At 34.0% G+C, this 143,254-nt stretch overlaps 13 protein-coding genes, 1 long non-coding RNA gene and 1 pseudogene across 21 annotated transcripts; 8 read left to right on the plus strand and 7 right to left on the minus strand.

Moving 5' to 3' along the window:
* The first annotated feature begins 9,068 nt into the window (after window positions 1-9,068).
* On the plus strand, window positions 9,069-9,626 carry LOC146933781 (uncharacterized). The gene has a single exon (XM_085707857.1). The coding sequence runs from the start codon at window positions 9,069-9,071 to the stop codon at window positions 9,624-9,626; it is 558 nt and encodes a 185-aa protein (XP_085563983.1).
* Window positions 9,627-12,031: 2,405 nt separating this feature from the next.
* On the minus strand, window positions 12,032-17,797 carry LOC146933782 (Ras-related small GTP-binding family protein). The gene is made up of 7 exons (XM_085705563.1): window positions 17,313-17,797; window positions 15,016-15,107; window positions 14,784-14,925; window positions 14,387-14,691; window positions 12,774-12,827; window positions 12,537-12,685; window positions 12,032-12,460 (listed from the first exon to the last, which is right to left on the minus strand). The coding sequence occupies exons 1-7, from the start codon at window positions 17,401-17,403 to the stop codon at window positions 12,265-12,267; spliced, it is 1,029 nt and encodes a 342-aa protein (XP_085561689.1). The 5' UTR covers window positions 17,404-17,797; the 3' UTR covers window positions 12,032-12,264.
* Window positions 17,798-23,656: 5,859 nt separating this feature from the next.
* Window positions 23,657-33,065, plus strand: LOC146933783 (putative galacturonosyltransferase 4). Its single transcript, XM_085705565.1, has 12 exons — window positions 23,657-23,884; window positions 24,123-24,357; window positions 24,820-24,957; window positions 25,962-26,039; window positions 26,149-26,199; window positions 26,771-26,805; window positions 26,999-27,107; window positions 30,344-30,427; window positions 30,938-31,206; window positions 31,370-31,727; window positions 31,974-32,522; window positions 32,669-33,065. The coding sequence occupies exons 2-12, from the start codon at window positions 24,124-24,126 to the stop codon at window positions 32,942-32,944; spliced, it is 2,181 nt and encodes a 726-aa protein (XP_085561691.1). The 5' UTR covers window positions 23,657-23,884; window position 24,123; the 3' UTR covers window positions 32,945-33,065.
* Window positions 25,282-25,714, plus strand: LOC146933784 (uncharacterized). Its single transcript, XR_015007562.1, has 2 exons — window positions 25,282-25,420; window positions 25,506-25,714. It is a non-coding gene; the product is annotated as an uncharacterized LOC146933784 (long non-coding RNA).
* Window positions 33,066-33,262: 197 nt separating the features above from the next.
* WRKY59 (WRKY DNA-binding protein 59) lies at window positions 33,263-35,496 on the minus strand. The gene is made up of 3 exons (XM_085705564.1): window positions 35,182-35,496; window positions 34,642-34,788; window positions 33,263-33,581 (listed from the first exon to the last, which is right to left on the minus strand). The coding sequence occupies exons 1-3, from the start codon at window positions 35,412-35,414 to the stop codon at window positions 33,410-33,412; spliced, it is 552 nt and encodes a 183-aa protein (XP_085561690.1). The 5' UTR covers window positions 35,415-35,496; the 3' UTR covers window positions 33,263-33,409.
* A 3,355-nt stretch (window positions 35,497-38,851) lies between these two features.
* LOC146933786 (protein MAINTENANCE OF MERISTEMS-like) lies at window positions 38,852-39,821 on the minus strand. The gene is made up of 2 exons (XM_085707858.1): window positions 39,735-39,821; window positions 38,852-39,631 (listed from the first exon to the last, which is right to left on the minus strand). Exons 1-2 carry the CDS (start codon window positions 39,819-39,821, stop codon window positions 38,852-38,854), a joined length of 867 nt encoding a protein of 288 aa, XP_085563984.1.
* Window positions 39,822-47,615: 7,794 nt separating this feature from the next.
* Window positions 47,616-50,342, plus strand: RAB7A (RAB GTPase homolog 7A). The gene is made up of 7 exons (XM_085705566.1): window positions 47,616-48,105; window positions 48,224-48,250; window positions 48,710-48,809; window positions 48,920-49,066; window positions 49,526-49,606; window positions 49,715-49,860; window positions 49,976-50,342. Exons 1-7 carry the CDS (start codon window positions 48,041-48,043, stop codon window positions 50,037-50,039), a joined length of 630 nt encoding a protein of 209 aa, XP_085561692.1. The 5' UTR covers window positions 47,616-48,040; the 3' UTR covers window positions 50,040-50,342.
* Window positions 50,343-51,161: 819 nt separating this feature from the next.
* CPISCA (chloroplast-localized ISCA-like protein) lies at window positions 51,162-53,287 on the minus strand. The gene is made up of 3 exons (XM_085705567.1): window positions 53,040-53,287; window positions 52,274-52,492; window positions 51,162-51,561 (listed from the first exon to the last, which is right to left on the minus strand). The coding sequence occupies exons 1-3, from the start codon at window positions 53,215-53,217 to the stop codon at window positions 51,419-51,421; spliced, it is 540 nt and encodes a 179-aa protein (XP_085561693.1). The 5' UTR covers window positions 53,218-53,287; the 3' UTR covers window positions 51,162-51,418.
* A 2,559-nt stretch (window positions 53,288-55,846) lies between these two features.
* On the plus strand, window positions 55,847-59,853 carry MGP1 (MALE GAMETOPHYTE DEFECTIVE 1). The gene is made up of 7 exons (XM_085705572.1): window positions 55,847-55,952; window positions 56,456-56,558; window positions 56,809-56,953; window positions 57,102-57,212; window positions 58,342-58,488; window positions 59,051-59,173; window positions 59,548-59,853. Exons 1-7 carry the CDS (start codon window positions 55,914-55,916, stop codon window positions 59,612-59,614), a joined length of 735 nt encoding a protein of 244 aa, XP_085561698.1. The 5' UTR covers window positions 55,847-55,913; the 3' UTR covers window positions 59,615-59,853.
* Window positions 59,854-61,281: 1,428 nt separating this feature from the next.
* LOC146933790 (violaxanthin de-epoxidase-like protein) lies at window positions 61,282-64,357 on the plus strand. The gene is made up of 2 exons (XM_085705571.1): window positions 61,282-61,603; window positions 62,997-64,357. The coding sequence occupies exons 1-2, from the start codon at window positions 61,295-61,297 to the stop codon at window positions 64,293-64,295; spliced, it is 1,608 nt and encodes a 535-aa protein (XP_085561697.1). The 5' UTR covers window positions 61,282-61,294; the 3' UTR covers window positions 64,296-64,357.
* A 1,859-nt stretch (window positions 64,358-66,216) lies between these two features.
* LOC146933791 (GNAT acetyltransferase (DUF699)) lies at window positions 66,217-77,949 on the minus strand. Of its 2 annotated transcripts, XM_085705568.1 has the most exons (27): window positions 77,875-77,949; window positions 77,674-77,783; window positions 77,350-77,441; window positions 77,066-77,237; window positions 76,843-76,965; window positions 76,511-76,684; window positions 75,462-75,572; window positions 75,224-75,357; window positions 75,041-75,134; window positions 74,114-74,209; window positions 73,838-73,974; window positions 73,562-73,653; window positions 72,876-72,999; window positions 72,703-72,790; window positions 72,511-72,610; window positions 72,375-72,427; window positions 72,002-72,178; window positions 71,870-71,907; window positions 70,362-70,455; window positions 69,302-69,481; window positions 69,090-69,198; window positions 68,931-69,000; window positions 68,500-68,647; window positions 67,818-67,946; window positions 67,320-67,445; window positions 67,039-67,104; window positions 66,217-66,917 (listed from the first exon to the last, which is right to left on the minus strand). In XM_085705568.1, exons 2-27 carry the CDS (start codon window positions 77,776-77,778, stop codon window positions 66,660-66,662), a joined length of 3,090 nt encoding a protein of 1,029 aa, XP_085561694.1. In that variant the 5' UTR covers window positions 77,779-77,783; window positions 77,875-77,949; the 3' UTR covers window positions 66,217-66,659. The 2 variants fall into 2 exon arrangements, with proteins under 2 accessions (XP_085561694.1, XP_085561696.1); XM_085705570.1 differs by having other exon boundaries at window positions 77,674-77,949.
* A 2,713-nt stretch (window positions 77,950-80,662) lies between these two features.
* On the plus strand, window positions 80,663-82,800 carry LOC146933792 (glucan endo-1,3-beta-glucosidase 8-like). Its single transcript, XM_085705573.1, has 2 exons — window positions 80,663-81,177; window positions 81,604-82,800. Exons 1-2 carry the CDS (start codon window positions 80,786-80,788, stop codon window positions 82,709-82,711), a joined length of 1,500 nt encoding a protein of 499 aa, XP_085561699.1. The 5' UTR covers window positions 80,663-80,785; the 3' UTR covers window positions 82,712-82,800.
* An 8,176-nt stretch (window positions 82,801-90,976) lies between these two features.
* Window positions 90,977-96,814, plus strand: SAMC1 (S-adenosylmethionine carrier 1). The gene is made up of 12 exons (XM_085705574.1): window positions 90,977-91,091; window positions 91,775-91,876; window positions 92,451-92,533; window positions 92,965-93,041; window positions 94,136-94,226; window positions 94,506-94,559; window positions 94,649-94,744; window positions 94,854-94,943; window positions 95,301-95,352; window positions 95,987-96,048; window positions 96,178-96,258; window positions 96,427-96,814. The coding sequence occupies exons 1-12, from the start codon at window positions 91,046-91,048 to the stop codon at window positions 96,571-96,573; spliced, it is 981 nt and encodes a 326-aa protein (XP_085561700.1). The 5' UTR covers window positions 90,977-91,045; the 3' UTR covers window positions 96,574-96,814.
* A 1,333-nt stretch (window positions 96,815-98,147) lies between these two features.
* On the minus strand, window positions 98,148-100,531 carry LOC146933794 (uncharacterized; annotated as a pseudogene). The gene is made up of 2 exons (XR_015007563.1): window positions 99,483-100,531; window positions 98,148-98,311 (listed from the first exon to the last, which is right to left on the minus strand). The product of XR_015007563.1 is annotated as an uncharacterized LOC146933794 (transcript).
* A 4,921-nt stretch (window positions 100,532-105,452) lies between these two features.
* On the minus strand, window positions 105,453-138,735 carry LOC146933795 (spatacsin carboxy-terminus protein). Of its 6 annotated transcripts, none has more exons than XM_085705578.1 (26): window positions 138,582-138,735; window positions 138,143-138,306; window positions 135,716-137,863; window positions 134,154-134,229; window positions 133,274-133,396; window positions 125,689-125,944; window positions 125,136-125,600; window positions 124,875-125,060; window positions 124,463-124,762; window positions 123,356-123,964; window positions 121,593-121,989; window positions 121,335-121,462; window positions 120,884-121,054; window positions 120,067-120,267; window positions 118,773-119,327; window positions 118,639-118,698; window positions 118,215-118,543; window positions 117,128-117,560; window positions 112,584-113,051; window positions 111,493-111,609; window positions 111,272-111,393; window positions 110,455-111,190; window positions 110,110-110,364; window positions 109,622-109,804; window positions 107,129-107,470; window positions 105,453-106,644 (listed from the first exon to the last, which is right to left on the minus strand). In XM_085705578.1, exons 2-26 carry the CDS (start codon window positions 138,297-138,299, stop codon window positions 105,895-105,897), a joined length of 9,567 nt encoding a protein of 3,188 aa, XP_085561704.1. In that variant the 5' UTR covers window positions 138,300-138,306; window positions 138,582-138,735; the 3' UTR covers window positions 105,453-105,894. The 6 variants fall into 6 exon arrangements, with proteins under 6 accessions (XP_085561704.1, XP_085561701.1, XP_085561707.1 ...); XM_085705575.1 differs by having other exon boundaries at window positions 125,136-125,606; XM_085705581.1 differs by having other exon boundaries at window positions 133,274-133,412.
* Between the last annotated feature and the right edge of the window lie 4,519 nt (window positions 138,736-143,254).

Genomic DNA, 143,254 nt, shown 5'->3' on the forward strand with positions numbered 1-143,254 from the left:
CCATTATTAATATAATGATAAAAATCAATAATATATTAATCATGAGAAACAAATTCTAAAAAGCTATACGAATTGCGATAAAATTTACCAATAGGTGAGAAGCCAAATAACCAATTATGAGAGCATACGAGAGCTTGCAGATTTTCTGAAAACATACAACTTCTATACTTGTTCAAAATACAGTTGCCAGGACTAAAAGGAGATTCTGATGCTACTGCGATTAATGGGACACTCAATACATCCCTAGCCAACCTTGCAAGGATATAATACTCTTTCTCATTGTCTTTCCAATATTGTAAAGCATTTACATAATAGCCTCTGTCTCTCTCTTTCAAATAAAGATCAAGTTGAGTCACACCACCTGCATATCTTTCTAGCCTCTCCTTTTCAACATATTCCTATGACAATTTAAATCAAAGACAAAATAAATATTTAAGAATAAAGATAAAAAAAATAAAAAATAAAAAGCTGAACAAAACATAGACATACACGATACTCCGAAAGCAAGTCTGTCTTCCTTTCCCGAGAAGTAAAACGAGAATCCCTCACAGGTAATCTAATTGAAATTGATGCAACTTTGTTGGCATATTCATTAAAAAGAGAATATAAAGTTTTCCTCACATTGCTCACCTTATCTTTTACTGTCTCTGTATCATGACCTAATTTTTCGTACAGATACTTCAAAGATTCGAACTTCAAACGAGGATCTAAAACACAACCAAAAGCAAGAATCATGCTATATTCACTCATATACTTGTCAAACTCATTCGACATCTTTGAAGCCATATCTCTTATCTTGTCATCTTCGTTCAACATCATTTTTTTCAACGAAAACTCTATCCGCAAAATATGATCTAAATAAGTATGCAATGTAGGATGAGTAGATTCAGAAATTATGTTGGTAAGTTCAAAGAAATCATTCAAGAATGCACATATCTTCTCTCCTCTTTCCCACTCTTCACTGGATGGGCAATCGCTATATGTTGTATCATTTAAACCCATGTGTTCAAAGGCACTGCGATATTTGATAGCATTCTTAAGCATCGTATAAGTAGAAACCCATTTACCGGACACATCCACATGCAAGCCATCGCTGCTATCACTGCCATCAACTTCTTCAACACATTGACAAAATTGTTTCAACCTAGAGTTTGACACACTCACATACTTCAAACTGTTCCTTATCTTGTCCAATACACCACTTACTACCTTTAAACTCCCTTCAACCATAAGGTCCAAGACACGAGCACAACACTTAAAATGTTTTTCTAGAGATGGTGCTGTTGCTGATGTGATGAAAGTTCTCAACAAACTATCAAGCGAGCAAAGTTGATTTTTCAAGTTTTGCGAGGTTTCATCATTAGCTGAAACATTATCCATAGTAATAGAAAAAACATTTCTCTCTATTCCCCATTCCTGCAAACAATCAATCACCTTCCTTGATAGCTCAAAACTATCATGTGAAGGGTTGAAATGACAAAAACTCAACAGTTTGACAACCAAATTCCATTGATCATCCATAAAATGAGCTGTTAAAGTAATATAACCATGAGAAGAAGCGGAAGAAGTCCAACAATGAAAGCTCAAACACACTCCACCCTTAACTGCAGCCAGCTGTTTTTTCAATTTATCCTTTTCAAGCAAGTAAACTTTCATCACATCAGCGACAACAGCATCTCTAGAAAGAAATCGAGCCTCATTAAAAGAAGCAAATTTGGTAAATGCCCTAAATTCATCCCACTCAACAAACTGAAATGGAATGCAACTTTTTATAGTCATTTGAGTAACCGAATCACGAACCATCCTATGATCAATTTTTTTGAGGTTGAAATGCTTGGCAATACGAGATTTCATAATCAAAGGACATTTGGTAATATGTTGGTTTAGATGAGATATACCTGTCCTTCCAGAAATAAACTGTTTCCCACAAGTTTTACATTCACACATTTCTTTACCATCTGCTTCAATTTTAACAAAGTAGTTCCAAACATTAAACCTTTTAAGCTTCTTATTTGGTGGTTCATGATCACCATCAGAATATGCCGAGTTACAGCTCTCACCAATAAAATCCATACTGAAAAAAAAAAAAAAAAATCAAACAAACAAACAAACACAGAAACACTCAAACTCTACCACATTCCAAACTCATTATCGTGTATAGCAATATACAAAAACGACAACCCTGAGGATTAATTTTACTTGCTAACAAATAGATAACAAACTCTAGAAGTGAAAATAATGAAAATGCCAAAAGAATTGTTTTCATTATTTTCAAAATTGCATTATCCCTCAGCTAACATTTCATCTTCTTCTCTACATCACAACGGTTCATTTTACGAATGTCGTATCTTGTCATTAGCAAGTTAAAATGAACACAAGTTAGAAAATGAAAAATAAAATATATTTTGACAAGTAAAGTGGGACTAAGCAACCAACAATGGATTAGTCCAAAGTGGTAAGGGATTTGGACCCTTTTAAGCATGTGGTTTGATTCTTGGCTCATGTGAATGGATAAAATCCGGAGAACCCACCTTGTGTGTCCCATGTATTCTCCGACAGAGATTATTCACTGCTAAGCGGCGGTGGAAACTTTGTACCAATATCATGTGACCCGAACAAAACAAAAAAAGTGGGACTAAGCATGAGTGATTCAAGCAACTAATCGCAATCGGCAACAGTAATAATAAACTATCAATCAAATACCAACGGCAACACAATAACCGCAAAATAAATAACAATTTATGACTGTAATTAATCATTGTTAAAAATAAATAAACAAGTTTGAAGTAAAAACAAGCAAAGCGAACCTGAGAGTGAGAGTGAGAGAAGCAGTGAAAATGAGGAGGATTTTTGTTTGTTTACAGCAACCACGGTTTCATCTTTCTTTCTACTTCCTTCCCGCTCGCTAGTGGGGAATTTTCGGGTGCGAGATTTGACCCTTTTTGTATTAACTTTTTACACCTCCATATTTCTTAGTTACTGCACGTGGTTGACAAAAATGATTTTCTAGAGTTTTACTTTACATTCTAAATTAAAATTTTAATTTATATATGAAAATTAAAATAATGAAATTTAATTTAATCAATAGCTCTAGTTTTTAGTTTACTAGGAGGCAAGCAAAAACTCATTTAAGTATCTGACTTGACACATCAACAATCAACAATAAACTCCAAATTAAGTGGTGGAACTATATGTCTAGATTTTGAAAGGGAGACAAAAATTGTACCAAAAGTACACTCAAGAGTATGAATTCAAAGAAGGTTATGATATTTAAAAATTGAAATGATAACAAATGTGTTTGAGATATTGGTTCAACAATCAAAAGAGGTAAGTTTATATCTGAAAAATGTTGTATGTATTATATAGACAAAACAACTTATTAGTATATTTTCAAGATAAATTTTATTTTTTTTATGTATTCCTTTAAAAATGTCCTTAAACACTCGTCAACAAAACCTTTAAAACGTTGATGTCAGACATTTGAAGGATTTTTTTTTTTTTTTTATAGTCGACGTTTGAAGTTGTAGTTCTCATCATTTTGATTTCATCGTCACCAAGAAAATTTACGTTCCTCGTATTTTATTTTTATTACAAGCACGTTTCTCAGGTTGAAGCATGGAAGAAAGACTACTAAAATAGTCCTTTTTTTTTTTGAGAGAACTACTAAAATAGTCTTGAAAGTCCAAAAACCTGCCATGCAAATTAAACGATGATTCCATTATTTGTTTATGCAACTACCGACAAAAGGTGTTCCTATGGTCAATTTAAGACATGGAAAATCAATCTTATTTACATGGTATTGTTGACATTTTCAGTGGCAGGAAAGGAAATTTATGACATAAAAGAATAGACCATGTATCATTTATATTCTCCCCAAGCTTTGAATAAGTAGTTCCTCCTCCAACAGAGAATGCCTCTAAAAAATGAATGAATCAACAAATACACGATCTCATTCCATGCAAGAATACATCAGTGTAATAGAAGTGACCAGTTACCAAATTCAAAGATCTTCAAACATTAATGACCGAATACTATGTTCTAGCTGAAGTATTCATTTCTCAGGATGCAGACAAAGAAAATCAAAGGAAATTGTACCTTGTATTATAAGACTGATAATCTTCAATAAAATTTGAGGTGAAGAAAGGGACCATGCAGTTGCAGGTATTTCATCTGAGAAATATTTTCTACTAATCAACTAAAAGGAGAGGTACAAGAAAATTTAGATGAAAACCCATGAGTAAATTATGGATATGATTCAGGACTTTTGTGTTAGAATAAATGTAAACTTCTAAGGAAATATCACTGTTGAGACAAGAAATCATAATTGATTTGTACAATAGAACACTGATAATCTATAAATCTGCGATAACTGGAAAACATAACAAACATGCAAATATCCTTCCAATCTATCAATCTTCAGTTTTGTTCTCGTGGACGCAATGGCATTTTGAGTCTTGCTTAGATAGATTTATGCCAATTTTTCTTGTTTCCTCACTCGCATCTCCGAATTGATATATGTAATAAAGTAGCGACCAAAGTTAATATAACGATAATAATCAATGAGACATTATTCATGAGAAATAAATTCTAAAAAGAGTTGTTCAAGATTTACCATTAGGTGTGACCTAACTAAATTTTAGGTTATTTATTTTTACTTATTAGATCAGACAACATATATTTTGATAACTTATATTATTCGACCAACATTACTTTGATCCAAGTGGAACTAGACTCAGATTTCTTAAGTCAGTGTTTTAAGGACTAGCCTTGTGGATTAAAAATAAGAAAGTTGAGAAGAGAAACCCTATTAAAGGTGACAAGTTAGGTACTTCGACAAAATGAGTGAATATTTGACGCCAGTAACATAGTTTCCTACGAAGCCTTATGTTAACGATCCAACTTACAAGTTGTAATTTGACAACATAAAAAACATAAAATGTGTTTCAAAAGTTAATATTCAAAAGGTGTTTGAATGTGATTAAGCTTTCGGTTTTTAATTTTCCAAATGCTCTTTTTTAAATATATAATCAAACTTCTGAAACATATGAAAGATCAGAAGATAGGTGCCAAAGGCAAGTAAAAGATATTTAAGGAGTCTAACTTTTAAATAGCAACGTTTAATCCTGTTTGTAAGGTTCTGTTTGTAAATTTGGCCCATTAGTATTATTGGAAGAAGAAAAAAATCCGATTCTAGCATAAGAAAAGAAACAAGTCTAATATAAACATCTTATACGGTATGCAACTTATCCATTCATTTAAAAATACATCAGTGTAATAGCAGTGACCGATTACCAAATACAGAGATCTTCAGACATTAATATCCGAGTGCTTTCTTCTAGCTGAAGCGCTCATATCTAAGGAACCAGACAGAGAAAATCATGGGAACTAGCTTTCAGACACTAAAACTGGCTGTTGAGAATAGAGTGTAGGTGGAGTTAGATTGCATTGAGCAGGAAGTGGGGGAAGCATGTTATACTTGTACGGATCACTGCTTTGACTAAAATCAACGATAACCTTTGGAAGGAGTGGCATAACACCTGAAAATAATTTAGAAGAGAAGCAGAAAATACTTTGTATTATAAGACTGATCATCTTAAATAAAACTCTCATCTATTGAGAAGATCTCTGAGGTGAAGAAATGGACCATGCAGGTGCAGGCATTTCATCTGAGAAATATCTTCTCCTAATCAACTAAAAGGAGAGGTGCATGCAGAAAGAAACCAACCTAATCAGCTGTCCTTCCAATCTATGAATCTTCAGTTTTGTTCTCATGGACGCAATGACATTTTGAAACTTGCTTAGACAGATTTATGCCAATTATTCTTGTCTCCTCAATCCCATCTCCAAATTGATCTGTGCGTTGATATGAAACCAAGATTAATATAATGAAAATAATCAAATGATACATTAATCATGACTCATGAGAAACAAATTCTAAAAATCTATATGAATTGCGATAAAATTTACCAATAGGTGAGAACCCAAATAACCAATTATGAGAACATACGAGAGCTTGCAGATTTTCAGAAACCATACAACTTCTATACTTGTTCAAAATACAGCTGCCGGGACTAAAAGCAGATTCGGATGATACTGTGATTAATGGGACGCTCAACACATCTCTAGCCATCCTTGCAAGGATATCATATTTACGACCTATGTACTTCCAATATTGTAAAGGATTTTTATAATATACATCTGTCTCTTTCAAATAAAGATCAAGTTGAGTCACACCACCTGCATATTTTTTTTGCCTCTTTTTTTCAAGAAATGCCTATGAAAATTCCAATCACAGAAAAAATAAATATTTAAGCAGAAGGACAACAAAACAAAAAAGTTTAAGAAAACAGAACATACCTGAAATTTTATATCAATCGACTCCATCTTCCTTCCTTCCTTCCCCATTAAAGAAAAACGAGTTGAAGTTGATGCACATTTGTTGGCATATTCATTAAAAAGAGTATGTAAAGCTTTCCTCACATTGTTCACCTTATCTTTTACTGTCTCCGTATCATGACCTAATTTTTCGTATAGATACTCCAAATATTCGAACTTCAAATAAGGATCTAAAACACAACCAAATGCAAGAATCATGCTATAATCACTCAAATACTTGTCAAACTCATTTGACATCTTTGAAGCCATATCTCTTATCTCGTCATCTTCGCTCAACATCATTTTTTTCAATGAAAACTCTATCCCCCCAATTTCTCTTAAATGAATCACGGACGTGGGATAAGTAGATTGAGAAATCATAGTGGTAAGTCCATAAAAAATCTTCAAGAATTCACAAATCTTCTCTCCTCTTTCCCACTCTTCACTCGATGGGCAATGGCTATATGATGTATCCTTCAAACACATGTGTTCCAAGGCACTGCGATATTCGATTGCACTCTTCAGCATCGTATAAGTAGAAACCCATTTACCGGACACATCCAAATGCAAGCCATTGCTGCCATCACCGCCACCAACTTCTTCTACACATTGACAAAATTGTTTCAACCTAGAGTTTGACACACTCACATACTTCAAACTCTTCCTTATCTTGTCCAATAGATCACTTACTGCCTTCAAACTCTCTTGAACCATAAGATCCAAGATATGAGCACAACACTTAAAATGTTTTTCTAGAGATGGTGCTGTTGTTGATGTGATGAAAGTTCTCAACAAACTATCAAGCGAGCAAAGTTGATTTTTCACGTTTTGTAAGTTGTCATCATTAGCTGAAGCATTATCCATAGTGACAGAAAAAATATTTCTCTGTATTCCCCATTCCTGCAAACAACCAATCACCTTCCTTGATAGCTCAAAATTATCATGTGAAGGGTCAAAATGACAAAAATTCAACAGTTTCACAGTCAAATTCCATTGATCATCCATAAAATGAGCCGCTAAAGTAATATAACCACAAGAAGAAGCGGAAGAAGTCCAACAACAAAAGCTCAAACACACTCCACCCTCAATTGCAGCCAGCTGTTTTTTCAATTTCTCTTTTTCAAGCAAGTAAACTTTCATCACATCATTAGCAACACCATATCTAGAATGAAATTGAGCCTCATTAAACGAAACAAATTTAGTGAATTCCCTAAATTCACTCCACTCAACAGACCGAAATGGAAGATAATTTTTTATAGTCATTTGAGTAATTGATTCATGAACCATCCTATGATCAATCTTTTTGAGCTTGAAATGCTCGGCAATACGAGATTTCATAACCAAAGGACATACGGGAATATGTAGGTTTAGATGAGAGTTACCTGACCTTCCACCAAAAGTAAACACTCTCCCACAAGTCATACATTCACACATTTCTTTTCCATCTTTATGAATTTTGACAAAGTAGTTCCAAACATTAAACCTTTTAAGCTTTTTCTTTGGAGGTTCAGAATCACCATAATCAGTATATCCAGCTTGTAAAATTCGGACTTCATTTCTTACGCTGCAATTCTCACCAATGCAGTCCATACTGCAAATTAAACAAACACGCTCAAACTCTAACTGATTTAAAACACATTAGCATCTATCACTATACAAAATGACGAAAAGCTATTAAGCATCAATGGTACAGAAATGCCATTGCTTAGATTCTAAAATAAACCATCAATTTAGTTCCTAAACTATCGCTCTCTCTCTCTCTCTCCACTTGAGTCCGAATACTAAATAAATATAATAAGTAGTACTAAACTATATAAAATTCATCAATTTCGTCCATAAACTATATGAAAATCCGTCAATTTAGCGCCTAATATCTTAGCATCAACAATTTGTAAATAAGCATCAACAATACACAAAATTCAACCCATTAAAAGAAACAAATTGGCGACAAACAACGAAATTGAACTATGAACAGCAACACATCACAGATTATAAATTCAAAAAATAAAATAACGAAAGAAACGAAGCGAACGAACCTGGGAGCGGAAGCTTCGGTGTGAGTGATGAGTGAGAGAATGGTGAAAATGAAATGAAATGAAAAGAAAAACGCCTTTTATCTTTGAATTTTGGTCTCCGGCACGTTTTGCTCGCACCCTGCAGCCATGTCAATTTTGCCCTTGCACAAGTTAACATGCGCTGCGCAAGTTAACTCACGCAGTGTTCCTGTTTTTGAACAAAACCCATCAGTCCGAAATCCAACCACCATTTTCTTTCCCTCCACCTTCAAAAACCCAAAAAGTGCGATTTTTTGGGTCAAAATCATCATCCCAAATCATTGCAAATCGTCAGAAAGCAAGTTTCTACGCTCATCAAACATCAATTATCAGGTATTGTACCATCTAAACTCATCTCATTTTGCTGGCTTACCTGCTTGGTTCGTCTGTTTTTTGTAGGGAGTAGGGCATGGTACGCAAGTTAACTTGCGCAGGTTAACTTGGCTGCGCGACTTAACTGTCGCAAGTGCATTAGTGCTGCATGACTTAAGTCACGCCACTGTGCAGCCATGTTTTTTTTAATTTTTTGCGCCACTTTTGTTCTTGGTTAGCTTGTTCCGCAAGTAATTTTTTTTTCTTCCTTTGTAATTTTTTTTATTCAATAGATATTTAGGGAGATGGTTGACAAAGTCGCGGATGATGGCGTTGAACCGAAACCGGCCAAAAAAGAAGGTTCTGGCGAAGGTTCCGGCGATGTCAAACCAAAGCTTTAATTTCAAGCCATTTAAAGTCCAAATTCCAATTCAAGCTCGAATTGGTAAAATTCAAGAACCTAATCCGGTACCTACCGGTGTTATTTGTGAAGTTCGTGACACCGCCTCATTTTTTACAACAAATGCAAGATGGAGAGAGCGCGAAGAGTTACTTACTTGGGTTCGCGGACAAGGGGTGAAGGCCGGATTTGGTGTTTGTATAGATAAATCCGTTATAAAAAGGCCGTATTTGACGATGCAATGTGAAAGGAGTGGGGTATACAAGCCACCTAAGACAAGGAAGAAACCGAACCTTGAAGGCATTGGCTCAAGGAAATGTAATTGTCCGTTTAGGTTGAAAGGTTTCTTTGATAAAGATACAAATGATTGGTGGCTTGCAATGCTTTGTGGAATGCACAACCATGACTTGGAGGTGGGAAAGTTACAAGGACACCTAATTGCGGGTATACTTCGTGCGGAGGAGAAGAAAAAGTTATTGAAATGACAAAGAGCTTGACGGTGCCTCGGAATATTCTCACCAATTTGAAGGAAAACAACAACGAAAGTGTGACAACAATCAAGCAAGTGTACAATGTGAGAACAAGATGGCGCAAGGGGGAAAGAGGTGACATGACGGAGTTGTAATTCTTGATTTCGAAGTTGGTGGAGCATAAATACGTCTATTACACAAGATGCAATAGTGAGGAAACCACTCTTGAAGACATCTTTTTTGCTCATCCGGAGTCAATTAAATTGCTCAACACCTTTCTGACCGTTTTGGTCATGGACTCTACATACAAAACCAACAACTATCGAATGCCTTTGTTTGAGATAGTTGGTTGCACCTCTACAAGAATGACGTATTCCGTTGGTTTCGCCTTTCTTCACTTTGAACTAGAGGATAACTTTGCTTGGGCACTTACGATGTTGAAAGGTCTCTTGTACTCAAATGACAACATGCCTAAGGTGATTGTCACCGATAGGGATGGTGCTTTGATGAAGGCCGTTGGCACAGTTTTCCCTGAAACATACACCATGCTTTGTTATTTTCATATTGGGAAGAATGTAAGGTCCAAGTACATCACAGATTGTAAAGTGGTGCCAAAGATAGGTTATAATAGGTTAGGAAAGTTATATGTCGGTTGGTGTTCGTCCTATTTTTTTGGTGGTATTACACCCCGACATATTTTTTGGTGGCCAGTTATGTAATTTGTATATTTGTGGCCAATATGTAACTAATATTATATATATATTAAATGAAATGAATTATTTTTTTTGTGGCCGGTTATGTCACACCAATTATTGCTTGCATTACTTACTTTGTCTCTAATTATTTGTAATTTGGATCGTTTACGTGTCATTAAGTGTGTTTAAATGATTACGGGTCATTACCGGCGAATTTGTGTAATTTGGACCGTTTGGATCGTTATGTGTGATTATGTGATTGTGAAAAAAAACGATGTTTTGGTGTAATTTTGATGCACCAAGTCGTATTATCCAATAATATTGTTAAACTGGCGTAATTAGGTTCAATTATGAGCATTTTAGGGTTTGGACCCAAACTGCATTCAATGCACATCAGTACAGCATTTAATGCTGTACTGATATATCTGTAGTGCGTGAGTTAACTCGCTCAAGTGTAATACTATGCGTGAGTTAACTCACGCAGTGTTTTTTTTCATACATGCCTATGCGCGAGTTAACTCACGTAGAGTTTTACACTTGCGCATCTTAACTTACGCAATGTTACTTAACTAACGCATAGTATTACACTTGCGTTAGTTAACATGCGCAAGGGCAAAATTGGCATCGTTGCAGGGTGCGAGCAAAACGTGCTGGGTGGAGAGCAAAATTCTTTATCTTTTGTCCTTCCCGCTAATGGGGAGAAACATGCGGGCTTCAGTGGAATAGGTTTCCCGCTATATTCTTAAATGGTATTGTTTTTTGCACCTCTTAATTTGTAATGCACTCATTTTTATAGTTCCTAAAAATTATTTATTTTTTTTCAAAAGATTTATATCTTTCCAATTTTTATAAAATAAATCAACATAACATTCTAGGTGGATACAAATTTATGGCTAGTTTACTTTGCAAAAATATTTTCTGTGTTTTATTTTTTAGATTATGTGTTCATTTTAACTTGTTAACGAGAAGATCATAGACTTTTGAATGAGTGATTATAGTGGAGAGATGATAAAATGCTACCAATGTGTATATGAAAATAATAAAAATAGTTCTTTTTTCATTTTCATTGTTTCGAGAAATGCAAAAAAATGTTTTCACTTAAAAACTTTATTTTCTACTTATAAATCTTAATAAATAAAAATAGAAAACAGTTACAGAATAAATGGACCCTTATATATAGATGTTTACGTGCCAACCCTCCAATTCTCATAGAAAATGGGTATTGGTAATCTAAAATTCAGTTGAAAGATAAATAAAGTTTAAATAAAAATTATTTCAAACATAAATCAAACATAGGTTTTTCCGAACAATTTAAGTGTAACCTTATATATGATTTGTTGTCTATTTTTCATTTCAAACAAAAAGTTGCATATGACTTTGTTTGTCAAGTATATTCCTAAATGTAAACATCTTTGTAAATATTATGCTTAATTTTTATCGTTATGAACTTGGTAGTATTATATTTTGCAAAATATTATTGAATATATTACGCAAATTTGTTAAAACAATTATACCAAAAAAAATTGTTAAAAAATATCATTTAATTCTTACGAATATCATGCCAATTCCATGACACGACAGATTTTTAAAACAGTGGAGCTGGTGATAAAAATAAAAGTTCAATTCCAATTTATTAGAGTTTAAGATCAATCAACAAAAGCTGTTTCTAAGGCCAATTTAAGACTCCGAAAATCAATCTTATTAACAGAGTGGAAAGCATAGTACTAATGGCAGAAAAAGAAAGGTATTATATTAAAGAATCGACCATATATCATTTAAATTCTCCCCAAACTTTGAACATGTAGCACCTTCTCCGCACTGAGAAAGCCTCTAAAAAATGAATGAATCAGTGGACAGGTTACAAGTGGATCAAAGAATCAAAACAAACATAACTTTGCTCCATGTAAGAATACATATCAGTGCAATAGCAGCAACCAGTTACCAAAATACAAAGATCTTCAAACATTAATATCTGAGCGCTTTGTTCTCGATGAAGCACTCATTTCTGACGAACCAGACAAAGAAAATCTAGGGTAACTGTAGCTTTCAGAGACCGAAACTGGTTGTTGAGGATAGAGTGTGGGTGGTGGAGTTAGATTGCGTTGAGCCGGAAGTGGGGGAAGCATGTTATACTTGTACGGATCACTGCTTCGACTGCAATCAACAACAATAAATTTTGTAAGGAGTTGCACAAAACATGAAAATGATTTAGACAAGAAGCAGAAAATACCCTGTATTATAAGACTGATCATCATCAATAAAACTTTCATCTATCCGCTGAGAAGATATTTCATCTATTCGCTGAGAAGATCTTTGAGGTGAAGGAATGGACCATGTAGGTGCAGGTATTTCATCTGAGAAATATCTTCTCCTAATCAACTAAAAGGAGAGGTACAAGAAAATTTAGATGACAACCCATAAATTTAAACAAAAAATAAAGGATAAAGTTATCAAAGACATTACTGACCATGCGGAAAAACTTAATCACAGCCTCCTTATCATACCTTGCTTCTTTTGCTGCCTGTAGTCATCCGACAAAAAAATTAAAACTACTATAAGAAGAATGGACTGGATAGCAACTATTAAATGAATAAATAAATAAATAAATAAATACGAGGCAGATTTATGCATCAAATTCTATCAGATATGACTTGTTACTTCATAAGCACAACTGATACTTTAGGTTTTAAATGACTAAATGAGAAATCGAGATTCTCCGATAGTATAACATCTTAAGTTCAAAATTTAAAACTGTTCTGAATACATCACAGTGTGCAATGTAGTGATTGAGCTAAATTCATTATCCATAATGAGTGGCTATAAAGAAAATATGATTTGACATGCTTCAAGAAACTACTGTTAGAAATACAATTTTAACCATTAGCCTTTTGATTTTGAAAATAAATTACCGATAAAAAAAATCAACTTCTAATCTAGTTTTTTTTAAGGGACTTCTACTTCTAATCTAGATAGTTGGCAACAAAGTGAAGTGTGAAGTTTCAATGCAAGTATTTCATAATATTCAAACATTGAAGAAACACAGATGGTTGAAAATCACAGGACTTTTAAAAATTGGAACACTGTTTATTCGATCACATGGTATTTTGAATGAGAACACTATTTATTTATCATCATTGTCTTTTTTCTATTTTATTTTATTCTATACTTCATCCGTCCCTATTTATAAGACCCCTTAAGATACATGTATTGTTCTTTTTCCAAATATTTCCCCTTATTAATACTACCAATTTGTCTTGGACTGAAAAGTCAAAATCAAATGTGTCTATACTCAAAGGGTAATTTAGTAATAGACACACACAGTATATACATTCATTACACAACAAGGTTGTCAACAAAGTTATCTATTTGATAGATGTCAAAATATCATTACTCATTTTCTTAACATATGAGAGAAGTGCCTAAGGGTCTTCTACATAGGACCTGACAGAGTAACCTATTCCATATTCTCTATAGAATTTTATCTCAATAGAGTATAGAGAGAAACTATCAATATTTACTTCTGTTTAGATTTTTTTTTTCCTATTTCTATTTAGATTTTTTTTGTTAATGTACTATTCGTTGTCCTCATCAGTCAAGTAAAGCAGATCATTTCTATGGGAACAACTGATCAAAAGATTTCATTATATCCCTTCTAAAATAGCTCTATTTCATCTGATATTTTATGGATACAAATAGTTAAATGCCAAGTGGATATAGTAGAGAGTCAGATTAGTAAAAACAGGAGGCAACATGGAATAGCTTTGTTTTAATGGGCATTGCATAAAATTCCTCTTCATCCATCAACTAAACTCTAAGGTACCATTTCAGATACAGTGATAGGGTAAAAAAAAAATTGTAAAACTCGTTTAATATGTATTTGTAAAATTCCAGCCAGCTTTAAAGTACAGAACAAACACAACTAAAATTCTGAACTGCCACTATACTTGTTAATACTTGAAACTCCTTAGAAATTAGCATTAACATCGGAATTATTCATGGAGGTAGCATATATCATCTAAAGCATAGAAAGTGGCATCTCAAACTTGTAAAAGTGACACAAAATTTAGTTGAGGCGCTTACTGCAATAAGGCCTCCACCACCAGGAAAACTCTCAGTCAGTGGAAGCTCCTCGCTGGATGGAAGCAAACCCTGCTTCTCGACCCATTGGCGTGCAACATCAACAAGATTCCCGCTGCTTCCTCTCGCACCCTCTTTTGCAACAATATCAGCTTTGTTACCAATAACAATATATGGAACAGGAAGACCACCAGGGCCGCCAGATCCCAAAGGAGCTGAAAATGTCCCAGTTGCAGCAATCTCAGCTGCCCACTTCTGCAAACTCGTCTTCGTTCTTCTCTGTGAAAGATCGTGAACAAAAATTACACCTGCAAATGAAGTTCAAACAATAACCACTTCCTTCAAATCTAAACATGTATACATTTTATAAAACTGAAACAATAGGAACATTGTTGCTCACCATTAATCAGTGAATAAAAGAGAGATCGGCAATCTTTATAACGTTCATGTCCTGATACATCCCACAGTTCAACAAAGAAATCTCTCTCAGAATCACCTTTGAGGCTACTTGAAGAGCTGCCAGAATTTCCATAAGTAGTGTGCTGGAAATGAAACGGAGGATGTTCAGTAAAGACTTTGAATTACAGAAACAATGTATTCTCTTGTGTAACCCTATAATGTGAAATGCTTACCTTCACATCTACTGTACAACCAATTGTCTGGGAAGGACGAGCAATGGGAGAACCTTTAACGATAAGGTGAACTAAAGAGGACTTCCCAACACCTGCAAGAATGAGAAAATATCATATATCTGCAATTAAGATGTCTCTGAAAAATGGTAATAGAGAGAATCATAAAGTAGGGGGGAGGGCAAGCAGTCACATGCTCGGAAAATAAAATTATTTTCTTCACTAATGTTTGGATTCACGTAGCTTTTTTGACATGAAAATAGTGAAGCTACTATTTGTAGCTTGTGGTTGGATGCGCGTCTGAAGCAATTTGACCGCAATTCCAAACACACTATTCATCGTTTACCTACAGTTGACTGATGCACATCGAAGGGCATAAGTTTGGACTTGGGAAGTACAATCAATTAAGCCTAAGGATAGACAACTTGAGGGCAGTTTGGTCTAAGAAAAATGATTCGTATTTATATTTTCTGTTTTCAATAATTATGAAGTGTCATCTTATTTCCATCTGACTTTCTGTTTTCCGGTATTTATTATATAATTAATGGTAGAAACATCATTTTTTTATGACGTGAATCAGGAAAAGGGTGAAAAGAAAATATACATTTTTGTGATTGTTAGCAAATTAAGAGGTTAAAAGAGGTAGAGGAAGACCTAAGAAAACTATTAGAGAAACCATTAGAAAAGATTTAGAGGTCAATGAGTTGGATCCAAATATGGTCTTTGATAGAACATTATGGCGGCATTTGATCCATGTAGCCGACCCCACTTAGTGGGATAAGGCGTTGTTGTTGTTGTTGTTGTTAGCAAATTAAGAAATAGAAACGGTAAAGCAGAAAGTTGTGATTGTTAGCAAATTAAGAAATAGAAACGGTAAAGCAGAAAGTATTTCGTCAAATCAAGCAGGCACTAAAGAGCTATTTTAATGCACTTGACGCAACAATAACAATAAATTCAAAGCATAGTTTAATTCAGAAGCTTCAGAGAAACACCATATCTGAGAGTTTTTCAAATGCATATTCCTCTATGACAAATCTGTGGGAACTTAAGCCTACTTTATAAATGGATTATATGCAACAACTATTTATATCCCTAGTAACATTAGATTTTGATATTTTTCCCCAAAGTTAATTTATAAAAATAGTTTTTACGTAAGAGTCAACACACACAGCTATAAAAGCGAGGTAGCTCGTACTCATCATTTATGTCAAATGTTGTTATTCTCACGCCACACTAGCTTCGCTCAGCTCCTGAACTTTAACCAATTCAAAATCAAATAATATTAAATTTTATCACAGGATTTGATGTTCACATAAAACCATATAGTCGTTTGCATTACAGTCTCGATAAATTTAAACTTCCTAGAGTCAAACACCCATATACAAAGTTAACCTACTTTCCTGTAATATTTGATTGATTGAACTAATTTTGAATAACAATAATGCTTCCAGCATAGATCTCGAAAGTACGTCCAAAGAAATTGACATTTGTCAAAGCAAATAACGTTTTTCAGAAATTTCCACCATCTTCCTACTTCTAAGTTCTAAAGCAGACTACATAAATGTACTCTACACACTCGGCATGACACCATATATTACGGCTAATTTTAGCAACATAATAACTCTTAAAGCCTCAATCAAATATTATAACAGTTACATCACGATGACTATTTTCTCCGTCCCGATCTACGAGTTTCAGTGGCACTAGTACAAAATCCCAATGGATTTCTAAATTCCAAATCCAACCTCCTTCACTCAATCAACTTGACTTTTTCCACACGACGCGGGGAAATTTTCCATCCCCGCTAAAAAATCACAGTAAAGTTAAAGCACAAAGCTCTTCTAAGGTAAGCTGGTTTCTAAGGTACATAAATAAGGTTATACTTGTAATGTAACCACCAGCTGAGTTAAATTCATCATATATTTGAGATTAAATTAGACTAATTGTGAACTTACCATAACTTGCACACTTCAAAAACAAATTCAATTTAAAAATAATTTTTTCTTCCAAAAATTATAAATATATCAAATTCGGAAAATTGAACATATGCTTAGTTCCACTACTGCAGGAGACAAAATTGATTATAAATTTTTTGCATGTTTGAATGTTCTCGAATAAAATTGATTTCGCCTCCAGAGTTAATTCTAACTTAAACCTATGATTCACTCAAGTCTTGAATCTATTCTTCAACTTACTTTTAGCCGGAATCAATTCTATCAAAATCAATTTTCGTCGCAGCATAACCAAACACACTCGTTGAGAGGGAAAACAAAATAAAAAAGAGCGTAAGAATGAAGAACCTGAGTCACCAACAACGAGCACTCTGACTTGTCCACAAAGCACTCCACCGTTATGTTCCTTATTCTCCCTCTCACGTTCCCTCCAGAACATGGTTTCCAAACCCTCCAGAACTAACTAAATTCTTAACAATGATTAATAACAAGAACCCTAAACAAAGACTCAAAAGCTTTTTAATTCCACTAATCATACACTAATCAAGTTCCGTCAAATAGATTCAACCACCAATTTTTCAAAACAAAATCCATGTCACGTGAGAATTAAAACCCCATAGTAACGCATCTTCTCTGAAAAAACGTAAGAAAGTGAGAAAATGAAATCAAGAGCTTTAGCGATGGATCTGAAGAGGATGTGGCGTTGTTCAGTTGAAGGAGATTGATTTGGATGTATGAAGTATGAAGGATGAGTAGAAGAAGAAAGTGAACAATTTACGGTTTGGATCAAGGTGGACGATGATGAATGATGCGATCTCGCTTCTCATTCGTGTAACCCACGCGATCAAATAGCACGTGATATTAATACATCTTTCTTTTTTTTTTTTTTTCAATGTCAAATATCCTTTTTTTTTTTTAATGTTAACCAGTGCCCTGGAGCATTGGTTAAGTCGTTAAAAGAGGTAAGATTTTATTAAAAAGTGATATAATAATTAGTTAGTCAAAAGTAATAGTTTATATTTTCAAACAATTTTTTCTACTTTTGGATTCGTTAACCAATTAATAAGACCCTTATTTTTTTAAGGAAATATCTTTGCTTTTTATATCTTTGCTTTTTATAAAAGTCTTGTATTTTTTTTTCTTCTTGTGGTCGGGGTTCGAACCCCGGACCTTGCATATTATGCATTTGTCCATACCAACTGAGATAAGCTCACAATGATTATAAAAGTCTTGTTTTGTTATTTTATCAAACATTTTTGCAACGTAAAAATGTATATATTTACAATATCTTATCATCTAAATTGTACTAAATATATATTTTATACTATATTCCCTTAAAAAGAACATATTTTATACTATTTTGATTAGAAAAGAATAAAAGTTTATACTATTTTACTATCATATTATTTTGACATGGTGTTTTATTATCATATTGTCGTGGTATTTTTTTCCCTTGTAAAATTGCAATGTATTTAGAGTTTAATTTTTATAATTACTCCTAAACAAAAAAATTAACTAAAATCCCTTTGGAAAACTAGATCGTTGCAGGTCAGTAAATAAGGGTAAAAAAAACAATCATGAATAGCATCAAAATAATCGATAAAAGGTAATAAGTGACTAAAATCACGCTTGACAAATGCTTTTGTAACTTAGTTTGCTTCTATGAAGATATCGTCCTAAGGAACCTCACAGTTATCTTTGTATGTAAGGCTAAGATGTTAGAAACAAGTGGTAACAAAGACTTAAAGCGTGGATAGTATTCCCTCCGATCACTATTATAAGCAAAAAATTACTTTTTAAGTTCATTTAATGAATGATATATGTGGTATATATTAATGGTCACATACATCACTCGTTCAATGAACCTAAAAAGTAATTTTTTGCTTATAATAATGATCGGGGGAGTAGTAGATATTTCAACGTGATGTGATCAAAGCCACTCTAACACACAAGCTTTAGACCCTAATAAATACCTCAAAGCTCATAAGTCGCATTATAACACAAGTCAAAACCAGCATTAGAAGTCGATATGCAAGTTTAAATGTTGTCCCTAATTAGGCCCCCCATATGTCGTCACGGACCTGTTAGATGATAAAGAACACAATCAATGTTGTATCTAATTTTCATGTATTGTTTTTGTAAAAAAAATTACACTATCAACACATAAAAATGATTATGATAATGTACCCAAAAAAATGATTACGATAAAGGTGAGAAAATAAACAAGAGAAATGCAAACAACATACATTTTCTAACACGCTCTATTTTACCGACTAAGATTGATACAACCCTCGTATAAATTAAACGAAACTCATGTATTTCACTGACAAAAGAAAATACTCCCTCCGTTTCAAAATGAGTGTCGTTTTAGGTGTTTACACACATATTAAGAAATGCAATGATTAAGAGAAAGAGAATGATTATTTTACCAAATTATCCTTATTAACTATTGGTTAGTTTTAAAAGTAATACTTTGGAAGTAGTGTGCAGAGTATTAATTGGAGGGTACAATTGAAAAGAAAAAGTTATTATTGCATTGGAAACTGAAAGCGACACTCATTTTGAAACAATTTTTTTTGGCTAAAGCGACACTCATTTTGAAACGGAGGGAGTATGTTAAAAAATGTGGGTTATACTCTCTACTCTGATTGACTATTTTTTCGTAAAAAAAGTGAGTGTTGTCAGATGGAATAAATCAATATAATTTATTTTTGAAAGAAATAAAATCACATTACAACTATATGTGTTTTTCCCTCAAAAAAAAAACTATATATGTGTTTTTTAAGGCGCATCACATTGGTGGACCCTTGTTGAATCCACTTTAATGTGCTACTAAGGTGCGTGTAGATATACTTTTTTCATTGCGCTAACAAGTTCACTTGTTGAAACTTTTTGACTAGTTTCAATCGGGTAAGTAAACAAAACGCGATAAAAATCATTAACAAACATTTATAACAACATAGATTTGCTACAAAATAAAAGATTACTTCCCTCTGTGTACATTATCGTGGAATGTTTAATTTCAAAATATGTTTTAATAAATGGAGGGTAAGGTAAATCAACTAGTTTTAATTGAGGTTAATGAGTTTGAGGTTCGGGGTTTAAGTCCTCGCAAGGAGAATTTTTAAAAAAAATGAGAGATGGATGTGATTTTTAACAATGAAGATACTAACAAGTGAATCAAACAAGCTTCAAGGAATCAAATTACAATAATAATACATTGAGAATTGCGTTGTCAAATCTTCATAAGTTTAAAATATGTTTTTTTTCAATCACAAAACTTCATTTTTTTCCCTTAACAAGACCATTTGTTTGGAACCCCTTCTAATAAATCAGTGGATGGGTGCTAAAAATATGAAATTCTACCCCCTATCAAAACCTAAAAAACACATCATTTTACAATAAATATTAGTTTCAAAACACAATTCAATCATCAATAGACTAAATACACAATATTTTCGTTTAAATGCAAAAGTAATGTTTAGCGTTTTTATAGCATTGACTTTGAAGCAACTGTGTACTCTCATAGTTTCGATTTTAAAATTTGTACAAATTCACATCCATGTTGTAAATCCAAACCCTATTCTGATTGGGACAATCCACTTCTCATAAGTTGTTTACATTGTTTTAGACATGGATGTTCCCTACAAATATTTTAGATTCAAGGGAACCAAAAATTACTCTATATTCCTTCCCTTTTCCTCCAAAAACCCCGGTCAAACAAACCCTTAAGACAAATTCACTCTCATTAATAGATAGTAGGAGGTGGAGTATATTGAGTCGAGTTAAGCTTTGCAAGGTTTAAACTTAACTTGTAAAAAAAAAAAATTTAAGGTCTAATCCTGATATGTAGCTTGTAGTTGGCTTATTTTCTAGACAAGACGCTGACATTTTCAAAGTTTCATACGACCACATAGCTTATTTAAATGTATTTTACATATGAACATATTTAAACAAGTAATCTCATTAATGTTTAAGTAGATTGATAAACATTAACAAAAAAGAAAATAGATTGGTAAGCTAACAGACCAACAAGATTAAACCTTTTTGTGACATTTAATATAACATTTTAAAGATTTTTTATTATATATGATGTGATATTGTATTTCAATTTTAGTTCATAATAATACATTCAAACATATAAAAAATAACGTAGATTACTAAGCTTAAACTACAAACGTTAACAAATTTTTAAATTTAATCCAAAATACAGAATTTATTGTAATAATTATAACAGAAAAATTATACATATTTACTTAAATAGGTTGACAATCCAATAAACTTTTTTTTATCGTTCGTGATATAATATTTTTTAGCTTAATAGACTTCTTATGAAGTCTCCTAAAAAAAAAAGGGTTAATAATGTTTTTCACCCCTGTAATATAGGCCATTTCCGGTTTTCACCCTTGTAAAATTTCCGGTTTGAAATGCACCCTTGTAAAATTTTTTTTTTCCGGAATACACCCCTCCCCCCTCCAACTCAGCAGATTCGCTGACTTGGCTTTTTTTTTTTCATTTTTTTATTTTTTTTAAATGGCCAGGTGTAAAAAAAAAATGGCACATCATATTTTTATTTTAAAAATAATTTTAAATAAATAAATAAAATCCAAAAATAATAAAAAAATTCAGTTTTTTTTCCAAAAATTTAAAAAATCGAAAAATAATTTTAAAAAAATAAAAAAAATTCAAAAAATAATACAGTTTTTTTTCTAAAAATTTTAAAAATCGAAAAATAATTTTTAAAAAATAAAAAAATCCAAAAAATAATATAAAAATTCAGTTTTTTCCAAAAATTTAAAAAATCAAAAAAATAATTTAAAAAAATATAAAAAATTCAATTTTTTTTCCAAAAATTTAAAAAATCGAAAAATAATTTTTAAAAATGGACCGTAGGGAAATAAACAAGTCACAGCATCTCACCAATGAGGTACATATACGTAGTGCGGGTGCATGTAGGATACGATACGGATACACGGATATGCGAATTTTTTAAAATTCAGGATACGATAAGGCTAAGATACGTTAACAAAATATTTATTCTAAAATTTATATGCATGTAAAATACTTTAAAAAAAAGCATTGATTACTCTTCAATACTATATAATCTGCGCTATTCTAAATGTTGATGGTAAAATGCTTTTAAAATTTTTGAAAAAAAATCTAATTTTTTTTTCGATTTTAAAATTTTTTGGAAAAAAAATATGACTATTTTTCTATTTTTTTATATTTCGGAAAAAATCTTAATATTTTTTCTGAATTTTTTTTTTCGATTTTAAAATTTTTTCTGAATTTTATAAAAACTATTTTTCGATTTTTTAAATTTTTTGGAAAAAAAGCTGAATATTTTTATGATATTTTGGATTTTTTATTTTTTAAAAATTATTTTTCGATTTTTAAAATTTTTGGAAAAAAACTGAATTTTTTTTATTATTTTTGGATTTTTTTTTTATTTAAAATTATTTTTAATTTTTTTTAAAATAAAAATATGATGTGGCATTTTTTTTACACCTGGCCATTTAAAAAAAATAAAAATTGAAAAAAAAACCAAGTCAGCGCCACGTCAGCGAATCTGCTGAGTTGGAGGGGGGAGGGGTGTATTCCGGATTTTTTTTTTTTTTACAAGGGTGCATTTCAAACTGGAAATTTTACAAGGGCGAAAACCGGAAATGGTCTATATTTCAGGGGTGAAAAACACTATTAACCCAAAAAAAAAAGATTTTCTATAAAGTCTAGCATTTTTCATTTAAAAAAGTTTAAAATGTAGGCTAGTTTGTAATCTTCCAAAGACCGTATGAGTTATTTTTATTCCCACCATTATAAGAAGTCCTTGGAAATGCGGGGAAATGTTATGATTAATCACACCCTTAGGGAAGGGAATCAATGTGATGATTTTTTTGCCAAGCTTGGTGCCTCTTCTAATGTTGAGTTTCTTCGGCACGAGTCTCCTCCGGTGAACCTCATGAATCTCATCCAAAGTGATGCGGCTGACATTTTCTATTTGAGAGAGTAGCTCTCTTTTTGTTCTATTTTTCTTGTTTTGTTTTAGCCTTGTACAAAAAAAAAAAAAAAGACACTGATACCATACCTCTTGGTCAACCTAGTTCGTCCGATCAACCGGGTGCAGTAGAGCATCTATAATGGTAGTTTTTTTTTTTGGTTACATCTATAATGGTAGTTCATTAATATAAATTATTTATAATTTTTTGATAAAAAATTACTCCAATGACAATACATTAACATACACTCGAATGAAAAATGGTTAAATAGATCCCACTAACTTTACATTATTATATAAAAGTAATTTATTTATTAAATTATAAATTTCTTTATAAAATATTACTTCTTGAAACCAACTTGTACATATTTTATTACTTATTTTAAACGCGTTGAAAGTAAAACCAACTTGTACATTTTATTACTTATATTTTAAACGTGAGACTCATTAATCGGTCAGAAGAGAGTCCTATACAGTTGTATGTTATTTAAAAGATACTCTTTTTTTTTTTTTTTTTTTCCTTCCTTCAATATGTTTAACAAGGAATGGTCTTGCTAAGTAAGAAACTTTAAAAACTTACATCGAAGATGCTCTTTTTTGTTTTTTGAGGGAACATCGAAGATGCTCTTAGCTGGTAGATAACGTCACATGTCCAACTAACTCTTTATATTTTTCATTAAAAAAACTTTAAAATAGAAATTAACCCTTGATAAATCAAAAAGACACTTGCGATTCCATCAAAAAGAAAAATCCCGCGACCAAACTACCCCTTTCATCTCCTGATGGTGCCACCTGCCACCGTTTCTCCGCCGGCATTCGCACTCGCTCATTCAACCCAACTCAAACCTTAAAGTTGTCTCGTCTCTTCTTAGACGGTCCTTTGCTTCTTTGCCACATATCCAAGCTATTACTCGTCAACTGTCAGGTATTTCTCTTCTTTGAAAAATGGTTCCTCTTCAAATAAAATAAGAAGAAACACGCTTCACGATGTATTTTGACGATTTCTACTTCGTTCAAATTCATAGCATTTTCGACTCCAATGGCTTTGTAATTTAAAATTTAAAAACGCGCAGTGCCCATTCTATTTAAGAACAGTTTTTTTGCATGATCATTTCATTTCATTGTTATTAGAATTAAGACAGTGTTTCATTCTTGATACATAGTATGTCCGAGGCAATTGAGGATGAAAAGGTTATCGAAGAAGAAGAAGAAGAAAAAATGAGTGTGGAAGAAGATAAATACGGAGGTGTTATTCTAACTGTCCACAAGCCTATGGATTCTTCTTCCTTTGCTTCTAAATTGCAAGATTCTATTTCCCATTGGAAGGAGCACGAAAAGAAGGGAATATGGATCAATTTACCCATTCTTCATTCAAATCTTGTTGATTCTGCTGTCAAGGTATGTGCATTTTTTTACTTTACTGCTTAAATAAAGCACTTACACAACACCTCAACACAGGTGATATTTTGATAAAATGAATTGATCAAATGTAATTGTATGTATTGGTGTTGGTCGGACACCAATCACGCCTTCAACCAAAGGGGTTGGTGCTACAGAACTTAAGTAGCACTGATAATTTAAATTAAAATTGTGTCCGATGTCCAACACTGATACGACATTGATAAATAATATCATTGTATTCAATCACTTCTATTTTTTTGAATTATTTTTGGTGATTACATATAACTAGTGTCTCTGTTTCTGTCTATGTCCGTGCTTCATAAGTTAAAAGAAACCACTTACGTGATTTGGTTATATGAGTCATCTCCGATATATATTTCACTACAGCATATAGCTTACAAAGTGTCTGAATGTGAATCCTAACAATTCTTTTTTCATATTATTTTCTTTATTTTGTAGGCTGGATTTAAGTACCATCATGCTGAGGCAGATTACTTGATGCTTGTATATCAGATCCCTGATACCTCTGTTAGATTTCCTGCATATGCTTCACATCGTGTCGGCATTGGTGCTTTTGTTTTCAGTGACAAGAGGGAGGTAATCTTTCACTGGTTCATCATTGATTTCTCTTTGACACTAATCATTCATGTTTGAATTTTCTATATCATGCAAAATACATGTTACAAATTAACATTAGACCGATTGTATTTGGATAACTTCATACAAAATCATCTTGCAATTTACAAACAAATAACCGATGTTTGGTAAAATAATCAAATGAAAGTTAGGTAAATGTATAAGCTTTTAGAAATTTATAAGGATATGTATTATGGAAAATCTGTGAACTAGTCAGTTTAATTTTGGTCTTTGTTTTTTCATAAGTATGAAAGCACAAAGAACACATGTAAGGATGTATATATTAAAAAATTTGGTTGACATTCCTAGACTCTCAAACTTCTATGTGCTTGGATAGCTTTCACTAACATTTTGTATAATGGACATTTTTTTCTTTGACTACTTTAGACCTTTTTGGCCTACAATGTGAACACATTTCCAAGAGGTAATTGTTTGCCCAACTCTGTTATTTGAACATCTGGTTTGAGACACCTAATGTGATACTGTATGCCTCTATCTTTATCTTTCAGTAACTTACTTTTCGTCAGATACAACGCACACTACAACAACAACAACAACAACCAAACCTTATCCCACTAAGTGTAAGTGGGGTCGGCCACATGGATGAAATTACGCCATAATATTCTATCATATACCATATTTCGATCCCACTCATTAATCTCTAGATTTTTCTTAATGGTTTCTCATATAGTTTTTCTAGGTCTTCCTCTGTCTCTAGTGAGCTGGCTACCCTTCATCTGACCTACTCTCCTTACTACAGAATCAACATGTCTTCTCTCTAATTGGTGTCCAATTTTAATGATCAATTCTAACATCATTTTCCTTGTTTGTCTTTGTTCCCCGACCAACAACTTGTAGTCCTTTATTATTTATGTGGTTATTATATTGCTTGTGCTAAATAAATTCGTGTTTTATATTCTGATAATACAAGGCCCTTATTCTGTTTAGATCGTCTTGTTTCATAGGTGCTTGTGGTTCAAGAAACCAGTGGTAAATTTGGAGGCACAGGTGTATGGAAGATACCTACTGGAGTTGTTGATGAAGTATGATAACAAATTGATTACTGATCAAATTATGAAACATTTAAAATGATTTGATCAAATTATGAAACATTTTAAATTATCTTTTGATACATTTTAATTCTATTTGCAGGGTGAGGATATTTGCAATGCTGCAATTAGAGAAGTTAAGGAAGAGACGGGGGTAAGCAAACGCAAACTATATAATTTAGAGTATTTTGCTTCTAGTTTGTTCTAATAACAACAAATTCTATAAATCAAATTATAAATTACGCTTTGTCAGTTTCTTTTTGTCTCTGACAGATTTATTAATATTGTAACTAAGTATTCATCAATATAAAATATGATTAATCATTAGTGATATTTATATTACTCCATTGTATAGTATACCATAGTCATGTTCTATGGCCTTTATCGTGTTCTTTAACACTTCTTCTTTTAACCAAAGCCTCCGTTAGTTATTTCACAACAAAAAGACTATGCTTCTTTCTTTTAATCAATTACTTTTTGTAATTTTATGAAAATTTCTTAATGAATATTTTCATCACATCATGTCATTTGTTTAACTATATGTTTTCCAAAATCAGTTTTTGCTGCACTTAGAAACAATTAAAGTCTGATCAGGTTATGGGTTTGACTTGGATCTTGTTTTGGCAAACATTATGTTAGTCGAGTTTATTTTCTTTATAGTTTATTTTCATGTGTTTTCTGGACGTTCTTAAAGTCTCATGCCGTTACTTTTGTTCTTCCTTTAGATAGAGACAAAGTTTGTTGAAGTTTTAGCATTCAGGTAAAAGTAACCCACTAACTTCATCTACTAGCATGTGGTGTGAATATTGCCATACATGTTTTTAATTGTTTCATATGCATTTTACTCAAGAACCATTATATTGCTATGCATATAGTTTCACAAATTTTCTGGCTGAAATATATGGCATGTGACTGACCTGTATTTTCTCCTTTCTTTGTCTCTTTGGTATCAGGCAAAGCCATAAATCTTTCTTCCAGAAATCAGATTTGTTCTTTGTTTGCATGTTGCAACCTCAATCCTCTGACATTCAACGTCAGGCCTCAGAAATTGAAGCAGCTAAGGTATATATTTGTATATGTTCTAAAGGCCATTTGAAATGAATCCCACTAATTGAGTGGTCATTTATTGGCATGTTTTTTTAAAAAAAAAAAATCAATTGATATGTTTCAACTAATTAAAAATATCACACTTTTTTTACTATATTTTAGAAACTTTGTAAAGGAAATAGCAGAAACGTGTATTTTGTTATTTCACCATTTCCTTTACACACGAAACAAAGACATAATATGATACTTTCGCTATTATATAAAAATTATCAACTGAAAAAGAAAACAAAGTACTATACTCTTGTAAAGCTATATGCCAATGCTGATAATCTATCCTGAAATTGGTACTAGCAAAATTTGTAAAGTCTTGAGTTGTTTATAACCGGTGGTGACCATTCTAACATAATTTGTTTTTCTGTTCAGTGGATGCCAACTAAAGATTATGCAGCTCAACCTTTTGTGCAAGAAAATGAGCTCTTCGATTTAATTGCAAAAATATGCTTAAAAAAGTTGGATGGCAGCTACACTGGTTTTTCTAACTTTTTATCCACAACATCTTCTGGCAAAGATGCTTATCTGTATTTTAACAATACCAATATTGCTAGCCATTTGTTAGCTTCCAATCATGAGTAAGCTTAACATTAAGCTTGCTTTGTAAGTCTCAATGAATATTTGCTTCCAAGCGTGCTCGAAGCCTGGGTTTAATATGACGTCATCTTACTGTTTGTACATTTTATATATTGTCATCCTTTGTGTAGGGAACTGTTGTTTTACTCACTTCTTAACTACACCTTTAACCTTACACTTTCAATTTAAAATTGCAATACATAATAGATGTCTCAATGGCCAACCATTGTATATTTAGGGCCCGTTTGTTTCAGAATTTTTTTAAAGCTGAAACAAACGCACCCTTAGTCAAAGTAATGGCCAGCTTTTTTTGTTGTTGATTTTAGATGTTGAAGTTTACTACAATTAAGTGTTAGTAAGGTTGAGATTGGTTTTAGAAGGAATGGAGTATTTTTCACACGCTTACTTAAGAGCTTATACAGCTTGATGGAAGAGAGAAGTAATGGGTGATCAAATACTGTGTGATGCGAAATGAGAGAAATAAAGAGATGTAAAGGGGAACATCCTGAAATTTTCTGTTTGCTAAGTTCAGGACCCTTGAATTTGGATATGAAATGTTGAGGGAGAATAAACAGCTCCAATTTTGTTGGAATTGAGCCAAGGATTACATTGCTCACAGGCCCCCCAAAATTCTGAAAATGTCTTTCTACATAACCATCGCAAGCTGCGTTTTGATGGGATCGGAAGTTACGTCCAATATATAGAATAAGGAAAATGCTAGATATCAAGAATGGATTTTCTTGATGAATTCAAGAATGACATGGCATAATAATCACCCTTAGATTTTAATCTTATTTATTAAAGTTTTATAAAAAAAAAATACATAACACCCACCACCCCATGATTTTCGGCCAGACTGAGATTTTATTGGCTAACATTAATTTCGGGACAATTTCTTGATAAAATCTTTCTTGATAAATAGCATTGCTCATAGAATAATTAGGTAATAGAAGTCCATAAATTAATTTTTCACTTTTGAAGCACTCTTTATACAAAAAAAAAAAAAAAACCTCTATATACCAAAAAAATGCTAAACCTCTTAAAAGAATTCCAATTTACTTATCCTTGGCTCGATACAAAGATTTTGATTAAATATGGCAAATAAATTTATTTATTTAAGGATTATAAATTTTACACTAAAATAATTATTTAAAAAGATATATGGATCGTTATATATGTCATGATAAAATAGTTTAAATAAATGATAAATATTAAAGAAAAAATCACTCATTTTATATTCTCTCCGATCATATTTATAAGCAAAATTTAGGTCAACAAAAATCATGTATGTGGTCCAAATTTATTGACATAAATGTCTCTTATAAATAAGATTGAGTTCAAACTTCGAACACTCCACTTATTCACTTTAAGAGGTGAATTTTTAGCCACTTGGTTATTTAAAAAAAAGAAAAGAGTATATCATATAAAATATTTTTTTTAGGGACGTATAGAATAGATATTATATGATCTATTTATAAAAATTTGTGGCGAGGATTAAAGTCGATAATATTGTACCAAAAAAAAAAAAAAGTCGATAATAGTAATCATGTAGTCCTCTCAAAAAAAAAAAAAAAATTAGTAATCATGTAGTATCCCTCCCAAAAAAAATACGTAGTGTCAATCAATATTAATCATAATCATAAGTTACCTTCTTTTTTTAGGGGAATCATAAGTTGCCTTATTATATGCATAAAAAAAATCATAAGTTTCCTTACAAACTGGGGCACAACGCAAGACAGGGCACACGTGTGCACATACAATAGCTGAATTAGGACCTTAGTACTTAGTAGTATAAGTAATGAATGATTCAAATTTTCTTTCACTACTTCCATTCCACCTTAATTAAGTCGGTACGTTCCTCTGCTCATTCATATCTTTCTTTGCTTTAAATTGTTACATTATTAATTATGAATATCTTTAGTATCTTTTTAAATTATAGTAGAGTATCTTTTACCATTATATTGTTCATTTTTATAATGATTTGTTCTTGATTTATGATTGAGTGAGTTTATGTACCTCTATTAATAGAGATTGATATTCAGTGTTTTGTATCAAGTTTTGTTAAACCCACCCTAGCCTCTGAAATAGAATCCTAACTTGTTGCTTAGACATGGTGGCCATCAGAAATATTCTGCTTTTGTTTCTTTGTATTACTGTTTTTACTCCAATTCTGCTTTACACTTACACTGATCATCTCACCGCCGTCAACTACTCCTCCGGTGTGTTTCTAATTGTTTGCTTATTGAATTCAAATTTCTTACTTTAACACACTAACATAAATTCTTTGTTTATTTTTACTTTCTTTTATATGCATTCTGCAGCTGAACGGGAGTTTGTTCATAATGTAACTACTTTTGTAAGTAATATATTTGAAAGAATTATTACTACTTTGATTGTTTATTTTTTGTTGATTGAGATCTTTAAATTTGTCGAATTTCTCTTGTTATGTCATGTTAGGTTGTCGATCAAGCAAACTCTTCCCATTTGCATCTGCTACCGGAGGTAAAATTTTGTTAGTTTACACCTTTACTTTCTCCGCTACACATACCTATCTACAAACTTATCTGCATATGTGGATGAACTCCTTGGTAATTTCCTATTGAAATTTCTCATTTTGATAATAGGAAACCTCTACCGTCCTTCAGAAACCGATTAGGGTTGTGTATCCAGAGGACTCTTCAAACATAAATAATTTGCCTCATGATATAGTAAGTGACATTGTTTTGCTTCTGATCAAACATCTGAACTATATGAGTGACATATTTACATCATGGTATTGTTTTGCTTGTTATTGTTAGTTTGTTCACTTAAGGGTACAAAACTTTCCTTAGGTTTCTGGTCATGCTAGGAAATTTATACTTGTCTATTTATATGAGTAGGCTGTGCATCATTTATCAAATATAGTATTTAGTGTACTTGCTTTAATTTGTTTTCCTATTAGGAGTTTAAATCTGACTGTATCGATATCTCAAACACACTTCTTAATTGCGAAAGAACACCTGTTCGTGTTTAATGTCATTTCGTCAGCATGATGGATGCATGGCTGAATGCATCTTTGTATGCACTTGTGGTTAGACACAATTATTTTATGCAGGTGCTATCATGGCAGTGTAAATACAACACATTCATGTTGGTTGGATTCAATATTTCCACCCATCACTCCGTTGCTTAGTGCTGATTGGAATTTTCTTCTTTAAATTTGGTTCATCTTCTTTCAGCTTACTAAGCAAGGGAAACAACGTATTGAATCTTCTAGCGAAGTAAACAATAAAGGACCCATGTTACAAGAAACCATCAAGCATAATGGCAAAACATCATCTGATGCTATGGTACGGAAACTAAAGGATCAACTCATCCAAGCCAAAGTTTATCTTTCCCTTCAGAAAGTAAAGAAAATTCCCCATCTCACTCGGGAGCTTCAGTTACGGGTAAAGGATGTTTCGCGAACACTTGGAGATGCAAGCAAAGATTCTAGCTTGCCAAAGAAGTAAGTGAGCACTGATCTATCACCTCACGTGTCAGCTTTGAAGTTAGTTATTTCATCTTTAACTTTATGCTGCAGCAGCATATAAATATGTTGAATAGTTTAGCTCTGCACTAATCTTTATTTTATTCAGTTTAAACTTACATTTGTAATTCTACTAATGCAGTGCAAACGAGAGAATGAAGGCAATGGAGCAATCATTGATGAAAGGAAGAAAAATTCAAAATGATTGTGCCACAGCTGCGAAGAAGCTTAGGGCTATGATCCACTTATCAGAGGATAAGCTTCGAGCGCACAAGAAAAAGAACTTGTTCTTAACACAGTTGACAGCAAAGACACTGCCTAAAGGTCTTCAATGTCTTTCGCTGCGCCTTACATCTGAATATTATAACTTGAATTCTTCTCAGCAAGAATTCCCCAATCAAGAGAACTTAGAAGATCCTGGACTATACCATTATGCAATATTCTCAGATAACATATTGGCAACAGCAGTTGTTGTGAATTCTACTGCTGCCCATGCTAAGGTAAGTTATTTTCACCGGGAAATTTCTTGAGTTGTTTTATTAGCCAGGACTATAAAACACCAAATAAAATTTGGTATACCTTTACAGCTAAATTGATATTCTCTCAGTTTTTTCACAAACTAATTTGTTTCCATTCTATTTGGCCCCGAGGTAGTGATGAATAAAAGATGGAAAGGAAAACACTAAAATGTTACATTTTTCTTTCTGATCAGCATCACTATTAATGTAATTTTAATAAATTTGCAGGATGCCTCAAAACATGTTTTCCACATTGTTACTGATAGGCTCAATTATGCGGCAATGAGGATGTGGTTTCTGGCGAATCCACCTAGAAAGGCGGCAATTCAAGTTGAGAATATTGAAGATTTTTCATGGTTGAATTCAAGTTATAGTCCAGTTCTTAAGCAACTAGATTCTCCTCATGGTGCTACTTTTGATTCTAAACTCAAGTTTCGGAATCCCAAGTATTTATCTATTTTGAACCACCTCCGCTTCTACTTGCCAGAGATATTCCCAAAGCTTAAGAAAGTTCTGTTTTTGGATGATGATGTAGTTGTGCAGAAGGATCTTACTGATCTTTGGTCGATTGATTTGAAGGGTAACATAAATGGCGCTGTCGAAACTTGTACAAAAAGTTTCCATCGCTTTGATGGTTACCTCAACTTCTCAAATCCTCTTGTTGCAAAGAATTTTGACCCTCGTGCTTGTGGATGGGCATATGGTATGAATGTTTTTGATTTAGTCGAATGGAAGAAGCAAAACATCACAGAGGTGTATCACAATTGGCAGAAGCTGGTAAGCACACTTTAATTTACTTTTCCAAAACATCACAAAATCGAGTGAAATGCATCTGCTGTTAACTTGTCTTATTTTTCTTGTACCGATTTTTATTGCTATTTTTCCTCTTAACAATTTTTCCTCTTTAATTAATCTGACTACAGAATCATGATAGACAACTATGGAAGTTAGGAACACTGCCACCTTGTCTTATAACATTCTGGAAACGCACGTTCCCGCTGAACCGATCTTGGCATGTCTTAGGTCTTGGCTACAACCCCAATGTCAACCAAAAAGATATTGAAAGGGCTGCTGTAATACACTATAACGGTAACTTGAAACCGTGGCTGGAGATAAGTATTCCGAAGTTTAAAGGTTATTGGACGAAGTATGTTGATTATGAGAGTGTGTATTTGCTAGAATGCAACATCAATCAATAATAGGTCTCATAGTACATTTAGTCGTCTAAGTTTATTGGTCTTAGGCTCTTAGTTATAGGTTGCAATTCCATCTGTGTAAAGAATCCCATTTTATTTATTTATTTATCATTCTTTTTGTATACATTTCCTCCTTTACATTAGTGATTAGTCATTTTCTGGATTTCAGCATAGAAATTCACAAACAAAAGATCACATGCCTTCAGTTACGCAATCTGTACTTGTATAGGAAATTCTGGATTTCAGCATAGAAATTCTGTCACGTATTGTTATCATTTTTTAAATAACATGTATGCTTAATTTGGTTGACTCGTGTACTAAATATTTCCTAACAAAGTAACCGTTTTCTTTTCATTTCTCATTTATATATTGACGTACACTAGTAATAATTGAAAAATAAAAAAAAAGATGTGAGAGAATACAATTTGAGAGGGAGTTAAAGCAGTGAGTTTGCACTGCAGTGGTTGATTAATTATATGAATCAGAATGCACAAAAGAGATTTGGCTGCAGTGGGAGGTAAATGGAATCTCATGGTTATGCACACCTTCATAACTTGTTATCACATAGCTCGAATCATCTCTATCCCTTTCCACCCTTTTCTTCACATTACATCCCACACTTGAACATTTGTAGTAGTTCCTGTGTCATCATTAATTCAATATTTTAGCTTGTTAATATTTGCTAAAAAATGTAGTAACTAATCTTCGGTGTATAAAAAAGTTACAATTTGTTAAAACATATAAAGTCAAAACAAGGAATTATTATGTTGTTGTATTTCAGAATGCTTAGCCAAATCTCGTTTTTTATCATCTAGCTAACTTTAGTGAAATTTCAAACTAGGGTGGTCCATTTGTCAAACCTAACTAATTTTATGTTAAGACAAGAGTAGTCCCTATCTCAAGCCATTAGTCAGCACTATGACCAGCCGCCACAACATTATCTAGCTACCTGAAGTACTGCCCTATCCTTATCCACTGGTTAGTTAAGTTTAACTAAAAGTAGCTTAGTTAAGTTAAACTTCTAAAGCTTGAATAGCAGTAAAAAAATAATTGATATTTTATTAACAATATTCCTTTAAAAAAAATATAAAATGTCAGATAACAAGAGACATAAATATTTTAAACGTGCAACTTATTATGAGATTGAGAGAATATTTATTTGTACAATACAATTGATGAGATGTGTGGTGATGTGTGGTGTCAGGTACTCCCTACGATGGATTGATGCTTAAAAATCTTTCATAACACTAATGATGATCAACGTCGTCACTTTTTTAAGTAGAAAGTTGACGATTTTCGTAATTCTTACTATTGAAACAGTAATTCATATTGTTTCAACAAAGTTATAAACAAGAAAAATTAGACCGAGTTAAAAATTGAATTTCAAAACACTAGACTACTTAACAAATTAAAAAAAAAAAAGTAGTAAAAAGACATACTTTAAATTTTAAAGTACTACCAATATTCATTTTCTTCGGTTTTTTTTGCCGATTCAACCCCAAATGAGTAGACCAATATCATGAACTTACAGTTACAAGAAGCATCGTCAATCATTTGTTAGAGTTTCAAATAATTTTCAAACATCATAGTACGATAGGCTATGCAAGATATTTCTCCACCTTAAAGCTACTTTGTTCAAATACAAAATGAAATTTAAGGTGTAAGAAATTAAGTTTTTACATAGTATTTCCTTTTATTACCTTAGGTTAGGACTGTTCTTCACAGACTTCTTCCCGTACTTCCTCCACTTGTATCCATCGTCCATAATCTCAAGCTCTGATCTTGTTCTAAAGGCTATCTTTGGCCCCGCTTCTACTTTAATTCGCTTAATCCCATTTTTGTATTTTCTGCAAAAACATTATTCCCCACAATCCAAAATATGTACACTTTATTAGCAAAAAAAAAAAACTGTAATGTTTATACAAATGAAGTAATGAACCGATGGTATATGCTTCATTAATTCTTCAATAAATAGTCTTACGCATTGTATAGTGCATGATTGCATTTTTTCAAGGAGCTTTCTTTATTGCCATGATTTCTAAAAACCGATCCCTCAAAATGTACACTTTTAGACGATAAAAAACATCATTTTGTTCACGTTTAAGAAACTATATTTTTCATGTTCAAAAGTGTACTTCTAAACGGGATCGGTTTTTAAGAAACTACGGGGATAAAAGTAGCTCCCTTTTCTTAATTTTAAATGAACAAGAGCAATACAAATTAAGGGAGAAGGAAATTACATATTATTGTTCTTTGAGGTTGCATCATTGAATTCTTGATTGGCATCATTGAATGTTACCTTCTCTAATGATTCGGTACTTTGTGACCGAGATTCTTGATCAAGGTGATCAATACAAATATCATCAAGCATAAGATAATCAGATAGTGTAAACTCAGAAGAGGAATTAGGAATCATATGAGTAGAGTGAGCAAAGTTTGGGGTAGCATGAGGGTTTACAAAATAGTAGTCCATTGCATAGATAAACTCAGTTTTGGGTTGTTGGTATAAATGGTAGTGTGTGCAATTGTGCACATATTATTTTGTTTTTCTACGACTATAGGCCATTGATTTCTATATATATACTATTATATTGCATTATTATTATAAAATAATGCTAGCATCTTTATTGTAGAAGGATGAAAATAGTGTTTTCTCTAATATGCTTTTCTGGTGATCGTTCCAATCACCTTCCTAGATGGATTCCAAGAAGGTTCCTCTAATATCCACGTGCCAACTATCTTGGACTTTAAGGTGGCGTCATTATGATGACGTTATTCTAATTGAGGCCACTAATATAGTATCTATCACCACCCAATAAATATTATTGTATTTTCCTCATTGGATTAGACATAGATCAAAATACATACATATATTGAATTAAAACTATATTGAATGTTTGGTCCCACGGTTATTTTGGGTTTTAGGTGGTCTCCTATGTTAAACAAATTTAAATTGGTTCCTCAAGTTACTAACGTTAAATAAGTTATTTATTTTAGTCAATTTTTGTCTAAAATATGGATAAAAAAGATTTACACAAATAACTTTTAGGAATATCTATGGCCGTCTTAAACACTTTAAAAGTCCTATTTTAATGAATTTATTTTCTTGAAATTCTAAATATAGGTATTGGCATTGACAGAGATACAGGCCCTTAAAATTTTGGACACTCAATACCTAAAAAAAAAAAAAATTGGACACTCAAAATTTTGGATGTCCAGATTGACATGAAATAAACAAATTGGTGGTGTTATTCCGCCAACAAATTGTGTTATAAAAAAAATTGTGTTATACATGCAATTTAACTTTGAATTTATCACAATTAATTTGTATTGCAGCTTTATTATCACATCAATTTCAGCCAAATATTGCTTAGATAGTTAGCTATGACAACTTCATTAGTCAGAATAATATTCGTAATCTGAATATCAGTGTGTATGTAAAAAAATCATTCTAGTTGCTTCAAATTTAGTAAACTAATGAGAAGATGATGGATATATTTCTTTCTTTTTCTTTCCGTTGCTTCTTTCACTTTTCTTCATTAGTTAAGCTATCGTAAAAAACTTATGTTGATCTTTGTATTTTTAAATAGTTTATCGGTAAAATTCACATACATTAAATACAGAGAAGTGAGAGCATTGTGAGTTTAACATGTCCTAAGAGCACTTGTTAAAAATTAAAAAATAAAAATAAGTGGCAAATTCAAGATAAAAAAATTCAACTTTTAAAGTTTAAAGGTGTTAAGTGCATCATTTTCAAAATAAAATTTCTTTTTTAGACTTTTTATCAAATATCCTTAGGACATCTCCCTATAAAAAATACACACAGGCACGTGTATATACTATTGATTCTATTTTGAATACCAAAATTCTAACTTGGAAAAATTAAAAATAGATATGCTCTTATTTTTTCACTTTTCATATAAGTTAACAAAAAACTTTTCTTAATTATTTTTTTTGGTCAAGAAACTTTTCTTAATTTTACTCATTGAATGTGGCGGCTTGAAACTTGAAAGAAATCAGGTCCAAAATGTCTTTGGGTGTGTTTGGTAAAAGGAAGCTATAAGCTAGCTGATAGCTGTCAGCTGATAAGCTAGCTGATAGCTGAAAAGCTAGCTGGTAGCTGATGGCTGATAGCTTATAGCTGAAAAGTTAGCTTATTAAAATAAAAAGTGTTTGGTAAAATTAGCTGTTCAAGTGGCTGATAAATATAAAATGACGTAAAAGGACAATCTTTTTTTTATAAATCATATATACAATTTTTGTTAATTAATGTATTTCTTTTTAAATGTTTAAATTTATTTTAAAATATTTTCATCTCCCAAATGATAAATGTATTTATGAATTCAATTGAAATTTTTTATTTAACAAAACTTTCTTTTAATGAATTTTACTCTAAACTTTTATTGTAAATTTTATATAAAATTATTTATTATTGAATTAAGAGTATGTAAAAAAGAAAGTGAACAAGAAAATTTGAAAAAGATTGTGGGTAGTTTTTTTTTTAAACGTGGGCAATTGAATAAGAATGTGGGTAGTTTTTTTAATTAAAATTAAATTAAACTATATTAATAAAAGGTTAAAATTGGAAGAAAATATAAAAAGCTACCAGCTATAAGCTAAAAAGCTACTTGAAATAGCTTCTCAAAAAACGCTATAAGCTCATGAGAAAAGCTTGTTACCAAACACATCACGTTTTCATCTAACAAGCTTATAAGCTAATCCAAGAAGCTATAAGCTAGCTTTTTTGTGTTACCAAACACAGCCTTTAACTGATATTGGGATTGCTTTTTGCACCCATTTATAATTTATTGCGTATACACCCCATCCCTTTTTTCTTAATTTTATTTTTCTGGCAATATATTTAGCTTTATTGTTGGGAGTGGCATTCACAAAACAAAACATACTGGATGGATGGAAAGTACAAGGAAATAATTGAAATTTGAACAGATAAAAATATTGACTTTTGTTGTAAAAAGAAACGTGGACTTCATTCCCCTACAATTTTTTTCATCAGCCCCACCATAACGAAGCATGCCTTGGTTATTGATTATTTAATCCTATTTATTTTTCTTTTTGTCAAAAATTAATCCTATTTTTTTTAGGAAAAAAATTAATCCTATTTATTACTCACCCAAAAAATATACTCCTTTTACTGTGCGAGATTTTTTTTTGAAAGAGCGTCTGAGACGGTAAGTTGGCTGCAAAAAATTTTTTTTTGAAGGAATGTTGGCTGCAATTTTTATTTATCCAATTAATAGAAGGTGAGTAAAGTTGTCTAAGATGAATTGACACAATCAAAATTATTCATTTATTTTTCGTTGAGAGTGGGACTTTTTAATGTACTTTATAGAATGATTAATCCCTTTAGGGTCCACACCACCAAAAAAAAAAAAAATCCCTTTAGGATCCATAATTGAAAACAAAATTCAATACATATTTATCCATTAATTAGTGTTAAATAACATTAAACTATAATTTATGATTGGGTTCGAACTCCGGACACCCAATTTATTCTCCTAAGAAAAGGAGAATTTCTTTCTAGTCAATAGACTACATGACCGAAAAAAAGAGATTATAATTTATACTAATAATTATTTCTAATAATTAATTATTGTCAATTTATAATTGATTACTTAAATGATTAATCTAACATTTTTTTTAACAGAACTTATACTCATGAGCAACTTTGTAAAATCTTAACTATGGATTACCAGCTATAGTTGACACTATTAAAATTCTTTGCATATTAGGTTCAAAGCACTATGACTCGAATACCACAGACCAAGAATTTTGCTCTTCACCTTGCACATTTTGCTCGCGCCCTGCAGCTGTTCCAATTATACCCTTGCGCAAGTTAACTAACGCAAGTGTAAATGTATGCGTTAGTTAACATACGCTGCGCTACACCAGTCATACTGGTCCATCCCGTGGACTCCTACTCCTCCTCCGCGGAGCCGGCACCTGCTCCAACATGCTCCACTCAGACTGTATGCCCTGCATCAAGCGTATAACCTCCTCTGGATTATGAAACACATCAGGATGTCCCATTGCACCGTCCACTCTGGCTCTGATGTTGTTGATGATCTGGTATGGGTCGGGAGGATGTCTGGCCCACTGCTGCTCAACAAGAACCTCCTCGTAAGGAGGGACAGGACGAGGAGGGGCAGCAGCTGCGTAGTCAGGAATGGCCGCAGGGGGGTTCACAATAGGATGTGATACTCTAATGAACCATCTCATGTACCGCTTAGTATGAGCCCACGGCTGGTTATCCGGAACCGGATGACCCCTCTGCTGATGGCTGAGGACATGTAGAGCAAACTCCGTGAAGGCCTGGGCCACATCATCTGCCGCAAGAAGCTCAATGTCTGTAGGAGGCCTGAGAATAGTCTGGACATACCCGTACTGCCTAAGAACCCGCTCTGGCAAGTGACGGACCATCACGTCGCTGCCGGCCATGATCCATCCGGAGTACCAGCATATGTCCTGAAAGGGCGTGATGTGTCGCCGTCTCTCGTACGACATCCAGGTGACATGAGAATGGTCCATCGAATCAATGGCAGCTCGGTAGTGTCCCGGATCAGAAAAGCCCCTGGGAGGTTTCCACTTACTCACAAGCGGGGAAACAGTAGGGTCGTAGGCATCATCATCAATCCTCGAAATGATGTTCGAGAAATGCGCCAAAGTCCATCCCTGCAAACACAAAGAAACAAATATTTATATCGACCGCAAGATTTATACAAACAACTAAACATTTACGATCCAATAAGTAAAAAAGAAGAAAAACAAATATTACCACAAGCAATGTCATGTAACCACCACATGAGGCCACAAATGAGTTGGAGGTAAGAGATAGCTGCTCATATAGGAAAGCAAGTCTCATCCCACCCCATGACTAGCTGTCCAACTCGTCCATATCTTGCAGCGCAAGCAGCCAAAGCAGATTAATGTTTTTGCTGTTCTTGCCAGAAAAAATGGTCCAGCCAAGCAAGAGCAACAAAAACGCCTTAATACAGGCCAGCTTAACTTCAGCTCGCTCGTTTTGCTCCTCCTGTGTGTGAATCTCAAGAAGCAGATTACACCTATTCGAGAGCTCCTCGTATCGCCTCTTCAGTCCACCAAAACTGACATGAGAACCACCCTGTTTTGTCAGCTCCTTAGCGGCATCCTTCTTTGTTAACAGTAGGTCCGCCTGCATCATCTCTAGCCCCTCCTCACGGGTTAACTCTTTATTCGGAAGGAGTCTCTCAGTGATGGGGATGCCTAGGAGACACGCCACATCATCTAGTGTGATGGTCATCTCTCCAACAGGTAGATGGAAGCTGCTGGTCTCCTCATGCCATCTCTCTGTCATCGCGCAAACGAACCCGTGAGATATGTTCCCGTACCCACTAGTCAGGAGGGGAGTAAGACCAGACATATTCACTTCTGACCAAAACCACTCATTTTGTTCCCCCGGCATAGGCAATGCCAAGTTTTTAATGTTGAGCTTCTTCCCGTGCGAGATACCTTTCACCCTATGTTTTCTTCGAAACTGAAATACAAAAACAAAAAACAACAAACAACACCGTTAAATAAATAATAAGTAAAACAAACATTAAATATATGCTAACATAAATGTTAATTCTAACATTAAATAAGTAAAATAATAATTATAATAAGTTGTATAAATAGTAAAAGAAGTAAAATAAACATTAAATTATACTTACATCGGCATCGACCCATATCCTGCATGCCACATGTCCACCAAAGTGAAAAGCCTGAGGTCAGAAGGCCCCCCATCATAGCCGTCCGGGCCGGCCTCGTACACCACCCTCGGCACCCCCTGAAAACGAGCCCCACCATCATGTTGCTCATGCTGCTCAATATCATCATGCTGTTGAGGCTCCTCAATAACAGGTTGCTCCTCCAAAACAGGCTGCTCATGATGATCTTGATACTGATGTTGCTGATAAGCATCAAACTGATACTGGTGAGGTCAAGGCTCCTGAAAATGATACGCATGATCTTGCGGCTGCTGATACACCTCATAATGTTGCTGATACTGCGTCGGGTCCAACGTCTAGGATAGGCCCGTCTGGGACGATGATCCCCTCGCAACATCAACTATAGCAAGTCTTGTTCCCCCGCCTCTCCCTCGACCAGCCATAGGAGGGCGTAATGCTTCTTTCTCCCTCCGTGCACTACCAGTAGGGGCAGGCCTCCCTGCCCTAAATCTGTCACTCCTATCCTGAGGCTGCTCAGGCGGTCTCTGAGACGTATTCCTCCGAGGCATATCTGCACAACATTGAACAAAACACAAATTCAATGATACATTTTCACACGCACATTGTGTCATTTCCAACAATTCAACAACAACACTAAAATTCCAACAATGTCATTTCAATCCGTAAACTACCACATTGCATTCAAACATATTATAATCAAAATTAACAAACCATATGCTAACTAATTTGATAATTCACAATCCAAAAAAACAAAATAATTACCATTGAGACATTTTACCAAACACATAGTGTGCAATTTTCAAACAACTAGGTAATCTAACAATTTGTAAACCCTAAACTACCACATTCTACTCTAAACAACTTCTAAACAACAATTCCTAAGTTAATTCATCACTAACAATCATCAAAACTAACATGCAAGCAAAATTTATAAAAACCTAAAAATGTTATATTTCTTCAAAAAAAAAAAAACTAAAATTTCTACAATTTAAATGCAATTAAGTAGGGTAATCATCACTTACTTGATAATGTGGGAGAAATTGGCTTTGAATGGCGCAAGAATGATGAAAATCGGATATGGGGGGAAAAATTCGAAGTTGGGAAGTTGGAGAAATGAGGGAAATATGTTTCTGTTTTGCTGATATATGACTTAAGTAACGCTGCGTGAGTTAACTCACGCAACGCTACTTAAGTCACGCATAAGCTATAACGTGCGCAAGTTAAGATGCGCAGCGTGACTTAACTTGCGCAGAGGTAATTTAGGAACGGCTGCAGGGCGCGAGCAAAATGTGCAGGGTGAAGAGCAAAATTCATAGACCAAACATATACCCAAGCACAAGAGATAACCCAATTACATAGGGATTTGACCTAGCTGTCTCAAATCCCCTTCGTCTTGACCAACCTCAACAGTTAACCATGAGATTTCTTCATACTGTAATGGCACAATGGCTCCCAACCGACGTTAGAATCCTTCATTAATGAAACGTTGATTGTAACAATACCTCGTCAATTTCAAAGTGACACTTTATCAATGCCTATAAAAAGCATTTTTTTATCATCATCACAAGGAATACAACTTTTATCCTTTCAACACCTCAACTGTTTTACTTTTATACTGACTTAAATGTGAATGTGTTTGCATGTATCTTTCAACTCGCATCTCGAAAGATGCCAACCTATCTCCTCATATCTAAAATGATTAATCGTTATGCTAACATCACTTATGCCTACGGTTCAATTACAAGATTTCTTAATCAATTGATTATATGTATGTATATTTCATTGTATATATTTATCGAAGTTGTTATTCTCCCGGGTATTGCTTGAAGAGCGTATCATCTTTAGTCTATAAGACCAAAGCTTGAAGAGCGTATCTTCTTTAGTCTATAAGACCAAAACTCCAAATTTTACTCGCACCAAAATAATGAAAACATTATTGTTGTCGTTTTTCTTCTAAGATACATACAAGAACAACTGATATAATTGCACCAAAAACAAACAACTGATGTAATAATATTGAGAAATGATATTTTGACAACCACGATGTAATAATATTGAGAAATGATATTTTGACAACCATTTTTTGACAACTTTTGGACAGTTTTCTCTCTCATACTCACATAATATTGTTATCCTCTCTCTTCCTTTTTCTCTCTCCATTGTTTTTGACCAATAAGAAGTGAGAAAAACAAGGTTGTCAACAAAGTTGTCATCAAATGGATGTCAAAATATCATTACTCAATAATATTATAGGATTTTTTGGCTTCAATATCAAATTTTAACAACAAAGCATTGTTCGAGAGGCTGTAAGATGACATCCGAACTCTTTGAATAATGAAATGACTTGGAAATGTCAACAGTCAACATATTTTCAAAAGAAGCACTACAAAACAAAAAATATAACTAGTAAATTAATTTATTTTTTTAGACTCATATCTACATTCACAAAATCACAATACAAGAGTATTATTATTCTTGTATTTTATTACTCATATATCTGAGTATTTGGTTTATATTTTTGATCAGATACATAGGTTATTCAATGAATTTAAAAAATTGATTTTTTTGTTTATTATAGTGAACAAAAGAACTATTTTATTACACATACTTCTATAATGCGAAAATTGTGAATTATATCGTAAAACCTTTGCACATACAACATTGCAAACTATCTCAACTACAATTTAATTACAAGCTATCTCATGATACACAGTTACTCAAACCATTATTGTACCCAAAAGACTAGAATTATTATCGTTGCTAAGCGTAACTCATTCACAACTTACAAAGAATTCCAAATCAACAAAAATCGTGTGAAGCGCAAGTTAATTAGTCGAATAAGATTACACAAACAAATTTTACATGATAAATTCCAAAAGGATTTAGCCTTCCATACCCACCTATCCTATTCGTTTTTTTTAAAGTGACAACGAGAAAAGTAAAGCGATCTGCCAAGTCAAAACACATATATGTCCTCTACTATAGTACTCTCTTCGTCCCATTTTAAATGACCTACTTTGAAAATGTGTACTATTCATGTAACATTTTTTGACCATATTTTCCTACTAATATACTAAGACAAAATGTAATATATAAGATGATGTTGACTTCGTCTCCATGAATATTTTAAAAATATCAATTTTTTATAGTAGATTTTAGTTTTCTTATAAATAAATACCCTCTCATATGGTTATGCCTTGTTACTTTCTGCATAGTGCTGGATTTTATAGTTAGCGTAGGCTTGACCGATGCTATTTTTTTTTTTTTTTTTGGAAAAATTAATGTATGTATTGATCTTTTCACAATGTTTTGGATTTTTCAAAATGTTTTAGGAATTGCCGGAATATGTTCCCGAATATTTAGGACTAATACCTCAAATTCGTCCTTGAATTTTAAAAAATCGGTCAAATTTGTCCCTGAATTTTGCGAAATATCTATTTAGTCCCTGAATTTACAAAATGTCAATCAAATCAGTCCCTCCGTTAAGTTGTTCTGTTAACGGAGGTGACGTGTAACGTTAACCTCTTACAAGGCTTAACACGTCAGATGCCACGCAAGCAGGGACCAAATTGATTGATTTACAGAAAATTGCCAAGGACCAAATTGATGGATTTTCAGAAAATTGCCAACGGCTCTTTCTCCTCTTTCTCATTAACGGCTCTTTCTCCTCTTCCTCATTAACGGCCCTTTCTTCCCCAAATATATAAATTTGGAACCCTAATGTTAAAATTTGTCACCTAGAGTTCAAAATCTCCCAAAATTCTTCCATGAATTGATGTTAATGTTCTTCCCCAATTCAAAAAACTTAAAACCCTAATTTTTTTGATTCAATTCGAAATTCAAAAATCATTGGTTATTGTTGAAGATTCAGTGTTCATAAATGATGGGTGGTGGACATATGGGCAACAAGAGAATGTTGCTAATGAGGTGCAACAAGAGAATGTTGCTACTGAGAATGGTGCTACTGATAATGGACTTGTAACTGATGCAGTTTCTAGACAGGTATGACTTTATCCAAAATATGGATCGATTTGAGACTTACTGGCATAATTTGAGGACTAATTTGATGGATTTTGTTATAATTTAAGGACTGATATGATTGATTTTATTTGCAGAGAATGAGTACAAGGAGATATAGCATGAGAGGACCAGTGATTTCAAATGACATGCATAAACAAACACCATGGAGGGGTCCTGCTCCACAACATCCAACTGCTCCTGGAGTTATTAGAGTTCCAAATCCAAATTACGGGCCATCCGCTTCTACTCAACCCCAATACATGGAGTTTATCTCAACTCCAGGATTTCCAAAGCATTGATGCTTGTTTAAATTATGCTTTTGGACTAGTTTAATTATTGCCTTTTGGACTTGTTTAGTTTATGTTTTTTTGGATATGTAATCACTTAAGAATATCAAATGATTTGATGGCTATGTAATGTTATTTTTTTGGCTATATAATGACTTATGAACATCAAATATATGACTTATGATGGTATGCAAATGTCTGTCTTTTTATAATCAAAGTGGTTGTCTTTTACTTTTTACTTTGTTCAACAAATGTATGCACCAAGGATCACAGTGATATCTGTCGTGAAAATTCAAGGACCTATTTGATGATATTTTCAGTAATTTGAGGATCGATATGATGGATATGCATATAATTCAAGGACCAATTTGATTGAAATTTTTTGACAGAAGGGTTTGATTCATTCATTGACAACCTCTTTTCACACATCACATAACCATTGTTAAACAAACCATTAGGCAGAGGGCAAGCATAGAAACGCCTTCCTGGGTTACTGACAGTGTTTGCTTTTCTTACAACGCAAATTCTAGGACACCAACATTGAAGCTCTCTCACATCATCATTGTACATAGAGCTTGAAGATGAAGACCGACTGTTGTAGTTGTTTTTGCCCATACGTCCACCACCCATCAATTTTGAACACCGAATCTTCAACAATTACCACTGATTTTTGAATTTCGAATTGAATCAAAAAATTAGGGTTTTAAGTATTTTGAATTGGGGAAGAACATTGACATCAATTCATGGAAGAATTTTGGGGGATTTTGAACTCTAGGTGACAAATTATAACATCAGGGTTCCAAATTTATATATTTGGGGAAGAAAGAGTCGTTAATGAGGAAGAGGAGAAAGAGAAGAAAGAGCCGTTGGCAATTTTCTGAAAATCCATCAATTTGGTCCTTGGAAATTTTCTGTAAATCAATCAATTTGGTCTCTGCTTGCGCGGCATCTGACGTGTTAAGCCTTGTAAGAGGTTAACGTTACACGTCACCTCCGTTAACAGACCAACTTAACGGAGGGACTGATTTGATTGACATTTTGTAAATTCAGGGACTAAATAGATATTTTGCAAAATTCGTGGACGAATTTGGCCCATTTTTTAAAATTCAAAGACAAATTTGAGGTATTAGTCGAATATTTAGTGTACAAAACCTGAAGGGCAAAAGTGAGATTTAAAAGAAAAATGAAGATACATGGACTAGGCCTGTATGAGGGTACAAGTAGGAGTTTCTACCACAAATGATTGATCTGAAAAGGTTAGATAATTAGATTCAACTTGGTGATCCTGCAAGTCGTCCTATAGAGAAGGAAGATCAGGGTGTAGACACAAGACACATGCATCTTACAATTGTGCACCTTACAGTTCCAAAGACACTCCACACCTCCCAATAGTGTTATTGTACGAATGGCAAGTGTCTTTGGTGCATAATTGACAAATATCTTGCATCATGTAAAATGTTGTTTCTTGTACCCAAAAAAAAAAATTAAATGAAATATGTTAAAATTTAATGTCAATTTGACAAATAAATTTGTGTATGATGTAATATGGTGTACTAATTTACCTATGTATATTAGACAAAGATTTTAAAAATGGAAATAGAAGAAAAAAAGTTTTATCCGTTATTCAAGGGGCATCACATGTCATGTCTCATGTGTGTCTAACTAGGATCGTGGCAAAATATTAAAAAGCTAACAACAATCAATGATAACTTAAAAATTACCCTAGAAAAACAGAGAAAGTTTAAGAAATATATACAATGGAGCTAAATAATGGATATAACAGTTGTTTTACTCTCTGTGATTCTAAATTGAGAAAGGAAGAGTTCAATGTGATTTATGACACAAAATTGATTTTGACATCGATTGAACTATATTTTGCCTCTAGAAATTTTTTATCAATGGAAAAAGGAAAGATAATCAAACTAATCAAGTCGTTGTCTAAAAACTTCAAAGGAGACGGCTAATAGAGTAAAAATTAATTGTGACAAAGAAGAAATTCAAGTAATCGATATGTTGACATTCATAGCCTAAAACATAGCTAGCCAATTAGTACATTCATTGTCTTCCCTCAAGGTATGAAAAATGAGACCCTCCAAAGAAGAGAGGAGAGCCTCCTAACGAGAGAAAGAATAATCTCAAAACCGCTTTAGAGTCAGATTTCAAAATAATATACTTATGACCAAGGTCTCATGCCAACTGAAGGCCTCGTCAAATGCCCGAGAGTTCAACAAACATATTATTAGAAGTTGTACCACAAAAACCAGAAAAACCATGAATTCAAATCTAATTAGAGTCTCTCAATAAACCATCAAAACGTGTATTACATATGTTGCCAAAAGAAGAACCATGCACTTTCACTTTGATGTAACCAAATGAATTAATTTGATTTCAATTTTAAATTAAAATTTGCAATCTTTGACTCTAAATGTTTTTTTACCTCAAAATTAATGTTCAATTTGTAAATTATTTAATACTCAACTCACTTTTAACTAAAATCAATTTATATAAAAATAGTACATTTTTGTCTCCACAAAATCAACACACACTTTAAATTAAAATTAAATGCCAGCATCATAGCTCCTCCCAAAAGTATTGTAGCATTTCTCTAAAATAAATAATATCACACAATCCACAACCAAACATAAACTCATTTCTCAACTGTCACAAAAAATCCAGCTAAACCTGTCTTCTTCTTTAGATCGAACAAGTAGAGGCACGCACGTATATAATCCAATTTCATTATTAAACTTTATAAGTCATCAAAAAAAATACTTTATAACATTGAATATAACAATGATTCGCTGTCACTAGAACGTTGGTTTTAGTTGTCAAAATTCACATGATTCTCACCTTGCATCATTCAAATGCTGAAGAAATACACAAAAACAAAAAGTGTTTTTACCTATCATCATTAAAGAAGAATCAAGAACAACCTCCAACACGGGATTCCCTTTTCTTTGCAACCATTTTTTTTTCAATAACTTCACCATTCATTGCTTGATATTGAAAAAGGAAGAAAATTGTTATATCTGCTTCTGTTAAGTGCTTTTGAGTTTTGAATCTCCAACATGGATATTTCTAGTTCACACAGAAAGAGAACTTTGCTTAAGGTCATTGTCCTTGGAGATAGTGGGTATGTTATCATTTTTTCCTTCTTCATATGTTTTCATGTCATTTTTATGATATTATTATTACTTGATGGAGTTGTTATTATTGATAAATGTGAATTAAATTCTGATATTTTGTTTCAGGGTTGGGAAGACATCTTTGATGAACCAGTATCCATTTGGCATTTTCAATAAAACAGAAAGAAAAAAAAGTTAAACTTAAGTGATTTGTTTTAGGTGCATTTTTTATTCCAAATGATTAATTTTTTTGGGAGCTTTTCACTGTTTTCCCTTTTGTTTTGTTCCTTTTTTAAAACGACCAAATTTGGTGCATGAGTTGGCAATCTTTTTACTTGTGGGGAACAGTGGTTCAGTCCAACTGGCAAATTATGATGGATGTCCAATAGATCCTTTTTTAGGATAATGTAAATTTGATGAAATGACAATGTCGAAGTGTAGTTTTAAAAAAATTACAATGATACATTGTGATTCCACTAAATTTACATGCAATCTAAACATATGCTGAAATTGGTTATACGGACAATCAAATTTTTAACATAAAATTATGGTATCTCACATTTGGCTTTCAATTATAGAAAATATATTGTGGAACATTAACTTTGAATTCAGATATGTGTATAAAAAATTTAGCCAACAGTATAAAGCCACAATTGGGGCTGATTTTGTTACAAAGGAGCTGCTAGTTGATGATAAACTCGTAACCTTGCAGGTGAGTAATTTTAAATTTTATTATTTATGAGTAAATTGTAATGCTATCAATTATAGTACTTTTATTTTTAGGGGTAAGAGAATGAACAAAAATTTACAATGGTATGGCAGATTTGGGATACTGCAGGACAGGAAAGGTTCCATAGTCTTGGAGCTGCATTTTACAGAGGGGCAGATTGTTGTGTTTTGGTATATGATGTAAATATACACAAAACATTTGATACATTAAACAATTGGCATGATGACTTTCTTAAGCAGGTGTGTATTTTAATTACATGCTGTTTTTCTTTTTCAAGTCTCCACTTTTCTATTTGTACAAGTTGTTTTTGCCCTTTGTTTGGCTTACAATCTTATATACTTAAATAAATGAATTGAAGTGATGATAGTTTAGAGAAGAGAAATGTTTAAAATCATTGGATCAAATGGAACGGCTTAACCGGTTGAAACGAAAGCTAGTTAGTTTTGATCCAAGTTACATTGCAGTTGGGTTGAACTAAAATTGAATTGTTTTCATTTTTACACTTATTTACTTATTACTTTTTTTAAAAAAAATAAATATTTTTTTACTTATTTATTTATCTTTCGATAGAATCTTGGTTGAACCGATCAAATCAATTGAACCATGACCCGAAAGTCTCACCGATCCGATTTTGAGTATGCAATTTTTTTCAAATTGCTATGCTTAAACTTAATCATTTGATGTGAAATTGATCTCAGGCAGATACAGGCAATCCTGAGGCATTTCCCTTTGTATTACTTGGGAACAAGGTTGATATAGATGGTGGAAACAGTAGAAGGGTGTGTAAATTACTAACCTTTTTATTTTTTACAATTATTATATTAAAATGTTATAATTGAACCTTTTTCATGCAAAGTGTTCACCATTTGCCTTTTTAATTGTTGCAGGTTACAGAGAAGAAAGCTAGGGAATGGTGTGCTTCTAGGGGTAACATACCATATTTTGAAACCTCTGCAAAAGAGGGCTACAATGTTGATGATGCATTTTTATGTGTTGCTAAAGTTGCATCAGAAAATGAACACGATTTAGACATGTAAGAATCTAACTTTCTTTTTTCTTGTTAGGCTAATAAGTTCACACAAAAAAATTAGGCAAATAATAAAAAAATCCAAATCCTGTTGGTGACCAATATTGTTATTTCTTGGCAGTTATTTCCGTGGAATATCTGAAACCCCTTCAGAAGCAGAACAACGAAGTAATTGTGCATGCTGAAGTTGTCGTTTAAGGATGAATGAATAAATTTTAAGGAACATAGTTTTGTTCTTTGGTACAGTAGCTTTAGTTGTTCAAATTGTGTTTGGTTCAGGTTCAATGGGTTTCTAATTCTATTATCCGTAAGTATGGATAATCCTTCTCTGTTTTTCTTTAGGTGAACTTGTATTTTTCAATCTTGAATTAAATATTTTTGTAACATTTGTATTATATTTGTAATTAGTAATTATATTTTATGCATTACATTCAGGTAAAATAATAATAATTCAAACCTATATGAAAATTGTTTTAATTTTTGGTTAATTCTCATTCTGTCATTTTGTTTGGAGATTAATTTGTGGATGCATTCAATCAAATTACACTATAATGTTTAGCTAGATGAGGTTTTGATCATTGTCCCCATTCTCCTTCTCCTTTTTCCGAGAGGTTTCTCCTTTTTGTTCTTGTTTCAACAAGGGAAGTCACGGTTTTTTTTCTTCCTTCGTAAACCAAGTATCCTCCGCGCGCAATTGTGAATATTGATCTTTCGAGTCTTGTGGAACCCAAGAGGACAACAAACTCTCCCTAAGAGTTTTAACGTTGTTGCATGTCCAAGACTGTATTCGAACATAAGACCTTGGTTATGCTAGAATAAGCCCACGTCATCTCATCTAAACGTTCTTAAGTAAGTCACAAGTTGTTCTACAAGACAAACGACGACAAGAATCAAGTCTTATCCCACTAAGTGGGGATAAGGCTTGTCACAAGTCGTTCTACAACAATTTACAAATAAACACTTTTTTCAATTCACTCCTGTGATGTAAGAAAAACAAAAAGTTCATTCCCATCCCAAGAGCTGGAGCACACATAATCAGAAACTCAATGTCAAAAAGTCCCAATGATGCAATAAATGTCTTACCATAAGCATTTACATATCAATCGTGATAAAAGATGTCCACTCTTACAACATTATTACGACATACGTGAAAATGTTATAAGATAAGAACACATTGCAATTATTTTTATGAATCAGCGTAACGAGTTGCATAAAATACCTCAGTTAAATTCTCTCGTATTACAGCAGGTAGGTTCGAGTATTGAATTTTCATTTTACCACTAATGCAAGTAATGCCATAATCGATGTATCAACAGAGAAAGTGGTTTCATAGTTAGTAGTTCTGCTGCTCCAGTATTTATATTATATTGTTCAATATATATCAACAATAAACTGATGCACCACAGGCCACAGCAAACAAACAGATATGGGAATAACAGACAAATTCAGTGACTTTTTTCTAGACAATTCCTATAATGTGATTGTAATAAAATCCTATAATTACTCCGAAGTATTGCTTCAAACATTCACCTTACTATTGTAACTATTGTCTATAAACATGATTTTACATTTCTGCATTAAATGATTTACCACATCCACAGGTTTGTGTCGCATTAGGATTCTTGAAATTGAAGCCTCCTCCAATCAGAGCATCACTGTAGTCTAATTGCATTCCAAATACGAAGAGTAGGCTCTTAGGATCACAAACTGCGAAAACAAACGAAGAAGTCAAATATGTCATACGATAGAGAGTAAATGTTCCTTCTTTCGTTTGCCAAGCTTAATTACTACTAAAAGCAACCCAAGTGCAGCCATAAAAAAAAGTTTGAACTGCTGTTTAACCACCAATTGCTGCAAAAACCAGTAAACAAAAGCTTAAAAAGAACTGAAGAAGATAACGTGGAGGTGACCAAGCTTTCAATCAAGTCTTGAGAGATAAAAAAAAATTCCTGCTTAACAAAGTGCTGGCAGCTAGCTTGCATTTCTTAAAAATATACTATGACAGATTACACTTTGTTGATACATGAAGCAAAGACAGATATGATAGTTAACAGAGGAAGATGTCTCTAGAAAGATTAGTTAATTACTATCAGCGAAAAAAGTTTAATTTGAAATCGAACCACTCAGTTTTTATTATCATTGAAGTACTAGTTTGATAACATTTATACTTGGTTGAATCTCTCACTCCCAAATAAAAACAAGCAAAATATTTATACCCGCGTTGAAATAAAACACCCACTGTACAACAACAACAACAACAACAACAACATAAGATCATAATTAAGATTTTCATCGATACTGGAACCCATATTCATTTGAAGATATTGGATGTAGTTAAACAATATCAAATAATTTAATCACCTTGGACCAAAAGAGAAAGAGCAGGAAAAATTTAAAATGTTAAAATAAGAAAACATACCAATGACAAAACCTTTGTATTCAATGATGGAGTCGTCTGGCCTTGCATTAGCCCTGTCCTCAAAATCCATTGTGTATGACATACCAGAGCACCCACCTTGTTTGACACCAATTCTTAAACACAAATCTTGACTTCGTTCAGACCTCATCTTATTCAAGTGATTGAGTGCATTATCTGTAAGCGAAATTGCAGGTGCCACGGCCCCAGATGCAGGTGCAGCTAAAATACAGAATGAAAGCAAATGTTGAATAAATACATGGTCGAGACAGACAGGGGAAAATATCACAATATATAGTGCACAATATCAAGACGTATATAACAAAAACCGAAGTGCTTTGTTGCACTCCCATTTTTTTTAAACTCATACATAGCATGGTATCCAAAAGTCACAACGAACCCTGACTAATCTGAGTGTAAAGATAATGTCTAGTTATGATTCGCAGTAGAGATAATTGCTAAGCAATAAACTGATTTTAACAAAGAGATAAGAAATCACCCATGTGGCATGTGTCCGTGGTTCATAGGAAATAACAAAACATAAATGGAACCTTAATCTTTCAAAATACTCCTATTAATTAGGGTAGGCAAAGCGGGGTTATGCAGAAAAATTAAGGATTAATATAAAAAAAAAAAAAAAAAACCAAACCTAGCAGCAAGTACTGGGGTCTCTAAATCTAATTACGACAATTTCATGAATTGGAAGAAAGTGCGTGAAGTAATAATTTTGATGTTGATTGATTAATAAATAGAAGAATATGGGGCTTACCGGCAGCAATAACGGAAAGTGATCGAATTGAGAGAGGTTTAGGGCTAAAGCGGCGATTGAGAATTGGAGTTGAAAATCGAAAAGAGAGAGAGCTATGAGTGATTGGAACGCGAACGAATTGGGGAGACCAGTGCGCGGTAGTAGTAATTGTAGAGAAAGCAGCACCAGCCATGGCCATGTTTGATTTGTGTAGAGAACAAGAACAAGAACAAGAAGAGAAACGTTTCCAATATGTTTTTGTTTTGTCCCAATTTGATGATGATGATGATGATTTATTTATTTCGATGCAATTATTAAGGCCCCTAAATTTTTGTAAGAAATTTAAATTCACAAGCTTTTGTTTTTTTACAAAATTTAGATAAAGTTGTGTCTATTTTATGGGAAATGTTAACCGGTGCCCCGGACACTATTAAGGGTATGAAAAAGGAAATTATATACTACCTCCGTCCCTAATTATAAGACCCTTTTGAGAATTTTCTTTGTCCCTTTTTATAAGACCCCTTTGCTATTTTCAACTACATTAATTATTTCTTTACATACATGCCCCTATTTATCATACATATTTTTCTTCAATTAGCAATAAATAACATATGGAAAACATAAATTAACTCTCTCTCTTAAGGATAAAATTGTAAAAACAATAGTAATTACTAACAACTTTAATACAAATATTCACTTTCTTAATTCCCGTGATTTTAGCAAAAGGGTCTTATATATAGGGACGGAGGTAGTAGTAGTTAGAGTTGTTTAGAATTTGTTCTTACTACTTTCATTTTCAATTTTAGAAATGAAGTACGCAATATAGAAAAAAAAAAAAGAAATAGAAAGTAAGTACTAGTTGAGATCCTCTACATTTGTAGTCCTCTCTGTTTTCTTCATGGGTCTTGTTAACCAGTGCCCCCGGGCACTGGTTAAGGAAGTAAATATAGTAATATTTGTCTTGGAAGATGTGTAATCAATGCATTAAAAGATTAAAAAGTGTCTTTTTTGACTCTCACTTTCTTCTTTTAGCTTCCTTAACCAGTGCCCCGGGGGCAGTGCCCCGGGGGCACTCGTTAACATTTTCCTTTCTTCATTTGGAGAGATAAAGACACAAAGTAATTTAAAATAAAAAAATAATGATTGAGGGACCCACTCAATGGTAGGATCCACTATTTATTTTATGTGTTTATTTCTCTCTAAATTGCATACTTCATTTATTTTATCAAATGAAGAGGATCTTTACTCGTAAGTCCTACCATAAAATAGGTTTTACCTCTATACTTTTTTTAAACTTTTTAATGTTTTATCTCTTCAAATAAACAAAACGAAGATGATTATAAATAGAGATGATCTAACTCCTCTTAACTTTACAACTACAAGCTACATCTTTTCTTTAGGTAAATGTGATTTTGATGTTGAATTAATTAGCTGCAACACATATTTAAGTTACAAGATAAATGCATAGTTTACTCCTTTACTAAAGCTTAAAAATTTTACATGGTAGTTTTCGTACTTCCAAACATATGGACATGGTCTTTTGATGATGATAGTCCCTTCAATCTCATATATGAACATTTTTTTTTTATTCTTTAAGGAAGGTAGTTGGATTCATAAGAATAAAGAGTTATTTGAAAACCTGTTCAATAAGAATAAAAAGAGTTATTTGAGAACATGACATACATAAGTTTTTTTTTTTTTTTTTTTACAGAATGTCACACTTTAGTTGGAGGATAATTTGCGAATACGTATTAAAAAATAGTCAAAGTTTTTTATATTTTAGACCATTAAAAAATGCATTTTTTGTTGCTTATATTTGAGATGGAAGATGATGTATTATGTAACTATTCAATATAAGAGCAATGTTAAATACTAGTAGCAGCTAGGCAATCAAAATCAACCAATGGAATAAGTGATAAGAGATACATGGATTCATCTGAGGATAAAATAAAATATTTTTTTAGATAGACGAAATGACAATAATCGTTAAAAACTTATGCATACAAGAGGATATTATCTATATTAGCAACTACCAATAAATCAACCATATTGTGTTCAAATGTTCATATTTACATGGTATTTGAATATTCATGATTTTTATTTAATAATGATTTCTTTTCAAATACACATGTGAAAATCTTGTTTATTCACGTTCAAAATTATGCTAAAAACTAAAACATGTAAAATGATAACTATTGTGATAAGATGACTTGTATATTTCAAAAATTGAGAACAAAAACTATTTCAAACAAGCCCTTAGTCACATCATTCGATTCTTTTCTCTTTTAGTTTTTTCAATTTTTGTGTATGTGCCTAATCACTTTTTATTTATATTTGAAGTATTTCTCAAAATCCGAGTTTGATTACTTGGGTGCAATAATAATTAATGGATTAATGGATGGTTAGAAGGAAAGAGAGAGAGAACAAGAACTGTAGATTTTACACCCTCCGTCTCTATATCTAACCATCCATTTGATTTTATTTTTGTTCCTAAATTTAAACCCCTTTTCAAATTACTAGATGCATTTATTATTATTTTTCTAAACATACCCCTAATTAATACTACTAACTTATCTTGAAATTTTAAAAAGTTAAATTTAATACATATACAAACAAAGGACAATATGGTAATATTAACACACAAAACAGACATAATAATTACACTGACACTTTTCTTAAGAAATATAAAAAAAGCAAAGGGATGTTAGATTAAGTGACGGAGGGAGTAGAATATATCGAAAGGGTGAGATAAGGTAAAAGCTATTGATGAGGAATAGGGTGCACCTTCACTTCACCATTGAATAGAGAGAGAGAAGAACAGAATCAGCATCACAAAACAAAGAGAAAGAAAACCCTAACTCGCGTTACAGAGAAAGCTCATCATCATCATCAACCATGGCACTCGCTTCACGCCTCGCATCCAAATCCAAATTGGTTTGTTCCTCATTTCTTCTATTCATTCTCGCAACCGATTTCATTTCTATTCTTTTTCATATTCCAATTTCTGATTTTCATGCCAGAAACTCTAATATTGGGATCTGAACAAATTTTGTGTTTTATCCGATTCTCAATTCCACTATTCGAAACAAAAAATATTTGTTAAATTAACTGATTTTTCCATTGGATTTCGAGTGTTAAGATCTCATTTTTTTTTATTCTCTTTTGTCTAATTAGGTTATTATTTTCTCTTATCAAACGCGTATTTCAATTTTCTGCATCTAGCTCATCAATTATCATTAGCCATGGCCTCATCATAAAAATTATTTTTTTCAGCTAATTATTTACTAGTTGCATTGCGGTCACTGAAACTGAATATAATTTTACTGGTTGATATAAGTTATTTGTTTATTAAATTAAATGTGTTGGGTTCTTTAATCCACCTACTGATTTTTTTTGTTGTTGCTTGAATTGTGCCCAATTTTCTACTCTTGGTATAGCTGTATGGCGGTCAAATGCTTCTGCAACGGGAGCTTGCTGTTCCGGTTCGCCACTTTGCTAAAGGGTCCGAAGGGTCCGAACTTCCTGCCCTTAAGGGAGACGGTGAGTTCCCCTTTACTTTGGACTTGTATTTTTTATATTATATGAGTATCGTAGGGATTTTGTGTCTGAGACAGTGATAGGCATGTTGGTGTCTGACTCAATAGTTGTTTGTCTCTTCGTGTTTGTTCAACTTAAGCTGATTTATGCAAAGAAGAAAAGGAATAGCCACTTTGATTTTCAATAGAAATTTTGTGCTTTTTTATGTGAATTTCTCAATTCTGACAAAATACTTTTGATTGAATGACAAAAGAGATGCTGAAAAACATTTATTTGGAAGTGAAGAACAAATTTGAGACTGCCATCGGAATATTAAGGAAGGAGAAGATCACCATAGCTCCAGAGGATCCAGCTGCTGTTTCTCAATATGCGAAGGTCATGAAAACTATCAGAGAGAAGTGAGTTTCTCCTTTACCTTGTTGTTTTTATCATAGTCTTTCTTCTCAGTATTTACCAACTTATATCTCGTAATCTTTTAAACATTTAATTTTTGTTGTTTACAATACTTAATTATGTTTTGCCTGCATTTTGTTGTGCATTCTTCAGGGCAAACTTGTTGTCAGTGGCTCAAGATGTCAAGGCTGACATTGATATAGAGACACAAGATATTCCTGATGCTCGAACTTATCTTTTGACCTTGAAGGAAATAAGAACCAAGTATGTGATGTTCTATTTTACTCTCCATTTTTAACTAGATGATGTGCATACATTTAAGTAATGTACATTATTATTACTTTTTAACGTTGAAGATCTTTGTTTTTGTGATATGTACTATAATATTATTACTTTTTAACGTTGAAGATCTTTGTTTTTGTGATATGTACTATAATATGATTATTTCTATTCAGTTTACCTTTCTTCTCATTGTCAAGGTGCTTTCTCTTAAGGTGGTGTCTAACATGGACAATCGGTCTTTGTGGTGATGCACAACATTTTTCTACTTATCGATTGAGGGTTTTAAGCAATTCTGACATACTCCCACAACACCATAGTTTTCTCCCCTTCCCTCCTAATCACTCTGTATCTGTCCCACGATAGAACCACCCCCACACCTTCGTCAAAAATACTGAAATTCCAGTAGTGTGTTTCAAATCAAATATTTTAGGAATTATATAATGAAAATTGTGTAGATTATTGTTATGCCCACACCCACTTTCTCCTGCCCAAGTCAAAACAATCAGTACCATAAGAAAGAAGGTAACCGATGAAACAGAAAAAAGAAGAGAGAATATAGGATAAGCTTAAGGAACTAATATAACAACAAGAGAGAGATACATTCATAACCCCAACGCCGGTTCCACCTGGAGCATCTCCAGTGTTAAATCTCCGGCACTGGCGCCAACAACAGAACTTGAGGACCATGATATCATTTCAATCGAGATTTAGGAAATATGGGGAAGGATTTAGCATGGAAGGAACACCATAGAATCTAGTGAGGCTTCAAAATCAAATGATAGATAAAATTTGTGCGCAATGTACCACTTAATGTAGTTGTGTCTGTTACACAACGCCTTCTTTTAAACATGTGGTTCTTAAAATTGTCAAATCACTTTGTTCTTTCCTCAAAATTATGAATACCCTGAATTGTTGTTGTTGTTATTATTATTATTATTATTATTATTATTATTTACCCGATTAGTTGTCCTTTTCAAACTTATGTGCGTGCATATGTTTTATATATATACAAATGAGAGAAAAGGGAACATGATGCAGACATCTCTTGCAACAGGTGTTACATCAGGCTCTAGTCACATTTGCTCATATATCTGGGTACATTTCTTTTCAGGAGAGGTCTTACAGATGATCTTGGAGCAGAGGCTTTAATGTTTGATGCATTGGAGAAAATTGAAAAGGATTTAAAGAAACCCCTATTGAGAAATGATAAGAAAGGAATGGACCTTCTTTTGGCAGAGTTTGATAAGATTAATAACAAGTAAGTTCATATTCCTATGTTGTATCTTTTCAAGCTTTTGTATGTAACTATTTTATTGTTTATGTTGTCATGCAATTTAACGGGATACTTTCTATATGTTTGGTGATTTTTAAATATTATTTTCTGGTGTAGTTGTATTTCAGTATCCTCATTCTGTTGTAAAATGATCATTTCATCTTATGCTTTAGAAGAAACAGTTTTTTGTGATAAAATGTATTTTTGAGTAGACAATGTCGATCGAGTCTTGTAATTTATGAAGGTATTTATGTGTTTTGTTTTCGTTCTTTCCAAATATTGCATTTTGTGGCTGCTTCTTGTTTGGGAATTTTATAGTCTATCCTCTATGCGTGGAGTGGTCAATTGTTCCTTTTGTGGATTCAATTTAGTTGTTTGAATGCTAGCTTTTGTTTCGGTAATTTAAATGTTTACTTTGCTAGGGAGGATCCTATAGTGTTTAATTATTTATCTTCATTTGAGCAGAATGAATTACTGGGTTATAATTACTTTACTTATTTTGGTTTTCCTCCTGTTGTTTTTTCACCCTTTGATGGTGCCATCTTAGACTTGGAATTCGAAAAGAAGAATTGCCAAAGTACGAAGAGCAGCTGGAGCTTAAAATAGCCAAAGCGCAGCTGGAGGAGTTGAAAAAGGATGCTGTTGAGGCAATGGAAACTCAAAAGAAAAGGTATTCCTCACACCACCCTTTTTTTAGGAGGCAAAATAATTACTCACAGTACCATTTCTAAGTTCTAACTTCTGTATCTTTCCGTTCTCCCTGATTCTCCTGCTTTTTTTATTTTTTTATTTTATTATAACAAACACCTTTGTTAAGCGCATGGTACTTGCTTTTATTTTCTGCCTGATTCTAACTTTGAAGATAGTAGTATAAAATGTCCCTATGGCTTTTGAATTTGGAATATATGAATTTCACATGGACCAATTGATTTGTTGGAAATAGGACTATTGTTATGGTTAGAGACACTTTTTACTCATTTCACTACGAAGTAAATAAAATTTTAAACCATTATATGATTTATTTTTCCTTGTCTGCCATTTCAGGGAGGAATTCAAGGATGAGCCTGCGGCGGTTGACGTCAAAACTTTGGACATCCGGAACTTCCTTTAAAATGTCTTCAACGTATTTTTATACATTATAAAATATTGCATTTGGATAATGGTGAGGCCATGTTTCTTCAATAAGTAGACACCAATGAAGCCAGTTTGAAGATTCTTGAGTTTTCAAGTTCTTTTTTATTCCAAATTCCTCTGAAATCTGGAAGTTGAAGTAATCAAATGTTCTGAGTTTTATTTTTTGTCAAGTTGTTTTTCCCAGATTATTCTTATTAATGTGATGGATGTTCCCAATTTTGATTGCATCCATCTATTCTTCGATATAGGCATCCGTCATTTGAGTATTTTAAATAATAAAGTATTTGAATTCACAAAAGAGAAGACTGGGATGGTTACACTTTGATTCATAACTTGGGGATATGATCATCCAACATGATGATTACTTCCATTTGAAAGCAAATTGAAAACCATGTTTATTTAGATACAGTATAATCTTTGCTTCTGCTACTATTAAAGATCCCTCTAAAAATATTGCAGGGAATTTTTGCCCCTTTTTTTTTTAAACAATCTTTACTATTTATGGATGCTTACAAGTTCAGGATTAAGTTTTTATTTTACTGGCCAGAACATTTGAGTTTATGGCTGATCTAAATTGTCAAATTTTTTTTTTTGATGGGGGTAAATTCAGTTATGAGGGAGAGGATGCTGTACAACGACGCTATGAATATATTATAAATATCTGAATTTGGGAGTTTGCAGACGTGACATTGTTCTGATTCATCCATTAATAGCACTTCAAACCGATTTATGTTTGCCGGACATAATGATGTAATGATTGGGTTGTAGCTTAGTTGGTAGAGACGATACATATGCAGGGGTGGTGAACTTTAGACACAATGGGAGTTTGAACTTTGGATACACCAATTATTAGCCTTAAAGGTGCCAACCGTATTTGATAAATAATGTAACAATTTATCCGTCAATTTATTATGAAATTATGAAAAATAATAAATAAAAGAAATTTAGTTTAAATTAATTATTTTTTTAATTGAAGTGCCATCCGTAAGCAAATCAAAGTGTCTGATCTGAACCGAGAGAATAGTGCGTAAGATTTGGATGAGAAAATTGACAAATGTGTTAACTTAATTTCTTCAAAAAAAATTTTTTTTTTAAGGGTTCAAAATATAAGTTATGCACACTAATGATACAAAATATTTTGGAAAGTGATATTAGCTCAAAATATTAAAGAAACAAAAATTCAAAGAAGAAATGGTGAAAAAAGATGAAGATCATTTGATGTTGTTGGAGTTTTTGGTGGATTGATGAGGGAGAAAATAAAGAAGTTGACATTATGATGAAATTATGAGTTTTATGATGAAAAGAGATTGAACATTTTATAGATAAAATTATGAGTTTTATGATTTTTTTTTATGAATTTTGTGGATTTTTGGTTTTTTAAAATAAAAAATGATAACAATGTTGACATTTTATAATTTAAATGATTAAGTCGGAAAAAAATAGATAAAAGACGAAAGTGTTGTCTAAAATTAAGTTAAGAAAATCTGAAAATAAAATTATAGTAAATGTAACATTAAATTTGAAAATTCTATCTGAAAATAAAACCTGAAAAGTAGGTTGCATAGCTCGGTAAGCAGCGAGTGGCTGTCTGTCTCTTATTTTGCTAACATAATTCAATTCAGAGTGTTACCATTTTGGTTTCTTATTCCATTCTAAGATGTCCTTCCAACTGCAACTTCATCTTCCCACACATGTGCTTCAAACTCAAACAAATAATCGTTTCTATGCTCAACACTACTTTCTCTCTTCTAACCTTTTTCCCTTTTACTATTCTTCTCCATGCTCATTCTCAATCTCTCTTTCTTCACACACCACTACTCCTTATTGCTTTCCTCCATCATCATCAACAACCGTGGACTCTGATGTGACGATGGATGAGCCGCCGGTGAGGATGGTGGCTATAGTTGGCCATGGAGCTGTCAGCCCTCTCAACTCTGCTTCTTGGGAACAAGTCATGCTTCATACTGTTAAGTATCTTGAACTTTCTAACAAGTACTTATTATTATCTATAACCTGTTTTTATATAAGGATATAATATTGTTGAATCATTTTTATATGATTATTAGTTCCAAGCTATTTTTATATTGAAATAAGTTGAAAATTGCAAATGACATGTAATTAGATATTGTCTATACTGTAGACCCTGTTTGGATAAATAAAATAAAGTCCAAATGTTTTCATATAAGTTGTAAGTTGTTTTCATAAGCTATCTTGAAGAGCTTGTGTAAGTAAGCTGAAAACAACTTATGGACATGTCGTAAGTTATTAACAGTCTCACAAACACTTGTATAAGTAGATAAGCTCAAATAAGTCATTCCAAAACATACCCGTAAACTCAATAAAGTTATACATAAGGTTATCCAAATTCAAATGAGTTTCATGTCACAAGTATGTAATCCAAGAGTGCTATTTAGGAGAGTAACATATGCATATAGTGAGATGGGAAATTTATTGTAGTTTGTGGTGGAGAAGAAAGAGAAGGCAATAATATAATGTGCGGATATAACATTAAAATCTGGAGCACATAAAGTTTAGTTTCTTACATACTTTAGCAAATCATGGATTGTGTTGGAATAGCATGATTCATAAGGAAACACAGGCAAACAATAGACAAATCTTATTCTGAATTAGCTTCTTATCAATAGAATTTTCCTCAAAGATTTGAGAATTAACTAAGAAAATATGAAGAACTGATTTAGAACTTGCAACCTGCAACATGTCTTTGGATTTTCAAGATCCAAAGATGTTTATTAACGTAGAAGGATCTTTTTTCTTTATTTATAGGCAACATTGTTTTATCATTTCTATCAAGTAACCCAACCTAATTAACTACTATATCATAACCGTTTTAGCCAGTAAAATCATTACCCACATATTTCTTTTATTTAATCAAGTGTCAGTGCTTTTGATATTATTATCACAGCTTATTTCTTTCAAATTTGCTTGGACAGCATGCAGGTTTTAAATATTTATTTTCATGTGATTCATCTTTTGCTAGAAATTTAGTGTGTTGTCATAATAGTTTTGCTAGAGGGTTAGTTTTGACTATTTTCTTACTTATGGGAGTATCTCAAGTAAAATAAGTATTTTGTTCTTCATTTTTGAAAAAAGCTCTTTAAGTTCTAAAGTGCTAATGGTGAAGCTAGATGATAGATGTTTATGAAAAATTGAGATCCAAAAGCTAATTTCAACTTGTTGTAAAGCTATCATTTAAAGGATTGTTTGTAGTCATTGCAAAATTCTTTCAACTTTTCTTTTCTTATAAGTGTTTATTGAGAAGCTTATCCAAAAAGGTTCATACTAACGGAGTGATTAATTTTTATGTTTGCTTCTTGCCATTTAATGTTCCCTTTAATCAGGCAAAAAGATTGAAATGGGTTGATGAAGGGTATGAACTTCTTGTATTTACCGACGAGTGCATTCAATCTAATGAACCACTCCAGAGAGAATTACTGAAGGCTGGTATATTAGTGATTGTCGCTGTTACAAACGAAGAGTCGGTTAACTGGATTAAAATAAGCAGCAAAACTATTGAAAATGTAATATGCTTTGACTCTTCACTAGATTTGAAGAACAAATTAGGAGGCTATGAGATTCACAATGAAGTAAAGGGAAGCATATTTGGAAAAATATTGGGGAGTTCCGAGTTAGATAAAAACAAAGACTCATATGAAATAGTGCAAACTGTAACCGAAGCATGGGATCGACGCAGTTCTGACGATATACGGTTCTGTTTGCTGTTACTAATCAATGCTTATATAAGGCCAGTTCCAGTATTGAAAAACTTGAGAGCAAAGGGTTTTTCAACTTTAAACTGTATGTTGAAGAACTGCGGTCGTCAGGTACTTAATTGCTTGTTGGATCCTAATTGTAGAAAAGCTCTTCAATGTCTGAATAAGTGTAGTCCTGTTGATCAAGTATGTAATTACCGATGCATCGCTTCATACGAAAGTGCGAATCTGGAAGCCTTTTCGCTTTGCGTGTTACAGAAAAATAATTGTCTTGAGTTGGAAGCAGAAGTCCCTACTAAGCCATATGTGCCTCCAATGGTTGAATTTCGCGGGCAGAACTTGAGTCATGAAATTGCAGAAGATTTGTTTGTTGGTTGGTTAGAGAGTTTGCAATGGAGCTGGCGCGTTGTAGCGGGGCAGAATCCAGCATATGATCAATTCCCTTGTCAATATCAGCTATTCTATAGAGGAAAAGCAAAAGGGTCATTTTGGTATGAACCGGTGTTTCAGGTAAAAACATTTGAAGGCCAAATGGTATGGAGGAGGAGAAAATATAGGGTTAAGAGAGGTAAGGTATATGGCACATTCTATTTCAGTGTATTAGATAATGGAGTTATTTCAAATGAGTTTTGGACAATTGTGGATGTAGCTAATGACCTTAGTTGGGGTTTGTTCCACTATCATGGAGCTGCTAAAGCTGCAGGGCAGTCTTATACTGGGGCAGTACTTGTTAGTCCAGATGGAGCATATCCAAATGAAAGAGAGAGGACGAAAATTGTTGCTGCACTAGAGAAATGTGAAATCAAAGAGTGGGAGCTTTTCTTTGTTGACAATTGTTCATGCATTGATCCTCCATTAGGGACTCCAGAGGGTTCAAGTTTTCATTCTGTAGTCCAAATTAATGATCCAAATTGGATGAATGTGTGAATCTCTCATTTTATTTATCTTCTGATGCAATATTCGATGCTAGTTGATTTGTTGTGTTGCTACTTTTTGTCCCAAAATTTAGTTATTTGCAATAAGCTTGTTATCAGGGCATATAATCGAATCATGTATATTCCAGGTCTATGATGAATGTTGAAATGGAAAATGCATCCTCTCAATTTGACCATTGTCAACGTGGGAGATCAACAGTCAAGATCTCAACATTATTTCCTCCATTAGAAAAGAGCATATCTTATACAGAGAAAATTAGGCATAAACCAACATATGAATGGAGCAGAGTGCTATAAAGAATAAAAGTATTTACAATGACTATGGAATGATTTGAATTTGAATTTGAATAAGTCACATTTGCAAGTAAAATTCAAATGGTCCATGCCTACACATTGCTCAGTTCATTGTGGTACATAGTATACAATTAATTTTTTTTTGCACACATCAAAGACCTTCCAACATCTTAATGCCCCTACTTAGGTCACAAGCTTGCGTTTGCTCATTGGGTGGGCGAAGGAATCCTTTCTATTGAATAAGGGCTTTGATAAGCAGGCCATTCCGTTCCAGTTAGCACTAGTAATACCTTAGAATTTTGCTCTCCACCCTGCACATTTTGCTCGCGCCCTGCAGCCGTTCCAAATTTACCCTTGCGCAAGTTAACTAACGCAAGTGTAAAACTATGCGTTAGTTAAGTAACGCTGCGTCAATTAAGATGCGCAAGTGTAAAACACTGCGCGAGTTAACTAACGCATAGTCACGTATAGTATAAAACACTACGTGAGTTAACTCACACAATGTTTTACACTTGCGCGAGTTAACTCATGCACTACAATTTTGTAGAGTCTGTGCATCCATTTTGTATAGGCTAATACGCCTAATATTGCCAACAATGACATTAAATTCATCAAACCTTCTCTATTAACACACACAACATCTATAAGAACCAACGAGTCACTTAGAAACTTCACACGTAGCAATCCCATTTTTTGCACCCAATTCATGGCATTCAACAACGTAACAACTCCTCCCTCATGCACCAACATGTTATGTTGAGACCATCTTGTAAATGCTCGAACAAACTCACCTTTTATGCCTCAAATACAACAACCAACGCATGTGCGATTCTGTCCACGAAAAAAGCTTGCCTCGACACTGCAGCGTGAGTTAACTTGCGCGGCGTCACTTAACTTGCGCAGCGTGAGTTAACGTACGCTGCGTTACTTAACATGCGCAAGGGCAATTTTGGCATGGCTGCAGGGCGCGAGCAAAATGTGCTGGATGGAGAGCAAAATTCAATACCTTATCCCGCTTTTCCGATAGCAAAGGGCCTTCTAATTAGCGTGCTTAACCCGGCAAGATCCGAGATCAGACCTAGTCCTGCTGACCCGCTATCCTTGAAAACATACTTTTTGCCACCTTACGACTGGTGTGAAGGAACTTAGTACACATATTTAACATGGGGAAGGAAAGAGGAGGGAATAAAGCATATTTTAGGCATCGACTAGGTTGCCAATCAGATACCAAGCTTGGCACATAGTATACAATTCTTAATAACGTCATACAATCTTTTCCAATTGAAAGAATCCACTCACGGGATATCCAAAATGCATCTTTTTCAGAAAAAATGTTATTATGTGCGTGAGACATGTTCAATTACTATATGACAGACAAATCTTTACCGGTACTATAAAGGCATCGTTATAAAATCTATATATTCACTCTGACATTATTTTAAAATGTTTACATGCCTTTTGAAGTATATCATTTGTCTTGTCTTTTATAATGACTGTTACCAAGTATATACGATTTGTCTTCTTTTTCGGAGAGCTATGTTCTAACTTTAAATGGGACACTCACGAGTGGACAATGGAATTGAACCTCTTGGATTAGTCGGTTTTTGGATCAATCGGCATAAAAAATGGAACTATGGTGCGTAGCTGATATTTTGATAGGTTGAGGATTAGAGCTCCTCTCATACAACCATAAAACTCTGAATAAATCGCCAAATCAAATTTGTTTCCTAAGAACTATCTTGGAAATAATGAGTATATAACAATAATATAGTTCCTCCACCAAAGGGAGAGAAAAAGAAAGAAAAAAAAAAAAAAAACAGGAATTGCCTTAAAAACAGAGGGAAAAAAAATCTAGTATAGCAGCAGCACAGAATCCTGTACTTAAAATTAACAAAAATGATTCCACTAAGCCATCAAGAGCAAGACAAGGAGATCCAATATAGCATCTGATCTTGCAAGACATTCCCCCTTTCTTCAATGTGGGCATGTACTTTGCGGTATTAACCAGGACCAACAATGCCTGACATCGGAATGACTTGTTCTGCAATGCTTCTTCTCTCGGTCAAGACCTTCTCCTTTCCTTTTTACTTGATTTATGGCTGTGATTGTCCATACGCCGCTTTTTATCACTCTTATGACCTCCATGCTCGTTTTCAGACTTTAATTTCCGGTTCGATTTTATACTGACAAGACCACCTGTGGGTATTTTTCCACCAGTATTTTGCAAGGCATTGTCAAAGCTAGATTCTCCATCTTCAAAGGCATACCGCTGGAGCAATTCAGGAGTGAAGAGAGAATCTGATTTTGCCTTCATATCGTCCTATACAGTAATCCAGTGATGTAAAAGATAAGAGCTTCTAAAAATTAGATGTGGAAAGAAACAAGGATGGGTATTATCTTAGGATCTTATAAAAAATAAAGCAAATGATGGAAGTACATACCTCAACTTGTTTAGCCCCATCGTTGAGGTCTTCATCCACAGAAACACTAAGAGGTTCCATGACAATCTAGGGACAAAACAGAAGAAACCCGACAAAGAGGGGGAAAAGAAAAACAGGCTCAAGATTAGTGAAGGATAAAAAGCAAAGCTGCTGCAAATTAGTAGAATTTGTGTCCCTACATACTGCAGCACTTGCATGTGAGGATTTCATTAACTCAACTTGCTACGGAATTCAGTGAAAACATCAAGCCAATACACAATGTTCAACCATTATTAACTTACATCTTTCAGCCGTGGCATGGTTGATTCGATCTCCTTGAATGCAAGACCATGTAGATATTTGTAGAATTTCTTCATAACCTTTATAAATAGAGACAATATTTGTTGCCTTTCCAACCCCATTTGTCCCTGTTAAACAGAAGTACTTGCACAAATGAGAATTAAATTCCATCTTTTTGACAAGGCACCAACAGGGAAGTAATTAAACGGAATAAATACTTCAACTTTATGGGAAAAAAAGATGGTCTATTCAAACCTCTTATAATATCAAGCAATGAATTTTAGAGTTATTCGTTGATTTAATAAACAATTTGTTATCATAATGAATTGACCAATGTAATAAACAAATTTCAAAAGAATGAGGATAAAATTTTCTGCAAGATTAATCAAGTAATGGTAGTCAGCATTTGGTTGTTCTTCGTCACTTGGCTGTACAAAACTGCTAGATAATCACAAGATTGTGTTATTTCAACAAAAAATGTTGCAAGTTAGTGAGCAGACCTCAATGTGTGAAATGTCCTGATTCTGCAGACCTGTGCAGAGTAACACACAAGCTTGAGCATGTGATAATGTAACTGGAATCTTTTCTTGGAAGTACAGGTGCGAAAGTGCAGGAACTAAATCTAAAATCTGTCAAAAAATAAATAAAAACAAAGGTTAAGAGCATACTTAAAAGCACACCAAATCAATGGCCTAAACTTCGATGCAATTATTACATCACAACTTCAGTTATTTGTACACGGTGCATAATGTCCAATGCTACAACATAAGGCAACCGTCCTGGACCATTTTTTAGGCCATTTAACTTAAGGCAGGGCTTCATCTCATTTTCTGATTTTGGTCCATCACAGTTCTCACATATTGATGCTCATGAACTTGAAGCAAACGCAAGTGAATATTAATTTAATTTTTATGGCCATTTCAGTTTATCCAATCAAATTTTATAACACAAACTTAAAGATATATACTTCTGTAAGTGAACAATCGTGAATTGTTAGGGTGTTTGGGGGAAGGGGGAGAAGCAAGATGAAATTCTATTTTAAATGGAATCATCTATTATCAAGAGAGTGAGAACAGCTAGGACTTAAGAGTGGAGTACACATAGCAAGTTTACAAGACCAAAAAAGTATCGGACTGGTCATCATCAAGTAAAAAGAATGGTATCCATCATTTGAGAAATTACCAGATGAAAGTCAGCAAGATTGTCAACATAAGCCTCTAGTCGCTTCATATCATGTGGTGATAAATTTTCTTTAACTGATCCCAAAAATTTGTCAGCAGTTGTCTTGATAGGCTCTTGCTCCGTAAAATTGATTTTTGGGTCTATGATGCTGGATACATTATCGAAATAAAAAGCACTATGAATAAAAGGCACTATGAATAAAATTCTGTATGTTCTATTTTCCTTTTAGGAGCATATTTCATCCGCAGGTTATGTACTTTTTCTCCTCTAACTTCTTATATTTTGAAAGATAAAATGAGGTGAAAAATCTTACTCGTCAGCATGATCTATTTGTTCTTTCAAAAAAAAAAAAACATGATCTATTTGTTAATAACAGCAGACTCCTATAACTCAAGGAATTCCATAGTCCACGTCAGATACCAAATACTAACCTCATAGCAAGCTTGTATTCCATGCCACGGAAAGTGGAAGCCAGAAGTTTAGCAAATCTTTGCCTAAAATCTACAAATAGCAAACTAAATCAGAATTTCAGAGTATGAAGCATGAATATGGAACATAGAGATCATAATGGCAAAGGAAGATGAACCCACCCTGGTAAAATGGACCAAAAAAACCGAACTGATTTGTTTCATCAACTTCAATTTCATCATTATTCAAGGGTTTCAGGACCATGCATGAATGCTCGCCAGTCACGTTATTCTATCAGGTCGAGAAAACAATATATTAATTGATTGTTGATAAAAAAAAATATATAAAAAAAAAACATACATAATCACTGGTTAAGGCAAAAATAAAGCTTAACTGGAATCTGGCCAATGTAGAAAGGAGCAAATTTATGCTTCTTCCAAAAGCGAAAGAGGTCCACGGTTAGGCCAAAGGAGACGCCGAGATAATGGAGCTTCTCCGGGCGCCTTTCACGCAGATGTACTAGCAAATGAGGAAGATCTGTTCTGGGTTTTACATTTTCTTCAAGTAGTGAAACCTGAATTCATAGTATATAGCATCATAAAAATGGAAAGCATGTGTTGGAAAGATAAACACTGTGATATTCTGAAACTCCCCTCTTAAGACAAACTCAAGGTGTTCAACAACGTCGCCCACCCTTAATTTGCAGAGGGAATAATAAAACTGTCTATTTTCAGAGACTGCTGAAGCTGTTGCTTAAGAGTCTGTTATTTAACTATAATTAGAATATTCCAGACCTCTATTTTAGAGTCTCGTCTGGGAACTCAGTATATAGTCTTCGTAAACTCATAATAACAGAATACACATTTCAGTGACTCCTCTCTTTTTCGTCCTCCTTACTATTTGTAATCTTCTCTTTCTTTTATTTAATCTCTTTTATAAATAATAAAAAGAAAAAACTAGACTTGACCAAAAAAAGAAAAAGAAAAAACTAGACAGAATGAAAAGAACAAAAGAAAAGCAAAAGTTATCCTTTTTCCTTGAATCAAGAAAGAAAGAGGAAACACACAATAAATCATCATGAAAGCAAAGCCCTGCTGCATTGCCTGCAAAGAACTCCTCTAAAAATCCCATTAGCTGAACACCATAGAGAAGCCAAGGAAAATTTGTTCCATTTAAGGGGCAGCAGCATATATCCTAAAAAAATTCTCCCATTTGTCTACAACTATAAACAATTAATCACTGCTATAAAGCATTGCCCTTACACAACATTATTTCAAAATTATGAAATGCTTTCTTTACTAATTGAATCTTCATCGCGATGCTAATCAACTATACTACTCTTAGATAGCTCCCATATGATATACATAACTTGCTGAGACAGAACAGAAATGAACAGAACATTATAAGCAAATTAAAATAAAAAAAAAAAAAGAAACACTTTAGAAGTATCATACCTTCTCTGCAGCTTCTGTAACTGTAATTTGTGGAGTGTGCACCTTATCGTCAACATCATTCTCAGAGATAGACGTAAGTTGTCCTTCATAATAACTGCAGACAGTATGTAATAAGTGATTACTGCATGATGTGCTGCTTAATATTTTAATATATTTAAAAACTAAATGCAGACCAAGTTGAAGCATATTTTATATTTACGAAATAAGGAACTGAGAAATCTGCACAACTGTAGACAAGCTAAACCATATTATTTTGGTAGCACCATGCATGAGGCTCCCACTATTTTGAGGGCAAAGAGCATTATATCTGCACAGCCATACTCCAAAAATGTAGATACTAATCCTGTGACCAAAAGCTACGGCCATGAAGTCGCAAGGCTACTTTCTTGAACTTGAAAATGGAGTATCCAGAGATTGTGTGATCAGATCACACAGGAATATACATATATAAAAGTTTGTTCCCGTGTTCGCTTTTACCTTCCAATACTCCGCCTCATACAACATTTCAAGTCTTATTATTGTAACCTGAAATTTTATCTTAAGCTTGAGAAATATCTTTTTGACTTTATCACATAAAACACTTGAGTTGAGGCCCTCTTCCATTTCAACCACCCCACATGAATCCAATTGTTGACATCTCCCTCTGTTTCTGTCATTTTGTACAATTGACCCGAGATTTTGTACACTTGATATATATACACCATACACTCTATTTTACTTCTACTCAAACATAAACAATATGCTTCTAAAGCTTGTCTCCAAGCCTCTTAACCTTTTGTTTATTTATTTCATCTTCCAACTCCCACATGGAACTATATCATTTGCAAAAAGCATGCATTTCCATGTTGGCTCTTGAATGTGTTGTGTAAGTACATATAAGACTATGGTAAAATGAAATGGGCACAAAGTTGACCGTTGGTATTTCTTGTAGTTAATGGAAATTCCCGCGGCCATGTGCTCTCACACTATTGTGGTGCTCTCGTACATATCCTTCATAGCTTGAATATAGTCAATCCAAACCCGTTTCTGTTATAGGGTTTTCCACAAATCTTTTTCGACACCTTGTCAAATGTTTTCCCAAATCAATGAAAACCATCTGAACATTTTTTTTATCCCTTTGATATTGCTTTGGGAAGTAAAGTGCTGCCGTGGTGGACCTCTCAGACATTAGATCAAATTGTCAACAATTTTGGTTTCTTTTCTTAGCTTCCACTCAATCACATTTCCCGTAACTTCATAAATGGCTAATAAGTTTGATCCCTCTAAAATTGAGCAATTTAAAATATCTCCCTTATTATTATAAATCAGATTTGAAGTGCTTCTCTCCATTCATCTGCCATTTCATTTGACCTAATAATCTCATTAAAAAAACTGCTAGCAAACTAATATTGACCCCAAATCAATATTCAATTAAAGAAATTGAAGAGCACTGAATGCTCTTGCAACAACTTGAGTAACACAACCTAAAGTGAACATTGCTAAGTACGAAGGAAACTAGATGCACTCACCGTGTCAAAAGCTCAACTGCTTGAGAACCATATCCAAGCTGAAATAAAAGAAAAAAGATGGAAGATAAGAGGCGTGTTACAACTTTGAAAGAATTGGGTTAAACAAAATCATATGCCAAATCTAGAAGTTACCCTCATTGCACTAGGATGTGTGGCAATGCGAACAATGCGAGCTCCTGAAAGTGAAGGAAAAACTGTATCTCGGAACTGCTCACAAAATTTCCATGGTATTTGATCTCCACAAGGTTGATGACCATGGCTCAAACTTTGGATAGCTGACTGACGAGATATCTGCCCCTCAAGGCAAACCTGTGAATAGAAGTTATGGAATGTAGGAAGTTACAACAAAAGGACAAGCATGATAAACAGAAAGACGGGTTTCTACAATCAATGATAACTTATTAACATTTTCTTAAACTAAACAAACCCTTGGGTTCTATCAAAAGAGAGTAAAGCAACGTAATGCCATGAGGATTATTTATGCGTAATGTCAAAATATGCAAACCTGGATGACACACAAAATATCAGGAAGTTGATTCTTCGATTCATCCACCGGTCCTGTCATACAAATATTCTAATTCAAGTCCTGTAAATTTAAACATATGAACAAAAAAAATAACTAGGGGGGAAATCAAGCATACCAAGTAGCACAAATAAGTGGTGTGCTGGAGCATCTGCCATCAATTGCAGATCATTTGGAGAATTCTTGTAATGCGATGCAACATATAATGCCATCATCCGCTGTAAGAATACAAATAGTTTGTTACAGCATTTAAACACGTGAAAATATTAATCACAACCCACCCAACATCATTCAGCGAATCTGGTTTTACCTGCAAAAATAATTCACTATCCTTGTGGTAGGAAAAGAGAGTATCCCGATTGACATAGTATAGATCACACTCACTTGCTGGAGGTAACCTGATTTCAGAACAACACAACCGTAAATGGGGATCAAAATATGGTCTCATATTCCAAAGAAGTATGAAATGAGCTTTGGTATAACCTGCTAATATTAGGGATGGCATTTGAAACATCTAAGCAAAGTAATGCGTTAAGCCAGCTTTCAATAGGATCCCCAGGAGCATATCTGATGGATTCACTCAGTTCTATTTTCTTAAATCGACAGCCTGAAAGTTTAAAATAGTTAGCAGTGACATGCATTTACCGCTGTTGAAAATTGTTACAAAATGGGAATGATAGCTTCAATTAGTTTAGATTATATTCAGATCTTAATTATCGGATTCAGATAAAAATTATTTTCTGTTTTATCTCTTATGCGTTGTATTTGTATTTTTGTTTCCCAGCTGTGGTAGATTCTTTATTATTTTCCAACCGACTCTGCCTATATATTCCATCTTTGTATAACCTCTAATGAACAACAAATAAAATTAACACTTATTATCAAAAAATAACAACCTTCTAAAGAGTTACTACAATCATATAATGGATCATTGAAAAGCAAATAAATTAATTCTATAGTTCACTTCCTTTAATGAATAACATATATATTTAACACGTATTATCAGAAAATAACAACCTTCTAAAACAATTACTACAGTCATATAATGGATCATTGAAAACCAAAGAAATTAATTCCATAATTCATTTGGAATGTATTTGAATTCTGAAAAGTGCATGACATGCACTCTATTTATTTAAAGTGGGTTTAAATAGTCAAAAGCACCATACCTGCACCCTCCGTGCTCTTAGCAGACATTTGGCTTTTCTCTTGAAGTTGATGCACTAGTTTTAGTGATAAAGAGCGTCCAGTTCCTTCATAACTTTGCATGGGGGAAAAAAGAACACAATTTTTCATTAATCAAGCCACATCAAGAGTTAGCTCTTTAAAAATGAGTTTGACACATTAAACTTGACTCTAGATGGGAACGGAAGGGAAAATAATTCATCCCTAAAAAAATGTAATGATATATGGAAAGTTTCACCAAAAACAAACACCAGTCATACCCATTAACAGTGGAAGACAGGAAGACCAGATATGGGCCAAGCAAAGACTTCACTGTTGGCAGTGGAATAGCAGCTGCTTCGTCAACAACCAATAATTCAACTTGCGAAAGCTTTTCATGTTCGTGTGGCAGTATATACTGAAAGAAATTAGGATGAAAAGCAAGGCCAGAATTACATTTATGATTACTTGTAACCTTACAGCAGTAAGTTTCTTAATATCACAAGACACTTTTTGAGTCATATTCATTCATGAAGAAGTATTGGCAATGAACTTACCTGAATGGTCTGTCTGTGATGCTTGTAAACATTGATCCTTACAACAGTAGCATTCTTGGACTCACCCACACTTTTCACATCAAAATCTTCATGCTCCTATTCACATTGGAAACGATGGCACTCATGAACAAAAGCCATTCAACTTCTTAAACACAAACGGACAAAAAGTCCTTTAGAAAGGTACTTTTGCCATTTACTCCCCTTTCCCCAACAAATGAGGCAAAAGGGAGACTAAAAATACCCAAAATAAAACAATTCTCACTCAGTAACCAGTTAGGTATCTGAATGATCATCAAAGTAAAAAGGTACTCCTTCCGGTCTCGAATATAAGCAACAAAACATAAAAATTGATGGTCTTGAATATACGCAAATGTCAACTACTTCTATCTTATTCAATGCTACTATTCTTAAATTACCCTTCAATTAATGTGATTTTACAGTATTTTATTTTTCTTCTCATGAAACAAGTTCCCATGAGGGGTAATTTAGAAATTACAATTGTATTCTTTATAACTTTGAGGGAAATAAATGAGATCACCTAATTTTCTTAAAGGGTGTGATTTTTTTTTTTTTTTGTTGCTTATATATAAGACTGAAGGGAGTATAAAACTTGTATTCCTAAGACAGTGCCCTGCGTCTGGATTCTTTCTTTTGATTTTCTCATGTATGAAAATTAATTGACTGAGGTGAGCTTGCTATATATTTAGTGGTGACAATATTTCGATTAATTAGAAGGTTCATAGCTACAACACTGTCTAATTGTGCACCATATTATGATTTAAATGAGAATGAACCATTCGGTAATCAAATATAAATGGCAGTAATTACTTTCTACTCTCATCCATTACCATAGTTACATTCCATCCGTAAATCTTTTGCAACTAAATGTATCTTAATTAAATATTCAATGAGTGAAAGAGCTTGTACCTTGTATTCAAGTACATCAAACCCTTTGCATATAAACTCAAACAAGGTTTTCAAATTCTCCGGACTGGGTGCAGTAACAAAGATATTTGAATACCTACACCAGATAATTTTCAAATGAGGTTGGAAATAAAGTAGGTTTATCTACCATGCATGAAGATATTAATGTCTGAAAAGCACGGGTACCCGGCAGCAATAGCACCAGCAATTGATAAACCAAGAGCAGCTGATTTCCCACGGCCACGAGCAGCGAACAAGGCAACAGTACTACGAAGCTTCTTGTCCAAAATTGCATCAAGGAAAGTTATGACAGCTTTTCCCTATTAATAGAATACATATAAAATTCAGTGACATGTACCACACAGAAAAACCAATTTGGCTGACCACGGTAGGCGATGAAAAGGTTAAAGGTAAATAATCCTACCTGGTCCAACGTGGAGCACTTCCGTATCAGTGGTCCAACAGGGAAATCTCCATTTAGTTCCTCTTTAAGTTTCTTCAGCTCCTGATAAGCTTCTGATAGTCCCTCTGAGTCCTGCAGCATCAATTTAGTACATAGAATTACACCATAACTCAAACAAACTAGTATTCTGCTTGGCTACCCACAAAGGGAATGGGGAGGACGAAAGAAAAATCTACACTTTATAAGTAATTGTTTTTGCCGATATGATTGAGATAGGATAGAGTGAATATGTGACACTAGAAGCTATTACATACATAATTACAAATTCGCAACACAACAAATTAGAAAATAATACTTAGAAAATTCATTGAAATAACGTTTTTCAATAATAAGAAAGCAACTAACACTAACAGTGAAGAGTTTTGCACCTCAGTGAAAGACCGGCAACATAAATTGAACATTGTTTAAATTATTGAGAATATATGATTTGCGCCTAGATGTGCTTTTTAGGACAACTTAACCTAATTGTGTGCTATATAAATATAAATGAGGAGGCTGTGTTGCATAGATCATCCCATAACAGGATTACTCCCCTCTATTTCCTCTTTCTACTTCCTCTCTCTGGCATCTTTACAATTATAACCTTTGCGGTTATCAAACACAATCAGATTTTTTTTTTTGTAGAAGCCAAATAGCCAACTGAAATTGGCACTGGGGAGGATAAAACTTGAGAGTACCACACTTCAAGGTCCCAATCCAACACCAAACACAATCAGATTAATAGCAAGATTACGAAACATTTATCATACATTAAAAGCACAACAAATAAGGACACCCTCTAGTATCCGGAGGGAGGAAAGGAACTATTTTTGCTGTGATCTTCAAAAACTGAACCAAGACACATCAGCCATAAGTAAAACCAGGGAAAATGTACAAAAACACATTTTTTTTTTTTGTAGGTCTTCCCCCCCCCCCCCCCCCCCAAGTATCTGGAAACCCATATGCAACCAAAAACAGAGCGGACAGTTAAAAAAGGAAGGAAGAAATAGTTAAAGGTTTAACAAGGATACCTCTTCAACAGGAACTGGTTTAATCGACCTTATGTGAGATGAAATTGGTAATACATTCAGCTCATCGTCCATGACCACGCATGCCTTACAGGAGGCAATTGATAGTAAGAAGCGTTCATTAAAACGCCCTGTAGCCTGAGAGTGGGATTCAGTTCGAAATCTGTCGTGGACATCCTGCAATCGGTGAACCGCATGAAAAAATGAGGGCTATATAAACAGAAGAGAGGGCTATATAATCATTAATAATTAATCAAATGAATTAGTAGTTTACTATTTTTTACAAACAAAAAAATGAGGGCTAAAGAATATGAATTGTGAATCTTCTTACGTACCATCACCATCGTGTACAAACTGGTTAGCGAAGATAGAGAGCGCAAAAGCAAAACAATCAACCCTCCTCCTTCCACTGTCTCTATAGTTCTTGCTAGCAGATTAGGTGTTAACGCCTCAAAATCCTACAAGGAAAAACAAAGGCAAAACCAATTAATTTATGTTGCAGGGTGAAATACATCTCAGAAAGGTCAGGGGATTGAAATAGTATGAAGTGTAAGATACCTGAAGAACACACATCCCGAAGGTGTTGCCAAGAACTCTTTCAGAATGCTTATATAAACAATGAGTTAATCCCCCGCCTATCATAAACAATGAAAATGCATCGGCTTTCTCAGGATCCAAAAGACCCTGGGTCGTCATTTTTTTCATCTGCTTGGCACGTTTTTTGCTATGACTGCATACATTCAAAATCATATACTAATCAAGTTCAAATAAACTTAAACAGACAAATCATGGTTTATCAACACAACACCGATTCATTCCAACCATCAATTATATCAACAAACCTGCTTAGTTCAAGCTTTTCCTTGTAACACCATAAAACAGTTGGCCTTGATTTGATTTGAGCCTTGCTAAGCATATAATGAAGATTAACAATCTGCATAAATTCGGAACACTCTTGGGATGACCTGCTTGAATTGACTTAAATTGAACTTATCTACTAGCATAAGCACTTGTACAATTGTTCGGGTGAACTTATGAAATCATGTTTTAAAGCTTATACAAAAACAAATTAACATTAACATATTTTTTTATTACAGAAATAAGCACTTTAATGGTATAAGGTGTTAATTAAGTTAAAAATAGTTGAAATGATTATAAAACGATACCTGATCACGGGATTTGTCACCGATAATGACAAACATGGATCGATGCCTTGATTTGACGCCATTTTCAATGAGAGTTCTGATACGTTCATCCACCTTCTTCCTCATTTTGTCTGGAACGAAGGTTAAAAAACCGTATAAGTTAGAATCGAAAGTAGTATTTGAAATCAGTTATTATAAGAAATGGAAGCGATAATGAGAGACCTTGTTGGAGTGAAAACGGCAGAAGCTTGAAGTTAGGGTTTATGGAGGGGTTTACGTCACCGCTAGGTTAAGCTTAAATTTTCCCAACATCTTTTATACAATTTATTTATTATTTATTTATTTACACACTAGCCCCTAATAATTCACATGTTTTTTTTGTCACATGTTACATCAAGAATAATTTTTGGATCAACACAAAAATTTGGACCATCTGTTTAATCACACATTAAAAAATGGACATGCCATAATCATTTAAAAATTATTTTTTTTTATTTTTTTATGTGTATGACTAAATAGAGGGTCCAAATCCTTGTGTCCATCCAAGAGTTGCTTTTTCATCAAATGTTTTTTTAGAATAAATTTTAAATATTAAAACTATGATTAACATTCAAAATAACCAACATCATTTGATGTTTTTTAAATACAGCATTTTTCAATATGACGCCTAAAAAAAGTTTTTTAACATAATATGTTTTTTTAGAGGGTAAAAATACATACTTAAAAAAAATTGTTATAAATTATTTAATATGAATAGTTGATGAGAAAATACTATTGAAGGAGGAGAATTGTTTTGTGTGTCTCAGATTTCTCAACAAACATTAGACACTATTAAATAAGGGTTGTGTTAACTTGTGCCTTTAGGGCACATGTTAAGAAACTCAAAAGAAGAAACTTTCTTTAAAATTTTGTGCATTCAATTCATTAAAAAGTTAAAGATTAAATGTATTGCACACATTCCAAGAACATATTTCTATATTTGATTTATTAACTTGTGCCTTAAGGGCACAAGTTAACATTTCCCATTAAATAATGGTGGAAGGCTTGTACCTAAAACATGAAACCTATAAAAAAAAATATAGTCTTAAAGATTAATCGATACGTAATCCACGCAAAACATGTTTAGAAAAATCAATTAATATTTTGAGTTGCCTAGATTGATGAATATATGTTGATCGTTTAAATTGATCATGTAATATACGTGAACCCTAAAACTAATCATGTAAAAAAACACAAATTTTATCCCTATAATTTAAGATTTTTCTTATTTTTAATCTTCTATTTTTTTTCGTGTTGGTGTAAACCCATAAGAGTGACCTAGAGTTTATTAACAAAATAAAAAGTGACTTAAAGGTTGAATTTTTTTCATGCTTTTTTACATACGTGTTTATGACATTAAAATGTGACTTCCCACTTAAAATTATAATTTTCTAACAAAAGACAGATGAATTAAGAATTGTCAAAGCACCAAGAACTCAAAAAGCAGAATAACGAAAATTTTGACCTATTAATCAAATTTTAAGTTTATTTTTTTGTAGACATCTCGACCTATAATCTCGTAGTAATTTGTGACGTGTGTGATTGTAATTGCGCTTCTTTAATTTTGGACAATAATTTTGATCCAAGTTATAATTGATATGTTGGTGCATTTCCTTGTGTTGTTTAAATGGATCTATAAATACTGGTTTGACTGCTACTACCAAAGTGTTGCACGAGTATCATACTTCTTTGCCTCAACCTGTATAATTGATGTGTTGATGCGTTTCTTTGTATTGTTTAAATGGATCTATAAATACTGGTTTGACTACTACTACTACCAAAGTGTTGCACGAGCATCGTACCTCTTTGCCTTAACCTGAGAGTGGATTATTTAGGTGCAATAAATAATGATTTTGTGAGTGAGATGATGACTTTGTTTATGATACGTGTGATTTGAGAGTAACAATGCCCTCTTTTGATCCAAACTTATATATAATTAAAATATCTTCCCTCCCCTTCCCCCATCCATTAAAATCTATATGCATCCCACTCATCTGTTGAACCAAACGGTAGCGAACACTTCAATACTTGTGGGGAATGAGATAATAAATAAAATTTGTGATGTTGGTCACATGCTTACCGACAATTCGTTGCAAGGATGATTGTCTATGAGATTCGTTCAATGATATACGTTGTTTATTTCTAATTGTCTTTCTTAGCTATGTTGGTATATGTAGTTGTTTTATGCGCTTTTTTTCTTCTTGCAAACGAGATGCGGATGAATATGCAACGTTTTAAGTAGAATAAAGTAAAAGCACATTAGTACAAAGAACTTGGGGGGGGGGGGGGGGGGGGCATGGACCTGACTGACCCAGTGATAAAAAACAAACTCAAATGGGTGATACAAATCAACCCTAGAGAGTATAAAACACCCATCCTAGTTCTGAACAAACAATCTCACACCGCTTGCACAATCCAGCGGATCCGCTTACGGAACCAAAACCAAATTGCAAAAAAAGAAGTTAGTGTAAGAATTAAATAATAACGGACCCAACTATTTGACAACGAGATGTGAACTTGACCGCCATCACGAATACAAGTCCATCCACCACCCATTGCGTCGACCACCACATCAAGTTTCAAAAGCAAAGTGATTAAAACGTTTGGAGCAATGTTTATCTGGGAAAAAAATATGAAGATGATCCTTACTAAATGGGAATAATAGTGCTTCACAATTTTAAAGGGTCCATTGCTCTACACCTTGTTTTTTTTTATTGTAAATTTATTCTTTGGGAATCTAATTAAGTGACGCGTTCTTTAGCAAAAGCATGTAAAGCACGCTAGGTATTGTAATTTTTAGAGACTCGGTCTGATTGTATCCATTGTCTTCTCTAAGTAAATTTAAGTATAAGTATATTTGAATTTCAGAATAACTAATTTTAGATGCATGTTACAATAACTACAATTAGAATGTTAGTTACAAGGGTAGCTTAAGAACCAATGCTATTATAATGCTATATTTGGACACTATCAAACTAAACATATGTGACCACTCAATTTTAGCTTGGGTATCGTTGATCATTCAATCTGAACAATAAAATGTTTTCACTCACTAATTAACATTTTTATCTTTTTTCTACTCTGACTTGCCACTATGTATGTAGTTAGAATAAGTTCAACCATGTTTCGAGCTGAGTTCCTGATATGTGCATTTTGCATGATAATTGTTCTAGCTCATTGCCAACAACAAGGTGGTCAAGGAGTTGAGACTGTACCTGGTGTTGGTGTTAATTGGGGTTTATTAGCAACTAATCCAATTGATCCTAACATTGTGGTAAATATGATAAAGGACAATGGAATTAAAATGGTTAAGATTTTTGACACAGATCCATGGATTTTAGGTGCTTTTTCTGGCACAGATATTGAAGTCATGGTTGGAATTCCTAATGATCAATTGAAGAAATTATCTAAGAGCATGGACGAGGCAGAAGATTGGGTTAAACACAATGTCTCCAAACATATGCATGATGGAGGAGTCAATATAAGGTAATTCTTTTGTGCATATTCTCCCGTGTACAACACATCATAAAATTGTGCCTAAAAAACATATCATAAATTGAATCATCGTTTTACAGGTAGAATTGGAGGGGTTGTTAGATTTTATCTTCAACTAACAAAAAGTAAAAATAATTGCGTATAATTGAAATCGACAATCATAATAATCTTATTAAATCGGACGTTCTCCTGTGTATGGACTAATATGATACGATCGTTTCAATATTTAAATCTTTATGTAATTAAGACTTAAATTGTTCAATACATACGATCTTAAGATTAAATTGATGTTTCACCATGAATTAAATTGATGTTTCACCATGAATTTAAATGATATATAGTAATATCAATCCATATTTGTCTTCTTCCTTATTTGTTGTTGTTGTTATTATTACTCTAATATCGTGTTTATTGTAGATATGTATCAGTTGGTAATGAAGCTTTCTTGAAGAGTTACAATGGTTCATATGTAGGGACTACATTTCCAGCAATGGAAAATGTTCAAAAAGCCATTAATAAAGCTGGTTTTGGGGATAAAATAAAGGTGACCACGGCTTTAAATGCCGATGTATACGACACTAATTCAGAAAAACCATCAGGTGGAAATTTTCGTGCTGACATTTTTGATGTTATGAAGCAAATAGTGAAGTTTCTTGATGAAAATAACTCACCATTTTTAGTCAACATATACCCTTTCCTAAGTCTATACCAAAATGATGATTTCCCTGAAGATTATGCATTTTTTGATAGTTCAAGTAGAACAATTAGTGACAATGATATACATTATAGTAATGTGTTTGATGCAAATTTTGACACACTTGTTTGGTCGTTAAAAAAAGCCGGTCACCCTAAAGTGTCAATTATGATTGGTGAAGTTGGTTGGCCAACAGACGGTAATAGACATGCCAATCCAAATTCTGCTAAAAGGTTTTACCAAGGCTTTCTTAAGAAAATGGCTAGCAAAAAAGGTTCACCACTTCGTCCAGGGCCTATGAAGGTGTATTTATTTTCTCTCGTTGATGAGAATTTGAAGAGTGTTGCACCTGGAGACTTTGAACGTCATTGGGGGATTTTTCGTTATGACGGAAAGCCTAAGTTTCCTATTGATTTTTCTGGCAAAGGACAAGATAAATTGCCTGTCGGAGCAAAAGGAGTTCGTTATTTAGACCATAAATGGTGTGTCCTGAGTAAAGAGGTAAAGAACTTGAGTTCGGTTTATGGAGCATTGGGTTATGCTTGTGCAGTTGGTGATTGTACAAGCTTATGTATTGGTTGTTCTTGTGGAAATTTGGATGTGCGTGGTAATGCTTCATATGCTTACAATCAATACTTTCAAATGAACGAACAAAGTGTGGAGGCATGTAATTTTGATGGAACTGCCACTATTGTAACACAAGACCCGTCAAATGGAACTTGCTTGTTTCCCATAGAAATCTATAGCGGTGGAACCATGCTTCAAGGAGGAATTCATATGGTCAGATGCCTTTTGATTGGATTAGTAATGATTTTTGTTACATTTATATAAAGTATCCACGTGGACATGATTAATGATGATAGACTTGAGTAGTTTATATGTAGTGTTCTACCTTTGAATACTACTCCACTTTACCTCTAGCATTGATTTTTTTTATTTTTTTTACAAAGCGTTGACTTTAACTTAAAATTATAGTAATACGCAGTTCTTGTCTTTACAATCAATTTTTATCCTTAAAATTTCTTTTTGAACTCACTTTTACAAAATAAATTCATTCAAAATATTTTTGTTACCATCAAACAAATAGTTATATTTTAAAAAAAAAAAAAACATTTTCACGCTTCTTTGATTCCACGTGTGAACTATAAAACTGAAAGTTTACAATGGTTAAAAACAGTTTAACCATATTTTTAGGCTTAAATACCACTAACCATTTAGTCCTTTAACTTATTTTAAAAGTCATTTCTAAAAAAAAATAAATAAAAGAAAAGATAAGTTAAAAGTTCAGTTTGATCCTTTAACTTTAAATCACCAATTCGGTCCCTTGATTTATGTAATTCATTGTAGATTTGGTCCATTCACTTATGAAAACATGCATTAACTTGCGATCATATTTATCCATTAAGGAACAAAGTTGCATTAACTTACATAAATTAAGTGATATGTAACTTATATATTTAGGATGTGTGGTTCCAATTACGAGGAAAAAAACTTTGGTTAATCATCTCCAACATGCTTATATTCATGAGTAACAAAACCTTATTCCAAAAGTTGCTTATCTCCAACCATCAACTTATGGTGTAATGCAAGTTGCACCGTCTATCCACTAAGCTAAAACAACATTTGTAATTTTAACATTGAAGTTGAATTAATTCTAACATTTTACACTTTTTTATAAACATGTTAAAACTTTTTTCTTGTAAGTATATGCCCAGAAATGAGGATGGATAGTTCGTTTAGCGTGTGTTTGGTTCCATGGTGACGGAAATTGATTTTAATAGAATTGATTTTGTAGAATTAATTCTAGTTAAAAGTGAGTTGAATGTAAATTGATTTATGTTTGGATGTTTTAACAACAAAAGTGATTTAAATCAAAGATGATGTTTGGATAGCTTGAATCAAAATTGCTTTTAGGTGTGTAAATTACCAAAATGAGTTTTATTACATGCATAGATACATACATACATACATATATATATATATATATATATATATATATATATATATATATATATATATATATATATATATATATATATATATATAAACCTACCTCCGTCCTCTCTCTAGTTACCGAACAAATAACCATCGTAACTCCTCCCTTTTCCAAACTAGCCGCCACTATGTAGCCCCATCCACCGGTGGTGCGACGAGATCTGGTTCTCCGCACCACCGCTGCTTCCTCCTCCCTTCGGTGTTCCATTTTTTTTTTCTGTCGACGTTTCTTTCTTGTCCTTTCGTTGTTCCGTTCGGATCTTGCAGTTCTGATCCGCCGTCGCTGTTCTCGTCAGATCTTGCTGGTTAGATATTCCGTTCTGGTATGTGTTCGTTGCCTTTTCGTCTGTTCGATCCGACGTCGCAAGATCCGGTTTTAGGTGTTGCTTCGTCGGGATTGTTTGTTGTGGTTCTCTTTTCCGTCGTCTCGGCAGCACCACCCTCCAGTCGCCGGTGGCCGCCGCAGACTGTCCTGGCCTCAGACGTTCACTTTCTAGGCGTAACCACTTGGGCGGTTCGTTGTTAACGTCGGTGTACTCTGCTACCGTGGTCTTCTCCGGCGTGGGGCGTGGGTGTGGTGCTTGTCGTCCGTGTTGTAGATCTGTGGTGGTGGTGCGTTGAGAGCTGTTCTCCGCACCACTGTCACACGCTTTTCGTGTGTTTTGTGTGTGTCGTGGCTGTTGTAGGTGGTTGTCAGCGTCGCTGTCGGTCAGGGTATCACCATCTTCGGTGGTTGTTGGCATGTTGTTCAGATCTGCTGTTACGTCGGTGGTGGCGATCTGTTCCGTCTCTCTTTTTCATTATTTGTTCCAGTTGCCGTTTTTGTGACCTCTTGCTTTTCTGAATGTTACTCGAAAGGGTTTGGTGCGTAGGCGCTCTGTGTTGGCGGTATCAGTCATTCATGCATCTTCAGTTTTGTTGCGAGGGGTTGGTTGTCGTTGTTGTGTTTGTTTTATCTTGGTTTTCGGGTGTCAAACATTGATTACGTTGCATTAACTTGCGATCATATTTATCCATTAAGGAACAAAGTTGCATTAACTTACATAAATTAAGTGATATTTAACTTATATATTTACGATGTGTGGTTCCAATTACGAGGAAAAAAACTTTGGTTAATCATCTCCAACATGCTTATATTCATGAGTAACAAAACCTTATTCCAGAAGTTGCTTATCTCCAACCATCAACTTATGGTGTAATGCAAGTTGCACCGTCTATCCACTAAGCTAAAACAACATTTGTAATTTTAACATTGAAGTTGAATCAATTCTAACATTTTACACTTTTTTATAAACATGTTAAAACTTTTTTCTTGTAAGTATATGCCCAGAAATGAGGATGGATAGTTCGTTTAGCGTGTGTTTGGTTCCATGGTGACGGAAATTGATTTTAATAGAATTGATTTTGTAGAATTAATTCTAGTTAAAAGTGAGTTGAATGTAAATTGATTTATGTTTGGATGTTTTAACAACAAAAGTGATTTAAATCAAAGATGATGTTTGGATAGCTTGAATCAAAATTGCTTTTAGGTGTGTAAATTACCAAAATGGGTTTTATTATATATATATATATATATATATATATATATATATATATAAAACCTACCTCCGTCCTCTCTCTAGTTACCGAACAAATAACCATCGTAACTCCTCCCTTTTCCAAACTAGCCGCCACTATGTAGCCCCATCCACCGGTGGTGCGACGAGATCTGGTTCTCCGCACCACCGCTGCTTCCTCCTCCCTTCGGTGTTCCATTTTTTTTCTGTCGACGTTTCTTTCTTGTCCTTTCGTTGTTCCGTTCGGATCTTGCAGTTCTGATCCGTCGTCGCTGTTCTCGTCAGATCTTGCTGGTTAGATATTCCGTTCTGGTATGTGTTCGTTGCCTTTTCGTCTGTTCGATCCGACGTCGGTTTTAGGTGTTGCTTCGTCGGGATTGTTTGTTGTGGTTCTCTTTTCCGTCGTCTCGGCAGCACCACCCTCCAGTCGCCGGTGGCCGCCGCAGACTGCCCTGGCCTCAGACGTTCACTTTCTAGGCGTAACCACTTGGGCGGTTCGTTGTTAACGTCGGTGTGCTCTGCTACCGTGGTCTTCTCCGGCGTGGGGCGTGGGTGTGGTGCTTGTCGTCCGTGTTGTAGATCTGTGGTGGTGGTGCGTTGAGAGCTGTTCTCCGCACCACTGTCACACGCTTTTCGTGTGTTTTGTGTGTGTCGTGGCTGTTGTAGGTGGTTGTTGTAACACCCCGTTTTCCCAACGTAAAAATTTCTTAAATAAATCAGAGTTTTTCAACTTTAAACGGAATGCTACACTTCTTAAAAACTCATAAACTGAATAAATAACAATTTATTCTTCAAAATCATTTAACATAAGTAATTCAAAACTTCGCAGCGGAAATTAGTTCAACAATAAAAATAATCTTTGGCACGCAGGCCTCAACATAAAAATCTCATAAGTCTTGTTCAACATTTATTCATAAAAATCCATAAGTAATACGTAAGGAATAGAAATAGAAGACATAATCCTATCCCGTTACGTATCAGAGCACCTAAGACACACTTGTGAGGAGTCCACTCACGACCACAACTAATCCTGGTTACCTGCAAGTTACCCATATGAAGAGCAACATTTCCAAGCAGAGGGGTGAGATTTCTCAAACAATAATATTAAGCATATAAATCATATAAAGTACATTCAACAACTTAAACATCTTATAATTCATTAATCACATCTGACAACTTAAAACTTCCTTAACTAGTGTCACTATTCTTCCTATATTAGTCATATACTTCGTATCATATCATCATATAAATATCATCACATATCTACAAATATTGGTCATAAGCATTATCATATATCCTTTTAATCATAGTATCATACATCATCTTAATCATAGACATAAACATCATCATATAACATCAAATACTAATCATAACCATAATCATCAACTCATAAACAAACATCATCATCAAAACAATCATGAACATCAACAACAATAATCATTTAGCATCTTATAATCATCATAACAACTTCTTAATCAAACTCATAATCGACTTCATAATCATAGTCATAAACAACTTCATGATTGACTCGACTCTTGACTTGACAATGCGACTCAACTCGACTATGCAACTCTTATCATCTTAAATCATCTTGAATCATCATGAAAATGCAAATGCATGTGGTACCAATCTAGGGCATAAGCCCTCATCGTCGTGGTTAAGCATAAATATACTCCTAGGGCATGCCAACATCGTCGTGGTTGAGCAAAAGCTCCATCGTCGTGGTTGAGCAAAAGCTCCATCGTCGTGGTTGTGCTCCAGGGCATGAGCCCTCATCTTTAAATGAGTATGCATGGACTCAACATCTTACGTCTTAGAAACTTCATGAACATCTATGACATCTTAACAACTTGACGACTTCATAACGACTCGACGACTTAACAACTTCATATCATCTTAACGTCTTAACATCTTAACATCTTAGCATCTTAAAACATCATATATAATTCATATTAATACTCATATAACAATATCACATTGATAATAAACAACATCTTAAGACATCATATTCACCAATCATAAACAACTTCATATAACATCATATTTAAACATCATCAATAATTCACTATGTATCTTTGTAAAAACATAATAAATTATCCACAACATATTTTCATGTCAAACCAAAGCTACTGGAAATATATCACAAATATCAACAACTTTCATGTTTACAACAAAGATCAATTCAAAACAGAAACATATGAACAAAACGCAAAAACATGAAACAGAGAATGTTGTCACCGTATAATTTTGCTAAGACGTCCCTGTAGTATTTTCATCATAACTCACAGACCAAACATCATTTTCACGTCAAACCAAAGCCACTAGAAAGCTAACAAAATTATCTAAAACTTTCATGTTTACGCCTAAGACCAATTATGTACCGATCAATACCTGTTTTCATTTTAAATTCGGAAAAGTTGTGCTGAAAGTCCATTAAAATTCACTGTGACCTACGTGCAGTAATTTAACCATAACTAAAGTTCTATAAATCCTATTGACGTGAGACCAATGGCATTAGAAAGCTAACATCCGTACCTACAACTTTCGTGTTTACACCTAAGACCAATTCCGCACCAATCAATATCAGTTTTAATATCAAAATTCGGGCTGAATGCAGATTTTCTCCAAGTTTCACCTAATCTCATGGTTCTAACTTCAAAACTACTTCCAATAATCATCCTATGGATTATCTAAGGTCTCTACACAATTTCTACATCAATTCAACAAGTTTTCATCATCTAATCATCAAAACTCTCTCAAAACCCTAATTCTCAAATTCTCACAAACTCTCCCCAACTTGTTAGATGTAATCTAATGATTTAACAACTTAATATTAATGCAAGATAGTCTCACCCTCACCTTAGATTAATTCCTGACTCAGCAGCAACGTTCTTCTTTCCTAAGGTATTCTCCTCTTCTCTTGACTTTTCTCTTCTCTTCTCTTCTTTCTTGTTCTCCTCTTTTCCAAAAAGCGGTTTAAGGTAAACTCTTTCCAACCTAAGCTTCTCTATTTATAATACTAAAATATTCTTCCCAAATCTATTTAGGTCCAACAACTTATTCTTCTTTCTATTCTAACCCCCAATTCCACTCACACTAATAATCCTCATAATCTTATAAATAATATTTCTCTACTAAATCTAGTCTTCCACAAAATATATAATAATACACCATATAACAAATAATAGCATATTTCATCAAAATATATGTATATAATATTTTAACACCAAATAACAAATATACCTCTTCATTGAATAATAAATATATTTGTACACTAGATAACATATATATTTTCACACAAAATAACAAATATATTTCTACACTAAATAACATATATATTTCCACACAAAATAACAAATATATTTCTACACCAAATAACATATATATTTCTACACCAAATAATATATATATTTCTACACAAAATAACAAATATATCTCTTCATCAGATAACAAATATATTATGCTAGTAAATACCAACATATAACATAACAAAATACCACTCATCAAAATAAATCGACTAAATCATAAAAAGACATCTAATCTCAAAACTACCTTCAAATCTACTTACTCTAGTAATTCTCATATACTTATAAATAATAGAATAATGCCACTTAATAAAATACTAACACCTCACATATTTAAATAAATCACATAAATAGACTCTAACTTAATAAAAATAATTAAATAAAAAGGAGGGCGTTACAGTTGTCGGCGTCGCTGTCGGTCGGGGGTATCACCATCTTCGGTGGTTGTTGGCATGTTGTTCAGATCTGCTGTTACGTCGGTGGTGGCGATCTGTTCCGTCTCTCTTTTTCATTATTTGTTCCAGTTGCCGTTTTTGTGACCTCTTGCTTTTCTGAATGTTACTCGAAAGGGTTTGGTGCGTAGGCGCTTTGTGTTGGCGGTATCAGTCATTCATGCATCTTCAGTTTTGTTGCGAGGGGTTGGTTGTCGTTGTTGTGTTGTTCATTTGTTTGGGTCTTTTGTTTTTGGTCCGTGTTTCTTTCGTGGAGGGGGGCCTGTGCCTTTTCCGTGCTGGTTTTGGTTACCGTTCCTTCTTTCTGGTCGTCCAAGCTTCTGTGCGCTTTCTCAACCTACCCCTCGTCGTCGGTCTTTGGTCGACGATGTCCCGTGGGTCTACAAAGGGTTGTGCAGTTGTGGTGGGTCCAGTCTCTGGATGATTTGAGATTTTTCTCCTTCGTGAAGATAGACGGTACAGTAGTCCAGAGGTTGGCGTTGAAAAGGTGTTCGGGGTGGTGCTTGTGGTGGTTGAGTTAGTGGCTTGTTTTGGCATGTTTAGGTTTGAGCTGGTTAGATTTGTGCAACTGTTCCACCTATTCTCCGTTTTGAATTTGGCATCGGGATTTTGGTGGGCCGAGTTTGGACAGGTTTAGGTGTCTACTCAGGTGAGTCGTGAGTTGAGGGGTGCCTTTTGATTTGTGTCGGGAGTCTGGTGGGCCGATCGCTTTTGATTCAAGATCGAAAGCTAGTTTCTTTGACGCATGTTCTCTTAGGCTTTTTGATGTCTCCTCCAGCTTATCGGATGTTAAGTGGTGGACATTTCTGATCGTTTGAAGCAACTTATCGTCGTCGACTGCTTTTTTGATCTCTGTTGGTGGTGTTGGAAAATTGATTGTGTTGATTTTTCATTGGGTGTTTTGGTGTATTTTTATTTTCTTTTTGGTGTAATACTTGGGATTTAATCCCTTTTTATATATAATATATTTTGCCATTTAAAAAAAATAAAATTATATTTACATATTTCTCCTTTACTTATTTTTGATAAAATTGACATTAAAAGTAATAAATTTGCACAATTATTAAAGACGAAGTATTCAAATAAAATAAGGGAATACATGTGTATTTTTATTACATACTCATGTTTTTATTATTATTATTATTATTATTATTATTATTATTATTATTGTTTTTTACTTATGTTTTTTTAATTTTCTGTTTTCGAAGAATATATATATATTTTTTTATTTATAGTTATTTGGCTTTAATTTATTAAATGGAATGGGCGATCCAGATGACTCCTTAAATAAGGAAAAACGACGAGGTTATTTTTTACTTATGTTTTTATTAAAGAGCGCAAACTTGAGAAATTATTAAAGAGGGCAAACTTGAGAAATTGTCGATCCAAACACACCCTCAATTTCATTCAAATCACGGTGGACAAATATGAACGTGCGTTTGCGGTTTGTTCCCGGGGGTGGCACTTTGGTGACATTAATGTCACGGTGACATTAAACCTGAACCACACATTGCCATTGCCATTGCATCTGGCCACACAACACATCTAATGTCACCTAATTTGTGGCTCAAATTTAATGTCACCGTGACATTAATGTGACACAAGTATTTCCCGTTCCCGGGATACCAAACAGGGACTTAGAAGAAGAGGAACAATAACATGCTTATTTTACTACTCCTTCTAATCTCAACCATTGAATTTTGTTTCACCACGTGTCACGCATCAGCAAAACCTACGGGAAACAATTAATTAATTAATTTATATCGCCGCAGCTTTGCATGAAGAAGTAACAAGTAGTAAAAAGATAACAACCCGTTTCCGCAGGCAGAATACATTCAAAACCTCTTTTGTTCAGTGATGGCTCCTCTTACACTCTCCGTTACGGTGCAAGATTCTGCCTCCGGTATGTTTCACATCACTTCATAATTCTTTTACATTCACTTTTATTTTAAACTAATTTCGCATTTATATTTTCGATTAAGCCTCTGTTTCGATAAACAACTTATATTAGTGCTTATGTATAACCTACTGCTATAACAAAAGTTAAGCTGTTTCCCAGCAATAAGCTATTTTTCTTAAGCTGAAACCAACTTATGCACATGTTTCGATCAACTGTCTTAAACAATCTCTCAAGTGTTTGTGTCAATAAATAGATAGATATATTCAATGAGTCAATCCAAACACGGCCTATATTCACGAGAGAATTAATCTCAATAGTGTTGGGCGTGAGAGGTGTATTGGACAAGCCAAGTCCCATATAGATTAGATAGTATAAAGTTTGACTAAAGTTTATAAAAAAGAGTGATACCCCTCATCTTACCAGCGGGTTTTGTAAGGATGACTTAGGCACAATATAAAAACCTAATAGGAATAAGAGCAAATCATTGATTTTACCATATTATTGATTATTGACAGTCAAGGAAAAGGAATTATTAATTTTATGCATAAATTATTATAAGCAGAACTTCGTTAGCAATTAGAATATTTGTTATTTTAGAGAATGCTTTATTGTGTTATTTAGCATTGTTTCTGCTGCTGTGTCGTGTTATCTGCTTCATCATTTTAACAGATTATATGGTTTTGCAGATGCTTGTACTAAGAGAAAGCAGAACTTAATTCTGAAAAATTCTTTTGCATCTGTTAGTGTGGGGCAAGAAAAGCCATTTGACTTCTTACGCACTTTATTCGGTAACTATCATATCTTCTTTGTTGATATCACAATGTTACAGTACAACCATTTTTCTGCTATCAAAGCGAAAAGGAAAGAAAAATAAAATAATAATAATAATAAAAACATTAGTAATATCGCATCTCATTGTTTTGTAGCCTCACTCCGTTCTCACACACACCAGTTGCGATCCCTTCATATGTGTATTTTATTTTTCGACTGTAAGGAAGGAGTGCTAAACATATATTTATATTTAAAAGAACTAGAATTATTTTGTCTGCTTTGATGCATAATTTTCTATTCTTTTAATGACTGAGGACATTATTATGGTTACCCTTTTTTAGGCCTCAAATGGTTGCTTTCTTTATGGCATACTAAAAGATCATATTTGTCAAATACATTTAGCCCTATTTGAGTAGAAGGCTGACCAACACTAAGATGCTATCCCCCAATCCCTCATTCATATATGCAGTGAAGAATTGGAGTTCTTTCCCTTAGATTGTGTTTAAATATCACAATAAGTTGATAGACTGTACTATGATCGTGATAAATTTGTATTTCAATCTTGCTAACGAGCTTGATGGAATTATGCAGAGGGTGTTATCGCAGGAGGTACAGCTGGAGTTGTTGTCGAAACAGCTTTATACCCCATTGACACTATAAAAACACGTCTGCAGGTAAATTTTTATAACAAAACAAATTATAATGACTATTGAGGGTTGTATTTTGCTGTGTGCTATACTGATTTCTATTTGATGCCGTAATAAGTAATAGCCAATGTGGATATCAAGCCTCTAGACTTTGCATCACTGCCAGCTAGGCTTGATTGTTGTGGAAAATAAACCTATATTTTTTGGAAAGACGAGGAAAAAGGAAAACAATAGCAATTTTTTTTGTTGGATAGGATGCAATTTGTCTAGCACGAATTAGCAATATCCAATCGTCAAGATTTAATATGTATAGAATTCTTAGTTGATTTACATAGTATAGTGGACTTTCCTGAATCAGTGTTAAGTTTTTGATATTTCCATGGCCTTTTCTTAATAGCAGAGGACTCCCATTTTTTTTACATAAAAGGCGCTGATTATGTTTGTTTTTGTTTTGTTAGGCTGCTCGCGGAGGAGAAAAACTATTATTGAAAGGCCTTTATTCTGGATTGGCAGGGAACCTTGCTGGTGTCTTACCGTGAGATCCTCGTGGATAGCATGATGTTTCAAACATTCTAGGTTTTGTATGTTAGTTAGAAATTTTGAAAACTCTAACTCGAAAGAAGCCAAAAGTTATTGGCAAGCATAGGGCATATATATACATAGTATACAACTTTCAGTAGGATTTGAAATATGATTTATCTAATTCTTGGTTGTGATTTGAAAATGTCACCCACCAACCTTAATTTCCATATATTTGTTAAAACAACTGGAGTTGGGTTACCTGGAAATTATGATGATAATATTTGTTGATATTGATATAGGAAAGAAACAGATTAAGAACTCCTTGTTGGAGACTTATTGATACTCCTGTCCCGATATGATGGAGTTTTACATCCTACTTACATAGAATTTGCCTATTTGAAACATCATATGCCTCTTTTTTGGGGTTCCATCTTGGGGTTCCATCTTACCCATAAAATAGTTCATGCTATAAAGAGTTTTTTTAAAGAGTTTTGTGACTCTTGAGAATCGTGGTTGTGCCCAAATCCTAACACAACCCCACAAAACTGGCTTGTGAGTTGAGGATTGCCCCCACTTATAAACACATTGTCAGGCCATCTCTTATCCGATGTGGGACTCTTTAATAGTGATAAGATAAACTGTGATCCTGAAATTATCCTGTCTATGTTTCGTGGAGTGTCCTTAAGTTTGTACTTTAAGGCGTAGTAATGGATGTCTCGACACTCATTTAGTTAAATCTGTTAACTGCACTTATCATTCTTGATACTTCTTACAATCTATGGATCACTTAGCTATATATATGGTTGTCTGGATCACGTTATGTTCTGATTTTACAAAAGAGGGGTTGAGCTTGACTCAACACCAACTATTAAATTTTTGGACCCTCTCCTTATATTAAATTTTGTTTGGAACAGTAGTATCTTTTATAGAAACTATTATTTATTCTAAATTAAATGTTTTATGCATACTTAAATTGAAAGAGAGATATATATTTCACAAATTATTTAAGCGGTTTTCAAGAATTACTGTTCTATGCATATCAAGATTGATTCATGAATCATATATAGGTTCTTTCATTAACATCTTGTATTACTTTTAAATGTGCAGGGCATCTGCTTTATTTGTTGGAGTTTATGAACCTGCAAAGCAGAAATTGCTAAGGATGTTTCCTGAAAATCTGAGTGCTTTTGCTCATTTGGTAAGATACTGCCTATATAAACATAAGTAGTAACATACATCATGCAATATTCCCTTTAGAACAAGTCCCATACTTAACACTTCAACTCAATTGTCTCATTGCTTTAAAGTCGTAAGTCTGGCTAATTATGGTTATGTGGAGCCATCTATTTGGCTTGTATTGGAGTTGATGCTGTCTATGTTATCATTCTTTTGTTGCTGGACAAACTTTTATTGATGCAAAATGCTTTAGAATTTTTATGGGATTAAAGTCTTTGATGTAGTTTTTAAACTTCCTTAGACTGCAGGTGCCATAGGAGGCATTGCTGCATCTTTTGTTCGCGTTCCAACAGAGGTTGCTTAATTCTCATATTTTTAAAATTGATATTTCTATGGTTGAAAACTGTTTCATTGGGCAATTTCATTTTCTTTAATGCTCCGCAGGTTGTCAAGCAACGAATGCAAACTGGGCAGTTTACCTCAGCTTCTAATGCTGTTCGCTTTATTGCATCTAGGGAGGGCTTTAAAGGATTTTATGCTGTATGAAGTTCCCCATCTCTTTCTTTTGATATTTTATGACAAATCCTATTCCCCGCACCTGTGATATTTTGTTTAAATGTTTCTTTGGTATTGATATTTCCAATCACAGGGGTATGGATCTTTTTTACTGCGGGATTTGCCCTTCGATGCTATTCAGTTTTGCCTCTATGAGCAGATTCGTTTAGGTTATATGCTTGCGGTAAATTTCTCAAGTTCTATTTTTATGTATTTTAAGGACTTGATTTCATTTGGTTGTCTGACAAATTCCCAAGCCACTATTGTGATATTTCGTTGCTAAGAATGGTTCCCCCCTCTCAGACCTTTCTGGCAAACAAAAGTTATTTTCTCATTTCACGCTGTTGTTTCACTGTTAAAACTTTTATGTATATGCAAGCATAATTTAGTAGCATGGATTCGAGGCTGTATTTTAAATCTAAAGAATTCATATCAACATGTAGGAAATACCTATTTGGGGTTTATCAAAGATATCAATGTTGCTGTTTTCTCCACTACTTCATTTGTGCATGGTGATATGATTTGTATTTCTTTTTGCTAGGCACGAAGAAATCTGAACGATCCAGAAAATGCAATTATTGGTGCTTTTGCAGGTGAATAAATGACATTATAGGTCTAATGTTACTTTTACACATAATTTTCAGCACTAGACAACCATGAGCTTATGCTTTAACTGTGCTTCAAGCTGAGGCACCTTATGAATTAATGTTTAAAGATGTGTGGTTGTTTGACTATCCGTATTTACTCTGCCGAATCAAAACCTTGAATCTTATTTTGTCAAGCTATATTTCTTTACAAGGTTCACAGTCAAACTAGATGTCTGTAATTGAGAAGAAAGTCAATCATCAGCTAACCTAATTCTAGATCTTAATTAAACAATGAAGAAATCAGTAGGTAGCATCAAGATAAAAATAATTTAGTTTTATTTGGCAATAAGATACTTGCTGTATATGATATGCATGCATGACAAGTTGACAATTTGCACCACCATATTTCAGACACGGGAGCTTATAACCTAAATGAAGATATATTTGCTAAAAAAGTTGCTTTTATTTTCCATTTCTATTTGTAATTTTTTGTGGATGGTAGGTAAATAGGTTTTTCGGTAATTAGGATTCTTTTAACTAAATGATCATTTCTTTATTTTGGTTGTCTGTGTTGCTTTGTTAAGCATTATGGTATGTCCTAGCAGCCTTGTGATGTGGTATACCATTTTGTTTCTTGTAGGCGCACTAACCGGAGCTATAACTACACCACTTGATGTCATCAAGACAAGGTTAATGGTCCAGGTAAGATTTAGTCCTGTTTTTACCTGATACACATATCCTCTCGTGTCTAATTACTCTGCAAGCAAATCACAAGAATATACAATGTCAAACCCACTCATTTACGAAGTTCCTATTTTCCTCCTCCTCAAGGGACCTGCAAACCAATACAAGGGAATTGTAGATTGTGTTCAAACCATTATTAAGGAAGAGGGCCCAGGTGCTTTTCTGAAGGTATGTGTGTTTCTGTGTTTTCTTTCTAACATTGTAGCTCGAACAGTAAAGTAGCACAATGCAAATTATGTTCTACAGCCTTGGGCAAATTCAGAAAGATACAGCCACATGGCAAGAAATATATTTTGGAGCTTATAGTAGTAAATCATATTCTTATATTTATTGCAGGGTATTGGGCCAAGAGTGCTTTGGATAGGCATAGGTGGTTCAATATTCTTTGGCGTCCTTGAGAGTACAAAACGTTTCCTTGCCGAGAGGCGTCCTACACCTAAACTAGCTCAGTGCTGCAGAAACTCAGAAAAAAGTAAAGATTAAGAATATGATTCTTGGTTTTATGGACTCTTTATAAAGATGTCCCGTGTACAATGTATTACCCCTCTGGTTAATTCGAAATGTATTCCCATCTAGTTTTGTAGTATTCGGGTTGCATATCATTAGATATTCTTAGCTTCAAAATCTAGGTCTTGGATTGGTTTGAGAAACGACCTTTTTGCTTTCATTTTTTGTTGTTTTACTCTGAAGTATGAGTTTATTTTTGTTATTTTCTGTTTTCAAAGATTTGTGCAGTTTTTGTCTTCTGTGCAAATATTTAAAAATTAAGAATTAATGTAAAATAAGTTAACTTTCTCGTATCTAGTAAAATAAATTAGTAATATATAAAAAAAGTAAAATAAATTAGTACAAAATACATTTTATTTCAAACAAATAATTACATTTTTTGGGGACTGATAATTACATCAAGATCATTGCTCTTCAGGCATCTATAGGATTGCTCACAAACACCTTGAGCTTTTGAAAACACCACCAGCGGAAATTACAGCCTTTTCTCAAATAATGTTTACGACTATTTTGTCTTATATCCTCAATCATATTAAAATTGAAGTCTATGTATTTCTGATGTTCACAACCTATCATTTTCCCAAATGTGTGATTGTATTTGTAGTATCTGAGTGAGCTATAAAACTAATGTATACATTCCCATATTGTAATTTAAAATACTAGGACTTAATCTCTCATGAGATGATAAATTCTTTTATAATGATCATCATACACTATTGCATGGATATTACCTTGTTTATAAATTATTTAGAGATTTTTTTTTTGTGACAAGGAGATTTTGTGTTTAATACTGCTCGCTCATGCAAGGAAAATATGTAAACTTGTTCATTTCAACGATTCGACTCGCGATTTTGGCAACATCAAGTAAATTGTCTTTTTTATTAAGTTGATAAACAAAATATGGTCATACATAATATCGGTAAAATGAGTGATAAGATATAAAATTATTCAACACTGTTGATCCAATATTGCTTCAATATATGCAATGCATAATAAACCGTTCTACAAATGATAAATGTTTCGTCCAAATCCTCGTATGATGGATGAGGATTATGATTCATCCAATCTAGCATACATGGAGCACTGAATGAGGAATACAATGTATTCGATAAATAAGACTTATGACCTCGACATTCTCTCAGAAGAAAGTGAAACCAATCCGATTTCCGCCTTTTAATGTTAATATTGACGAAAATTGCTCACTGAGGTGTTCGATGACTTAACTATGTAATGAAGCTACAAATTGCATCCAGCTCCCTAAGTTAACTTGCAACAAGAATACCAAACAATGATGAATACGGCAGCAAGCATTAAAAATCAACAATCACACAACCAACTAACTACAAGGAATCTCGAGTTATTATGCTATAAAAGGAATAGAGTGAAAAGACTTGTCCTAGTATGTATAGGAATCACGATGAATATTTTGAAGTCTAAACTAAACTGAAAATGTGAATAAGATGTTTGTCACCTCTAACACTCAAAATGCCGAGATGTTTTCTGAGAATTAGTGCTAGTGAATAATAAGATAAATCAAATAAACTGTAACAAGTTAAGATGTTTTGAGAATAATTGCTAGTGAGTAATGAAATCCAAAAATTGAAACTGCATAATAGAGTTCAAATGTAAAAAGCTGCTCTCCATCTTCATCTACTGTACCATCTGTTAGTGTTAAGTATTTATATGAGATCACCCTTTCTCATCGTCATGATCTCTGCATAGGAAAAATAAAACACTGGTGAACATGATAATCAATGTCATAAACACATCTATTCTAATGGGAAGGGAATTAGTGCCTGATAGGTTGATGGGAAGGGAATATATTTATGTAAGATTGTTACTGTTACAGTGCACCAATATAGTCCTTCAACATAAATGTTCATATTTCAGACAATTATAATGAAAAATTGTTTTATTGTTTGGATGGTTGAAGAAAATAGTGACTCATATATGATATGTGGCTGAATTGTGCAATGAAAGAAATTGTGTGTAATTAAGAACCCTCACTCATCAATGCATTGTGAATCCAAAACAGAAATTCAAGTTGCAGTCTCACTCATTTCATAACTAACTCAATTAAGTTTGTAATAGTTTCTCTATATATATAGTCAGTCAATACTGTATCTGAATCCACATCAATGTAAACAAAGTTTAGAATTCTTTCATGTTCAGAATTCTAATGTCTGCTAATACTGCACAAATTTGGAAGCTAAGAGTTTGTAATCTATAATTTGGTTTACCATCAATTTTGGGCAAGTCTTTGTCCTATCAAACCATATCAGTATGAATTAGAAACTCGAACAATCAAAATTTCAGCAGCCTAAAACTAATGTCACAAACTAACTTTTTGGTTTTCTGATTAGTAATTTTCCATCTTCATTGCAGATCTCAACAGATAAGAGGCACATACAAATTTCTGTAAGAAAATTGCCGGTTTTTATAAAGAAAAGAATAATGCTAGATAGTGCGAGGTGAAAGGTCTTGAAATTTCAAACATGTTCTAAATAGCCTCCCATCTGGATTACACCCTTAATCAATGATGAGTAGAAAAACTAAACCCCTTTGGATTTTCTTGTGGAATTCATGTACCTCTTAATTTGTTTACATTCTCTATCCATACCAAATCGTTTCTGTCAGTGTTTCAAATATTATACTTGACAATATTAAACACAACTTATATTATAAATTATTTCTTATACTAATCTGATTAGGGAATCAAGCAGCGAGTGTGCATCTTATCAAACCATCCACAGACATTTTTTAAAAACACTTGAAGATAAAACAGTTAAGTATAGAACACGTGAAAAAAAAAATGATAATACCAATAACCATAAATACTAAATCAAATTTTCCATAATACATTTTTTAAAGATCAAATAATTTACCTGATGCCAAGTTGCAGATAACAGCTTTGACGGTCTTAAAAAATGCCCATACAGACGATCTCTTCTTTACTTTATTCGCACTAAATGCATCCTGTTTTTTGTTGTTCTTATTATTATGTGTTACTTCTGAATACTGATTAATTTTCTCCACTCCTATTAGAAGTCCTAAACTCAAGTTCCATGCAGATCCATGTATTATAAGTCCATTTGACCAAAAACCATCGAAGACATCACCATTAGCCCAAATCATAATCCCTCTACCATCTTTCTGATCTTTTTCCCAATTTCCGATGTAGACATCCCCATTTGCATATCTATAAACTCCAAATCCATGTCTAAGTCCATTTGAGCAACAACCATCGAAGACATCACCATTAGCCCAAATCATAATCCCTGTTCCATCTTTTTTATCTTTTTTCCAATTTCAAATGTAGACATCCCCATTTGCATAGCTATAAACTCCAAATCCAAGTCCATCATAATTTCCAGAGTAGACATCCCCAGTTGCAGATCTAAAAACTCCATATCCATGTACAATTCCATTTGACCAAGAACCATTAAAAACATCACCATTAGCCAAAGTTGCTGTCCCTCTTCCATCTTTTTTTATCATTTTTCCAATTTCCAGTGTAGTTACCTCCATCCTTCCAAGTTTGGGTGCCATTGCCATGACGGCAATTTCTAAAGAATTCACCCTCATACTTGTCTCCTGATGGCTGTATCAACAGTCCTTTCCCTGTCATCTCTCCATCAACCCATCTAACCATGTGAACTTTCCTTTGCCATGAAGAAGTTTATCCTTAATGTTACCAATGTAGACACCCTCATCTGGATACAACATCTCTTTAAACCTACAATTTACATGAAACAATGAAATCATAATCATAATACATGGATACAGAATAGAACAACAGAACCATACATGCATGCATGTAGTAAATGAATGGTTTTGAAATAGCTAGAGAATGATGGATTCTAAGTTCTAAAAAACAAGGGAAGAGAGAAATTCGACAAACCCATGCCTCTTATGAAGCACGGACACTTTTTGGATTATATGTGTCCGCCGACATGACACCGACACCTATAACTTTTTGGATTATACGTGTCCGACACCGACATGACACCGACACCTATAATTACACTGAATTATGTGATTTTATCAAATTATTAGTGGTGTCGGCGTATCAGTGTCTATTTCGTATCTGGTGTCCATGTATGTATCCGTGCTTGCCTCTACTCTACCAACACACAAGAGCATAATTAATTTAAAAAAAAAAACCTAAAATAATAATAACGTCGCTAATGCTACTTTGAGTATTTTCTACCAACACAAAGCATATATAACTTCAAAACTTACCCCTCAAAAAAAAAAAAAAAAAAACTTCGAAACATAAAAACAGAAACTACAGAGTAAAGTGGTTACACAGGTTGCGTTCGTTTTTTCCAATCTCCTTTTCTATTCTGTTAATCGCAGAGCAGAGTAGTTATTATTTAAGCCAAATAAACAAAGACCATAGTATAATAAATATATTTTTATAAAATATCTAAAAAAAAAATTCTAAATTATTGAACGTCAAAATCCCTTTTTATTATTTAATGTCAAAATCACTTTTACTTTAATCGGTAACAAACAAGTCATATTCTCCTAAAAAAACAAATAGGTTGTATGAGGTCGTTTGTTAAAGCTTTTTTTTAAGAAAAACATTACATTTTTTTTTAAATAAATCACTTTAAAAAGTATTGTATCTATTTGTTACAATTAAAAAAAATTAGAATAAAAAAATCTAAAAATAGTTTCAAATAAAAAGCTGTTAAAAGTAGCTTTTCAAAAAATAAATTTTTTTTCATAAAAGAGGGAAAATAAGTATAAAAAATGAGGTAAGTTTTATGAAAAAATCTATTTTATTGTTGTATTCAAACAAACTAAATTGTTTTTTTTTTTTAAATAAGTGATTTTTACTACGACTAGCGGAAAGATATATAAATTAATCGCTTTTCCACTATGCCGTTTAATCCTATGTAAATAGATTACCAATTAATTATTATATTTTTTTTTTGACAAAACCCATTAATTAATATTTTTGGAAAATAAGATCAGAATAAGTTTTTTTTTTGTAAAAGTGTATAATATTGTTCTTTATTGCAGTGGAGTAATTCTGATTCTTCATCCAAATTATTACATGTTTTGGGGACTAATCAGTAGTGCTATTTATAGCGAAAGAATTTCCTACGAGGCTTCACGAAACAGTAACCAACCAATTAAAAAACAGCCTTAGCGGAAATTATGGGAGGAGTAATGGAAAGATGTTGGTCAACAAAAAATGATCCAATGGAATTCACATGTCGCTATGATTCACGAAACAGTAATTCGCTGTAAATATCATTATCCGGGGACTAATAATTACATCAAGATCATTGTTCTTTAGGCACCTAGAATTGCCCACAAGCACCTTGTTATCATCATCAATCACAAATTCAATAGTCATACTCTTTTTAATCCACACTTTCACAAAATCTATTGAAAAACGAAAAACGTTATTCACCCCCTCAATATTCTTAGAAAAACTGATTACTTGCACTGCATGTAATCTCTGTTGCGCTAACAGTTTTATGCTATAAATTTATTCCACTGTAATGGTTGCAGGCTGGGTTATTTTTTCTTAAACATGTCAACGCTGTGGAGAACAGTCTTCTTGCTAGGGAGCTTACGAACCTTTATTGCTTTTTCTGCAATGGCTGATGCTGAATGTTTTGAAGTCTAAACTAAACTGAAAATGTCACCTCTAACACTCAACATGAGAATAATAATAAATAAAATAAACTGTAACAAGTTAAGATGTTTTAACAATAAGTGCTAGTGAGTAATGAAATTAAGAGTTTAAATGTAAAAAGCTGCTCTCCATCCTCATCTACTGTACCATCGGTTAGTGTTAAGTATTTTATATGGAGATCACCCTTTCTCATCGTCATAACCTCTGCATAGGAAAAATAAAACACCGATGAACACGATGTCATAAACGAGTACATGTGATGAACAAATTTCAGCAGTCTCAAACTAAATTTTTGGTTTCATGATTAGTAATTTACCATCTTCATTGCAAATCTCGACAGATAAAGAGGTACATAAAAATTTCTATAAGAAAAACAAAATTGCAGGTTGTTATAAAGAAAACATGAAAAAGCTTTATACGTTTTCAACAAAAATATCACGTCATTCTGACTTGTATCTAAGCCCTTGAGGAACCCTCCCTTAAAAGTTAGCTACCTAAAAGGAAGAACCAAACCACTTAAACACTCCACCAAGCATCCCATTCTACTGAATGTGGGACTTGGGCACCCGATAACACTCTCGAGTCCCTATCGCGTTCTTTCTTCCTATTTAATTATTCATATTTCTGTTTTATCTATCTCTAATCATCCTGAATAAGTTGAAAGTTGAAACTAATAATCATACTACAACATTAAGTTGATATGAGTTAAAAGTGAAAAAAGAAGCAAACTAAACAATAAATAGCCTTCCATATCCTTTATTATAAAAGCTAGACTTGATGAGCTAGCATGTTTGCCCTAATCCCTTGCATTTTTCCCTCATAAACATGTAATTATTGCTAATCTAATCTCCCAACCACACACTTAATCACAGTCGTTGATTCAAACTCTATTTTCAAACTCCTCACTTTCTCTCTCATACAGAAACGTCATAATGACATGATTGATAACAGTGCTAATCATACTCATTTTCCCTCCTTAATACGCAATTAATGCTAATCAACTCAGTCAACCACTCCCTTCATCTCAGCCGTAAATCTCATAACCTTTCATGTATTAATGTTAATCAACTCAGTCAACCACCCCCTACATCTCAGCCGTAGATCTCATAACCTTCCATGTATATTAACGGTACAACCTTCATCTATGCAATTAACATTAATGCAATTTATCTCTGCAATGAAGAGGATTTATTGTTTCAAGAAGTGAATGGTCATTGCTATTTAAGAGGTTCTATATATTGATGTCTTTTTCTTCTACCTTAGTGGCAGATTTTCATATCAACAAAAAATACAGTAGCCAAACTGTCAATCAAGAATGTTAGATCTTAAGTCTGCCAAAAATCTTACTGATTTCGCTCTTTACTCATGCAGAGGTAAGTGCGTTTTTTTATATGTGTTTGTGTTATAATTTGTTGACAACAAATTATTCACAATTTTATTTAAATCATTATTCTGCAGATGTTGCATTGTGGGAATATCACGTTGAAGACCCGACATATATGATGTTGAAACTAAAATGGCGCACCTGTCATGTCCAGTACCACCCAGACGAGGTATGCTCTACAACACATAATACATTAATTGATATCGTTAAACAATAACGTATTCTAAGTGATAGGTTACTATTTTTTAAGGGGCGCTACATTTTTTGAGCAAGTTAGTTTTGCAACTGAGAAATTATAGGTTTAGTTTGTTATTAGAAATACAGATGTAGTTCCAATATTCAAAATCGTCAAACTAATAGTAATTATAGGTTGATACTGTTAAATTAAAATTTCCAGAGGAATTATAGGTTTAGTTTGTTATTAGACAAACAAATGTTGGTGAGCACTCAAATCGTGAAACTAATAGAAGTTATTTTTTTTTTTGAAGAAAAACTAATAGAAGTTATTATAGGTTGATATCGTTAAATTAAAATTTTTAGAGGAATTATAGGTTGAGTTCGGTTTTAAAAAAACAGATGTTGTAAAGCAAAGAAAATCGTGAAAATAATATAAATTATAGGTTGATGTTGCTAATATATATGTTTAAATTGTTGCGAATTATTCGTTTAACTTCTACTCGGTAGGACCCGTGCGGTAGCACGGGTAAGAGTCTAGTGCGTATGGATTACGCCCTTGATCAATGATGAGTGGAAAAACTGAACCCCTTTTGATTTTCTCGTGGAATTCATGTACCTCTTAATCTGTTTACAATTTCTATCCATACCAAAATGTTTATGTTAGTGTTTCAAATATTATACTTACAATATTAAACACAACTTCTATTATAAATTATTTCTGATACTAATTTGTTATTTCGTTTATTTTAATGCGTACAAATTACAAACAATAGTTTTTATAAAATTTATATTTTAATTAAAATTATTTTAATTTTAATTAAAATTATAGTTATAGATAGTTTGCACTTTTATGTTGTAATAAACTACACTTATTTTTTTTTCAATGACACCAACAATATAACAAGTATAATATAAATTCTTAATTTTTTTAATAACATCAACAATATAATATTCTTACAGACAAAATTGTTTAATAGTATAATTGAAAGTGAAAAAGACACCACAAAACCATGTATTACATTTATATACAGTACAGATAGATGCGATAAATACTTAAAAATAATACTAATTATTAATTTTTTTTTGAAGGAATACTAATTATTAATGTGATTGAAGGAAAAAAAAATCAGTTATCGAAAATGTGTGTTTTTTTAGGGAAGTTATCGAAAATGCGTTAACATTTGTTATTTGGCATGTTGATTCAATTTGTAAATATTTGGCAAAGAGTGCTTCCGGTAATCCTGTGTTTTTGGAAGGCGGCTTGAGAAACCATTTTCTTTTTTGTAGATAGGCATAATGGCAAAGCCGTTTTAAACTCACACAAGAGTACACATAACATATTACCAAGCTTGACAATAATTTTGGAATAAAGCTTATCAGGAAAGCAAGCATATTGGCCCGTGTACATGTTGCAAGTGACGCAGATGGACGCGTCAACATTAAACATTGCACGTCATCATGTTCTACAACTGAAGTTGATAGAGGGACTTATTTGATAGACGTGAAATAAATTGTGGGACAATGTATTTTTTATTGTCATATTAACCTGTCAGCATCTCTGACGTACTTCTTTTGAATAAGAACCAAAGATAATCAAGAACTTGATGAGACATTGAAGGCATACATAAACGGGGCATCTATGCAAAACATGGCAACTGGCTTTTCATATTGATGTACATGAACTATACATTATATGGAGCAAAAAAGAAAAAGAAACCGATGGGACATTATTCTATTGGCCTCAAAATCGATAACATACTACCCTCTTCTCCCCCTACAAAAGAATTGGAGAAAACAAAAACTACAAGGGTGTTTACAAGAATGAGCTACAGATACAATTCGCCTAATATACAACCATCAAGCATCTACTCAACAAAAAAATGTACATGTATGTATATATAGGTCAACAACCCATTTAATATTCATTTCATCCAGCCATTCTAGTTTGTGCTCAGCATCATTCAATGTGTGCAACCGCAACCCAACATTGTTTTTGAACCAGCAATGGGTCAAGGTCAAGAACCAACTTTCTGTCCAACCCAGTTTGTCCAACCATAATGCGAATTTACAGTAGAAAGTTTCACATCAGAGGGAGGTAAGCTCCACCGTGACCTTTCCTCAGCACTAAGGGTGCTGAATTGTCAGGGACCTTATCCATTTCTTGTGCGCATGCATCGGTGACATCCCCAAATCCAGTTGCCACTGTAGCCAACTGCACCCGCAACCTCAAATCCCTTGTCCGCTTCAGTAAACACCTAAAGGATCTTCCTAAATATTTAGCCCATTCAGCAGGCAACCCTCCCCCTGTGAGCCATACAGAGAAATGAGATTGGTCCCCTCTGGCAGCCACTTCAGCTCTATAAAATCTAGCTAAATCAGTCAACATTGAAGGCTGAAGAGGTAGAACTGCCACAAATTCAGCTACAAACTCCTCCAAGACTTCAGGTTTGAGCATTTGGTTCCATAGCACCAAAGCCCATTCACTTGGCTGGTTCAAGTTATAAGCTTCAGCTACAATTAAAGCTTCTTGGAAACGAGACTGCTCAACTAATGCCCGTCTAGCATTGGTTTCTGATCGATAAAGCCACTGGAAATCTGGCATTCGTATTTGAAGAGACAGAAGGGCAGCTTGAGCACAATCGTTACGTGTTTTATTGCCAGCATCAATGGAAGAGTGAACTTCAGCAGCTTCAATGAAGTAGCGCATGGAATCCAACAAGTCTTCATTCTGGTCCTTATTATAACGCCGAAACCACTGTTCACACGATTTCTCTGCTCTAGACTCCAAAAGAGTGGCTGTCTCATGTTTCATATCAAAATGAGTATAGACCTGTAAAGAACACAACATTATAATCAATATATTATTACATTTTAAATCTATTTGTTCATGCTTATAAAAACAAACAAACTATTTGTTCATATTTAGCTCTACATTGATGGATGTTAAGCATCAATGACTAGGACGAACAAAAAAATACATTATAAACAATATGCAACATTACACTACACACATTCGTATAATACAAAGCAGGATGTGATGAAGTATTTCAATAACCCCCCCAATCATTTCTTAAAGAAAAATCATTTGACTCTCACGGGCACAAAAAGTGGCATATAACTAGACTAAATAATTATTCTAAAACAATAGGTACTGACTTTACAATATTTATTTACCAAAAAGACGTACAATATACTTAACTAATTGATTGTATTTGAATGTATGCAACATACAACCATCAATCTATATATTTATCTATATGCTACACAGACAATTTAGTAGCTGACATTTCATCAATATAGAAAAAAATACAAACCAGGGCAAATGCATCAAGGTCATTAGAGTTGAATTGCTTCAAAGATGTAAGAACAGCCATTCGGAATCCTCTGACAGTCTCAGCAGTGCCTGTGTTCGTGTCTGCAGCAGCAGAATACTTCTGAAGAAGAAGATCCAATTGACCATTTTCTATAAGAATGCCAAGAATGAAATTGAGAGCGTGAAAATTTCCAACTCCAGTTATCAGGCGAGCCAAGCACGGGAAATCACCCTCCAACACATAAGCATCAACCCTAGTTGCAGCAAGGGCCACAAGAACATCAACTCCATCAAGGCAAGCGGATGATTTGTAGAAGTGATGGGACAGAATAAGAAGCTCAACCTGAAAATGCCAATTTCACACGGCAGGAACATTGTCAGCTCAAGACAAAAAGGAAAAGATTCAACCAGAATCAATAAGATACATTCTCAACTAGTATTTCTCTAATCCAATCCCCAAGGGTTGGCCTGGTGGCGAAGGCTTGGGACCTAGGAGTGTGCTCCTCTCTAGGTCTCAGGTTTGAAGCCCCCAGTTGCCAATAATTCCTGTGTTGGGCCGGTCCATACAGAGCTTTGCTCTGACTTCAATTGGGCCCCTCGCTAGTGGACGGTGGGATTTGGTCCCCCGGATTAGTCGGTCCTTGAGCAGGATACCGAGTTTAAAAAATAAAATAAAAACTTCTTATCCAAATTATAGCTTCTGATTAATTATCCTTTAAAAAGACATGGCAGCGTACAACAGCAGCGGAAGAAAGGGGTATATCGGTTCTCAAGTTGTAATTGGATAAGGAGGAGTAAATCTTATAAATTGAATCTTGCAAGAATTGTAAGAACGCAAAGTTTAAGGTGTAATAAGTTGTCTTCTAATTCTCAACATTCATGTAAAACTTGATAATTTAAATTCACTTCTCCTGCTCTTAAAATAAACTAGTTCACTTGATATGTTCTCTCGATCTCTACACACAGTTTTCTATTATGTCTACAACTGAAATTCTACCAAACACGAGCTAATTTGGTCAAGTGCATTGACTGGATGGTGGCTTAACAACCTGTCCTTTTCCTTTCAGAAAAACTTGCAAGTCTATCAACCAATTAATACATGTCCCAAGTCCTTGGACTGGTGATATTATGTAGCAATTTGAAATATTTGCTACACTTTGGCGCTTAAGTGGAAAAATCTAGGACAATTCATTAGTTACAAATAGAAGGTTATAAATGTTTGTAAATGTTTCAACAAAGACCAAGGGAAACTATAAGTCAAACTATTAAAAAATATTGGCAAAATTACACAACTCGTCCCTTAACTTAAATTCAGGTAACACTTTTGTTCTTTATCTTTTTTTTGTCCCGATTTAGTCCTTTATGTTATAAAATGATAATATCTTATCATTTTTTATGAGATTTTTTCAATAAAATATGATTTTTTAGGTTTGTATGATGAAGATTTGGGTTTGTTTATGAGTTTGATGAATTTTTTGAGTTTTTGATTATTATTTTTTGATAAAAAAGGATAACTATGTTGATATTTTATAACATAAAAGACTAAATCGGGACAAAAAAAAAATAAAGGACAAAAGTGTTACCTAAAATTAAGGGATGAATCGTGTAATTTTGCCAAAAATATTTGGAGTTCAACAGTTTATTTTTATAAATATTGTTGGTTGTTGTTCTCTTTGTAGGTATTCTACATTCTTTCTTTGCTCTATTTTCTTCATTTTCTGCTCTATTTTTACGTATTCTGTTTTATTCTCTTTTCAATATTTGCTTCATTTTTTAAATCTTTTAAATCCTGTTTTAATTCCTGCTGTTTTTAAATTATTTTAATTCTATTTTTTAAATTGTCTCAATTTGTTTTTTATTTGTTTATCCTTTTCCTGCCTTTGCTTTTGTTTTTTGTCCATTCATGTTACTATTATAGTTCTGTAGACAGTGTCTGAAGAACAAGTTTCCTCATAAAAGTTAAGGGTTGCTATCTAGTGCTAACAGAAAAGGCCCAGGATGAAAATTTCTCCATCCAGTTCAAGGAGATACAAACATGAAACACCACTCCTTGTAGTTCTTTTGAAGTCTTGAATTTGTAGAGAAGTGGTTGTTAATTGTTTATAACAGAGACTAATGATATTTTCTATTAATTAGGTCTATGGTTCTTGACACATATTGACAGTCTTTAGGATTTTTAATCATTTCTGCAGTTTTTTTGGTGTATTTAAAATTTTCTCGCCATGCTTCCACAATAGGCCATTACACTATCCACAATATGTATATGACGGGTTTTTTTGCTTGCTGCCATAATCTACCAGACTATCGACAACACTGGTAATATTCTTGTGTCTTAATAAATTTCTTCTTAAAAAAAAGAAGAGTAAAGGGAACCACAGTTAACTGTTGACTACATTTATCATCATCTCAGATAACGTAATTATAATTTTCTCAACAGAACCATTTCTGAAGATAGTGAAAAAAAAAATGTGAGTGACAAACATCAGCATGGTACCTCACAGGCATGTGGTATTTCTTGTCCAGTTATCACCAAACGCATTAAAGCATGCCCGATCTCTGGTTCAGAGGGACAAAGCTCTGCCCACTTCAAGAAGTCTGAAAATCTCCATAGCAAGGGAGCAGGGCCTTCCTCTTTTTGTGAATCAATATATCCTCCCCGATGCGCAGCCAACACACCCTGTACAATATAAATATTTAATCAGCAATAAGTCATGAATCCTTATCTACTTCACAAACTTATATTATATCTAAACAGAGTTGTTTGACACAATCTCTTCATAACTGGCTAGAGATGTAAATTAAAAAACTGTAAATCATAATGATATCAATTCACAAATCCAGGTTAACTTCTTCATTATATAGATGGGAACCAACACACCCACAAAAATCCATCTAATGATTAGGATCCACCAATTTCCATACACCAACCATAGCAAAAACATCATCATCAACTAGAATCATAATAATAAAAATGAATCAAACCTTCAAGAAAGATTCTGCAAGTATTTGAGCAATACTAGCAGCTGGCATTGGATGAGTCTGCACCAGAAATTTTGCCTCCTCGAAGGACTCTTGTGCTTTAAGAGAAAGCAGCTGTAGTAGCTCAATTGGTTGCTTGTCGAAGGCCTCATGAAACGAGAGGCCTAAGGTGTTTGCAGCTTTTATGACCGCTATTATTCTCTTACATAGCCCACGCCCACTGCCTTCGGTAAAAATGACCACCAACCTCTCCAAAACCTAGCATTTTGAGCCAACATTTCACCACATTGTACACATCATCAATGGAAAAAATATCAGAGATGGGGGAGGGAAGGTTTGGACAATTACCTGGAGTGGGTCAGCATGGCGCTTATCATTCAGTAAACCATATGTCTGCAGAAGTGAATGTACCTCCTCATCAAGCATCGACACTGATACATTGCTAGGAGGAGTTGACATAGAGGCAAGCTTCAAGGCTGCATCCACAAGTTTAAACTCAGATGGTATTTGCCCAGGGGAGAATTTGTATTGTAGTTGCTTGGCAGCAGTGATTTGCCCAAATTCCAATAAAGAAAGAACGGCCCTTTCCAGCTCTGCTGCTCCAACCCTCTCCTCCCACCTAGAAAAAGACATTTCCACTTTCAAGTTTTCTTCCTGTAACTGCACCTCATTTTTGAAACTGATAGTATTGGAGCTATCGTCGGTATCTGCACTTTTTTCTACGGATTCAAGAGCTGGGCGTCTCAATGCCACATATCCTTTGGCCCTTCGTTTTGGCTTTGTACCCCCACCAAAAGAAGTTGAAAGACCAGCATCCACCACTTGATTCCTGTGAGAGATTTGGTTGTTTTCCCTGGGCTCATATTTTTCTACAGTTCTATTCTTCATTGTATTTATATGATTATCCATCTTAGCTATTATACTTGCAGTTCGGTCAATAATACTGGAGTCGTTCTTGATAGCATTCTCCCCGATAGAAAAGGTAAAATTGAAGTCTCCTTCACTCTTCACCTGAGTCTCAGACTCAACTGCCAAGAGCCATACTTTGGTTTCAATTTCACGAAGAAGTTGCAACGGACAGACGCTGAAAAATTCAGCAACAAGATCAGCAAAGATATTTAATTAAAGTTGAAAATAGAAAGTAATCCTCAAATATGTTCCATACGGGTTGGAAAGACTAATCATCCCACTCAGCCATTGCAGAGAAAGCAATAAAAGTTCATGAAGCTCCCTTGCAGGAAGATCTTTCTCCACAGCTTCGGCATGTTTAAGAAAAAATAACCCAGCCTGCATTCATTACGGTGGAATAAACTTATAGCATAAAACAACACAGGATAATTCTTTAGCTGAACACTGACTATACCAGAAAGTAGAAATCAGACATACTTGAAGAGAAGGAAAGGAATATCTGATGAATAGTGTGTGGCAGTGGCTCCATAAAGCAACCCTCTCTTCTGGCACATCCCAAAGAAATTCCTTCCATTCAGTTACCATAGATTCAGCCTAGCATTTGTGGAAGAGGCAGAGAGATGAGGGGATAGTGTTCATGAGAAATATAAAAAACTATAACCAAAAAAGCTAAATGTCAGAAAGAAAAAAATGTATGATGGCAAAGAAAAATTATATAACTCAATATACGACAGAATTTATATAACTTTTTTAAGATCTCCAATGTGCTTATTAAACAGTAAAACTCGTAAACAAGAATTCATCATTCTCAATACAAGTGATATTGAGATATTGACCATCCATTTGATTAAATAAAATAATGATCATCTACACCAAAATTTATTTAGACAGCATCATTACAGTACGAGTAATTGAACTTAACAAATCATTAGACAGTTCTGTGCAAGGTAACTGAATCACATATAGATGTAGTGATTAAACAATATAGAATATAGCAGTACAGCATAGCTCAAGCTACACAGTTGGTAGCTTTGTGACAGCTGTAACTAACTCACTAGAGTTGTAGGATAAAACACTGTTAGTGCAGGATAAGGCTCAGCTATATATAGCTGTTGGCACTCATTTGTAACAGATTCTGAACAGATTCAATACAATACAACAGAATTTCTCAACTATGTTTTCTCTCCTTTTCCCTTTCTAATAAGCAATACTATTTTAAATGTAAAATGACAAAAAAAACTACTCAAACCCCCTATATTTTGCAGTTTCAAATATAGTCTCATCATTGATTTAATATCCACTGATGTATAATTAACTAGTCTAGTATGATGTTTGATGGACCAAAACTTATATTATTCAGATACGAGACAATATGAAGAGCAGTCAGATGAAAATCTGTACTAATATAACAAAATGAAATAAAGAAAAAACTAACTAAATTAGCTATAAAGGAGTTCTACTGTTACTTCGGTATAACCATTCAATTAATTGAGGTTCAAATCTAGATATAGACATAGTCTATAACAACGACTCCATTTCACAAACAGGTTGACAAACTTAAATACTACCTGAGATTCAGTAACATGATGCATAGCAGATTTCCAGGGTGCACCGCTGGCCTCCAACTGCTTGGCCCAATTCCTTGCTTGCTCCCAGTGCCTATTTTTTTCTAGAGCAGACAAGAGTGAAGCATCATCCCAATTTTCTTTACCTAAATGCAACTCATTGTCTTTACGAAGTAGAGGCTCTGCTAAATTAATTTTCCAATAAAGCCTTCGATAGTATGCCGCTGCATTTCCACCATCACCAAAGTCTGTGGCAGCAAGAAGTTGCAGCAAGCATCTTTTCTCATAAGGAGAAGGGCAGGTTGAAAGCACAGCATCAGCAGCTGTAGCAGCAGTAGAACTAATCCATGATGTCCCAATTTGCCCCTCTCTTCCTAAATTTGCATGTATGTGCGTCGGTTCTTCCTTAATTCGAGCAGAAAAGGAGCCCAAATGTGCAGAAGCTTCTGAGAGGCGCATTTGTGAAAATGCCTAGAGGAAAAAGAAAATTCAAAATTGGAGGGTTTTTATATTTAAAAATTAAGGCTAAAATCAAATAGAAAAAGCACCACAAATTTATCAGGTTGATATCAATATTGCACCAGAGACATTATAATCCATGCACAGATTTGGTTAAAAATACACTTTCAGATTGGTAAAAAAATATTTCCATGGAAATATCATAAAAATAGTTCACAACAAACAACACATACTTACAGGTTTGAACTGACTTGATGAAAGTGACTGACTCTGTTCTTAACAAGAATTCAGTTCGATCAAATATTCAATACAGAAGAATCCTCAACAAACTAACCATCATGGCAGGGAATTCTCATAGAAAAAATGGTCAAAGATGTGCATTTTAGATGGTCAAAGAAAAAATGTTGAGGAAATATTTATGCAATTTAGATGTGCATTTTAAATGGTCGAAGAAAAAAGGTTGAGGGAATATTATGCAAAAACATTCGGTCAATTTTGATTGCGTAGAGTAGGCTTTATTTAGTCTACAGCATCAAGAAAGTGCCCAAAGTTCCACAGTTCAAACCTAGAAGCAAAATATGAATGTGAAGATTCTGAATGAAGCTTGAGACTCTTACCATGCTATATAAAAGGTGACCATCAATCCTAGACGTAAAATATGATTTTACTTTGTTTCTGTTAGCTTCTTATCTTTAGATTATCTCATAGAATTAGCTTCTTACCTTTAGACAATCTCTTGATATTAGTTTCTTATTTCTTAGTTATTGTTATGATTTGTTTTCCTATTTAATTAGGATTTGGATCCCTGTATTAGTATAAATAACAGTTAGTGTTTAGTCTTATTGCATCATCAAATATATCTGTCAGATATGGTATGTAAATAAGTAGACGTGGTTCGATATTAATATATATATATATATATATATATATATATATATAGAGAGAGAGAGAGAGAGAGAGAGAGAGAGAGAGAGTCAGGATCCGTTGACACCAGGTGTAAGTCAAATGACTTACACCAAATCTCAACCGTTAATTTTAATTGATCGTACGGTTTAAATTATAACAACAAAAGGAACTCATAAAACATACCGCAGCAGATCCAAGATCTGGTTCAATTTATTTTATTTTTTTATCAACGAAAATCCTTACAATCTCGGAATCACTAATTGCCTAATAATATGAAACATCAAACAATCCAGCAAACCTCGATTGTGTATTGTGGATTCTACACAACTAATTGTTCTGGGATTTATATTTTGAAGGCAGATTCGTGGAACCTTAAATACGTATAATTTGATCTCATATTTTGAAGGCCAATTCAAATTAATTTGTGGAACCTTCCATCATTGACATGAAATTAGAAAATAAAGATGCAGATTCGTGAATCTTTAATTGGCCAAAAAACAATACCTCAATTTACAGTTTGGAGGCAACAATGGTGGCTTGGATTTTAACTTTCAGGAATTAGGTTTCGGTAACAGCTAAACGTAGAGAAAAAGAGAGAAATGCATGTGTATCAGTATTGATTTGTTTTTTAATTTGATAGATTGGATATTATAGACCATTCGATTGATTTGATCCAGTGGTTGAGATTTGGTGCAAGTCACAACACTTACACCTGGTGTCAACGGATCCTGCCTCATATAGATATATATATATATATATATATATATATATATATATATATATATATATATATATATATATATATATATATATGGGGGCTGTTAACTTGCACCCACCTAAAAACACTAAGGTGCAAGTTAACAAGCTGCACCTACTAGTCTTTTACAAAAATACCCACTTACTAATATTCAAATCAGTTTTAAGTAGAAGGGTAATGCTGTAAATTCAACTTAATTAATTAAAAACAGAAACATAAACCTCCTTCACACCAAAACACACATGTCGTGTTGTTCTAGGTTCTATTTCCCCAATCACCTTCAACAACCGATTGCAAAAGCCAGGGCAGTGTAGTTTTTTTCCATAACAATAATTAAATCATCTCATAGTTTAGAAAAATTATAATCGAATAATCGCAATTAACAAATTATCAATTAAATTATCATTCCCTAAAAAAAAATCAATTAAATCATCACAATTATTAAATTACATCAGTGCAGTTCAACGTTAGTGACTTTTTCCATAAAAAAAAAAAAGAACAAAAAAAGTTAGTAGCTTTTAAGCATGTATGGCAGGCTAATTGAAACATTGCTAGCGCACAAATAGGAAACGGTTAGCTTGTTTTATTTAAAATAATTTACAAAAATATCAATTTACAAAAATATCCCTTGTCTAATATTTGTTTATAATAGAAAAACATGGGTGTTTTGGTAAATCACTAGTAGGTGCAGCTTGTTAACTTGCACCTTTAGTGTTTTTAGGTGGGTGCAAGTTAGCAGCCCCCTATATATATATATATATATATATAGGGGGCTGCTAACTTGCACCCACCTAAAAACACTAAAGGTGCAAGTTAACAAGCTGCACCCACTTATAATTTACTAAAACACCCTTTTGTTTATATTCTAATTATTTTAAATAGAAGGGCAATTTTGTAACTAGGTTAAAAAAGATCCTTAAAAAACGAAACAAGAAAGACAATGACATGCTTAAGGTACAAAACATGTAACAAAGACAAACTTTTAAGGAAACAATATTTGGAATGATGAAAGTGGGTGTAAATTAGTGAAGGTTGCTAACTTGCACCTTAATAATACTTATAAAAATGAGTGTAAATAATCAAGTGGGTGTAGGTTGCTAACTTGCACCTTAATAATTTTAGGTGGGTGTAGCTTGCTAACTTGCACCTTAGTGTTTTTACGTGGGTGTAAGTTAGCAGCCCCCATATATATATATATATATATATATATATATATATATATATATATATATATATATATATATATCTGTGTGGGGAATGCTACTACACACGCAGTCAAAAATTAGGTGTGTATTAGCAAGGTACACCTTTTATGTTTTGACAAAGATACCCAAACATTCCTTTTAAAACTGGTAAAATTGAATGGGTATTAAGGTGATTCAAGTTGTTATATTTTGTTTCTCTCTCACAATAAATGAATCTTCTTTGTGAACTAAACTTTCCGTCTTTCATGGCTTCGTATCATTTCCTTTGCCTAGTTTTATACAATAATAGTTGAAATCAATAAATCTCATTGCTCACGCCCTTTTGATTTGGAAGCATCTAGACTCTTATTATTTTTTACTCTATTCAACAGTGTTATTCCCAATTTAAAAAATAAAATAAAATGGAGGGTTAAATATGTTTTTGGTCCCTATAAATATACCATCTTTTCGTTTTAGTCCCTTTAAAATTTTCCTTCAACTTTTAGTCCCTATAAAATTTTCAATCTTCACTTTTGGTCCCGCTTTTAAAGTAAACTCATGTAGAATTTATATTTTTTAATAAAATTTTGCAGAAAAGTTCATAATATTATAAGAATGTCTCCCAAAAAAAAATTATAATTTTTTAACAAAACATGAATTTAATATGAATTTTTATATTTTTTACGGTTAAAAATTCATATTTAATTTATGTTTTGTTAAAAAATTCTAATTTTTTTTTACAATATTCTACACATTTATGCACAATTTCATTAAAAAATACAAATATTAACTTAAAAATAGGGACCAAAAGTAGTGATTGAAAATTTTATAGGGACTAAAAGTTGAAGAAAAATTTTAGAGGGACTAAAACGAAAATTGGTATATTTATAGGGACCAAAAACATATTTAACCCTAAAATAAACTTGCGATATTTTTCTTGATAGTTCCATCACATCCTCTTTTTTTTATCGGAAGTTCCATTGCTAAATGCTAATACTCACCTTCTAATTTTTGAATGGATATATATATCATAAGACAGCGCAGTTGTTTACGACATATTCTCTCAGCCACTGTTATCGTTTTCTCTTTCTTAACATGGTATCGGAGCCCATGTATACAATACAAAAAATCAAATTTGTTGTCTACGATACTAACCTATGATTAAAAAGTAGTACAAACAAATCTCAACAATCTCATGTATATAATAAAGAGCCAGGTGTATTTTCAGTTAGTTGCCATACCTGAAGAGCACGGATGAATGGCAGCAAGGGGCATGATGGAAGGAACATCTCAAACGCCCTTAGCAAAGGCAAAAACAATTGCTGTTCACAAAGCACTGCAACCATCTTGGAAAGAGAAGCAGGCCCTTCATCGGAAACATATGCAGCGTTAACAGATCCACAATTCTCTGCTGTTATTTCATCCTCTATAGTTTTACCTTGAGAATCAAATATTCTTTCTTTTATAGAAGTATTTGAAATGTCAGACATTGCAGAAGCAGAGGAGTCTAGTGAAATAGGAGTTATTAACCGTCGACGTTTAGGACTTTGCCTATTATAATGAAATGTGAGCACTCTGTCACCTACAGGAAGGGCATTAGTTGCATTTACAGCCGCTCCAACATTGTCGGCAATCTGAGAAGCAATATCGTTCACCTTGATTGATGAAGTTTCTCTGTCCAAAACATAAAAGGCAATGAGCTTCAACCATTGAAGTAAGTCACACATGTTTGAATTGAGTGTGTGTGGATCAGTTAGCACTTATTTAAGACTTTAATACTTGGAGCTTACAACAACTCATCATATTCAATTCAACCATTGAATTAGACAACCAACCACATTCCTACTAGGAGTCAATTAGAAAATGTTGCTCTTGTGGTTGTCATACAGAATTTTAAAAAAATTGGACACCTATATAATTATGGAATCAAACAATAACAAAAAAATATATGTACTTCACATTAGTTTCAATATGAGCAGATGCAATATAAACAATTTCAGATTGATGTAAAATTTTCTAAGCATAATATTCATGATCGAAATTATAAATTGGCAGTAGATTTTGTGAGAAACTGGTCATATGAAAATATTATCCCAGCTGCTGTCAAATTTAATTTCACCAATGATGTTACGGATTATCCTAAAATATAAATAGAAAGACTGGTTTTGACTAAATGTCACATCAGACTGCTTTAATACCCAATGTAAATCAAATCACGTAAGACCGCAGGCCCTTCACAATAGAAATGGCTTAATATATCAAACAATAAAAAGAGAGCATAACCTGAATACGATTATGACATCGTCATTTCAAGGCAGTTACAATTACCTTGCTGCAGTAATTTCCAACCAAACTGTCAGACATGATAATGGAGAGACATCAAGGAAACATGAAGCAACCATTGCCAATATTGACCAAGACAACTCTTTTGCTTTCATCAAGAGAGCCTCTCCTGGGCATTTTTGCTTTTCACACACTGCTAATATTTGGAAGAGTTCAACTGGAACACATATGTTTTCATCAGGAAAAGATGTTGGATTGGTTTTCTCCGGTGTGTCCAAGAACGATGCAGAGCCTGCCTTTTTCTTCGATTGCATTCCTCTCAAAACTGTCAACATATGAAGTCTGAGACGTGGATCACTGAACTCCTTTGATGCCTAGAATTCATAATCACAAAAATAATAGAAGAAATTTCATTTCAACAGAACTTGCACAATTTAAACTTTGAGTTAGAATAGGATACAAGACTTACCACTTGGACTACTGTATCATATGGATATCCTCCAATCTGGGCTTCAGACAAAAATTCAATCTGACAGGAACCAAAATATTGTTAGTTTATTAGTTGAGGAATTAATAGAAGTAATAAGAAAAGTAGAAACATACCCAGTCACTGTCTCTAGCTAATACACAAAGGTACTTTGTACTTAAGGGAAGCTGGTGCAGCCTACAAAAATTTGTTACCAATGACCAGTGCTGGCTGGAAACCTTTCGGTGAGATCTTAACTCATTTCCATCACCATTTCCACTTAATATCCATGACCCATAGGTATTTCCATCAACATACGGTGGAAGGCTTGCCTTTTCCAAATGGTGTAAGACAAGAAGAAGAGCTCGCGAAGGCTGTTTACTTGGAGTTGGAGCTTCCACTTCTGAAGCAATTACAAGAGAATCCTTGTGCAAATACTCATCAGCTAGAGCTCGAGCAAGAGATTCTGTTACATCACTTTCATGGGATATTGCATGAAACACAGATCCATTAGGCGATAATTGCTTGATATTTTCACTAGTTTCACTTGATTTATAGAAAGAAGATATCCGTTTTAGCACAGCAATGTCAATGCGCATTTTGCTGGCAGATAAACCACATAACTCCAGAAGAAAAGCACAGGATGCAGCAAGCATAGAATCCTCGAAATGCAAAATTGCAGTCGACAAAACCTGAAAACTCAATCACAAAGCTCTCTCACACTACCATTCAAAATTTCTGAGTGTTTTCTATCAGGCATTTGTAATATAAAAAAAATATAAAACCAGCCAAAGAGCCTATGATGTTACATATCAGGAAGCAATAAAAGGATGTCCAGCATTAAAACCAAAACAAATTCTACGATGGAACATAGAGCTGATTAAATACCAAGCAAAAAGTCAAGGGAAATGCTAACATGTGCCCTTAAGGCACATGTTAGCATGACCCAGGTATAAATTCATTGATGCCCCTTAACTGAACAGCTTAATCTTTTAGCTTCAATTGGATCTTCAATGGTTTGAAAGCTTTGATGGCCAAGTGATCAGAAGCTTGATCCTTTACAAACTTAATCCCCAAAATTCAATTAAATTGTAGTGCAAAGTAAATTGGCTTGGTGTGCTGTCCAAGCTAAAATTCCAAAAATCACTTGCACGGACATGTTAGAGACATAAAACCATTCATAATGACATTATGTAACATCTTTAAACTCTTAAATTAAATTGGTTCCTGACAAACAACATTTGGAAGTGTGGCTTGAAAGTAATATCATTATGACTCATTACCGATTCTGAAATTTATCATCAAGTGAAGATTTTTATCAGGTAACAAACAAAGCATTACTAAACATTTGCACTAAGTGCACTGGTTTGTTTCATTTATCTCTCATTTTAAGTGTGTAACCAGACAATCCAGAAATAAAGAAAAACTCACAGATGAAAGTAGAGTATCTTCGCCTTCTCCTAGTGGTGAAAGAAGTTTCTGAACATCTGATTGAATGTTAGATTGCCCATGAGACGAATTACTGCCGTCCCTTTCTGATTTCAGATTTTGAACTCTATGGCCAAGAATTTGGTTAAAAGCTGCCAACGCTCGTCCACGATGCAAATGATGCTCCAGTCCAAATCCATTTTCCTAAAAAATCAATTTGCATTTCACACATACAGTATATATGGTACATGGATAATACGGGTTGTCCAATAACAAATTCAGGATAGACTCTAATACCATTTTAGTTTTTAGGTCAACCATAATCCTATAAAATCAGATTATAAGGTGAGGATTGTCTAGACTTTATAAGCTCTATTTGCGTCTTATCTCCAACAAATATGACTTGGATTTTTCCCAAATCCCAATATGTATTATCTTGCACTTGGGCAACCCTCGCTATTGATGCTTCTATGCATCCTCTGCGCGCTTGTCCAAACCACCCACCACAAGTGTCTACCATTTTTCTACAATGGGAGCTACCACCTTTCTCTCTACTAATTGTATCCCGAACCCTATATGTCATGTTTGACCACTCATCTGTCTTAACAATCTAATCTCTGCAACACTAAGTTTACTTTATCGTTAGATCAGTACTGCCCAACATTTAGTCTCATTTAACATAGCAGGTCAAGGTAAGACTTTCCTTCAAGCTAGACTGGTGCTTTTATATCACAGATCACACCAGAAATATCTCCATTTCATCCACCCTACTTATATGGTTAACAAAACAAAAAATAGCAATTATATTAAATATACATACTTCAAGTAAAGGACTATGTAGTTCTTCTTCAATGTGTCGTTGGATAGTTGCCTCCCAGGAGACTGCACTTATCTCGGTATGCAAATCAGCACTTTCAAATAAGTCTATATCTCTGTGTAGCAAAGTTTCCCCCATAGGGAACGCTGAAAATGATTGACAACCAAGAGGACCCTGTAATATAAAGAAAACTACATAACTTGGATAGCATATACATGCAATGTATCTGCAGTAGCATGCAAACTACATGATAGATTAAGATATTTATAAAACAACAAAAAGAGAGAAGAAAAGGTCAGTGATGGAGCTGTCCTAACATGACATAAAAACAAAAAGTATTTTAAAAAGAATCAATATCAGATAGGAATAAAATTGAATGAAAATCAATAAGACAAAACTGTAGAGAAAAGGCAGCAATCGTATCCAGTCACTCAAAATAGAGAGCAAAACAGACCTGGACATAAAGCTGTATCAATCTTCGAACTGGCTTAGAAAACCAGCATGGAAGCATTTGTAGAAGTGAAGTATCACGTCCGGTAGACAAGAAAATGTCATCGCGCCAACTAAGATAGTCTAATAAAGCTGCATTTCCAAATTGTGATAGACGGGAAATTTGATGCAAGGAAGAAAAAAAAGTGGAGTTAGTTAAGTGCAAATATGAAGTAGGAGTGTAGACGGAAGAGTCACCCAACAAATGCGGCTAATAGCTAACCAGTTTTTGCTTTGGGGACCAACAAACACATTGTATCTTGACCAAGACATGCTCCAACAAGCGTGCGCCACAATGTAGGAAACCTTTGCAGAGTCGGCCTAAGGTTCTCCAAGGTGCACTGGGCAGAGGAATTACTGTGCCTATTTACACCACCACTATTTAAGCAGCTTTCAATGGGGACAGAAGCATGCATCAGGGTTGCTAGAGCTGCCATTTCTCCCCCTCCTTCAGCAATGTCATCAACAGTTCGAATTATTTCATCCAACTCCAGAACACCGAGGTCGCTTCTAGGAGCTAAATCATGTGACATAATTGAACGAGCATTGGCAAGTGAGGCCTTGTATTCACACCCCTTAACTCTAGATAAGAGCAGCCATCTTGCCCATTCACAATCTATCTGTTGATATACAACAATGATGAACAAAAAAACAAATATCAGTACATAACAAGAAATTTCACCAATAAAGACAAACCTTAAGGGTGTGTTTGTTTCAAGGTTTCACAAAGATTCTTGGAAGCGTGGGATTGAAAACGTAACATTCTCATGTTTGGTACAAGCATATAAAAAGCATTCCCGGGTATTATTTATTCTGATTAAAATTTACACATTAGTTCTCAATTTTATATTTCCATGTTCTACAGTGGGAATCTTGTGTTCCCATGGACATAGAGCACAACTAACAATAACTTCTCACTTCCTCTATTTATTTGTTCTATTTTTAGTTTTTATACTTTCAAACTGAATAAAATTTAAATAAGTTCCCAAGAATATCAAGCACTTACCAAACACAATTTTGGAAATAATATTGTTAAAGAGTCCCACATCGGTTGAAAGATGGCTTGAATAAGTGTTTATAAGTGGGGGCAATCCTCACCTCACAAGCTGGTTTTGTAGGGTTGTGTTAAGCCCAGCCACGAATTCTAAGATGGTATTAGGGCCTCTTCCAAGGTCCACTGGGCCACCTGCTATCAGGCCACCCACGATTTATATCCACGCACCAAGTCCAATAGTGTTGGGCGTGAAGGGGGATGTTAAAGAAGTGTGTGTAAGTGGGGGTGATCCTCACCTCACAAGCCGGTTTTGTGGGATTATGTTAGGCCCAACCACAATTTCTAAGATGGTATCAGAGCCTCCTCCAAGATCCGTTGGGCCACTTGCTATCATGTTTCCGCTACCGAGCCACCCACCATTTATATCCACGCACCTAGCCCAATGGTTTTGGGCATGAGGGTGTGGTAAAGAGTCCCACATCAGTTGAGAGATGGCCTAAATAAGTGTTTATAAGTGGGGAAAATCCTCGCCTCACAAGCTGATTTTGTGGGGTTGTGTTAGGACTAACCACAGATTCTAAGAAATATTTCTAGCAACATTATTCGTGGGCATATAATTCTATACCTTGAAAAAAACACCCCTAAATAGTAACATATACGGACAACACTATTCATTGTAAATAAAAGAGAAAAGTAAGAAGCACAATTATATGAAAGGCATTGTCAATAAATCGATAAATACACACACACATACAAATAGATGCTCACATAAAAAGCACACTTTTGGAAGCCTTAATTTTAAACATTAGGTACTACTACTAAGTAATCTAGCCTTATGTGACTCAACCGCTTGTCGATGCTTAATAGTATCATGATTTCAAATAATGAAAATCAAGTACAAACAATCAGAATAGATCAAACACATACATTAGTAACACACAATGGGTTCTTCAACAAACAAAAAAATAACACACAATGGACACAAAACTTACTGCCGATTCCTGTAATGCATAAAGTGAATCGATATCAAGGACCAAACGATGATGGTCAAGGTAGAGATCCAAAAGATTTGGCATGTTATATTGTGCACAGTGATGCACAAATATTTTATGCAAAGCTTGTACAGTTCCATCTCTAAGTAATGAAGTCTCATTGAGATCATCCTCCAACCTTACGTTATTTTTGCCAGATATGTAACCCGAACGAGCCAAAAGAGCTACCAATTCCATTGTCCCTTCCCAATATTCCCTCAAAAATATAAATCTTTTTGCAAGCTTTTCCTCCGCAAGCATCCTTATCCACCCAGAGAAAATATCAGGTGAAAACTTGTATATTTGGACATCTGGAACTTCCATGCATACAGAATCCAATTCTTCAATAGAGCATAAGAAATTTCCATAATTAGAAGACTTCACATCGCATCCTGAAGATGACTGTACAACATCCAAATTGAGTTGAAGGCTTCCAGCAGATAGGGCATATGCAGGCATTAAGTCTAACAATCTAAAGACTTCCTTCCAATGATTACGACATACATGATAGTCAAGTTCTGACTCCCACAGTAAAGAAATGTCTGAACGAAGAGATTGATTCAGTATCATCTGTACACACAGAGATGAACGATTAATGAAAAGAAAGTTATTATAGAAAAAATAAGTTTGTCCTCAAATAGTTGCAGAAATTGAATTAGTGACTAAAATCAGCAACGGTGACTGAATACATATAGAGGGAAGTAAATTATTGTCATAACTAAAGGTTAGAAACCCTTTGGTCTGATTTGAAGTTCAAACAAAACAATTAGATTTATCTAGGAAGACAAAATGCATATCAGATGCAATCTCCAAGATGGCATAATCACTTTAACTTCCAAACTCATCCAGTAGATCTGGTGTCCTGGTAAAAAAATCCAGTTATTAAGAATTCTCTTAATGAAACTTCACCTTCAACCATTTGTTCATTTAGTTAATGACAATAAAATATAAACCCCAGCATCCAGAATGCTCTTACAGGGAAGAAAATTAGCAGCCGTCGTTGAAATTCAGCAACAAATATGATATATCAACACTAGCATGTAGTAACAAGACAGAAAAACAACTAACCCGATCAACAGTTCTTTGATCCCAGGCATCAAACCAGACAGCAGCAGCAGCCCAATATCCAACATGACCATCATCATCATCACCATCAACTTCCAGAGCAGAGGAGTTTTCATTAATATTCATCCATGTATCTAAGACAACTCCATCAATCTCACCACATTCGATGACAAGACTATCAAATGAATGGTTATGCAAGAGCCTTAATCTATTTTCTACCGTTGAAACAGGGTCTGATGGACCAATGGTATCTTTCAGCCGGAGATGATATGTTTTCCAGAAGCCACTGCTTGGATAGAGACTCTACTCACACACATGCATACAGACAAATATGATTGCAAGTCTCAGCTCATGGAAATTTCTCTTTCATGTACTAAACATTGACCACAAAACAAAACAAACAAATTCCTCGTACCTCAATTAGTGAAATGTCTTTCAATATCTTCAACTCGTATGGTCCTAGATAACCATATCTTTTCATTTCCTCGGCAATCTGGGCTCGTAAGGATCTCCTTACAGTGCCAAACAAAAGTTGTTTGAGGCAATATTCAATATTCTCACCAAGTCTTTGAAGTGTTGCAACAGCAAGTTCAGTTTCACCCTGTATAATTGCATTGTCAGTCATATTATTTTCTTTGAGATTTGTTACATCTAAATAGAAAGTTGAATACAACACCTTCATAAATAAGTCATAAGCAACAGCTCTGCCAATATCACGAACTTCAGTAAAAGTATCATGAGGCCCTTTGTCAACAATGAAATCTTCCGATTGATGAAGATGCAGTTGAAGAACAGCCAAAGGGAGTCGACCAGAAAGCAGTGCATCTTTAACCACAGTCTTGAGGTCCAGATTACCCAACTTCCAGCGTGCCATCATCTCTCTTGGATTTTCTAGTGGCAAAACTTTCTTTTCCGAATGAGATAAGTTACCTAATTCCTCTGAGACCAATTTAGACTCGGAATCAACAGGAACAAGTGCAAGATTTTCATTATTGCCATCGCCTGATGTTGGTAAAGGAAAAGAAAGCTCATGTTGGCCCAACACATCCAACGACTCTAAATCTGATGGAAGAACTGCAAGTTGGGGTTCTTCGTGCAGCATCTCTATACTCATAATAGATGACTCTTCTCCGCTTTCAACCTGTAACTTTCAGCAATAAGATAACATTTAATATTCAGGAAAAACAATTGATCAGTTGTACATGTAGCATAATTGTGGAGCACCATACCAATCCTTGACTGGCCTTTTGGAATACTGTCCTATGCCTACATTGCAGATTTCGGATGATCTCCAAGAAATGAGCCAGCTCGGAAAGCTTTTGAGCAAAATCCACTTCAGTTTGTAGTTTCACTGGTTCAATTGGGGGAAGAGAAAGCAGTCTCGTCTTGTTCAAGCCCTCTGGTACACATGTGTAGTTTTTGTGTTGTAGTAACCCATACTTACGAAGCATTGTAGTCGCAAAGCAAGTAGCCAGTGTAAGAAGCCTAGATATCATAAGTTGGAATTAAAATTCCTTTCTGGAATGAAAAAACAATAAAGAGGATGCATGCTATCCACTGCTTTTTTTCATAAAAAACTTTCCCTTTTTTCTCCTTTAGATATCACCACGGAGAAAAGGATAAGGCACAATAAATCTAACAGAATATCAACAATCCAAGTGTAATTATTTGAATAGCAAAGTTGATATGCTTCAGGTTATCATAAATTCATCCACTAATAGAAGAAATGATCGCAATACTGAAATTTCCTTCTTCATTAAAAAGGCAACAACAACAACAAAGCTTTATGCCACAACCACAAGATGGGGTTGTCTACATGGATCAAACAACACCATAAATCATGTCTATAATCGAACCATCGGCCTCTAAATCTATCTTAATAGATTCACCTATGATTTTTCTTGGACTTCCTGCCTCTAGCAATTAGGCTGCCCTCTATCTGATTTACTCTTACTACAGAATCTACGTGTCTCCCCTCCACATATGCCCACACTCAATCAAGAGAGACATATTTGTATTAAATGAAATTCCACTTCCATGACCAATTTATCATCTCTCTACCAAATACGGTTTACCAGACAAACAAACAACTTAAAAACTTGTTACTCTCCGTTGAAATTAAGGTCAACTTGGTCAGAATAGGAAAGTAATTCCAGACTCTGCAAGATAGATTTCCTCACTATATTCAAGATGTATTAATCCTCTTTCATAGAAGGAAAAAAATTGAAAACAAAAACATACTATTGCCAGCCACTAATTAAAGATCACAACCGTGTGAGGTTGAGTGCATGATCGAAACTGATTAAGTTGTGGTTTGCCAACTTTTGATGTAACAAAATGTTGAAGGTCACAACGAAAAAGATAAAGTCGGGGGCATGGATGATTCTCCAATTTTATTAGGGTTTAATGAAAAAATTAGGGATTTTGATTAATAAAAATTAATGCAAGGTCAATTAAAATAAGCCATCTGTCACTGCCACATGTGCAGCCATTAGCTGAGTTTAACAGCGAGGACTTAATTTGCTAACATAAAACATTTGGAAAGTGTACATTAGCAGGAATAGGAGCAAAAACAGGGGATGTATTTATAGGGTTCAAAAACTAATTTAACCCTAAATATTTCCTTCAAGTTTGAGAGCTATTTTTCATAGCAAATCACAATTGAATTATTCCTCCATTTATCTACCTTACTTGGATCATAAAGTTGGTGTATCCTGATAGGGTACTGGGACCTCCTATTAGGAAAATGTACATTAGGAGGAATAGGAGCAAAAACAGGGGATAATGACCCTGTGTAACTAACTACAATTAACTGACGGAAGTTAGTGAGTTACAATAATTAGGTGGTTGTTTTGTTAGGTTTTCTATATAAGGGAGTCATAAGGTTAGTGGAAGGTATAAATTAAGATCATTCCTATGGAGATTACAGGTCTCTCGAATACCTGACATTATGTTACATGCAGTTACAATAAAGATTCATTATTTTGATTCATACTTTTAGAACCTATCATATCCCTTTATCTCTCTGTCACTTCGTATAGAGAAATTAAAACATGAGACTTATAGTATTGAATGTTTTCTAATATTTACATCTGAGTTATAATATGTTTGCCTTAAGCTAAACTTGCATTTCATATACTCTATTTTACTTCAACTTTAGAGGAAACCATGAGTTTCCAAGGCTTATTGTCGTATTTACTTCTGAGTCATGTTTGCATTTATCTCTTCTCTTGATTGTCCAATTATGAATATATCATCCACTCACAGAAAAAGCATTGTGGCACCATTTCTTGGATATGTTCGATAAGCACGTCTAAAAAAGTAAAAATATGGGATCATAGTTGACCCTTGGTGGAGACAGTGATTGAAAAATCCTCTGTATCACAATGCAAATACTTTTTTACTAACAAATGTTTCTATTTTATATTTTTTCCTAAAATAAATTAATATAGCTATCCAAAAAATAGGGACTCCACTTTGGTGCCATAGCTTGTGTGCCATTGTTAGAATAATTAATCAAGTACTTAGTGGAGATATTGAAAAGATTGTGACTATTTAGTTTTAACTCCACTAGTCATTGTATTGATTGTGTTGATTAATCTTCCTTATTAATTAGGGGTTAACTAGGAGACTCCTACTACCTATATAAATGTACATTCTCATCACATAATATGATATAATAAACATATTTTCAGTTCTAATATGGTATCTAGAGCTTCTTGATCCAGAGCCATGTCTTCTGCTACGCCTTCTCCTACTCCCTCTGATGCGCAACGCGTAACTGCTGCAGCATCCAAAACCTTCAAACAAGTAGTTTCTGTTAAGCTTGATGATACAAACTACCTTCAATGGAAGCAACAAGTCGAAGGTGTTCTTCGCGGAACGAAGATGGTGAAATTTGTGATTTCACCTGAGATTCCACCGGTTTATCTCACAGATGCAGCACGCGAAGCAGGAACGGAGAATCCTGCTTACACTGAATGGGAAGAACAAGATTCATTGCTCTGCACCTGGATTCTTTCAACGATTTCGCCTTCGCTGCTTTCGCGATTCGTTCTCCTTCGCCACTCGTGGCAGGTTTGGGATGAGATTCATAGTTACTGCTTCACGCAGATGAAGAAGCGTTCGCGTCAACTTCGATCTGAGCTTAGATCCATTACGAAAGGTTCACGCACTATCGCTGAATTCATTGCTTGAATTCGCGCAATTTCAGAGTCTCTTGCTTCAATTGGAGATCCAGTCTCTCACAGGGACCTAATTGAAGTTGTTCTTGAAGCACTTCCTGAAGAGTTTGACCCTATTGTTGCTAGTGTGAATGCGAAATCTGAGGTTGTTTCTTTAGATGAACTTGAATCTCAGCTTCTCACACAAGAATCCAGAAATGAGAAGTTCAAGAAAGCTGCCATCACTGAACCTGTTTCAGTTAATCTCACTGAAACTGCAAATTCAGAATCCCAATCTCATGGTCCCAATTCTCAAAACCACAATTATACTGATGGCACTGGAAACAATCAGTTTCCTAACTCTAACCCTACTTTTGGGGGAAGAAATGGCCAGTTCAGAGGACGTGGTGGCCGTTTTGGTGGTAGATTTAGAGGACGAGGTGGCCGTTTTGGTGGAAGATCCAATGTTCAGTGCCAAATATGTTCAAAAACTGGCCATGATGCAAGCTATTGTCACTACCGTTTCTCTGCCCCACAGTATGATTACTACAGTCCCTATGGCTCACCAGGAGGCTATGGTGCACCTCCAAATGTATGGATGCAGAACATGTCACGTCCTCAGCATTCTGGACAGTTTCTTAGGCCTCCTACACAGTCTCAGGCTGGGAATCAGAGAGGTCAAGCTCCCCAGGCCTTCTTAACTGGCTCAGATCCACACAATTCATTCAATAATGTCTGGTACCCTGACTCAGGTGCTACTCATCATGTCACCCCTGATGCATCCAACCTCATGGATTCCATGTCTCTTTCAGGTTCTGATCAGGTCCATATTGGAAATGGACAAGGTTTGGCTATTACCTCTGTTGGTTCCTTACAATTTACTTCTCCTTTACATCCTCAAACTACTTTAAAACTGAATAATCTCCTTCTTGTTCCCTCTATAACCAAAAATCTTGTTAGCGTGAGTCAGTTTGCTAAAGATAACAATGTTTAATTTGAGTTTCATCCTAATCACTGTTTTGTCAAATCTCAGGATTCTTCTAAGGTGCTTTTAAGAGGTATTCTAGGACAAGATGGTCTCTATCAGTTTGAGCACACCAACTCATTCAAGACCACTGCTCCTGTCTCTCAAAATTCTAGTGTCAACACTGTTTGCAATAAAGTTCCAGTTTGCAATAAAGTTTTAGCTCAAACTGATAACTCTGCCTCTTTTCATTTAGGTCCCTCAGCTGGTTTCAATTTCAATAATTTTCAATGTAATAATGTTGAACATTTACCTAGTAGTTCAACATCTAGTTCTACTCAGTCTTTTCCTTCCATGTATGGTATCTGGCATAGCAGACTTGGACATCCTCATCATGAGGTGCTCCAAAGTATTATCAAACTTTGTAACATACAATTACCAAATAAAAGCTTGTCAGATTTTTGTACTGCTTGTTGTCTTGGTAAGGTTCATAGACTGCCATCATTTGCATCTCAAATGACATATACTAAACCTCTTGAACTAATTTTCTGTGATCTTTGGGGACCTGCACCAGTTGAATCCTCTTGTGGATATACCTATTTTCTTACTTGTGTGGATGCTTATTCTAGATACACATGGATATATCCTTTGAAACTCAAATCTCACACACTTTCTACATTTCAGAATTTTAAAACCATGATTGAATTGCAGTTAAATCACAAAATTATTTCGGTCCAAACTGATGGAGGTGGTGAGTTTTTACCTTTCACAAAATATCTCAATAGCCTTGGCATCACTCACAGATTCACTTGTCCACACACTCACCATCAAAATGGCTCAGTTGAAAGGAAACATAGACATATTGTTGAAACTGGTCTCACTCTTTTATCTCATGCACAAATGCCATTAAAGTTTTGGGACCATGCCTTTTTAACTGCAACTTACCTTATCAACAGGTTACCTACACCAGTTTTAGCAAATAAATCACCCTTTTTCTTACTTCACCTTCAATTTCCAGACTATAAATTCCTTAAAAGCTTTGGTTGTGCATGTTTTCCCTTTTTGAGACCCTATAACTCTCATAAGTTTGATTTTCATTCAAAGGAGTGTGTTTTCTTGGGATATTCCAACAGTCACAAAGGATATAAATGTTTAGATGCTTCAGGTAGAATTTTTATATCCAAAGATGTTGTGTTCAATGAGGTAAAATTCCCTTATCTTGACTTGTTTCCATCTCAGAAAGTGTGTTCTGTGATGGTCCCACTTTATCCACTTTTCTTCCCACTCCTGTGTCAACAACCTTTACTGTTAACTCACCTACTCCTCAAACTTCTCATTATGAGTCTGTTCCTACTACTCCCATATCAAACAACCCCCAGACTCCATCTATTAGTTCTCACCACTCTGAGTCCTCACACAGAAATAATGTTGTCCTAAATCCCACACCCATCACCATTCTATCTCCCTCTCCATCTCAAAATTCCTCACCTGAATCATCTGCTAGCTCTCAGTCTACAAATTCTGAGTCTCCTCCTCCTGTTCCTCACAAAATTCATCCTCAAAACTGTCACTCAATGAGAACCAGAGGTAAACATGGAATTGTGCAACCTAGAATTAACCCTACACTCCTTTTGACTCATGTTGAGCCCACTACTTACAAAACTGCTCTTCAGGATCCTAAGTGGCATTTAGCAATGCAAGAAGAATATAATGCTTTACTTCATAATCAGACATGGTCTCTAGTACCTCTTCCTGCAAACAGACTGGCCATTGGATGTAAATGGGTATTCAGGGTAAAAGAAAATCCAGAAGGCACTGTAAACAAGTACAAGGCACGTTTAGTGGCTAAGGGTTTTCATCAACAAGCAGGTTTTGACTACAATGAGACATTTTCCCCTGTAGTCAAACCTGTTACAGTGAGGACAGTTCTGACACTTGCAGTTACTTATAACTGGACTCTTCAGCAGTTGGATGTGAACAATGCCTTCCTAAATGGGATGCTAACTGAAGAAGTTTACATGGTGCAGCCTCCTGGCTTTGAATCTTCTGACAAGAGCCTTGTATGCAAACTACACAAGGCTCTCTATGGGTTAAAACAGGCTCCAAGAGCATGGTTTGAGAGATTGAAATCATCTTTACTTAGCTTTGGGTTCAAGTCAAGCAGGTGTGATCCTTCTTTGTTTACTCTGCACACTCAAACTCACTGCATTTTTATATTGGTTTATGTTGATGATATTATCATCACTGGAAACTCAAAACTGGCTATTAAGAATCTAGTTCATCAGCTCAATTCTGAGTTCTCGCTTAAAGATTTGGGCATACTAGATTATTTTCTTGGCATAGAGGTGCATCATTCACCATCTGACTCTTTGCTTCTCTCTCAAACCAAATATATCAAGGACCTTCTTCAAAAAGCTAACATGATTAATGCTAATAGCATGCCCTCACCGATGGCATCTAGCACAAAACTGTCTAAATTTGGTTCAAGTACAGTCTCAGATCCTACATTTTTCAGGTCAGTTGTTGGTGCGTTGCAGTATGCAACCATAACAAGACCTGAAATATCCTACTCTGTAAACAAAGTTTGCCCGTTCTTATCAAATCCCCTTGAAGATCACTGGAAGGCAGTCAAGAGGATACTTAGATATCTGCAGGGTACTTTACACCATGGGTTAATGCTTACACCTGCCAGCTCTACTGAACCTATAGCAATCAATGGCTTTTGTGATGCTGATTGGGCTTCAGATCCTGATGACAGAAGAAGCACATCTGGAGCCTGCATATTTTTGGGCCCCAATCTAGTTTCCTGGTGGGCAAGGAAACAGACCCTTGTAGCTAGATCTAGTGCAGAGGCTGAATATAGAAGCCTTGCACAAGCTTCTGCGGAGATTATTTGGATCCAGTCTCTTCTCAAGGAATTGCAAATTAAGAGTAAAATTCCTCATATCTATTGTGACAATCTCAGTGCAGTTTCTCTTGCTCACAACCCAGTCCTGCACTCGAGAACCAAGCACATGGAATTGGATATTTTTCTTTGTGAGAGAAAAGGTTATAAGGAAGGAACTGAATGTCTCGCATGTGCCTGCTCAAGACCAGTGGGCAGATGTCTTGACTAAGCCTCTGTCCACTGCCAGATTCCTTTATCTTAGAGACAAACTGAGGGTTTGTGACACCCTCAGTTTGAAGGGGGACTGTTAGAATAATTAATCAAGTACTTAGTGGAGATATTGAAAAGATTGTGACTATTTAGTTTTAACTCCACTAGTCATTGTATTGATTGTGTTGATTAATCTTCCTTATTAATTAGGGGTTAACTAGGAGACTCCTACTACCTATATAAATGTACATTCTCATCACATAATATGATATAATAAACATATTTTCAGTTCTAATAGCCATAGCTTGCATCTCCACCACACACACACACATCACACACACATCCACACACATCAATGGCCAGGATTTCCCCAATGGCACACAAGCTATGTCATGGAAGTATTTTCCAAAAAATAGTCATAAGCTAAAGGATTAAATACCAATTGATGTCACATATATCTTTGGAGGGCCAATAGGAACAGCTACCCTATATAATTATGACACATTGACACCTTGCGAGTAGCAGCTTGGTTTAGAAATGATAAAGAATGAAAAATAAAAGTATGAGACCCAATGAACATATAAATTTACCTTGAAGCAGCAGAAGTTTCGCTATCACTACTGCTTTTATTAAGCATAAGATAAACTGCAGCAAAAAGCAATCTCAAAATCCCTTCTTCCGCTAGATTCACATCCACAAGCATTTCCAAAGATCTGCCCATCAATAAAACTGGAAAGTGAATTTCATTAGACAATATTTGCCATTTAAAAAAACCTAAATACTATATGAACACAAGAATGTAACCAATCTCTTTTACAACGTAATTTCCATTGAACCAGTACCACTGTAATATAACAACAACAACCAAGCCTTATCCTACTATAATGCTCTATCATATAACATATTTCTATCCAACTCATTAATCTCTAGATCTTTCTTAAAAGTAGGGAGTGATAGATATTTATAAAGAATAGGAGGAAGAAGTACAAAACGGTTTATTAAAAAGGAGTTGGGGCCTTCGGACGGGGAGGGTTGCAGAGCCTCGAAGTTTTGCACTGTTCTATACTTGTAATTAGGATTTATCCCTATTTCTTTGTAATAACATAGTAACATACCAGATTTCTATCAGATTGCGATTTTTATTTTATTTTTTGAAAGAAAATATTACTGATTATATAGGTTTGTCCATGTACAATTGGGCCTGGATCTCCCTAGGAACTTCTTCCAACCAGTACCGCTCCTGTTCTAAATGGGCTAATTGGGCCAGTAGATAAGCGGCCCTCTTCCTATCCCTCCTAGTATAGACAAATACAACATTATCAAAACTTCCGAGGTTTCTTTTGATCTATCTGATACTTCTTCCCCAAATCGTACAAGAACTAGGGTTTCCGTTCATCCCATTGAATCAGATTGCTACTTTAGAACGCAAGAAATATAAATCAATACTACAATGACTAAACTTTGGCTTACCTTTCTATTTCATCAAATTTCAAGTAGTCCAATGCTATTTGTAACTGACGAATACAAGAAATTTTGATGTCCCATCCTGACAGAGAAAGAAAAGACATAAGCATCAAGAGGAAATTTATTTTATGAAACTCTTAAGTGTGTCAATTCCATGACAAAACACAAACTCATCAAATTTCGAATGAATAAATAAATAGACATCACCATCAAAAGTTGTGTTCTTATTTGTAATTCTTTTCATCTATTTGCATTTAATAAGAATTTTATTGGTTTCTACCAAATGGAAAATTACAAAAAAGTTATAATAGTAAACTTGAAATAGAGGTGGATTTAGTAACAAAAGACAAGAGACGTTAAATGGCTAAAAGCACCGATTCAAGACAGGTAGATTAGTATTGGTCCAGCTGATGGTGCTAAAAAAGATTATGTTAGTAATCGCATCCTATTTCACCTTGCCCACTATCTCTAAAACTTCCTAAGACACCAAAATATTGAGGTTGAGATATTGGTGGAAAAAATTTATTGCAACAAAAATAGAGTAGCAATACACAGCGTACCATACAGTAAAATACAGAACAAGAAAAAGGAAAAACAAGAAAAAGTTATTTGATGAAATTATAGAAGAACAATTTTATTTCAGGGGAATTATTTTTGTATAATATGAATTTTATAAAAATGAAGGAATTGGTACACTGCAATGAAAAGGAAAGTAAGACTCAATAGAAAAATAAACTTTAAATGATAGGAAAGGAGAAAGGGAAGGGAGTTAAGATGATGATATCCTCTTTCCAGAAGGTTGCAAAAACAATAATTTTGATGTCCTCCTGATGAATCAAGCTCAAAATCCTCCGAAGTACTCAAATAAAAAAGCATTATTTGCATTTTGGGTTCCCGTGATATTGAATGATTTAATTTTTTTTATTTAATAATAAACTGTCTTTTCAGTAATTGCGAAAAAGATTAACTTAATGGTGCAATAATTGCTTTTTCCTAAATTTGATTTATATACCTGTATTTCTGCAATTATTCATTTTCATGAAAAAACTTCCTTTCTGCTAACATAAGAATAAGAATTGTCACAGGCCCAAATGAATGCCTTCTGGAAGAATAGCCCAAAATAGACCATGTGTAAAAACACATAAACAAACTAACTATATCCAATGATAAGGGCCTAAGGGGGGTGACTATATATATATATATATATATATATATATATATATATATATATATATATATATATATATATATATGGGTTTTGTTACAAGCCACCCTTTGGTGGTGTCTTTTAACAAGTCACACCTTAAGGTGTGATTTTCACTTTTTAGTTATAACTTTGCTAAAAGACACCTTCATAAAAGTAAGTTGGTGTCTTTTCGCAAATGCTCATAGAGTAACTTGATAAAAGACACCTTCATAAAAGGTGTCTTCTATCATAACCCTATATATATATATATATATATATATATATATATATATATATATATATATATATATATATATATATATATTATACACAGCATCATTATGCCAGGTTGGTTATAAAAAGATCATTTTTTGTAACTCACCATTTTTCGAACACAACTGATCTGCCTCTTCAATTCCTTCATACACAAGTACTCTGTCCAAAATTTCAATTTTCCAAGGCGAAAATCTTTTGGTTGGTTCTCTTGCTTCCACATTGTCTTTAAGCAGAACTGAAATCCCTCTGTCTATACTTGGTTGGCGATAACCAATGTACTCAACAGGAAGAAAACTTGATAAGATTGAAACAGAAGGAATATACACTGATAGACCATCTTCTCTCACAATATAGAAACAGCCGTGAAATGTGCAACCAACTACTTCTCCAAAAACAGATTCTTCTTTTCCATTAAAGTGGTATACGTCATATGCACTATCTAAAAGGTTGTCGTCGTGGGCATCTAACTTCACTTGCAGATTAAAATGCACAAGTTTTGAGCCGCTCTGATTCTTTACATTCTTCATTTTCGAGAGAATAGTAATTCCTATGGGAGAAAAGGAAATAGAATCATCTTCACATAGTTTAAAATTGGGAAGGAATATCTTTCTCATAACAGGTGACTTCACATCAGAATCGGTAAATTTGTGATCATTAGTTGCATTAGATACAGGAGAAAAACCACTTGAATAGGGACCAAACAAATTACGCCTTTCTTTAGATGTGTAGCCATCAATTTTCTGGAGCGCATCACCCTCCACTGCTTTGTCTGGGTAAGAAACACTTCCGCTTTTTATGTTTAAATCATTTGATTGAGAATTTCCCGAGAAATTAGAGAATGCTGCTTGACAATCTATATCAGAGCCACCAGCTCCCCAACCAACCAACATCCCCAGTCCAAATTGCTGACAATATGGAAGCAACTTCTCAGAAAAATAGCTCTTGTCGGTAACATATTCACTTAAAGATATCACGTAGATCACACCACATGCATCAACCACAGCTAAAAAGTAGGTATGTGAAGCAACAATTAACCTTTTAAATGATCTTCTAAAAGAATCACGGTGTTGATCGTACATGTTATCCTTAATGTCAGACCCTTGTTTAACGCACGTACCATCATCACTCAAAGGCAATTTTTCTGACCCATGGAAATCAAAAAGAGGACCAAGTCCACAAGCCTGTGAAACATTTAAATGTGTCACAAATTCACCGGATATTGCAGAATATAGAGTAATCAAGCCGGAAGAATCAAGACAGGCAAGAAGATTATCACAAAATTGGAAATCCATCCACTCAACTTCCTGAACTATGTTTGTTCTTTCATCAAGTTTAACCACTGAAACCCACTGAATACCTGAATTGTCTAACCTGGCAACAAGAAGTAAATTTTTACTCCGGCGTCTATGATTTGCACCACTATTATTCACAGACACATGATGCATCAATGTCAAAAAAAAACCCACCAAGCAATATGAAGCACTTGAGAATATCTTAGGGCATTCATAGAACCCGTTAATCTCAATACCAAATACTTTGGAAAAACAATCAGACTTAATATCCTCTGTACCCGAGCTCAAGCTTGAGTGATCGGAAGCATCTTCTACTAAATCAGCTGGTTCCTGCTGTTTTTCCTTACTTTGGACTGATTCTTGATTGAAGAGATATTCCAGGGATAGACTTCCATCAAATATGTTAAAAGAAACCACTTCTGTAGAGCAAGGAAAATCCTTATTCTCGGGGAACTTGGTCCTGAGACTACCGTCAGCAACAATAGTTTCAACTTTTGTGAAAAACGACTTTAGGTATCTCTTAGTCGGCGCAGAGCCTCTCAAAAATTCAACTCCACCTTCATCTCCTACTTCCATATTTTGAGCTAATGTAACAATAGGCCCCCACTCCACCCACCTACCTTGTCTATGGCTACCTTCTAATGCAGATTGAACTATTTCTTTGGCTTTAGTCAGTTTGGGAAAAGCATGGACTGTTACCCCACATGTTCCCGAGACAAATAAAAATTCTCTAAATGAAGCATCATTGTGTTGATCATAGGTGTCCCCACAACGAGCCCAGGCCAATGAGTTCACATCACTAATAAATGGGTAACTATTGGATCTTGAACATTTATTTTCAGCAACATTGGTATCAATACCAATTTCTGATCCTGAAGTGCAAGGCAAATCATTCACCAAACCTGATCCGTTAGGCCTATCATAATCATTGCTGCTTTCACCACCACTAGAATTTGACTCCCCTGCAATCATCAGAGCAAATGCAAACATCATAACGGTGGTTTTTATCTCGAACAGTCTTACAAGTGTTTACATCCGACGCATATAAGTTGAATCAAATAAGTCAACCCCTATGACTCCTATGAAGCAGACACTCCTCGGATTAGGTGTGTCCCGGACACCAACACGACACCGACACATATAATTACACTAAATTATGTCATTTTTTAAAATTATTTTCGGTGTCGGGTGTCCGTGTAAGTGTTTCATAGCTTATAAAGAAAAAAGGAAGCAGTAATCACCTTTGACGAGAGGAAACAAGAGAGCTTGATTTTGATATGAATGCAAAAGCAGAATATGTCTAGTAGGAGAAATAAAAGCTTGACGAAATTCCGAAAGGGGAATTTGGGTCTGAGATGGGTCCCATTTGTGCAACTGAAGTATAGCAGGATCATCCATTTCACTCCTGATTCAATTCAACAAAACCTTAATAATCAATCTCATTAATTAATTAATCATTTATGTAAGAAACAGTAAATGATAATTATAACTATTCAAGCTCCAAAGTCGAAACACTTTTCATCTTTAAATTGAACAGTATGAAAATCAACGCAATGACCAAATTTGAATTTGTGAATTTAATTTGATCGATTAATTAATTAATATTATTATTGAAATAAAACATGAATCAACGATTGAAATGAAATAGCATCGATCGAAGGTTAGAGAAGGAAGTGGAACCTGAAGGCTAGAATAGGAAATTGTTGGAAGATGGTTTCGGCATGGATGAACAAGAAGAAGAAGAAGAAGATTGAGTTTACGAAGGAAGAGAGGTTTTGATATTGATTCAGATTAATTGAGAATGGAGCGAACAAAATCAAACCGATCCAACTCTGTTTAACTTAACCATAAAATCAAATAAAAATATCCCGGATATACTTTTGCATTAAATTAAAAAATATAAAAATAAAAAAGATTTTTCAAATAATAAATTTGTCTAAGATAAATCAATGGTATTAATAATCGGTATATTTGAAAAGGGTCATGTTAACCAGTGCACCGGTCACTGGTTAAGGAATCCAAAAGTGCAAATTTTAAATAAAAAAGAGCACTTTTTAAACTTTTAATGCAACGACTGCACAACTTTCAAAGCAGGATACTACTCCCTCCGTTTTAAAATGGGTGTCAATTTAGTCAAAAAAATTTGTTTCAAAATGAATGTCATTTTACATTTTCAATACAACTTTAATTTTTTTCTTCCAACTTTACCCTCAATAAATACTCCAACTTTTCTCTCTACGCAATTTTCAATACAACTTTAAGTTTGTCTTATCCTTATAAAGTAAGGTTATTTTAGTAAAATTGCTATGACATTTGACTACTTTATTTTATTCCTTAATCTGTGTGCAAATGGCTAAAACGACACTCATTTTGAAACGGAGGGAGTACTATATTTGACTCCTTAACCAGTGCCCCGGGGGCACTAGTTAACATTTATCATTTGAAAAATGAGTAATAAATGTATTTAGCGATTTGTAATGAGCCTTAAATCTAGAGACAAACTTTTTTTTTTTGTAAATTGTCTTCTAATTAGGAACGGAGGAAGTATTTCTCTCTCTCTCTCTCTCTTACTTCTTATTTACATAGAGGGTCGAAAGCCTAAAAAAGAAAACAAATAACAAATGAACTAAATGCGAGGCAGCAATTGAGTTGGGTAAGTGTCGTAATAAACGATATCGACATTCAAGGAGCATCTGAAATTTGCTAAAGCACAGCACATCGATTAGCTTCACGATAAGATTGATGCACTACTACCTCTCACTCCACTCAAACAATCGACGAATCTTCACAACTAATGATCGACCAGTCGAGCTTCCATTATCGTTATTAGAAAGGACATTAAGATGTGTTTGGATTGAGAGTTTATGAGGGAAAAAGAGGAGAGTACTCGCTTTTATTTTAAATTACGAACAATGTAAAATGTTTTTTTAAAATAAATTAAGTATTTTTGAAGTATTATATGGTCATTTATCACGTTGTTGATTCAATTTTCTAAAAATCATTTTATAATGTCCGTAATTTAAAAAAGAAAAGTAAGTTTTCCCCTCTCTTCCCCTCCTAAACCCTCCATCCAAACACATCCTTAAAAATCACTAGAGAATCCATATTCAATTCAACTGTTATGAATCCTAACCTTCTCTCATACTTCAAACACTACTCAATGCTTTGTCATATAAGCACTGCACATACCAACATCCTTTGCAAAAACCACTCAACCATTCACTGTCACCTCTGCATATAACACCACCACAACCAGCTAACTGATTATCTCTACAGGAGCCACCCGTATTCAACTTAAGCCATCCCTCTAAAGGAGACATCTAACCAATCAGAACAATTTCATAAATTGACACCATAACAACTCTATTCGCCTTGCCTGCATCATGATATTCTCGAATAAGCTTCACTCAACCTCCACTCAACCACACACATGAGGACGATAAGGCTTATGAAAATGACATTTTACGTATATCTTTATTCCTCCAAGACTACAAACAATGACACACCATGATCCAAAAATCCTTCTACTCAACCTGCATTTTCCAACCCACTTCGCGACTCATGTTGAAAACTAGTCATTGTAACACCCCGTTTACACCCCGTTTTTCCAACTTAAAAATTTCATAAAAATTATCAGAGTTTATCATCATGACGGAGCATCACATACATCATTTCCAACAATTATAGTAATAGGAATACTATTTATTTAAGCAACCTGTCTTATAAAGTTCAATAATCAAATGCAGCGGAATTTAGTTTACATCATCTCATAAAATCCTTGGCATTAAAAGGCCACAACTTAACATCTCAATTAGTCTTCATAAAATACTTCAACATTATTAAAATAAAATATGTAACAAGGAAAAACAAGCATCAGACAATCCCCATCCTGTTACGTATCAGAGCATCCTAGACACGACGTGAGGAGTCTACTCACGAACACAGCTAGTCCTGGTTACCTGCAAGTTACCCATACGAAGGGCAACATTTTCAAGCAGAAGGGGTGAGATTTCACATTCATTAATTAACAAATAATAATTCATAAAAAGATAACCAACAACATATATCTAACATTAATATCATCATTTTAACATCATTTAACAAAGCTAAGTAGTCAACAACTTCATAGTTACCAAAAGCAGCATATTCATTCTTATAACTCATCATTTATATCATTTATTATGAAGGTGAGAAAAACACAAGAAGGGGGGTTGAATTGTGTTTTGAAAAATTCTTCGTTTCTCTAAACAACTGAATACACTGATCAGAAGCTAAGTGAGACAGCTTCTGAAGTGATGATCAGAATCTAAATGCAGCGGAATAAAACAGAGAGAGAGAAGAAGAACGACACAAAGCAATTATACTGGTTCCTTCCACAATCCGGAAGTAGTCCAGTCCCCCTTGCACTTCCAAGGAGATTTCACTATGAGTAATATCTGATTACAAATGCTCAAGCACACAAGCAAGAGACTTCCAATGCTCAAGCACACAAGCAAGAGACTTCCTTTGCTCAAGAACACAATCAAGAGACTTCCTGCTCAAGCACAACTGCAAGAGACTTCCTAACTAAACAAAATTACACAGAAAATTGTTTAAGGTTGAACACTTGATATACAATCAGAGGTGCTCACAATACAAATCAGATACAGACTCAATGGACTTAAGAATTTCTAAGATATGACTTTGAGACACAGAAATTCTAAGTGAATGCAGAACAATTTCAGCAGAGGTTTGGTACTTGTGAAAATCTTGTGAGTCTTTCGTTCAGCGTTCTTGCATTACCAATTCTCTAGGTCTTCACTCCTTTATATAGAGGTGTGAAAGAGACGTTGTGAAATTGCCAGCACACCAAAGAGTCGTTGTTGAAGCTTGATCTTTCACCAATAATCTTTTGCCTGATTTGGCTGTTGTCCTATGAAGAACAAATTTGAAATCCATTCCTTATCCAAAGGAACATCTATGCAGGCGAAACCGTATTCTGGAGCTGTTTTCTTGTCCTGTAGTGCGGACACAAAACAGAGTAGTGGAGAACGTGGTTGTACAATTCGTACAAAGTACAATGTCAACGCTTTCGTCCAAATTGCAAACACATGCCTTCAAACACCTTTGAAATGACCGTTGCAAACTCCACTAATCCTTTGTTTGTGTTTTCGAATCCAATAGACAGCTTTTGCATTGATAATTCTTCAATTCTTGATTCTTTGCAAATCCAGTTGATATTCAGCTTCTGGTGAAATGGCTTCTGATGAGGCAGCTTCTGATGATGCAGCTTCTGATGATGCAGCTTCTGATGAGATGACTTCTGCAGCTTCTGATGATGTGACTTCTGGACCTCTTGTCTTCAGGAGCACTATTCTTCAGGAGCAGCTTACTTCAGGAGCGCTATTTCTTCAGGAGCAGCTTGACTTCAGGAGCGCTTTTTCTTCAGGAGCAAGTTGCCTTCAGGAGCGTCCAAGCTTCAAATTTTTGTTGTTTCCATAGCTCTTTATTTGCTCATTCAGAACCAATGATGATGTAACTTTATAATTATGGTCCTGTACACTTGAACAAATATTAGCTAATCCAATTTACAATTTTTAATACCTTGTTATCATCAAAACTCTTTAAGGTTTATTGTTAAACACATTTTGTTCCAACAATCTCCCCCTTTTTGATGATGACAAACAAAAGTATTTAAAATTGATCAATTGTTGTTAATCTAATTAACAAGTTGACTTTGGGGTTCTGAGGTTTGTAAGCTCAGAATCTGAGGTTTGTAAGCTCAAACTCCCCCTGAGTCTGATAGTCTTTAAGGTGAGGTTTGTAAGCTCCCCCTAAGTTCTATCCAGGTTAATTAAATTCATTTTGCGCACAATAATCTTATCAGAGCTTAAAAACAAAATTGAATCATTGAAAGAATTTACTTATAGATAAGAAGAATGGTTCAATTAACTTTACTTGAATTTTGATACTCCTTCGTTCATTCATAGCTTATACCAATAAGGTAAAAAGATAGAAGTTTTTCAAAAATTTCAAATGCCATTAATGGGGCTCAGAGCCTTTAAATACTTGTCACATATACTCCCCCTTTTGTCATTATCAAAAAAAAAATTAAAATAAATCTAAGCACAAAAGACAAAAAGATATGAGAAAAACTCAAACGTGAGAGAGTATACTAAGCAATGAACTAAATAAATCAGAGCAAAAATCATGTATATTCAATTGTCAGAAGCAGCTAAACAGTCAGAATCAGTAAGCATTCAGAAGCAAGAGAAATAAGACAAGATGATTTCAGAAGCAAGGACTAAGAAAATAGAACAAACAACAAACAAAGAAAAACACAAGGGTGTGCAACTAAGGGTTGGTTTGTTGTT

This window comes from Medicago sativa, chromosome 4 (assembly GCF_051527215.1).
Source record: "Medicago sativa cultivar Bolivia chromosome 4, Bolivia_mono, whole genome shotgun sequence".
Taxonomy (NCBI): domain Eukaryota; kingdom Viridiplantae; phylum Streptophyta; class Magnoliopsida; order Fabales; family Fabaceae; genus Medicago; species Medicago sativa.

Coding starts and splice junctions, on each gene's coding strand:
- LOC146933781 (XM_085707857.1), top strand. CDS start 9,069: ATGGCGTTGAACCGAAACCGGCCAAAAAAGAAGGTTCTGGCGAAGGTT.
- LOC146933782 (XM_085705563.1), bottom strand. CDS start 17,403: ATGTTCTGGAGGGAACGTGAGAGGGAGAATAAGGAACATAACGGTGGA. Junction 14,692..14,783: donor CTTTTATTCACTGATTAATG/GTGAGCAACAAT, acceptor CTTCATTTGCAG/GTGTAATTTTTGTTCACGAT. Junction 12,828..14,386: donor GTGGTGGAGGCCTTATTGCA/GTAAGCGCCTCA, acceptor GGATGACTACAG/GCAGCAAAAGAAGCAAGGTA.
- LOC146933783 (XM_085705565.1), top strand. CDS start 24,124: ATGTCCGAGGCAATTGAGGATGAAAAGGTTATCGAAGAAGAAGAAGAA. Junction 26,200..26,770: donor AAGTTAAGGAAGAGACGGGG/GTAAGCAAACGC, acceptor TTCTTCCTTTAG/ATAGAGACAAAGTTTGTTGA. Junction 27,108..30,343: donor CAGAAATTGAAGCAGCTAAG/GTATATATTTGT, acceptor TTTTGATAATAG/GAAACCTCTACCGTCCTTCA.
- WRKY59 (XM_085705564.1), bottom strand. CDS start 35,414: ATGGACTACTATTTTGTAAACCCTCATGCTACCCCAAACTTTGCTCAC. Junction 34,789..35,181: donor ACCTCAAAGAACAATAATAT/GTAATTTCCTTC, acceptor ATGTTTTTGCAG/AAAATACAAAAATGGGATTA. Junction 33,582..34,641: donor AAGAACAGTCCTAACCTAAG/GTAATAAAAGGA, acceptor ATGATGACACAG/GAACTACTACAAATGTTCAA.
- LOC146933786 (XM_085707858.1), bottom strand. CDS start 39,821: ATGAGACTTGCTTTCCTATATGAGCAGCTATCTCTTACCTCCAACTCA. Junction 39,632..39,734: donor GTTACATGACATTGCTTGTG/GTAATATTTGTT, acceptor TTGTGTTTGCAG/GGATGGACTTTGGCGCATTT.
- RAB7A (XM_085705566.1), top strand. CDS start 48,041: ATGGATATTTCTAGTTCACACAGAAAGAGAACTTTGCTTAAGGTCATT. Junction 48,106..48,223: donor ATTGTCCTTGGAGATAGTGG/GTATGTTATCAT, acceptor ATTTTGTTTCAG/GGTTGGGAAGACATCTTTGA. Junction 49,861..49,975: donor AATGAACACGATTTAGACAT/GTAAGAATCTAA, acceptor ATTTCTTGGCAG/TTATTTCCGTGGAATATCTG.
- CPISCA (XM_085705567.1), bottom strand. CDS start 53,217: ATGGCCATGGCTGGTGCTGCTTTCTCTACAATTACTACTACCGCGCAC. Junction 52,493..53,039: donor ACTTTCCGTTATTGCTGCCG/GTAAGCCCCATA, acceptor TCTGTATTTTAG/CTGCACCTGCATCTGGGGCC. Junction 51,562..52,273: donor ATACAAAGGTTTTGTCATTG/GTATGTTTTCTT, acceptor TTGTTTTCGCAG/TTTGTGATCCTAAGAGCCTA.
- MGP1 (XM_085705572.1), top strand. CDS start 55,914: ATGGCACTCGCTTCACGCCTCGCATCCAAATCCAAATTG. Junction 55,953..56,455: donor TCGCATCCAAATCCAAATTG/GTTTGTTCCTCA, acceptor CTCTTGGTATAG/CTGTATGGCGGTCAAATGCT. Junction 56,954..57,101: donor ATGAAAACTATCAGAGAGAA/GTGAGTTTCTCC, acceptor TGCATTCTTCAG/GGCAAACTTGTTGTCAGTGG.
- LOC146933790 (XM_085705571.1), top strand. CDS start 61,295: ATGTCCTTCCAACTGCAACTTCATCTTCCCACACATGTGCTTCAAACT. Junction 61,604..62,996: donor AACAAGTCATGCTTCATACT/GTTAAGTATCTT, acceptor CCCTTTAATCAG/GCAAAAAGATTGAAATGGGT.
- LOC146933791 (XM_085705568.1), bottom strand. CDS start 77,778: ATGAGGAAGAAGGTGGATGAACGTATCAGAACTCTCATTGAAAATGGC. Junction 71,908..72,001: donor CACATCCTAGTGCAATGAGG/GTAACTTCTAGA, acceptor CTTTTATTTCAG/CTTGGATATGGTTCTCAAGC. Junction 67,947..68,499: donor ATCTTGCTGACTTTCATCTG/GTAATTTCTCAA, acceptor ATTTTTTGACAG/ATTTTAGATTTAGTTCCTGC.
- LOC146933792 (XM_085705573.1), top strand. CDS start 80,786: ATGTATGTAGTTAGAATAAGTTCAACCATGTTTCGAGCTGAGTTCCTG. Junction 81,178..81,603: donor GATGGAGGAGTCAATATAAG/GTAATTCTTTTG, acceptor TGTTTATTGTAG/ATATGTATCAGTTGGTAATG.
- SAMC1 (XM_085705574.1), top strand. CDS start 91,046: ATGGCTCCTCTTACACTCTCCGTTACGGTGCAAGATTCTGCCTCCG. Junction 92,534..92,964: donor CTATAAAAACACGTCTGCAG/GTAAATTTTTAT, acceptor TTGTTTTGTTAG/GCTGCTCGCGGAGGAGAAAA. Junction 96,259..96,426: donor GCCCAGGTGCTTTTCTGAAG/GTATGTGTGTTT, acceptor TATTTATTGCAG/GGTATTGGGCCAAGAGTGCT.
- LOC146933795 (XM_085705575.1), bottom strand. CDS start 138,299: ATGGATGATCCTGCTATACTTCAGTTGCACAAATGGGACCCATCTCAG. Junction 121,463..121,592: donor GGTCCCCAAAGCAAAAACTG/GTTAGCTATTAG, acceptor TTGGAAATGCAG/CTTTATTAGACTATCTTAGT. Junction 121,055..121,334: donor TGATACAGCTTTATGTCCAG/GTCTGTTTTGCT, acceptor TTTATATTACAG/GGTCCTCTTGGTTGTCAATC.